The sequence below is a fragment of the Cherax quadricarinatus genome, chromosome 30 (assembly GCF_038502225.1).
Source record: "Cherax quadricarinatus isolate ZL_2023a chromosome 30, ASM3850222v1, whole genome shotgun sequence".
Classification (NCBI taxonomy): Eukaryota; Metazoa; Arthropoda; class Malacostraca; order Decapoda; family Parastacidae; genus Cherax; species Cherax quadricarinatus.
The window spans coordinates 28,429,818-28,573,996 of record NC_091321.1 but is presented as its reverse complement, the minus strand read 5'-3'; the positions used below and the strand labels follow the sequence as shown (position 1 = coordinate 28,573,996).

At 41.9% G+C, this 144,179-nt stretch overlaps 3 protein-coding genes and 2 long non-coding RNA genes across 9 annotated transcripts in view; 2 read left to right on the top strand and 3 right to left on the bottom strand.

Moving 5' to 3' along the window:
* Window positions 1-8,463: 8,463 nt before the first annotated feature.
* On the bottom strand, window positions 8,464-9,116 carry LOC138853453 (uncharacterized). Its single transcript, XR_011392633.1, has 2 exons — window positions 8,904-9,116; window positions 8,464-8,751 (listed from the first exon to the last, which is right to left on the bottom strand). It is a non-coding gene; the product is annotated as an uncharacterized lncRNA (long non-coding RNA).
* A 20,029-nt stretch (window positions 9,117-29,145) lies between these two features.
* LOC138853452 (uncharacterized) lies at window positions 29,146-48,639 on the top strand. The gene is made up of 3 exons (XM_070090135.1): window positions 29,146-29,255; window positions 32,050-32,161; window positions 48,155-48,639. Exons 2-3 carry the CDS (start codon window positions 32,112-32,114, stop codon window positions 48,558-48,560), a joined length of 456 nt encoding a protein of 151 aa, XP_069946236.1. The 5' UTR covers window positions 29,146-29,255; window positions 32,050-32,111; the 3' UTR covers window positions 48,561-48,639.
* A 22,688-nt stretch (window positions 48,640-71,327) lies between these two features.
* Window positions 71,328-123,473, top strand: Mtpalpha (monolysocardiolipin acyltransferase Mtpalpha). The gene is made up of 8 exons (XM_053781734.2): window positions 71,328-71,487; window positions 75,806-77,217; window positions 83,780-83,902; window positions 90,875-91,046; window positions 94,279-94,389; window positions 111,868-111,974; window positions 112,661-112,756; window positions 122,710-123,473. Exons 1-8 carry the CDS (start codon window positions 71,421-71,423, stop codon window positions 122,908-122,910), a joined length of 2,289 nt encoding a protein of 762 aa, XP_053637709.2. The 5' UTR covers window positions 71,328-71,420; the 3' UTR covers window positions 122,911-123,473.
* Window positions 81,189-91,934, bottom strand: LOC138853436 (uncharacterized). Its single transcript, XR_011392623.1, has 2 exons — window positions 91,597-91,934; window positions 81,189-83,977 (listed from the first exon to the last, which is right to left on the bottom strand). It is a non-coding gene; the product is annotated as an uncharacterized lncRNA (long non-coding RNA).
* An 11,602-nt stretch (window positions 123,474-135,075) lies between the features above and the next one.
* Window positions 135,076-144,179, bottom strand: part of LOC128688039 (cilia- and flagella-associated protein 298) — a 68,860-nt gene continuing 59,756 nt past the window's right edge. For all 5 annotated transcript variants that reach the window (XM_070090060.1, XM_070090056.1, XM_070090057.1 and 2 more), the window contains one exon: window positions 135,076-138,996. In XM_070090060.1, the coding sequence (XP_069946161.1) occupies window positions 138,886-138,996 (111 nt within the window). In that variant the 3' untranslated portion in view covers window positions 135,076-138,885. The remainder of the gene's footprint in view (window positions 138,997-144,179) is intronic.

The following is a 144,179-nucleotide window of genomic DNA, read 5'->3' as shown; positions in this document are numbered from 1 at the left end:
TTTATGTTCTTGTTATTGAAGTTGAATTTGGTGAATGCTCCCTCGTGACTAGTCTCATTTTGTCGGTCTGGGGCTCCGCGTATACATGTCTGAACCTCGATTATGTTATGATCTGAGTATATTGTTTTTGATATAGTGACATTTCGTATCAGATCATCATTGTTAGTGAAGATGAGGTCCAGTGTATTCTCCAGTCTAGTAGGCTCTATTATTTGCTGGTTTAGGTTGAATTTTGTGCAGAGATTTAAAAGCTCGTGTATGTGTGTGTGAGTTCTCGTCAGAGCTGCCTCCTGGTGTTATTACTGCAATAATATTTACTATATTCCTCCATTTTATTTATTTATTTATTTATGTCTTTGCAAATAGTACATTGAGATTTTGTATTTACAATAGTGGGTTGCAATGCAAAGAGAGCCTCTATTATGCTTAGGCATTATGGGCCAACTTAACATTATTGGCTTACAGACTACTTAACACTAAGAATTATTTTATAGCTGTATAGTAGAATATTAATTATATCATAGTTGTACAGTAGATTATTAATTATAAGTGAATCTAATTTATATAAGACAAAAGATATATTCATACATTCAAAAGTGCTTTTGTGAAAACAATGATTTAATTATATTCCTGTCAACAATGGATAAAAGGTTCAAAGTAATTGTTGAAATTATGATGTGGGTGTACATAGGTGAGTATGTGTGTACTGAGTATTTAGCATTTAGTCTTGGGTGATTAAGTGGCTTTTGAGAAGAGCCTTAAATTGATTTTCAGACCAGGTTACTTTAGTATCTTTTGGTAATGAATTCCAAATTTTGGGGCCCTTTATGTGCATAGAGTTTTTACACAGTGTGATATGGGCACAAGGTATATCAAAAAGAGATCTGTGTCTTGTGTTATGGTCATGTGTCCTGCTAAGGTTGGCGAGGAAAAGTTTGAGTGGAGGGTTTATATTTGCGTGTATTATTCTGTGTATGTAGTAGGCACATGAATAAGTATGGATGTTCTTAGTGGTGAGCAGATTCAGACTTTTGAAAATTGGTGGAGTATGCTGGCGGGAGTGGGAATTTGTTATTCTGACTGCTGCCTTTTGCTGGGTTATTAGAGGTCTTAGGTGATTCAGTGTTGTTGATCCCCATGCACAAATTCCATAGGTGAGGTAAGGGTATATGAGTGAATGGTACAGTGCCAGTAGAGCTGATTGTGGAACGTAGTACCTTATCTCTGACAGTATACCTACAGTCTTAGAGATTTTCTTGGTGATTTGTTGTATGTGTGTCTAGAATTTAAGGCTTCTGTCAAGGTGGATACCTAGGAATTTTCCCTCTGTAAGTCTTGTGTAGAAAATTAAGATATTATTAGTGTGTTTATTGTTGTGGTTGTTAGAGGTCACCAGGGTCTGCATCCTAGTAAACCTGTCTCCCGGCTCTCAGGGTGAGCCACTTCACAGTCACATATAATTAGTGATAAGATATCTGGAATCATGAGACTATACCCTCATTTTGCATTGATTAGATCAGTGGTTGTCAACTCGTTTCAGCCCATGGACCACCAACCCAATTATAAAAATATCGTGGACCATTTCATTTTTTGAGTAATGATATATAAAGGCAAAGCAAAGACAGACAATTTGATTTGGAATATATGCCTAATAAACAGAAATTCGAGAAGTTATATAAAATAATAGATATCTAGCATTTTGGTCTGAAGCATATTTCATACCGACATAATTTCCTGGAAATAAATGAATTCATTTGCTGTGAAATTTCTTTCTAACAAACATAATTTTGAATTTACGAAGTATACAGCCAACATTTTTCTTTGAAATATGTTTATATCACTTTTCCTTGCAACCAGACTTTTGGATTCTCTTCACACTGACAAGCTTTTCAGTGTTAAGAGTGGTACTTGATAATGCACAACGAATATCGCTTTCAATTTGTCCTGTTTCCTGACGAACCTTACCTAACCTAACCTAACTACAAGCTAATTCCTCTGTTCGGACTTAATGTGCAACAAACATGAAAATTCACTCTCACACGTGTAAGTTGATGCAAATGGCAAAAGGAATCTGACTATATGTGTTGACAGATTTGGGTAAGTAACAATCATACGGGTCCATAATTTTTCCGTGATGGACCGCTGGTACACATCTTTAGCTGCCAAATAATTTTTCAGGTCCAAGAACTCCTCCTGCATAGCCTCTGGAACACCAGGAACATGTTACGAATGGATACCTGATGAAAGAAAACCCATCCAGTGCAGGACGAAAGATAACTAATCAACTCAGCGGTTCAGTGTCTATTGCACTAAACAAAAGGACTGGCCCGCGCTCTCACACGCGCACAACCACACACAACGTTATGTACCAACTGCCTCAACACACAAGGTTCACATGATATCGCTTCTGCAGTTTGATTGTCGCTGCAGCTAACACGGGCGAATCCATTATCCGACCACCCCTGTTCATGATGGTCATTGTGCATATCGCTGATCCACTTTATTTTCAATCAATTTAAGGCTATATAGTGAATGCTCTGTGGACCATCCAAAACGTAACCATGGACCACCAGTGAGCCATGAACTACCAGTTGAGAACCACTGGATTAGATGAATGAATCATTCTTGGATAGGCTGCAACTCTATAATGACTAGTGTTTTAGTGGTAATAAAGTACTTGAATGTTTTTTGGGACTGTAACTCCATATTGTATTGTGTTTATTAATCATAACTATATGAAGAAATTTCAATATATGAAATGACTGTAATATACTACAACATACCTGTGAGGAAGCCAGAGGGCACTTCCAAATGATTGGGTGGGTGGGTACATGGGAGGTGTGGAAAATTGCATTTATCTGAATGTGACTAATTATGTACATAACAGTAAATGATAACAAAGATAATTATTATTTATCAATGTTACATAGACAAGTAGGAATTTGGGACACCTAGGTCGCAAAAAATGTCCCCCTTCGATACCTACCACTGTCATAACCACAAGTTGCTCTGGACCTATTAATTAAATGAATTATACATACACCAGGAATACCGGTAAATATATAAATTTGTGGACTGTATATTAAAAATAATAAATGGTTATATATATATACACAATTACATAACAGAAGGAAAATATATCTTAATATCACTCACCAATTTGACTGGAGATTAATGTGTATCATACTCAGAAAACCTCACTCTAACTAAATCTATGAAAATAATGCTGGCCAGAATTACACACAAATCTAGAGAGCTTATCTGAGGTTCCTGGAGCTGTCTTGTCCAGTCGTCTGATATCTCAAGTTATGCAGGAATGCACATCCACCAATTTCGCCTCCTATTTGAGAGGTGTCAACACAATTTTAACCTCTAGAGCACGAAAAATTCTTCCCATTACACCAACGTTTGTACAAAATTCAAAACCAAGATGGCGAGTGTCGTCTGCGCAGACGCAGGCTTTCCGTTTTCTATGACATAAATATTATTAAATACAGTATGGCCATCTATTTACATATAAATACTGAATTTCTGGAAAATATATACAGTATTTTCCACAGGAGGCATTACTGCCCGGGTGGCCGTCCTGAGAGGTGGAGTATTAGCTCTCAAGGAAATGAAAATTATTGGCCGAATCTTCTAATGAAATGAACTAAGGTGTAATAGAAACAGTGTCGTTAGAAATTGAGGAAGTTCACATCACATGTAATGGACGCCTCCCAATGTATTCATTTTCACTACAGGTATGTTAACTAACCATACCACGGGAAGGTATGGTTAGGTAACCATACCCGCCCGTGGTATGGTTAGTTAGAACCCGCGATCAGAGAGTCTCTGATCGCGGGTTCTATCCCCGCCCGTGGTATGGTTTGTTTGCAATCGTGTCATTACGATATCGTGAGTCAAGTATGTTAATTTTTATTGGCCAATATTAGTTGCCTAACGACAGGGAGGCTTTAGGATATAACACCCAAACCTTAATTTGGTGAGTAATATTGAAGTGTCCTTTATATTTTTTCTAATCATGTAACTGATATATGTATGTATAAATTTACTCAAGCAAATTACTCATGTCAGGTAACTGATATTGCAGAATATGTATACAGTCTACACATAATTTGTCAGTGTTACCTGGAGTTTACCTGGAGAGAGTTCCGGGGTTCAACGCCCCCGCGGCCCGGTCTGTGACCAGGCCTCCTTGTGGATCAGAGCCTGATCAACCAGGCTGTTACTGCTGGCTACACGCAAACCAGCGTACGAGCCACAGCCCGGCTGGTCAGGAACCGACTTTAGGTGCTTGTCCAGTGCCAGCTTGAAGACTGCCAGGGGTCTATTGGTAATCCCCCTTATGTATGCTGGGAGGCAGTTGAACAGTCTCGGGCCCCTGACACTTATTGTATGGTCTCTTAACGTGCTAGTGACACCCCTGCTTTTCATTGGGGGGATGTTGCATCGTCTACCGAGACTTTTGCTTTCGTTGTGAGTGATTTTCATGTGCAAGTTCGGTACTAATCCCTCTAGGATTTTCCAGGTGTATATAATCATGTATCTCCCTCCTGCGTTCCAGGGAACACAGGTTCAGGAACTTCAAGCGCATAATTTTTCCAAATAATTTTAAGAATAATCTCTCCTCAGAGGGTTGAGGAGGGTTGTTGAGGTGGTTCGGACATATAGAAAGGCTGGAACAATATAAAATGACTTCGAGAGTGTATAAATTTGTAGTGGGGGGAAGGCGGGGTAGAAGTCGACCTAGGAAAGGTTGGAGGGAAGGGGTAAAGGATGTTTTGTGTGAGTGGGGCTTGGATTTCCAGGATGCATGTGTGAGCGTATTAGGAGAGAATGGAAGCCAATGGTTTTTAGGACTTGACGTGCTGTTGGAGTGTAAGGTAACATGAAGGGATTCAGGAAAACCGGCAGGCCGGACTTGAGTCCTGGAGATGGGAAGCACTCTGAAGGAGGGGTGTTATTGTTGCAGTTTTATAACTGTAGTGTAAGCGCGCCTCTGGCAAGACAGTGAAAGAGTGAATGATGAAAGTTTTTCTTTTTTTCGGACCACCCTGCCTTGGTGGGAGACGGCCGATGTGTTAATAATAAATAAAAAATGTTCAAATAATTTAAGGTCCGGACATGTGAGGTATGGTGAGCTGAGAAGTGTTCTTAAAATCCCACTTGACTCTGAGGTACATCAGTATCAGTAATTGTAAACTGTTTGATGTACCAAAGTTCTTCCCAATTATGGGGGTGAAATATTAATTCAGAACAATAATTATACTTTTATGTGCCAGAACCTAAATAAACTTACTAACTAGAAACCAGCTCAGTCACAGGAGGATGGTAAGGGTCGTGGCAGCCCCTGCAGGACATGGAATAGGAGTCCAGTGTACCCTGGTCTAAGATGATAATATCTTCAAGTATATGTACAAGGTATACAGGCCTAGTTGACATCAATGATATACTACTGTACAGAAAGCCCCTTGTTATGCAGAACATTTCGGGCAAATTAGGTCAGTTTTATCTCCAGGATGCAACCCACATCAGTCGACTAACAATCAAGTACCTAGTTTACTGATAGGTGAACAAGGACAGCAGGTGCCTTAAGGATACACGTCCTAATGTTTCCACCCGAACCGGGACTCGATCCCCTGACCTCTGTGTGAACTAACATCCAGGTCCATACTACTGGTAAACAGGGACAGTAGGTGTAAGATAAGATATTACGTTTCAGCATGATACAGTGTTTGTACAGAGGTGAATGACATTTAGATGTGCATGCAGAAAGCCCCTTAATATGCAGAGCATTTCGGGCAAACTTAAGATTAATAAAGCAATGACAAATTGAGTTGTTTTACTTGGTCTCTTAGGTGGTTGTCCCCTCAAGGGAGGTTCCTTGACGCTGGTGAGGGGCTCTTGATCTAGGGAATTGGATCTGTGCTCGAGTTCCCTGAATTGAGCCTGAATACCTTCCATCGAACACACACAGACTCTGTATAATCCCCGTGGGTTTAGCGCTCCCGCATACCTGGAGAGGGTTTCGGGGGTCAACGCCCCCGCTGCCCGGTCTGAGACCAGGCCTCGTGGTAGATCATGGCCTGATCAACCAGGCTGTTACTGCTGGCCACACGCAATCCAACGTACGGATCACAGCCCGGCTGGTCAGGTACTGACTTTAGGTGCTTGTCCAGTGCATGCGTGAAGACAGCCATGGGGTCTATTGGTAATCCCCCTTATGTATGCTGGGAGGCAGTTGAACAGTCTTGGCCCCCTGACACTTACTGTGTTGTCTCTTAACGTGCTAGAGGCACCCCTGCTTTTCATTGGGGGGATGTTGCATCGTCTGCCGAGTCTTTTGCTTTCGTTGTGATTTTCGTGTGCAAGTTTGGTACTAGTCCCTCTAGAATTTTCCAGGTGTATATAATCATGTATCTCTCCCGCCTGCATTCCAGGGAGTACAGGTTCAGGAACTTCAAGCGCCCCCAGTAATTGAGGTGTTTTATCTCCGTTATGCGCGCCGTGAAGTTTCTCTGTACATTTTCTAGTTCAGCAATTTCACCTGCCTTGAAAGGTGCTGTTAGTGTGCAGCAATATTCCAGTCCAGTGCCTGCTTGACGATAGCCAGGAGTCTATTGGTAATCCCCTTATGTATCCTGGGAGGCAGTTGAACAGTCTTGTGCTCCTGACACTTACTGTGTTGTCTCTTATCGTGCTAGTGGCACCCCTGCTTTTCATTGGGGGGATGTTGCATCGTCTACCGAGTCTTTTGCTTTCGTAGGGAGTGATTTTCGTGTGCAAGTTCGGTACTAATCCCTTTAGGATTTTCCAAGTGTATGTGTATCATGTATCTTTCTCACCTGCATTCCAAGGAATGCAAATGAAGGGACTTCAACCGTTCCCAGTAATTTAGGTACTTTATCGTACTTATGTGTGCAATGAAAGTTCTTTGTACACTCTCCAGGTCAGCAGTTTTGCCTGCCTTGAAGGGGGCAGTTAGTGTACAGCAGTATTCCAGCATAGAGAGAACAAGCGGTTTGAAGAGAATTATCATGGGCTTGGTGTCCCTAGTTTTGAAGGTTCTCATCATCCATCCTATCATTTTCCTAGCAGATGCGGTAGGTGGTTGTAAATATAAATTTAGGAGTTACAATGAATACAAGAGAATTGAATATCTTCTTAGTACATGTTATGTGGCTTTTATTAAGTTTAATTGCTTTGAGAATTACTGGTTTGATTATGGTTATAGGTAATGAGGTGACTAACACCCAGGTATCTACTTACTACTAGGTGAACAGAAACAACAGGTGTAAGGAAACACCGCAGATGTTTCCTTCCATACCGGGGATAACTCACTATCAACCGAGCTACGAGTTTTCTTGTCCTGTTGTAGTCAAGAAGTAGAAGGCACAATTGAAGCTTTCCAACTCGTCCCAGTGTGTGATGTTGAGACTGTCTCCACGACCTCTTTGTGACACTAGTAGCTAGTAGTGCTAATTCCTTATGTCTTTGTTTTGGTTTGGGAATGTCAGCTCTCTGAGCAAGCCTATTGTAGTTTCCATAGGGAAACCTCAACCAGGGGAAGAATAAGCTTAACTTATAAGCTGGAGTGGTGAGGGGTCAGGTCGGCTTGGTGGATGTGATTACTTGGGCAAAAACCTTTTCTTTGGGTTGGAGAGGTGGAATTTTCCTTTGTTGAGCTATTAGTGGAGGCTGGACTGTTTCATTCGTGGCCGGATAGATAACCAATGAACACTTGACCGACAGATATTTGACAGAAGGACAGTTGACTAAGCGGACATTGCACCGACAACCATTTGACCGAACAGAAAATAGAGGTAAAATGTCCGTTCGGTCAAATGTCCTTCAGAGAAATGTTCATCCAGCTCCATGGAACTTAACTCTTCTCCAGGCTGAGGGACTGGCCACTCAAATATTTTTTCACCAAGGTTGATGGACTAATTGCATCACCTTTATATCCCTACTACACCTGCTTCCTCTGTATTTGACTGAAGAAGCCTACTGTGTAGGCGAAAAGTTTCATCAATAAAGATGCCCAATTGTTGCACATGTGTGTTAATCTTCAACTTGTCGGTATTTTATACCATTTTCAACATAAAGGCAAACTGTAGATGCTTGTGGAGTCTCCAATATGGCGCCTTGTATTTCCCAAATGGTGACTTAATTGCGAGAACTTCACCCTTAATGGCTATTCCTTTGATCGTAGTGATTGTCCACGATGAATTTCAAAGATTAAAGAAGGTAGACTGCACTGTAAGGACGTATAATCCCTGTTAAAGTTCTGAAATCAACATCTGACTTAAACAGTGTTATCTTTAACAGTTTACAACTCCGAGTGTACTGCTCGGCCTCACTCAGCTGCCACGACTGTCAGTGGAACGCCTTCCAACTGAACAAAAGAAACTAATGGAAAAATAAATAAATAAAGAAATGATTTAGGAAAAACAAGAAAAATGATTTTTGAGAATTTTACTTAAAATTTAAATATAAAAAAAAATGGCCTTCAGTTCTTGTAGTTGGGTAGGAGTAGGTATGGCCCTAGATAGTTCCTCTGATGTTATTTATGTAGGTTATCCTGGGCAGATGGTAATCCGATGTTCTGGAATCTCCTACCACTTGGATGGAGCACGAGTAGAATAGGTAAGGGCCGGTAGTTGTAGAATAATGTTAATAAGTATTATTAACACTCGTCTTGCCCCCTTTATCTGGCGTCTATCCTGGAAGACCACGCCAGGAACAGAGCTGACAAATAAGAGAAAATAAAACTGGTTACCCATAGTCATGATAATATAACATTTAAGAAAGAAAAAGAATGATAAATGCCAAAATCATTACTGGTAACCAGCAAACACTAGAAAAGAACAAACAGTAATACTCCTGGTAGATCACCCTACCTGATTAGGAGAAGAGTGGAGGCGAAGTGACTCTCCAAACTTCAATCCACACCAGGTAAGGTCAATATTACCAGGAGTAGAAACTTTAACAACTCGGACACCAGGAACTAGTTTTGCCCCAGCCCGCCAGAGAGGGGGGGGTATGTGCGCGCGCAACGTAGCTCGCTAATGGTTCCTGGTTGCCCGAACAACCTTAACCCCACTTACACCTACTTTTCCCTCACAACGACTCCCAAAATTATAGTTCTTGGTTTTAATTAATAAAATTTTCACTCACCAGTTCATTTAACTCTGTCTCCGTTAAGGAAACTAAAAATGATATCAAACGTGTTTACTATAAAACTTAAAGAGTATTGTGAACTTGAATTTAAACTAAATAACATCTTTAATTAACATATTGGGATAATAATTGTGTCATTTATCTTGTGTTGTAAACAATATGAAAAAGATTCCAGGTAAAACTTGCTAAAGTTCGTCAATTCTTGACATAAATATAGTAGTATACTTTATGCTATTAAGTATATTAATTATTCTACACAAAGAAGCAATAACTCTCTCTCTAATAGGATGCAATTTAATAATGTTTATTAACAAATTCCAAACTCATAAAACTCTTAAATATTTTTCACATTTCCAGTGAATAGGAGAGAAGTGAATAACTCGCGAGGAAAATCACATGAAGATTTACATAATTTACAAAGAGGGTTCTGAATATAATATATTCACTGAAACTGAAGAGGAACAGGAGGATATCATCGAACTAATGTTAGTCAAGGACAGACGTTGACAAGGACAGGTGTTGGGACTCCAGCGAGGTGAAATAGTCTCGGCGACCAGGAAGTTATCGAACTTAAGCCACCCGCAGTGTGACAATTTTGAGATATATTCCGGGAAATTTAAAAGCAATTGTAATTTCTTCTAAATTAAGGAGTAAATTAGTTTAGCTGAAGGAAGGTGTATGTAAAATGTGAAGTACACAGAGACGTTCATGGCTGAGCCAACCCTCAATTTATTATCATAATGATGAGTTTAGATAAGCTGTTTAAATGTAAATGGGAATAATTAAATAATAATGTTACCGTGTGAACCCACTTATTAAATAGATATTGTTTACATGTGATGGGTCATACATCTCTAAATGGAGACAAATTAGATTAGCAGAAATGCATATAATCTATTGGTTGATAAGGAGTGACGTCACCAAATATGTGATGCCCCAACCAGAAAATTAGTTAAAAATGAAATATTACTGTCTTCTAAGTTTATTATGAATATTATAAATTATATTCAGGAATAGCGGAAAATATTAGCCACTTACTCTGCCAAAAAATTTTCCAGTAGTCTTTTTCATGAGCTAGTCCAAAATCACCGACTGGATAGGTCCAAAATAAGTGATACACTAATCCGGGTTTGCCCGGATTCGTCATGGAAATAAACGAACAATTAACCTAGTCTGATCCGTAGGTATCACTATAGGATATACAGTACCTTCTGACAGGAATTTTGAATCCTTCCACTACATTAGTCATGTTCTCTGAGTCGAGGTTAAGTTCTAGGCTCCGCACTAAGTCCGGTTTCTTTGAGGATTCTCCCAGCTTCCAGAAATTCATAGCTGAGAAGACTAGTCTTTACACTTGCTTTACCCAGTATTTCATAGGTTCAGAAAAGTCATACTTCGCCTTCTTCATCTTAACGAACTTAAAGACAAGATATATCAATTTCAAGAGTTTTTCCAATGAATTTGACTACCGCCCACAGGAAGGGAATGGGGATGCACAATTAACATTCAACTATCAAAGAAGAGCATCTAGTCCCATCAAGGGCGTTTACTGTGTTCAAGCAGATTGTTCCGACGTGATTTTTTTTTTTTCCTGAGGCCAGTCACCTTCATTTGACAACCAGCTGGGCCCATGGAACCGTAACTCTTTACCTAGGAATTTCTTGAGGGGAACTCCACATTACATATCAGCTGGGTTCGCTATGGTAGGTACATGATAAAAGAGATAATCAGACTGCTTCTCCCTAACCTTAGCCACCCGATTTTGCATGTAAACTAGCTTATTGTGTTCATTCCTCTACAGTAGGAGGATTGCTTCATCATCACTCCAGATCACAGTTTAAGATAGGTTGAGTTGCTTCAATACTTTATGGAGATAAACCGTTAGTTTGGTGTTCACATAAAGTGTCGTCAGTTTGAGTTGTGGGACTTCAAGGGCACTACTCTGGCCCTGGACGTGACTAACAGACTCTCATCAGTGTCGTTGATATATGCGGCGGCGCTATACCCTTCTGTGGATGTACCACGGAACATATGCAATGTGTAGGTCTTACCCTCCTTGTCTACCTATCCGGGGAATTTAATCTGGTTGAATTCTACAACAATGTCACTCCAAGCCCGACATATTTCTATGGGCAAACTCATCCCACTCTTGTTTCGGTAGTGAAATTTATTCCACCGGCTATAAACCTTCCCCTTTCCTTCATTAGCTATATGACCCCAGGGTCACCGAGTAGGGGGAGAAAGGAAGGGGCTTCAACATCTCTTCTTCCCGTCACCTCCTTGCGAGGAGAGTAGAAGCCATAGAATGCCATATCTCACCTTTATGCTATAACTAAATCTTCAGTATCTCAGTATTAGAAATAAGATCTATGTCTCACCAGATCTCACAGCCTTGAATTTATGAATGTCGTAGTGAATGACATTCTCGCATTTAAAGAGCACTTAATTAGCTCCCTTCATTGCCATTTTAGGCAACAAATCCCCAAGGCAGATCAGGGCTGGATGAGGTTGAACTCCTAGTAGATAGTATCAAGTCCGATGCTGCCATGTAGGGAACCCTACATTTGTCTCCTGCGTGAGAGCACCCGGGAGCCGGGGTTAATAATCCTATTTATTTATTTATTTATTTATTTTATGCCTTTGCAAACAGTACATTGAGATTTTGTATTTACAATAGTGGGTTGCAATGCAAAGAGAGCCTCTATTATGCCTAGGCATTATGGGCCAACTTAACATTGTTGGCTTACAGACTACTTAACACTAAGGATTATATCATAGCTGTACAGTAGGATAGTAATTATTTCATAGTTGTACAGTAGAATATTATATTATATACATCCAGTTTGATGTTGCTCAAACATCCATTCAAGGACCAAAGTAAGAGAGTACCGAGACTCATTTAAGTGATTCAGTGGACTTTTGGACCTAAGCTGAAGTCCACACTCAGAAATGTGGAGTGATCAGGTGGGTAGTGCTGGGCATCGGAAACTGAGTGTCACCTGTAGTGATAAGATAAACCTTGTTCGATTTTTAACCCGGAGAGTGAGCCACCCAGGATAACCCGGAGAGTGAGCCACCCAGGATAACCCGGAGAGTGAGCCACCCAGGATAACCCGGAGAGTGAGCCACCCAGGATAACCCGGAGAGTGAGCCACCCAGGATAACCCGGAGAGTGAGCCACCCAGGATAACCCGGAGAGTGAGCCACCCAGGATAACCCAAGAAAGTGCTTCATCGCCGACTGTTTATTTCATTTCCATTGTTAGTCCTTTAATCTTGTCCCCAGGATACCTCCCACCCACTTGACTAACATCCAGGTATACCTGGAAGATGTTTAGGGGGTCAACGCCCCCGCGGCCTGGTGCATGACTAAGCATTGCGGTGGATCAGAGCCTGATCAACCAGGCTGTTACTACTGGCTGCATGCAAACTGACGTACGAACCACAGCCCTGCTGGTCAGGTCAGAGCGGGATTTATAAGGGGGCAACTGCCCCGGGCCCCCCTGCCAGAGGGTCCTCCAGACGAAGGACTTCCTTGATAACAAAATGTAATAATAAAAAATTAGTTTAATTAATAAAAAGAATTAAACAAATGAAGTGTGTGTGGGGATCAGAAAATAGAAAGAAAGGCTGCCCCCCACCCCTGCCCCCACCCCCTGCCCCCACCCCTGCCCCCACCCCCAGCCCCCACCCCTTGCCCCCCACCCCCTCTCTGAATAACTTTTCTTAACTGTTTCTGGTTAGCATCAGTTTAGAGGTAAATAACCAGACCATGTTGTCAGAGGTGACCAGGGTACACACGCGTGTGTGTGCGTGTTTTCGTCTATTTGTACTCGCCTATTTGTGGTTGCAGGGGTCGATTCATAACTCCTGGCCCCGCGTCTTAACTGATTGCTACTAGATCCTCTCCCTGCTCCATGAGCTTTATCAAACCTCGTCTTAAAACTATGTATGGTTCCCACCTCCACTACGTCACTTGCTAGACTATTCCACCCTGACAACTCTATAACTGAAGAAATACTTCCTAACTTCACTTTAACTCATAGGAGTCTTCAGCTTCCAATTGTGACCCCTTGTTTCTGCGTCCCATCTCTGAAACATCCTTTGTCCACCTTGTCTATTCTACACAGTATTTTATATGTCGTTATTATGTCTTCCCTGACTCTCCTGTCCTCCAGTGTCGTCAGGTCAATTTCCCTTAACCTTTCTTCGTAGGACAGTCCCCTTAGCTCTGGGACTGGTTTTGTTGCAAACCTTTCCACTCTCTCTAATTTCTTGATGTGCTTGACCAGGTGTGGATTCCAAACTGGTGCTGCATACTCCAGTATGAGCCTGACGTATATGGTGTACAGAGTCTTGAATGATTCCTTACTGAGGTATCAGAACGCTATCCTTAGGTTTGCCAGATGTCCGTATGCTGCAGCAGTTATCTGATTGATGTGCGTGTGTACTCACCTAGTTGAGGTTGCGGGGGTCGAGTCCGAGCTCCTGGCCCCGCCTCTTCACTAATCGCTACTAGGTCACTCTCCCTGAGCCGTGAGCTTTATCATACCTCTGCTTAAAGCTATGTATGGATCCTGCCTCCACTACATCGCTTCCCAAACTATTCCACTTACTGACTACTCTGTGGCTGAAGAAATACTTCCTAACATCCCTGTGATTCATCTGTGTCTTCAACTTCCAACTGTGTCCCCTTGTTACTGTGTCCAATCTCTGGAACATCCTGTCTTTGTCCACCTTGTCAATTCCTCTCAGTATTTTGTATGTCGTTATCATGTCCCCCCTATCTCTCCTGTCCTCCAGTGTCGTCAGGTTAATTTCCCTTAACCTCTCCTCGTAGGACATACCTCTTAGCTCTGGGACTAGTCTTATTGCAAACCTTTGCACTTTCTCTAGTTTCTTCACGTGCTTGGCTAGGTGTGGGTTCCAAACTGGTGCCGCATACTCCAATATGGGCCTAACGTACACGGTGTACAGGGTCCTGAACGATTCCTTATTAAGATGTCGGAATGCTGTTCTGAGGTTTGCTAGGCGCCCATATGCTGCAGCAGTTATTTGGTTGATGTGCGCTTCAGGAGATGTGCCTGGTGTTATACTCACCCCAAGATCTTTTTCCTTGAGTGAGGTTTGTAGTCTCTGGCCCCCTAGACTGTACTCCGTCTGCGGTCTTCTTTGCCCTTCCCCAATCTTCATGACTTTGCACTTGGTGGGATTGAACTCCAGGAGCCAATTGCTGGACCAGGTCTGCAGCCTGTCCAGATCCCTTTGTAGTTCTGCCTGGTCTTCGATCGAGTGAATTCTTCTCATCAACTTCACGTCATCTGCAAACAGGGACACTTCAGAGTCTATTCCTTCCGTCATGTCGTTCACAAATACCAGAAACAGCACTGGTCCTAGGACTGACCCCTGCGGGACCCCGCTGGTCACAGGTGCCCACTCTGACACCTCGCCACGTACCATGACTCGCTGCTGTCTTCCTGACAAGTATTCCCTGATCCATTGTAGTGCCTTCCCTGTTATCCCTGCTTGGTCCTCCAGTTTTTGCACCAATCTCTTGTGTGGAACTGTGTCAAACGCCTTCTTGCAGTCCAAGAAAATGCAATCCACCCACCCCTCTCTCTCTTGTCTTACTGCTGTCACCATGTCATAGAACTCCAGTAGGTTTGTGACACAGGATTTCCCGTCCCTGAAACCATGTTGGCTGCTGTTGATGAGATCATTCCTTTCTAGGTGTTCCACCACTCTTCTCCTGATAATCTTCTCCATGATTTTGCATACTATACATGTCAATGACACTGGTCTGTAGTTTAATGCTTCATGTCTGTCTCCTTTTTTAAAGATTGGGACTACATTTGCTGTCTTCCATGCCTCAGGCAATCTCCCTGTTTCGATAGATGTATTGAATATTGTTGTTAGGGGTACACATAGCGCCTCTGCTCCCTCTCTCAATACCCATGGGGAGATGTTATCTGGCCCCATTGCCTTTGAGGTATCTAGCTCACTCAGAAGCCTCTTCACTTCTTCCTCGGTTGTGTGCACTGTGTCCAGCACTTGGTGGTGTGCCCCACCTCTCCGTCTTTCTGGAGTCCCTTCTGTCTCCTCTGTGAACACTTCTTTGAATCTCTTGTTGAGTTCTTCACATACTTCACGGTCATTTCTTGTTGTCTCTCCTCCTTCCTTCCTTAGCCTGATTACCTGGTCCTTGACTGTTGTTTTCCTCCTGATGTGGCTGTACAACAGTTTCGGGTCAGATGTGGCTTTCGCTGCTATGTCATTTTCATATTGTCTTTGGGCCTCCCTTCTTATCTGTGCATATTCGTTTCTGGCTCTACGACTGTTCTCCTTATTCTCCTGGGTCCTTTGCCTTCTATATTTTTTCCATTCCCTAGCACACTTGGTTTTTGCCTCCCTGCACCTTTGGGTAAACCATGGGCTCACCCTGGCTTTTTCATTAATCCTGTTACCCTTGGGTACAAACCTCTCCTCAGCCTCCTTGCATTTTGTTGCTACATATTCCATCATCTCATTAACTGGCTTCCCTGCCAGTTCTCTGTCCCACTGAACCCCGTTCAGGTAGTTCCTCATTCCTGTGTAGTCCCCTTTCTTGTAGTTTGGCTTCATTCGTCCTGGCCTTCCTGCTTCTCCCTCCACTTGTAGCTCTACTGTGTATTCGAAGCTTAAAACCACATGGTCACTGGCCCCAAGGGGTCTTTCGTATGTGATGTCCTCGATATCTGCACTACTCAAGGTGAATACTAAGTCCAGCCTTGCTGGTTCATCCTCTCCTCTCTCTCTTGTAGTGTCCCTTACGTGTTGGCACATGAAGTTTTCCAGTACCACCTCCATCATCTTAGCCCTCCATGTATCTTGGCCCCCATGTGGGTCCAAGTTCTCCCAATCGATCTCCTTGTGGTTAAAGTCACCCATGATCAGGAGCTTTGCCCTGCATGCATGAGCTCTTCTGGCCACTCTAGCCAGTGTGTGTGTGTGTGTGTGTGTGTGTGTGTGTGTGTGTGTGTGTGTGTGTGTGTGTGTGTGTGTGTGTGTCTGTGTGTCTGTGTGTCTGTGTGTCATTAACTACATTGTCATTAAATGTCAAAAAATCTGAATATTTGTTTTTTTCAGAAGACCCAGTATGCCACAGAAAATTTAATTATCAGGAGCTCAGAAAAGAAAGATTTCCAAAGAATCAAGCGAAAGAAATGCTGCAGTCTTGGCAAAGACAAAACACCTTACAGAATTTTTCTCTGCTTCTGTAGTGGAAAACATAGAAGCTACTAATAAAGACCCAGTACCACTACCAGATGATGTTTCTTCTGAGGACACACCCGCATTCCCAAGTACATCTGCAGAAAATAAAAAGAACATACCAGATCAAGACAGTAAAGGTGATGAATCACCACAACCACATTCTACAGATACTTGTGTAACATGGACAGTGAAGCGCCACCATGTGATTCAGACCCAGCCATGTGGTTTCCTGTCAGAGAAAATCATGTGTCCTTTTGGTCAACTGCCACCATGTAGATAGATACCGAAAATGTGACACCAGTGATATAAATAAATACACTAGTGGTACAATAATCTCCTCTCGTGTAGATAATTAATGGGGCAGGAATCTTCCCTCATGTGGATTACTAATGGTACAATAATCTCCCCCTCATGTAGAGTACTAGTGGTACAATAATCTCCCCTCACGTAGAGTACTAGTGGTACAATAATCTCCCCTCACGTAGAGTACTAGTGGTACAGTAATCTCCCCTCATGTAGAGTACTAGTGTACAATAATCTCCCTCTGCGTGCGGCCAATAGTAACAGCCTAGTTGATCATGCCCTGATCCACCATGAGGCCTGGTCACAGATCGGGCCGCAGGGGCGTTGACACCCGAAACCCTCTCCATGTATACTCATTCATTCATTCATTCATTTATGATTTGCCGGTACTTCCGGCCCGGGTCTTCTCCAGATGGTGACCCGGCGGTGGCCCCTAGGCTGGGGATGTTGTTCGTCTTCTTCTTTCTTCTTTCTTGGGCTCTCCAGTTGGAGGGTAACTTCTTCTTCTATCTTGCGTTGACTCCCCGAGAGGGAAGTGTCTTCATGCTTGGCATCTTCAGTAGCACAGTCGGGCAGAGGCAGAAAACAGGGTTCATTGGAGCCACACCCCAGCTTTAGCAGTCAGCAAAGTGCTGGGGAAACTTGTCTTCATTGTGAGTGGTCATTGATTGTCTCTAGAGGAGGGTACCGTCTTTACGAGACTCATTCTGAAGATTCTTGAATTTCTTCTTTGAGGTGTGGTCAATTCCCACAAGGCGTAGGGAGGGCCTGAGGCGACTGACCACTTCTTCAGTGCTGAGTGCCTTAGCTGTGTCGAGGGTGTACTTGACTGTTCCCTCCTGGAGGTGATGAACAAGTTCTGAAGATTGCATTTCGTCCTTATTCTGGTTGGTTGTGTAGAAGTATACACCATTCATGACTTGGGAGTGTAGTTGTGGTGGAGCAGCAGCAGTAGCACGGGGAGATGTATCCCTAGGTTCTTGTGTTTTAGCTTTCTTGGCTGGCGGTTGAGCTGGTCGAGGAGAGGCTTCTGATTAGTCAGTTGCGGTGGAAGTGGAAGCTGGCGGTGGTGGACTCTCATTGGTGGGATTTGCCGACGTCTCAGTGGCCTCTGATTGGTCCTTCTCTGTGTCGAGTGGATGTTGTGGTAGCGGTGGAGCAGCAGTTATGTTGGTGATATTTGCAGTGGTTTTTATGATCTCAGTGGACGGTGGGGATGCAGGGAATGTAAACCCAGGCATATTATTGGGTTTTAAAAGTTCGTTGATGGTGGTATTGAAGGAGCCAAGTTCAGCTATGTTCTGGATATGAGCATACATGATGCAGTAAAGAATCTTGGTGGAGTCGCCAGCAGGAGGTGGCGGGGAAGTGGTGGAGGCAGCTTGAGTGGCCTGTAGGATCTTGGTAGTGTCTGCTTGAAGCTTGGTGATAGCCGCATATGTGGTTGCTTGTGGGTTGGGTTTCTTTTGTTGTTGAAGTTGTTTCTTGAGTATATCTCTTCTGATTGGGCACTTGGCAGCAAGAGTATGGTGGTCATTTTTGCAGTTCAAGTATTTTGGTGGTGAAGCAGTAGTGCACATCTTGAAGTCATGACCCTCAAGGCCACAGGTGGAGCAGAACTTCTTGTTTTTGGCAGGGCAGCCTTTGGTGGTATGCAGGTATGAGTAACAGTTATAGCACTATGGGATTTGTTGGAATTTTTCTGCTTCAATGAAGGCTGGATTGATATGAAAGTAGTGAATAGCCAGGCCCTCAACGAGAGCTTTGGCTGCCATGTTGACGTCACTGAAGGTGACCTTCAACATGGAGGAGGCGTTGGGTATCTTGGTAAGAAATTCCACCTTGGCCCAGGGATTCTGAGCTTCGATGGACCGCTTGATCTCTTCAGTAGCCTGTGCAGTGATGAGTCTGTTCCTCAAGAGACTTTCTTGAGGAACACAGTTCTCCTGCCCCTCAGAGCTGAGGAAGTCAGGACAAAGAATCCCTGATCTCGTAGAGTGGTTGTAGCAGTAGTGGTAAGTAGTTTCTCGGCCTCGGTGTCGTCAGTACAGACGACAACGAAGGCTTCTTTGAGCGATAGGATCACATTACACTTGACTTGCAGTCTGCCACTAACGACAGCTGCAAGTGCTAGTTTGGACGAGTCATTGACTGTCCCACTCGCTGGTTTGATCTTTATCCTGTTAGAGTAATGCATCGTGAAGTGATGCAGACTAAAGGTTTCCCTCCCCAACGGGGATCGAAGGGAGACTCTTCTGATCTTCTCTTTTTCCAGGTATATTCTCGTGTAGATCTAGTACTAGTGGTACAATAGTAGTGGAGTTGAGCACCTCTGGTGGTGAGAGCGGCAGCCTTGAGAGGTTCCTTGAAGGTGGTGGTGAAGGTCTCTTGATCCAAGGAATGTGATCTATGCCACCTGGAGTCACCTTATCCTCCCAGGTGGTCCATGACCCCCACGGGTTGAGCGCTCCACCGTGAGTAGTACGGATAGTGATGTTGTAGTAGTTAGTTTAATGTGTTTATTATGCACCCCATACCCATCCAGTGGGCGGTAGTCAAAAGATTACAGAGGTACATAATGGGTCCAGGGACTGGGCCTCAAAGTTTTGATAGCTGAGCAAGTTACAGAGGTAATGAATTCACAATTTACAAAGGTAATGAACTCACAATTTACAAAGGTAATGAACTCCAGGTAGGTCTAGTCACAATCATGACAAGTTACAAAGGTATTTACAGATTACAGAGGTACACAATGTGTTGTAGTAGTGCCATCTAGTAGTGGTAGTCAGAGTTAGTCAGGTTATCAGTGATGGTGTTATAGTGAAGGTCAGGACAGTGACCAACCTCAGGGTCACTAAAGATCAGTTAACCGTCAATAGTCGTAGAGAAGAGTCGTGCTGCTGCTCCTCCTGCCACCCCCCGCCAGCTTTATCGCTTCCTCATCTTTTTAATACACCTAAATAACGTAAGTATCGTCTGGTGACGTATTTGTCAGTACAACAGCAGAGTTCAACTGTAGCTCCTGGTCCCCACCACCAGTTTGGTTGCCAATTTATTAATATTTTAAGTCTTAATTTAATTTTCTTTGGGGTCTAATATTTAGAGGGGGCGGGGGTGATTGACCTTAGTGGAGGGGTTTTGATGCGAGGAACTGGAGCTACTCCCCTTCCTCTGATCATTATTATTATTATAATCAAGGGGGAAGCGCTAAACCCGGAGGATTATACAGCGCCTGGGGGGGGGATATGTGGAAGGCATTCAGGCTTAATTCGGGGAACTGGAGCACAGATCCAATTCCCTAAATCAAGAGCCCCTCACCAACATCAAGGAACCTTCCTTGAGGGGTTCCTCTGATCAAAGAATAACTCCCACACTAGGCGTTACGTAACTCATAATTGTGTATCCAGTTCTGCGCTATTATTTTCCATTATTGACAAATAACTTAGTGAAGGTCTCTTGATCCAAGGAACTTGCTCCTCGTGATACAGATATAGACTTCATGTAAATAAATTGTTAGTCATTAGGTTTGTGAAAGAAATATTTATTAAAGAAAAAGATTGCTTTATTATGTTAAACGTTAATGGGTATATTAGTCGGGCAGTAATGTTACTAGTTTATATTATATGGTAATGTTTCCCTATAAATGTGTAATGTTCATGGTTATAATGTGAATGTGTTTTGTTTCAGGTGTGGTAACTGAGGATTGCTGTACCTGGCTGTGTCTACTGCAACATTGATCAACACTGCAACCTTGATCAGTCTGAGGGGTGGAGACAACCATACTAGTAAATGGTCTGACCCATAACATTTAGTGTTATATGGAGATGCATTAGTTTAATATGTTTATTATGCACCCCATACCCATCCTGTGGGCGGTAGTCAAAAGATTACAGAGGTACATAATGGGTCCAGGGACTGGGCCTCAAAGTTTTGATAGCTGAGCAAGTTACAGAGGCAATGAATTCACAATTTACAAAGGTAATGAACTCACAATTTACAAAGGTAATGAACTCCAGGTAGGTCTAGTCACAATCATTACAAGTTACAAAGGTATTTACAGATTACAGAGGTACACAATGGGTCCAGGGACCGGGCTCCAAAGTTTTGATGGCTGAACTAGGTACAAGGTAATGAACTCACAAGTTACAAAGGTAATGAACTCACAAGTTACAAAGGTAATGAATACTGTAAGAATGGTTACTTACGTTTATACATGGCTGCAATCATGAACAAATTTTAGAGTAATGAGCAATTCACACTTCCACACCCGGTCACAACTGTAGTGAGTTATTGGTGCAAATGTTGATTGCTGAGTCTCTCTCTCTCTCACACACACACACACACACACACACACACACACACACATACAAATTCATACACACACACACACATAAACACACACACACACACACACACACAAACTCATACACACACGCACACACACTCATACACACACTCACACTCATACACACACACACTCATACTCACACACACACACACACACACACACACACACACACACACACACACACACACACACACATGCACACATGTGGTAATGCTTTATTTACAGCTAGCAAAGTCAGGGTATTTCTCCAGAATGGTCTGTAATATACCACTGTGGATAAAATACTTAGCCATTTCTTGAACACTTCTGAGTGAGTTGTTTCTAAATTCATTAATTTTATCGCACTCCAGTACATAATGACGCAGGGTGTGACAATAATCCATCTGGCAAAGTTTACATTTCGTTTGGTCTACATCTGGTGGTGGTGATTTAACCTGCCAAAGATACTTGTAACCCAGCCGGAGCCGGGCGGTAGTGACATCCAAGAGTCTGCTTATTTTGTTGGATGCACCATAGACATGTGGCTCCTCCTGCATGATAGAATGATGATAGATGGACTCACTGGTGTCAATCTCCCTGAGCCTTAAGTCCATAAAATTCAGCTGAAGTTCTTTTCGTATTATTGTTCTCAAACTACTACCTGACAAGCCAAGATTGTAATCTACTCCCTCTTTGAAAGCATACAGCTTAGCCAATTTATCAGTTCTATCATGCATCTGAAGACCAATGTGAGATGGAATCCACAGCATGTGCACTCTGACTCCACTGTCCACAATCCTACCATACCTGTGTCTGGCTTCTGACACAAGCATGCCACAATTTATGCTTAATGAGTTGAGAGCATTTATGGATGACAGAGAATCAGTTACAATTAAACTGTCAATCTTTGATACATAGATGCATTTCAGTGCAAGGAGTATGGCAAACAGTTCTGTCTGAAGGGTAGAGGCCCAATTATTGATGCGTGCTCCAATTTCTTTAAGAGAGCCATCACTCTGTACGACAACAGCAGCACTACCAGCTGCACCAGTGGATTGGTGAACAGAACCATCAACGTAAATAATTTGCGAGAGTGTGTGCTGTGTGACTAAGTTATCAATACAGCTTAAGGCCTCATGTTTGGCTTCAAGGCGAAGTTTTGGTTGTGATTTAAGAAGTAGTTTGGGGGGAAATGGAGGAATGGTAGTTTGGAATGGGGTAATATTCCATGGAGCGGAGAAGTGCCGCTGTTGCCTTACTTGACATAGATCATGTATCTGATTCATGCGGAGGTCGGTTCCAGTCTTTTCGATCCATCTGGAGGAGTGTTCACCAGTGCTGAGGAAAGTTTGGAGGGCTTCTGTGCAGGGGTTTGAATGAGCTTGCCTGAGCATATTAACCCCAATTAGGATATTTCTTTCAGTAACACGATCTCTGATGCTTGGAATATCAAGTTCTTTTTGCATATTTAAAATTTTGGCAGTACGAGGGCATCCTAGGATGATCCTCATTGCTTCGTTCTGCAGTTTTTCCAGCCCTCCAAGCTTCCAGTCAGACACAAGAGCAAGTAGTGGCGCAGCATAATCAACCAATGATCTAATATAAGCAAGATACATCATTTTCACAATTTTAACATTAGCACCATACCTGGGGTGAAGCCCTGCCACAACTCTAAGTGCTCTTAGTCGTTCTTTGTATTGGCGACAAAGTCTTGTTACAACAGGTCCAAGTAGTGGAACCTCAAAGCCTAGATACCTGTATCTGCTTACATATTCTAGAAGAGACCCATCATGCAATTGGATCTGACGAACTGTGCCTCTCTGTCGAGGAGGACGCCTATTGAGTATCTTTGTTTTATCAGTAGAGATTATCAACCCCAGGTCCTGACACGAGGCTAGTACATGATTAAGAATGTTTTGGGTGTTGGAGAATCCGGTGGTGTGAATCATTATATCATCAGCAAAACTAATCACATAATTATGGGGCTGACTAGGCATAGCATTAAGTAATGCATTAATTAGAATATTGAACAGTGTGGGACTGAGCACACCTCCCTGTGGGGTTCCTAATTCAAAGTCTTTAGTTACACTTCTATGTCCCTGGAACAACACAGACGATTTTCTGTTGGACAGGTAGCCTTTAATCCAGCGGAGAAGCCATCCTCCAACATCCATTCTGGCAAGTTCACTAATTATTACATGTCGGTTGGCTACATCGAAAGCGGATTTAAGGTCAAGGAAGGTAGTGTAGGAACTGTCAGTGTGCAGGGTGAGAAAGGTGGCTATGCAATGATGCACGCTCCTTCCATGCATGAAACCATGTAACCGGGGAGACAAAAATTGTTTGATTCTGTACATGAGACGATTAAGAATCATTCTCTCAAATGTTTTACACAAGCAGCTAGTAAGAGATATTGGGCGAAATGCATTTTGTTGATTGGGCTTAGGAATTGGAATGATGAGGCTGTTGGTCCAAGATTGAGGGAGCTCCCCAGTTACATAGCTCATGTTATATAATTCAAGTAATGGATTACCTGGTACTCGACACAGCAATCTGAGTATGTTGTAAGTAATACCATCCTCACCAGGCGACGTGGAGTTGCCCTTAGTTAGCGCTGCATCAAGTTCATAATTAGTGAAAGGAATGTTGCAATCATCTGCCTTACTGAGCATAAAGCAAACAAGTCTCTCCCTTGCATCATATTTATCATTTAATTTTGCCTGTGTGGTACTGGGAAGATTGTCATAGCTAGATGTAGCAGCCCAAGCACTGACTAACTCATTCGCCCTATGCAAGGGATGAGGGTGCGCGATCTGCCCAGTTCGTTTACCCTTAATTCTATTTATGTCCCTCCATGCCCGGCTAAGTGGGGTGTGAGCATTAAGACCGTTGACAAATTTTTCCCAGTCGGTTTGCCGCAGCTCTGTCATACGCTCTCTGGCAGCAGCAAGGGCAGTTTGGAAGAGCCTCAGCATTCCAGGGGTACGATGTTTTCTATAGGCTAGGCCTAGTCTGCGAGCAGTACGTTTCAGTGTACGAAGTTTAGAATCATTGTAATAAGTATGGTTTTTGAAGGAGGTATGATTATTACGGAAGTTTGTTGGGTTTAGAGTACCAAGAGGTTGCAGTGGCGGCTCTAAGTAGTTCTGAATACTGCTCACAAGATCATTGTTAAAGGTCTCTACAGAGGAACACTCATAGGAATTATACCAGTCAGTCACATGTGCAACAAAGTCATCATGCTGATCTGTGGGAACATTAAAACGTTTCCGTTTGAATATCCCACCAGGAAGGATAGTATTACCAATATCTAGAGAGGTTAGCCTAGGGAAATGATCAGACGCTATATCTGTTACAATGGAAGACTCACAACTGGCAGAAGTAATGTTGAAGCCCAGGCACAGATCAAGGACGCCTCCATAGATATGTGTGGGTTCAAGGTCACCTACAATTTGGACATTATCGTGACTGTTTAAGAGTGACAACAGTTGATTGCCATTACGATTACCAAACTGTGAGTTTCCAATGCTTTTGTGTCTCGCATTGTAATCGCCAATAATAAGAGTAGGCTGGAGATGCAGCAGTTTGAGACGGAGACGTTGAAGTGGGCAGGGCCCACTTGTAAGGTATTTCCAGGTTATAAGTCCACTAAAGTTTGGTTATTGAAGCAGATAGTAATTGTATTAGGTGGGAAGGTGGTGGGGAGAGTATAGGGAAGATTGTAAGCAATTGATATCAAAAGTAGCTTAGTGGGAAGTATTAGCTTATCTCACGACCGGAGATGTAATCTCTGGCCAGGAAATAATGAGGAATGTATTCTATAGGTTACCTTGAATGTGGTGGAAATAAAATTGGAGAAATAAGTTGTAAAGCCTAGAATTGAAAACAGATTAGATTTTAGGAAGTTTTAGTTAGTGCAATAACTATGTAGTCTTTACCCATCCTGCAACATTGTAGAAAACAAATATGAAATGTGTAAGTGATATATCATGGCTCAGTTGGTAGTGGCATAACTGAAGAGCCGAGATTCGATCCCGGGCACAAGTGGGCATGTTCCCTTGTATCCATTGGCACTGTTCACATAAAGGAGGAACACTGCAGCAGGCCTACTGGTAGAGGTCGCATCCTGGGGGAGTATAATTACCCTAATAAAAATGTCATAATGTCATCCTGACTTGATTGTGCAATTCTGTATTAATCTACCGGGTTAATAATTATACTGAGAGAGTTTAGTGTGGTGAGGGTAATGGCAGAGGTCTTGATGCCGGGTGTAAGGACAGTCTATTAAATCAGGCATATCCATTATGAAGCCATAAGAAAAGAACACTGAAGCAGGCCTATTGGCCCTTGTTAGGCAGGTTCAACTCTCAACCACTTATTTGTCTAACCTGTTTTTAAAACTACACAGCCAACGTTTTAGCTTCACATGACGGGATAAATTTTCCTTAGGCAGGATATATTACAGCCGGAAAAATCAATAAGTTACTCAGAAATGTGGAATTAAGCACATATTCCTATTTTTAGAAGTGTTGTAGAGGACCTGGCCAAGTAATTTTATGCTTTGAAGTCCCAAAAATATTTACAATAGTATAGCCATTGTGGGTTTAGCGCTTACGACTCCAGACTGTATTAGAGCGTCTTGGGGGGGGGGGAGGGAGCATTTGTTTTGAAGTTGGGTTATACAGTATATATTTACAAACTTTGTAGACCCCCTTGATCTTGCCTAGACCCCCTTGATCTTACCTATACCCCCCTTGATCTTACCTATACCCCCCTTGATCTTACCTAGGCACCTCTTGATCTTACCTAGGCCCCCTTGATCTTACCTAGGCCCCCTTGATCTTACCTAGGCCCCCTTGATCTTACCTAGACCCCCTTGATTTTACCTAGACCCACCTTGATCTTATCTAGACCCCCTTGATCTTCCCTAGACTCCCTTGATCTTACCTAGACCCTCCTTGATATCACCTAGAACCCCTTGATCTTACCTTTACCTCCCTTCATCCCCCCTTGTGCAGCCAATGCTCTACAAATTAGTAAGGCCTATACCTGGAGTATGCTGCATAGTTGTGGTGTGTATATATATAACACTTTGTAAGTCTACAATTATTTAGTGCCTATCAAAATAACTTATAGAATTAGGTGGTGCTAATTAGGATAGGTAAGGTATAGAACTGGAGAATCTGCTATATGCATTATGAATGCATATAGCAGGGGAGAGTAATCTCCCCTGAAGGCATAGATTACGTAGAACTGTGGGCCTTGGAACCCACCAACGACCTGCAGAGGCTGTGTGGGATCTGTTATTGCACGTGGTTTCTGTGGGGATGTTGGTGGGTTTCGGGCTTTGGGTAGTGGTTGTGGTGGGTGTTCTACGTATTTTATGTCTTTGGCAAGTCTAATGTTTCGTTGTTTACTAAGTTCACAAAACTGACGCTTGGGGAGGAAACTTTAGGCGTTTCGGTAAAACGTGGGTTTTGAGACTATTTTCGACTGCACTTGGCTTTGGTTTTGGTATCTTTTTTTCTGGACCAGATTTCTCCAACTTTTATTATGTTTTCACATTATAAATGGTGTACAACACCAGGTTGGTAAGAGACATTATTCATGAAATATTTCGCTTGGGGAGTAGACTTTATCTGTCGACTACAGAGATGACAGCAGTCTTGGAGACTAAATTGGAGAGTTAATTTTGAGCTCTACCCTTCAACCTTGATAAAAGATAGCCAGTCTCTTAGCCAGACTTTTTATTTACTTCTAATTTCTTGCCGAGCATTGGCCAACGGGAATATTGGAGTTTCTTTTCATGTCTATTGTAAGCTCCTGTTGAACTATATTATTGAAGGTTAACTTGTCGCAATTTCCCCACTGTTTTTGTAATGACACAATTTCATCTACGATATTGTTACTATTACTACTATCAGTGTTACTACTACCTCTACTACTACCAGCACTTCTGCTATTACTATTACTACCACCATTGGTATTGCCGCAAATCTTACCAGTGCTACCTATACGTCCTTTGTAATTTCACCCTTCCACCTTCCTCCATGGTTTTTGCGACCTGTCTTGTGATCTATTATACTTTTTGACCCTTGGTCTGACTTGATACTCATCCAAGAGAAACCAAAAGATCGTCTCAAAGTGCTTCTCCACTGTTGGTTTCCATAAGTGTATTATAAGTAGTATTATATGTTTAGATAGGTTAAGAATAGAACTGGAGAATCTGCTATATGCATTATGAATGCATATAGCAGGGGAGAGTAATCTCCCCTGAAGGCATAGATTACGTAGAACTGTGGGCCTTGGAACCCACCAACGACCTTCAGAGGCTGTGTGGGATCTGTTATTTCACGTGGTTTCTGTGGGGATGTTGGTGGGTTTCGGGCTTTGGGTAGTGGTTGTGGTGGGTGTTCTACGTATTTTATGCCTTTGGCCAAACTGTGCAAAGTTAAATATTGATTCATTGAGTTTACACAATTTCATTATTTTGGAAAATTTAAGAGGCATTCAGGTCCCTATGAATATAAAAGTATTAGTGTTCAGAATTGCAGTTGGTTTGATAGTTTGTAAGTAGTGAAGTCTAACGCTTCTGGCAGCAGACGTTATTGATGAAAATAATGAAATCCTCTGTGATCTGAAGTGTTAGTGAATCCTTACTGCTAACATCTGATGAATATAGTTAGAGGGGTGATTTAGATTTATATTAGTGGGTTTCTAACCCTGCTGGGTTAGAAACCCAGAAAAATAGGTAGAAAGTGGGAGAAGGGGGGGGGGAAGCTTGATGTAATGGTCCTCAGGTTGTACCTAAGATGCCAGCCATAAGTGGCAGGTAAGGTAGGTTATGAATTCAGGCTAGCATAGTAGTGTGTTAGGAAACTGGTATACGGCAGGCCTCCAACTGGTTAATTACCCATAGTGTTGGTTGTTAGTCTAGTGTGCTATGAGGGACGTGGAAGTTCAAATATTTAAACTGGAAAAAAAAATTTGTGAAGTCAACTTGCACTACTCTCCTCCGAATCAAACCTGAGGAGAGTAGTGCAAGTTGACTTCACAAATTTTTTTTCCAGTTAGACTCAAATGTTTAAGGGATATTAGGAGTAGGTTGGGCTGGGTTGTAATGTGTCACTAAGTTTACCCTCCAACTTGTTTAATTGCCACAGAATCCTCCTGACAAACAACACTGGAGACAGGCTATTATGATCACCTCTTGTGTTAGTCCTCGGTTGTGCACGCTGAAGTGTTTGGGCAGTGGACAGTCATGCACAACACTATTTTCACTGCAGTGTCGCAACACTTACCTGGAGAGAGTTCCGGGGGTCATCGCCCCCGCGGCCCGGTCTGTGACCAGGCCTCCTGGTGGATCAGAGCCTGATCAACCAGGCTTAGCATAGCTTCCTGACAAGGTAATGAAATTTAAAAATGTATCATACCTCAAACTACTACTAATGGCAGTATTGAGGCTATTCGCCTCATTACTACCACTGTTAGTAGGGTTGGGGTAGGTATATATTTTTTTTTTTTCCCCGAGCTTCAAGCTCCCGAATTGTGTGAATGTTGCCGTCCTGCTGACAAACACAGCAGTTGAGGCTTGTCTCGGCTATTTCCTTTTTCTATTTCTTTTGTGTTCATTGTGTGTTCCTTGAACATTGCTGTGATAAGGAAAGACTATTTATTTATTACAATTTAATTAACTAAAGTTTATCGAATATTGTAGGTTGAAGATATTCCCCATGTTGTGGGCAGCCGCTGTGTGGTGAAGTCCATGTTGTGGGCAGCCGCTGTGTGGTGAAGTCCATGTTGTGGGCAGCTGCTGTGTGGTGAAGTCCATGTTGTGGGCAGCCGCTGTGTGGTGAAGTCCATGTTGTGGGCAGCCGCTGTGTGGTGAAGTCCATGTTGTGGGCAGCCGCTGTGTGGTGAAGTCCATGTTGTGGGCAGCCGCTGTGTGGTGAAGTCCATGTTGTGGGCAGCCGCTGTGTGGTGAAGTCCATGTTGTGGGCAGCCGCTGTGTGGTGAAGTCCATGTTGTGGGCAGCTGCTGTGTGGTGAAGTCCATGTTGTGGGCAGCCGCTGTGTGGTGAAGTCCATGTTGTGGGCAGCCGCTGTGTGGTGAAGTCCATGTTGTGGGCAGCTGCAAGTCTTCAGAGACATCACCAGCAGCAACACCCCAAAACAATGTCTGCAAAGATAAAAGTATGGGCATTATTGCTTACTGCAGTTCATGAATAATCTAGTAATTTGAATTTTTACTATGTATTTAGAATGCTTCCTTCAATATTATGTAAAGAAAAATTGCTAACATATTTTCAAAACTGATCTATCAAAAATTACCATGAAATTGGAGTAATCAGTTTTTTTTTAAATTACCACAAATTGATGGAACTGGAAGAGGTGTTGGTGTGGTGGATGGCAGAGGAATGACTAGTGGCGCCATTATTCTTGACCTCCATGGCTAAATGGCGCCACTGGCCTGGGGGAGGGGGGGGATGACGTCAGTGGTTGTTGTGGGACGGGGAAAGGTTGTTAGGGAAAGGGGTCGGGGGTTTGCTGCTGGTGGAGGAGATTGGGAGTGAGTAGTTAGTTGTTACTGGTTGGAGGGTGATGGAAAGGGGGGTAGGGGGGATGGTTGTCATTTGGTAACTAAGGGACTAATACAGTCTTGTTACTGTGTGTTAACTTGGCTTCAACCTTGATATTTGAAATGCCCTGAACACTAGCCCAAAGACACTTATTTACCACATATTCGTAATTCTAATGAACATTGTCCATGGACTTGTGTTGATAACCGTCTCCTTGATGTTGGGCTTACGTATTTGACATCTCTTGTGGGTTTAGTGCTTAGTCTTGATCAGGGCCTGATATAGACCTTTGAGGGCCCGGGGCACTTTAGGCTTGGGGGGGGGCCTCAACATGGAAATTAAACTGAATTACAAATAAGAAATGAACTAAAATGAATGATAAACAGCCGTTTTCGAAAAAAAAAATATTCGGTTTCGAAGAAGACGTCTGATTTTATTTTTCTCAATTTTGACTAAGAATAACTGACTATAATTTTCAGTTTGTAATATATTCCATCTAATTTATATAATTACCGATGTGTATTTATATCTTAGGTGTCACATTTTCGGTATCTATATATATGGTGGCAGTTGACCAAAAGGATACAAGCTTTTCTCTGACAGGAAACCACCTGGCTGGGTCTGAATCACATGGTGGAGCTTCACTGTCCATGTTACACAAGTATCTGTAGAATGTGGTTGTGGTGATTCATCACCTTTACTGTCTTGATCTGGTATGTTCTTTTTATTTTCTGCAGATGTACTTGGGAATGCGGGTGTGTCCTCAGAAGAAACATCATCTGGTAGTGGTACTGGGTCTTTATTAGTAGCTTCTATGTTTTCCACTACAGAAGCAGAGAAAAATTCTGTAAGGTGTTTTGTCTTTGCCAAGACTGCAGCATTTCTTTCGCTTGATTCTTTGGAAATCTTTCTTTTCTGAGCTCCTGATAATTAAATTTTCTGTGGCATACTGGGTCTTCTGAAAAAAACATCTCTTCAAGAGGGGTTCCTTGTTGTGGTGAAGAGGCTATACGTCCGAGGAATTGGACCTTTTGATCTTCTTCCTCAGACCGAACGTAATTAGCCTCTGGGGTCCTCCCCTCTGGCATTACGGTTTCTAATTTAATAAAATGAATTAACAAATAGTGTGTGTGGACATCAGAAAATAGAAAGGGTGCCCCTCCACCCCCTCTCCCTTTGAATAACTTGACTTGCCTATTTCTGGTTAGAACATAAGAAAGGAGGAACACTGCAGCAGGTCTGTTGGCCCATACTAGGCAGGTCCTTCACAATCCATCCCACTAACAAAACATTTGCCCAACCCAATTTTCAATGCCACCCAACAAATAAGCTCTGATAACTGTCCACTCGTATGCAAGTCCCACTCAAATCCAACCTCTTACTCATGTATTTACCCAAGGTTTTAGCCTCAATAACCCAACTAGGTAGACTGTTCCACTCATACTGGGTAGCATCCTCTTTAAGGGGAGCTCCTTGTTGCAGTAAAGAGGCTATTGGTCTGAGGCATTGGACCTTTTGGTCTTCTTCCTGAGACTGAACCTAATTACCCACCAACCCTCCCTTCCCTGTTCCATCCTCCCCACCCCCCTTTCCCAACCCTCCCCTTTCCCTGCCCCATTTGTAGCCTTTAGGGTCCTTCCCTCTGGCATTACGGTTTCTAGGTAGGAGCAAGTGTGCTGAGGGTCATCCCACTCCATGGGGTCCCTCGGGGGTGGTGTGGTTTGCCATGGAATCTGAATTGTCTGAAGGTGCCCTGCTCCCTTCCCGAATTTCCGAGAAGTGGGCGGAGTGCCCCTCAGATAATGGGTGTATCTCCAGAAGCTGCCTGTTGGTTCTGGGAGGTGGCAGCCGAAGGAGATATGCTTTGTGGCAGTTTTCCAAACACCCTTTCTTTTGTCCACCGAGATGGCTCGGTAGATGTGAGGCTGCTATCCTGGAGCACTGGTTTACTGGCGTGAAGGGTAGGGTATAGCATGGATTCCACACTGCATATTCACTGCCTGTGAGCTCGAGGCCCCCTTGGATGAGGGGATGAGCTTCCAGCCCTGCCATGCCTCCTAGTAACTGTCCCTCCGCTGTCCCTCATTTTTTATTTCCTTTCATTTTTTTTCTTAAAATAACAAGAAAGGAGATATCACAGATGAAGCATCTTTATTGTGGAGTCTTCGCCTTCCTCCTCCCAGACCCCTTTCTGATCCCACACCCTCTTCTGACTCGGCTTCGTTATTGGTCCATTCTCTTGACTTCTCATACCCCTGTACCTTCTGCCGGTGATGCTTCGTCACCTGCTTCAGGTGCTGCGGCGTCACCAGTTTCTGTTCATGCTGCTACTTCTAGTACGCCTTTCACAAAGCGTCTGGCTTCTCCAAATACGGTGCAACGGTTTTCATATCGTCCACCTCCCTCAGGTCAGTCCGCCTGCGGTACTACTACTGAACGTCCAAGACAACCTACTGACGACAGTTCATCGATGATAGCTCAGAAACAACCTACGCAACACTCACTACCTTTGCATACCAGGTTAGCGAGTACACAATGGACAAAATTCTTTTCTTTACAAACATCTCAAACTGATTATCTGTCTGATCATGGAATTGGTAAAACTCTCTTAAAGCACGTTGGCCAAAATACATCCTTCCACGCTCTTTGAAGCGGTGCGCGTGTCATAACAATACAGAATTGAGAGCAAGCTCATGCTCTCTCCCGCATCACTTCCTGGAGTTTACCTGGAGAGAGTTTCGGGGGTCAACGCCCCCTGCGGCCCGGTCTGTGACCAGGCCTCCTGGTGGATCAGCGCCTGATCAACCAGGCTGTTGCTGCTGGCTGCACGCAAACCAACGTACGAGCCACAGCCCGGCTGATCAGGAACTGCCTTTAGGTGCTTGTCCAGTGCCAGCTTGAAGACTGCCAGGGGTCTGTTGGTAATCCCCCTTATGTGTGCTGGGAGGCAGTTGAACAGTCTCGGTCCCCTGACACTTATTGTATGGTCTCTTAACGTGCTAGTGACACCCCTGCTTTTCATTGGGGGGATGGTGCATCGTCTGCCAAGTCTTTTGCTTTCGTAGTGAGTGATTTTCGTGTGCAAGTTCGGTACTAGTCCCTCTAGGATTTTCCAGGTGTATATAATCATGTATCTCTCCCTCCTGCGTTCCAGGGAATACAGGTTTAGAAACCTCAAGCGCTCCCAGTAATTGAGGTGTTTTATCTCCGTTATGCGCGCCGTGAAAGTTCTCTGTACATTTTCTAGGTCGGCAATTTCACCTGCCTTGAAAGGTGCTGTTAGAGTGCAGCAATATTCCAGCCTAGATAGAACAAGTGACCTGAAGAGTGTCATCATGGGCTTGGCCTCCCTAGTTTTGAAGGTTCTCATTATCCATCCTGTCATTTTTCTAGCAGATGCGATTGATACAATGTTATGGTCCTTGAAGGTGAGATCCTCCGACATAATCACTCCCAGGTCTTTGACGTTGGTGTTTCGCTCTATTTTGTGGCCAGAATTTGTTTTGTACTCTGATGAAGATTTAATTTCCTCATGTTTACCATATCTGAGTAATTGAAATTTCTCATCGTTGAACTTCATATTGTTTTCTGCAGCCCACTGAAAGATTTGGTTGATGTCCGCCTGGAGCCTTGCAGTGTCTGCAATGGAAGACACTGTCATGCAGATTCGGGTGTCATCTGCAAAGGAAGACACGGTGCTGTGGCTGACATCCTTGTCTATGTCGGATATGAGGATGAGGAACAAGATGGGAGCTAGTACTGTGCCTTGTGGAACAGAGCTTTTCACCGTAGCTGCCTCGGACTTTACTCTGTTGACGACTACTCTCTGTGTTCTGTTAGTGAGGAAATTATAGATCCATCGACCAACTTTTCCTGTTATTCCTTTAGCGCGCATTTTGTGCGCTATTACGCCATGGTCACACTTGTCGAAGGCTTTTGCAAAGTCTGTATATATTACATCTGCATTCTTTTTGTCTTCTAGTGCATTTAGGACCTTGTCGTAGTGATCCAGTAGTTGAGACAGACAGGAGCGACCTGTTCTAAACCCATGTTGCCCTGGGTTGTGTAACTGATGGGTTTCTAGATGGGTGGTGATCTTGCTTCTTAGGACCCTTTCAAAGATTTTTATGATATGGGATGTTAGTGCTATTGGTCTGTAGTTCTTTGCTGTTGCTTTACTGCCCCCTTTGTGGAGTGGGGCTATGTCTGTTGTTTTTAGTAACTGAGGGACGACCCCCGTGTCCATGCTCCCTCTCCATAGGATGGAAAAGGCTCGTGATAGGGGCTTCTTGCAGTTCTTGATGAACACAGAGTTCCATGAGTCTGGCCCTGGGGCAGAGTGCATGGGCATGTCATTTATCGCCTGTTCGAAGTCATTTGGCGTCAGGATAACATCGGATAGGCTTGTGTTAATCAAATTTTGTGGCTCTCTCATAAAAAATTCATTTTGATCTTCGACTCTCAGTCTGGTTAGCGGCTTGCTAAAAACTGAGTCATATTGGGACTTGAGTAGCTCACTCATTTCCTTGCTGTCATCTGTGTAGGACCCATCTTGTTTAAGTAGGGGCCCAATACTGGACGTTGTTCTCGATTTTGATTTGGCATAGGAGAAGAAATACTTTGGGTTTCTTTCGATTTCATTTATGGCTTTTAGTTCTTCCCGCGATTCCTGACTCCTAAAGGATTCTTTTAGCTTAAGTTCGATGCTTGCTATTTCTCTGACCAGTGTCTCCCTGCGCATTTCTGATATATTGACCTCTTTTAGCCGCTCTGTTATTCTTTTCCGTCGCCTGTAAAGGGAGCGCCTGTCTCTTTCTATTTTACATCTACTCCTCCTTTTTCTTAGAGGAATAAGCCTTGTGCATACATCGAGTGCCACCGAGTTAATCTGTTCTAGGCATAAGTTTGGGTCTGTGTTGCTTAGTATATCTTCCCAGCTTATATCGGTTAGGACTTGGTTTACTTGGTCCCACTTTATGTTTTTGTTATTGAAGTTGTATTTGGTGAATGCTCCCTCGTGACTAGTCTCATTTTGTCGGTCTGAGGCTCCACGCATACATGTCTGAACCTCAATTATGTTGTGATCTGAGTATATTGTTTTTGATATGGTGACATTTCTTATCAGATCATCATTGTTAGTGAAGATGAGGTCTAGTGTATTCTCCAGTCTAGTAGGCTCTATTATTTGCTGGTTTAAATTGAATTTTGTGCAGAGATTTAAAAGCTCGTGTGAGTGTGAGTTTTCATCAGAGCTGCCTCCTGGTGTTATTACTGCAACAATATTATTTGCTATATTCCTCCATTTTAGGTGCCTTAAGTTGAAATCCCCCAGGAGCAAGATGTTGGGTGCAGGAGCTGGAAGATTTTCCAGACAGTGGTCAATTTTTAACAGCTGTTCCTGGAATTGCTGGGATGTTGCATCCGGAGGCTTGTAGACTACCACAATGACTAGGTTTTGGTTCTCGACCTTTACTGCTAAAACTTCCACTACGTCATTTGAGGCATTAAGCAGTTCTGTGCAAACAAGTGACTCTGCAATGTACAGGCCAACCCCCCCCTTTTGCCTGTTCACTCTGTCACATCTGTATAGGTTGTAACCTGGGATCCATATTTCGTTGTCCAAGTGATCCTTTATGTGGGTCTCAGTGAAAGCCGCGAACATTGCCTTTGCCTCTGCAAGCAGTCCACGGATGAAAGGTATTTTGTTGTTTATTGCTGGCTTTAGACCCTGTATATTTGCAAAGAAGAATGTTATCGGACTGGTGGTATTGTTGGTACTGGGGGGGGATTTTTTTTCCGGCATTAGTATCTGTATCTGTTGGTTTGGAGTGGAGGCCATCGACTGTGGTTCCACTCCAGGAATGACTGGATTTGGTGTACGATTTCTGCCATTTCCTGCCAGTTTTTTTTCCTTCCTGGCACTAAAAAACCTCTCCCTCTTGAGTGGCTGTGGCTACCCAGGTTTTCCCATGGCCTGGATGTTTTGTATCTTTTTGTCCCCTTTAGATGGTATGCCTGGCAATTTAAGTTATAGCACAGTCTTTCCTGTACTGAAGAGGTACACATTTCAGGGTGAAAAAGCTTACAGGAAGGGAGTTTGCATTTTCCTGTTGTCATATGGGCATGACATTTTCTAGGGTGGTCATAGTTGCATGTCCCATCTGTTTTTCCAGATTTCCCATGCCAGCAGATACCAAGTGCATAGTATGTGCACAGGCTTGGTTTCCGTTTGCCTTGGGTTTCTGTGACTGTATTCCCTGTTGGTGCATGTTTCCCTGTTTTATTCCTATCCTCCTTAGCACCAACAATGGAGCTCCCACCAGTTGTTTTTGGTAATTTATCCTCACTATTGCTATTGGAGTCCTCTTGTTTGCTATTTCCTGCGGTATTTCTGGTTTGCAATATTGGTTTTATCTTATCTTTGACTACACTTGTTTCCCTACTATGGCTCCTGTCCTCTATGAGGTCATTTATATGTATTCCTTCCTGCGTATAATTCCCGACTACCTGGACAAAATCTCTAGCTTCACCATTACTGTCTACCAGGACAGTATCTCCAGCTTCACCATTTCTGTCTCCCAGGACAGCACCTCCAGCTTCACCATTACTGTCTCCCAGGACAGTATCTCCAGCTTCACCATTACTGTCTCCCAGGACAGCACCTCCAGCTTCACCATTACTGTCTCCCAGGACAGCACTATCAGCCCTACATTTACTGACTACCAGGACATCACCTCCAGCCTTACAGTTTGTGACTACATGGCCAGTATCAAGGGCAGTACCATTCAGCCCGGACTTTTTATGTTCCCATCTGTTGTAGAAAGCTTCCAGGTTTTCTATGAAAGCAGCTTTGATGTTATCCTCTTTTAATACCCTTGTGATTTTAGTCCACAGATTTTCCTCATTTGGGCATACCCAAAACCACTTCTCTGTTTTAATACTGCTTGTAGCTAGTTCTGGGATATCTGCACAAGGAGCGTGACACCAATTTCCACAAAAATGACAATTTATCCATGTGGTAGCCCGTTTGTTTGACTGACCACAGCCTACACACAGCTTCATAATGATTTGAATGGTTGATTTACTGCAAGTCTACTAGCAACCTCTTGAATATTATATTAATAACCTTAAATGAAGCTCTAGCTATTTGTATTTCTGTTTCTAACTCTTTTTGTATATTGGACAGCTTACCGTCACGTTCCTGATTTTTAATGTTTGTGTTTATAAGGGCGCCTACAAACCCATCCGTTTACAGTCTGCTTTATTGTCCAACGAAACTGTTTGAAACCAGTCCCGGGTTCGGACCAGTCAAGGGTTCGGACCAGTCAAGGGTTCGGACCAGTCGATCTGCTCTGATCAGTGGGTCACTTATTTAAAACATACTGGTCGGTGATGTTAGGTAGTAGGTTGGTAGACAGCAACCACCCAGGGAAGTACTACCGTCCTGCCAGATGACTGTGAAACAAAAACCTGTAACTGTTTTGCATGATGGTAGGATTGCTGGTTTCTTTTTCTGTCTCATAAACACGCTAAGATAACAGGGATATCTTGCTACTCCTACTTACACTTTGGTCACACTTCATAGACACGCACATGCATATATATATATACATACATCTAGGTTTTTCTCCTTTTTCTAAATAGCTCTTGTTCTTTTTATTTCTTCTATTGTCCATGGGGAAGTGGAAAAGAATCTTTCCTCCGTAAGCCATGCGTGTCGTATGAGGCGACTAAAATGCCGGGAGCAATGGGCTAGTAACCCCTTCTCCTGTATACAATTACTAAAAAAGAGAAGAAGAAAAACTTTATAAAACTGGGTTGCTTAAATGTGCGTGGATGTAGTGCGGATGACAAGAAACAGATGATTGCTGATGTTATGAATGAGAAGAAGTTGGATGTCCTGGCCCTAAGCGAAACAAAGCTGAAGGGGGTAGGAGAGTTTCAGTGGGGGGAAATAAATGGGATTAAATCTGGAGTATCTGAGAGAGTTAGAGCAAAGGAAGGGGTAGCAGTAATGTTAAATGATCAGTTATGGAAGGAGAAAAGAGAATATGAATGTGTAAATTCAAGAATTATGTGGATTAAAGTAAAGGTTGGATGCGAGAAGTGGGTCATAATAAGCGTGTATGCACCTGGAGAAGAGAGGAATGCAGAGGAGAGAGAGAGATTTTGGGAGATGTTAAGTGAATGTATAGGAGCCTTTGAACCAAGTGAGAGAGTAATTGTGGTAGGGGACTTGAATGCTAAAGTAGGAGAAACTTTTAGAGAGGGTGTGGTAGGTAAGTTTGGGGTGCCAGGTGTAAATGATAATGGGAGCTCTTTGATTGAACTTTGTATAGAAAGGGGTTTAGTTATAGGTAATACATATTTTAAGAAAAAGAGGATAAATAAGTATACACGATATGATGTAGGGCGAAATGACAGTAGTTTGTTGGATTATGTATTGGTAGATAAAAGACTGTTGAGTAGACTTCAGGATGTACATGTTTATAGAGGGGCCACAGATATATCAGATCACTTTCTAGTTGTAGCTACACTGAGAGTAAAAGGTAGATGGGATACAAGGAGAATAGAAGCATCAGGGAAGAGAGAGGTAAAGGTTTATAAACTAAAAGAGGAGGCAGTTAGGGTAAGATATAAACAGCTATTGGAGGATAGATGGGCTAATGAGAGCATAGGCAATGGGGTCGAAGAGGTATGGGGTAGGTTTAAAAATGTAGTGTTAGAGTGTTCAGCAGAAGTTTGTGGTTACAGGAAAGTGGGTGCAGGAGGGAAGAGGAGCGATTGGTGGAATGATGATGTAAAGAGAGTAGTAAGGGAGAAAAAGTTAGCATATGAGAAGTTTTTACAAAGTAGAAGTGATGCAAGGAGGGAAGAGTATATGGAGAAAAAGAGAGAAGTTAAGAGAGTGGTGAAGCAATGTAAAAAGAGAGCAAATGAGAGAGTGGGTGAGATGTTATCAACAAATTTTGTTGAAAATAAGAAAAAGTTTTGGAGTGAGATTAACAAGTTAAGAAAGCCTAGAGAACAAATGGATTTGTCAGTTAAAAATAGGAGAGGAGAGTTATTAAATGGAGAGTTAGAGGTATTGGGAAGATGGAAGGAATATTTTGAGGAATTGTTAAATGTTGATGAAGATAGGGAAGCTGTGATTTCGTGTATAGGGCAAGGAGGAATAACATCTTGTAGGAGTGAGGAAGAGCCAGTTGTGAGTGTGGGGGAAGTTCGTGAGGCAGTAGGTAAAATGAAAGGGGGTAAGGCAGCCGGGATTGATGGGATAAAGATAGAAATGTTAAAAGCAGGTGGGGATATAGTTTTGGAGTGGTTGGTGCAATTATTTAATAAATGTATGGAAGAGGGTAAGGTACCTAGGGATTGGCAGAGAGCATGCATAGTTCCTTTGTATAAAGGCAAAGGGGATAAAAGAGAGTGCAAAAATTATAGGGGGATAAGTCTGTTGAGTGTACCTGGTAAAGTGTATGGTAGAGTTATAATTGAAAGAATTAAGAGTAAGACGGAGAATAGGATAGCAGATGAACAAGGAGGCTTTAGGAAAGGTAGGGGGTGTGTGGACCAGGTGTTTACAGTGAAACATATAAGTGAACAGTATTTAGATAAGGCTAAAGAGGTCTTTGTGGCATTTATGGATTTGGAAAAGGCGTATGACAGGGTGGATAGGGGGGCAATGTGGCAGATGTTGCAAGTGTATGGTGTAGGAGGTAGGTTACTGAAAGCAGTGAAGAGTTTTTACGAGGATAGTGAGGCTCAAGTTAGAGTATGTAGGAAAGAGGGAAATTTTTTCCCAGTAAAAGTAGGCCTTAGACAAGGATGTGTGATGTCACCGTGGTTGTTTAATATATTTATAGATGGGGTTGTAAGAGAAGTAAATGCGAGGGTCTTGGCAAGAGGCGTGGAGTTAAAAGATAAAGAATCACACACAAAGTGGGAGTTGTCACAGCTGCTCTTTGCTGATGACACTGTGCTCTTGGGAGATTCTGAAGAGAAGTTGCAGAGATTGGTGGATGAATTTGGTAGGGTGTGCAAAAGAAGAAAATTAAAGGTGAATACAGGAAAGAGTAAGGTTATGAGGATAACAAAAAGATTAGGTGATGAAAGATTGAATATCAGATTGGAGGGAGAGAGTATGGAGGAGGTGAACGTATTCAGATATTTGGGAGTGGACGTGTCAGCGGATGGGTCTATGAAAGATGAGGTGAATCATAGAATTGATGAGGGAAAAAGAGTGAGTGGTGCACTTAGGAGTCTGTGGAGACAAAGAACTTTGTCCTTGGAGGCAAAGAGGGGAATGTATGAGAGTATAGTTTTACCAACGCTCTTATATGGGTGTGAAGCGTGGGTGATGAATGTTGCAGCGAGGAGAAGGCTGGAGGCAGTGGAGATGTCATGTCTGAGGGCAATGTGTGGTGTGAATATAATGCAGAGAATTCGTAGTTTGGAAGTTAGGAGGAGGTGCGGGATTACCAAAACTGTTGTCCAGAGGGCTGAGGAAGGGTTGTTGAGGTGGTTCGGACATGTAGAGAGAATGGAGCGAAACAGAATGACTTCAAGAGTGTATCAGTCTGTAGTGGAAGGAAGGCGGGGTAGGGGTCGGCCTAGGAAGGGTTGGAGGGAGGGGGTAAAGGAGGTTTTGTGTGCGAGGGGCTTGGACTTCCAGCAGGCATGCGTGAGCGTGTTTGATAGGAGTGAATGGAGACAAATGGTTTTTAATACTTGACGTGCTGTTGGAGTGTGAGCAAAGTAACATTTATGAAGGGATTCAGGGAAACCGGCAGGCCGGACTTGAGTCCTGGAGATGGGAAGTACAGTGCCTGCACTCTGAAGGATGGGTGTTAATGTTGCAGTTTAAAAACTGTAGTGTAAAGCACCCTTCTGGCAAGACAGTGATGGAGTGAATGATGGTGAAAGTTTTTCTTTTTCGGGCCACCCTGCCTTGGTGGGAATCGGCCGGTGTGATAATAAAAAAAAAATAAAAATTGCTACTACAACACTGTATTCTGCTATTCACTGGTATCACTAGATTATATGCGAGTACACTAGCAGGCCAGGAAGATTATTAAAACTGGCACCTGCCTCTATAGGCTTATCACTTCATTTACAAATTCACCTGTTTTCAAATGACACTTTAGCCTTTATCATCAATATACTAGGGAGCCACTGTAGTATACACTATACACTATGTATACTCAATGCTTTCAGGGAGACTTTCTTTCCTCTGACACAACGTTCAATTATTATTATTTTTTTCACACGGGAAACAGGCCTATGATTCCCCTCTGGCAGTAAACTCTGCTAGGTAATGCACACTAATTCTCCTTTTTTGACTCAGTATATAATGTTTTCCGCCCAAGATTGGTTCCAGGCGCTAGAGGGATGTATCGTATAGGATTGATGACACAAATTAAAGTTCTAGCACGTAAGAGCGACCGTGAAAACACCAGAAAGCCGGGAGCACAACGAGGCACGCTGACGGTTGGTTGGATAATGAGAACCTTCAAAACTAGGGAGGCCAAGCCCATGATGACACTCTTCAGGTCACTTGTTCTATCTAGGCTGGAATATTGCTGCACACTAACAGCACCTTTCAAGGCAGGTGAAATTGCTGACCTAGAAAATGTACAGCGAACCTTCACGGCGCGCATAACGGAGATAAAACACCTCAATTACTGGGAGCGCTTGAGGTTCCTAAACCTGTATTCCCTGGAACGCAGGAGGGAGAGATACATGATTATATACACCTGGAAAATCCTAGAGGGACTAGTACCGAACTTGCACACGAAAATCACTCACTACGAAAGCAAAAGACTTGGCAGACGATGCAACATCCCCCCAATGAAAAGCAGGGGTGTCACTAGCACGTTGAGAGACCATACAATAAGTGTCAGGGGCCCGAGACTGTTCAACTGCCTCCCAGCATACATAAGGGGGATTACCAACAGACCCCTGGCAGTCTTCAAGCTGGCACTGGACAAGCACCTAAAGTCGGTTCCTGACCAGCTGGGCTGTGGCTCGTACGTTGGTTTGCGTGCAGCCAGCAGCAACAGCCTGGTTGATCAGGCTCTGATCCACCAGGAGGCCTGGTCACAGACCGGGCCGCGGGGGCGTTGACCCCCGGAACACACTCCAGGTAAACTCCAGGTATGCTCGAGTAGCCCGAAGACCTCCAACCTCGACGGTCCTCCCATCTCCCAATCCCTCTGCATCTGTGTCTTCCGAGGTCACCCCAGTTTCTAATTCTTTTACAGTTTTATCCTCTGATGCTCCTACCTCTGCACCACTTTCTACTTCTACTTCTTCATCTCGCTTGCTTGCTTCTCAGTCTACTAGACCTTGCAGACCTACACTTCGCATCAATCACCTGTACAGAATCTATCGACCACCTTGGAGACTAGTTCTCACCCCTTTTCCAGCTCTCACACGAAGGTGGTGGTTCACCCCCCATATTGTAGCTCTCTCTCCTTCCCCTGTTCCCCCCTATCTTCCATAGTTACCCTCCAACCTCCTTCCTCTCCTGTTCGACTGTAGGACTCTTCTACCCCAGTCAATGCATCTCTACAGGTTCATTCTCCCCGTCCCCCTCATACCCCTTTGGTTGCCTCCATAGTTACTCCGACCTTTACTTGCAATGCCTCTCCTGTCTCTGACATCATGGCATCGTCGGATTCCTTCCCAACTGAGACGTTAGACGCCATCTCCAGCTATATAGCTGAGACAACACCCCTGATGGACACCAATGCACCTCCTCCTACCCCTTTTATTTCACGACCCATGCAACAATCTATTCCTTTGCAATATTCTAATTCTTCCTTACATGCTTACCATTGCCCCCACACATTAACTTTACTGATCCTAAAAGCTCATAGGATTTATCATTTCTTATTGTTGCCATTTTTATTTCTATACATAGTCTCTTTTTTACAATGGAATATTCGTATCCTTAGGGACAATCGAGGAGAACTCCAAGTGTTGAGCTGCAAGAGCCCAAAATTCATTCTGCTCTCATTCGCCCTGTTTCGGGCTACATGCTGTTACATTCTTCCGATCCTTTACCTGATGAATTGTTTAATGAAAGTGCGCTTCTTGTGCGCATTGATATACCATATCAACAAGTTTTTATTCATTCTCCACTGCATTATACTGCAGCTCGTATTTATTTACACAGGTGGTTTACAGTTTGCTCTCTCTATCTTTCTCCCTCCCATGCATTCTGTTTCTCTGATATCGTGTTTTTAATTTAGTCTCTCCCGCCGCCCATATTGCTGTTGGGTGATTTTAATTCTCGCCATCACCTGTGGAGAGGGTACCACTGTGATTCTCGTGATCAGTTGAAGAGACTTCTCTGTTCTCATCCTCTTCATATTTTAAACACAGGTGATCCTATCCATTTTGACTCTGTCAGTGTCTCTCCTGCACTGATTTTTCTATCTGTTCCTCGCCCATTGCACTTGATTTTGTGTGGTCTGTTCTTCCAGAATTACACGATTGTGATCACTTTCCCATCCTTCTTACTTCTACTACATATACCCAACCGTTTCGTAGCCCTCGTTGGCAGTTTCCTCAAGCAGATTGGGACTTACACTCCCATCTTACCACCTGTTGTGGGGACCCCCTTTTGTTCTCTATTGATGAACTGGCACACTACTTTTCGACCTTAGTCCTAACTGTGGTAACACATTCTATCCCCCCAAACCTCAGGTAGGCATTCTCAGGCATGTGTACTTTGGTGGTCTCCTACATGCACCCATGCAGTGCATTTAAAACATGCTGCTTGGGGCCATTATCGATATAACTGTACCGCGGAGCATCTGTTGGATTTCAAGCTGGCAAGGATAGTTGCTAGCTGTGTCGTCCGCGATACTAAACGCACTTGTTGGCGAGACTGTGTCTACCATTACCTCGTCTTCCCCTATATGTGCGATTTGGAAAAGGTGCGGATATTGTGTGGTAAGTACACTCCGGACCCTGCTCCCATTTTGCGTGTTGCTGGAGTTGATGTTGCAGAACCCTTAGAAGTTGCCACAGAAATTGGTAGCTATCTTGGCTGTATCTCCTGATGGCTTCACCTTTGTCCCTCATTTCTTGTGTCTAAATTTACCAAAGAGCAGTTGCCCTTAGATTTCTTCTCTGATGGATTGGTGCTGTATAACGTATCTTTTACTCTTCTAGAATTGGAGTCCACACTTTCCATTTGCCGGCCGTCGGCAATGGGACCTGATGATATCCACATCAATGTGCTACAACATTTCCATTCTACGGCCCTTCCCGTTCTTTTATGTCTTTTCATTCTAATTTGGGAGCGAGGGGTTCTCCCTCAACACTGGAAATCGGCTCTTGTACTAGTTTCACAAACCAGGCACCTCGGGGCATGACACCTCTCACTATTGTCCTGTTGCCCTGAGCAGTGTAGTCTGCAAGGTGATGGAACAATTGGTGAATAGACATCTGATGTGGTTATTAGAGACACAATAGCCTTTACCCTCGCCAATATGGCTTTCGCAAAGGCCACTCTACTTTAGACCCCTTGCTCCACTTCGTGGTGGTTAACGCTCTCGCTTCACACGGCGAGGGCCTGGGTTCGATTCCCAGCCAGAGTAGAAACATTGGACGTGTTTCTTTCCACCTGTTGTCTATGTACCTGGGTGTTAGTCGACTGGTGTGGGTCGCATCCTGGGACACTGGCCTAATTTGCCCGAAATGCGGAGCATAACAAGGGACTTTCTATATAGTAGTATGTCATTGTTATCAGCTAGGACTGTATACCCTGTACATGTACTTGTAGTAAAATAAAGATATTATTATTATTATACATATATTCGAAATGCCTTTGCTAACAACCACTCTGTCCTAGCAGTCTTTTTTGATCTAGAGAAGGCATATGACACCACTTGGAGGTATAACATTCTAGCCCTAGCCCACTCCTTAGGCCTCTGCAGTAATCTAAGAACACAAAGAAGGAACACTTCAACAGGCCTACTGGTCTATGCTAGGCAGGTCCAGTTCTCCCACCGGTTTAAGCCAATGCCTTGACCTAGTGAGGTCAGACACGTCACTTAAGGGAGAAACACGGCATCCGACCTAGTAGCACAAGCTAGTCAGGTCTAACTCTCATCCACCCACACCCATCGCTGCTTTCTTGTCTGATAGACATTTTTGGGTTCATATTGGCGCCTCACTTTCCTCGGACTTTGTACAAGCTGAGGGAGTCCCACAAGATTGTGTCCTCAGCACTACTCTGTTTCTCTTAGCTATAAATAACCTACCTTCCGTTCTTCCTTCACATATTTGGTCGTCACTTTGTTGATGACTTCGCTATAGCTTACTCTGGTGCAGACTGTCGACTAGTAACAGCCTCCCTTCAGGTTGTGATGAACCGAGTCTCCCATTGGACCACTTCTCATGGCTTTAGATTTTCTAGTATGAAAACCCGATTCATTACTTTCACTAGACGGTTCACGTATTCCGTTATGTGATATGGTCAAGTGTCTGGGCCTGCTCTTTGATCGCCAGCTGACATGGAGACCTGACATTTCTTCTTTAAAGATAACTTGCCATGGTCGGCTAAATCTCCTTAAGGTTCTCGCACATCATTCATGGGGAGCAGATCGTCGCACTCTCCTCCATTTGCATTCCACCCTAGTCTTGCCCAAGCTAGATTATGGTGACCAAATCTATTCTGCGGCCTCTCCCACAACCAAGTTAGATCCCATTCATCACCAAGGTCTCCATCTGTGCCTTGGTGCCTTTCGTTCATCTCCTTTTGAGAGCCTCTATGCAGAAGTGAATATTCCATCCTTGTCCGATCGCCGTGATACTCATTACCTTCGCTGTTGTTTGATCTCATGACCTTCACAATCCTTCTGTATATTGGATAGTTACTGATGTTAGTAGACGTTCTTTATTTGTTTGTCTCCCCTGTTTACTCTGTCCCTTTTCTCTCTGCCTACATTTGCTCTTGTCTTCTCTTCCGTTACCACCTTTTTATGTTCATGTAGCATCTCTCTTTCCCTGCCCCCTTGGAAAGTTCCAGCTGTTCATGTCTTGTTCTTTCCCACTGCCATGCAGGAAAGCCCAATGACCTACGGTGGCTTCCCGCTCACTTTTTCTTGACCACTTCCGCTCTCATTCTCATGCCATTGCAGTGTACACCGATGGTTCTAAGTCTTCTGACGGTGTCAGATTCACAGCATTGTTTCTGGACAGTGTCATGCGAGGGCATTTATTACCCCCGGCTAGCGTTTTTATGGCTGAATTGTATGCCATTCTTGTAGCACTTATCCGTATTGCATCTATGCCTGTCTCACCATTTGTGATCGTTTCAGATTCCCTTAGTGCTTTACAGGCTATACGAAAATTTGATACCTCACCCCCTAGTTCTTCGTATCTAACTCTGGTTACGCCGTATCTTTAGCAAACACAGATATTGTTTTTTGTTGGGTCCCTGGTCATGTTGATGTATAGGACAATGAACAGGCAGACACTGCTGCGGTCAGCAGTACATGACCTCCCAGTTTCATGTAGAGGTGTTTCATTCATGGACTATTTTGTTGTAATTGCTACCCACCTTCACACCCGTTGGCGACAACGTTGGTCTGATCTGCTCCATAATAACTTACATTCTATTAAACCGGGTATAGGTTTCTGGCCATCTTTTTGCCATCACTGTTGAGGTTGGGAGGCTACTCTCTCCCGTCTTCACATCGGCCACACTCGTCTTACTCATGGGTATCTCATGGAGAGGCGCCCTATTCCTCTCTGTGAGAATTGTCAAGTTCCATTATATGTTAGCCACATTGTTGGACTGCCCACTCTATCAACGAGCACGCAGAATTTACCTCCAACATCGTTTCCACTCTGCTGCCCTTTCTTTACCTTCCCTTCTTGCTGATGGACCCTCCTTTAATCTAGACTCTCTCATTGACTTTTTGACAGCAACTAATTTACTACACAAACTCTGATGATGATGCCTCTAGCACTCTCCTGAATCCTTTCTACCTTATTCTCCTGCTACCCTCTACCCCTGCACTATCCACTGCCCTGCTGCACTCCGTAACCTAATAATCATCCCTCTCCCTCTTGCTACCCAATACCCCTGTATCCTTCCCTTCCCTGCCCTGCTGTGCTGTATAACCCTTGTAGTTTAGTGCTTCCTTTTGATTATAATAATTCTGTGTCCCCTCTCTGGAACATCCTGTCTACCTTATCTATTCCATGCAGTATTTTGTATGTCGTTATCATGTCTTCCCTAACCCTCCTGTCCTCCAGTGTCGTCAGGCCGATTTCCCTTAACCTTTCTTCGTGGGACATTCCCCTTAGCTCTGGAACTAACCTTGTCACAAACCTTCACAATTTCTCTAATTTCTTGACTTGCTTGACTAGGTGTGGGTTCCAAACTGGTGCTGCATACTCCAGTATGGGCCTGACATACAGTGTATTAAACGATTCCTTACTGAGGTATCGGAATGCTATTCTCAGGTTTGCCAGGCGCCCATATGCTGCAGCATTTATCTGGTTGATGTGTGCTTCCGGAGACGTGCTCGGTGTTGTACTCGGTGTTGAGCGAGGTTTGTAGTCTGCGGTCTTCTTTGCACTTCCCTGATCTTCATGATTTTACCTCTGGCGGGGTTAAATTCTGACCTGGCGGCTACCATACCTCCCAAACCTGACTTCCTACAAATAAAACTCACCTCTCACCCTACATTAAGACTACAAGTATTTAAGGTAAGTAATGGGTGTACTGTGTGTGTATTTTACTTTTCATTGTTTTTAATGCCTAGTTTTATTGCTAACTTAATATATGTTAGCGTAAACTTGTTATCTGGCTTTTATAAGTTGAAAAATATGACTTTCTGCTTTCGGGCGATGTTTGCTTTCTGGCAGTAGCCTGGAACCTAACCTGCCGTGTAAGTGGGGCCCTACTGTATGTGCGGTAACAGCCTGGTTGATCAGACTCTGATTCACCATGAGGCCTGGTCTCAGACCGGGCCGCGGGGGCGTTGCCCCCGAAACCCTCTCCCGGTAAACTCCAGGTAATATATGTCGTGCCGAATAGGCAGAACTTGCGATCTTGGCTTAAATAGCAACGCTCATCTTGCCATATAGGACAAGTGAAAATTTGTGTATGCAATAATTTCGCCAAAATCATTCTGAACCTAACGAAAAAAATATATTTCACTGGGTTTGTTTAGTATTAAATTATTGTAAACAAATCTAAAATATATTAAGTTGGGTTAGGCTAAAATAAATTGTTCTTGTTATAATAAGGTTAGGTAAGTTTTCTAAGATTCTTTTGTTGCAAAATTAAAAATTTTTACATTAACATTAATGAAAAAAATGTATCTTTAAACATATAAGAGAAAAATTCGGAAAGGACTTAATTTTAAACGAGTTCTTGCTAATTGACCAGTTTTACATATTCGGCACGACATATATATTGTGTGGGTGTCATTAACTACATTGTCACTAATGCCAAAAAATCTGAATATTTGTTTTTTTCAGAAGACCCAGTATGCCACAGAAAATTCAATTATCAGAAGCTCAGAAAAGAAAGATTTCCAAAGAATCAAGCGAAAGAAATGCTGCAGTCTTGGCAAAGACAAAACACCTTACAGAATTTTTCTCTGCTTCTGTAGTGGAAAACATAGAAGCTACTAATAAAGACCCAGTACCACTACCAGATGATGTTTCTTCTGAGGACACACCCGCATTCCCAAGTACATCTGCAGAAAATAAAAAGAACATACCAGATCAAGACAGTAAAGGTGATGAATCACCACAACCACATTCTACAGATACTTGTGTAACATGGACAGTGAAGCTCCACCATGTGACTCAGACCCAGCCAGGTGGTTTTCTGTCAGAGAAAAGCTTGTGTCCTTTTGGTCAACTGCCACCATGTAGATAGATATCGAAAGTGTGACACTAGTGATATAAATAAATACACATCGGCAATTATTATATACTGTAGATGGAACATATTACAAACTGAGAATTATAGTCAGTTATTCTTAGTCAATAAAATTGAGAAAAATAAAATCGGACGTCTTCTTCGAAACGTAACATATTTTTTTTTTCGAAAACGGCTGTTTATCGTTCATTGTAGTTAATTTCTTATTTGTAATTTAATTTAATTTCCATGTTGAGGGCCCCCCAAACCTAAAGTGCCCCAGGCCCCCCAAGGTCTAACTCCAGCCCTGGGTCAGTACTGACCCAGGGCTTCCCCTTGAGATAGTTGGAAGTCTGTTGGTAATTCCCCTTATATATACTGGGAGTGCTAGCATACAACACTAGGCCTAGCTGCCATATTGCAAAACAAAACCCAAAAGCGGTTACATCGCTCGGGCACAATACATACGGTTGTCCCAACCATGACAAATGATGAGATAAAAACACTCGTAGGAACAACAGAACACTGGCATGCAAGCAAAGTTGGTGCAAAATCCCACTCAAGTCCCTGGTATGAATAAGCTGCCTCCCAAATTTGTCAGTACTTATCGTGTCTTCAGACACCTTCACAGTAACAAGTTCGAGGTGAAGGAGATTGCCAGTAGTGTAATTAGGGAAGCCCGCATTGACCACATAAATGATAATTATATGTAACTGTATTTGTGTATACCTGAATAAACTTACTTACTTACTTACGCATTGACCACATAAAGTACGTTGGCAATGTGCAAGCTGAAGTTGAGCTAGAGAAAAGGGTGTTGCAACAGCATGATCAGACTGATACTAGCAACAACCCTTCTACTGCTACTGCTGATGTGACCAGTGACAGCCTCCTTGTCCAGAGACACATTTATGGCCATAACATAGCACAGCAGTATATTTCTATGCTTGACACAACCCCTGACTTGTCCATCGCCTTCGCAGTCTTCTCACTCAAATGGGTATCAATGCTCATACGCTTTACAGTTAAGACAAAGATTTTTATTTTGACATGATAATGGTTGTACAGAGGAACACAATAGTCGAGTGTACATGCCAAAAGCCCCTTGGTATGCAGAGCATTTCAGGCAAACTAAAAGATTAACTTAAGATTAGGAAGGCAATAGTAGTTCATATGGTCATTAGATGAGTTACAGTAAGTAAAAGGGAATTGAATATTCTATTAGGTAATGCTACATGGCTTTGATAAGTCTAGTAGAGAATTATTATGCTATTGAATTTATAAAGATTACAGTATTACAATGGAACAAGTTCAAACAGTTTACAATATGATGTATTACAGCTTAGTACTATTAAAAACTATGAAATTTGGTGTTACAATGGAACAATTTACATTATGATGTATTACAATTTACTACTATTTAAAACCATGAAATTTAGACATCCTAATTTTGAAGCAGTAAGTGGTTGAGGATTCATCAGCACAATGTGAGTAGGTTTTTAGTAACTGGTAGTTATTAGGTACGGTTTGTCTGGTTAATTTTGTGTGATGAGGTGATTTCTAAGTAGGGCCTTAAACTGATTTTCAGACAGAGGTCCTTTAGTGTGTTCTGGCAATGAATTCCAGATCTTCGGGCCTTCTATGTGCATAGCATTTTTGCATAGGGAGAGATGGACACAAGGGATATCGAAGAATGATGTCTTGTATTATGGTTGTGTGTTGTGTTATAGTTATCAGGGAGGAGTTGGACCAAGTACATGTATATTTCATGCATCTTTTTTTGCAAGTTGTCTAACGGTAAGTTTTACCTCAGGCAGCATGTGCTATACGGTATGTATCAGAGGCTAGGATAGTACCTCCCTTTCATATGTCAAACATTAGGATTTGCTGCTGCCAGTCATTGCTTTATGGATGCAGAGATGGATCGACATCCCTCAATGCGCAGGCAACTCCTGACACCTTGTGCAGCCTTGCGAGCCAATTGTACAGAGATTTATGCTCCAGTGCTGTCTTGATGTTCTGTGACTATCTTCGCCAGTAGTTAGCCCTTGTGGCTTAGCGCTTCTTTTTTATTATAATAATAAATTCGCCAGTAGTCCAGTCCATTTTTTTTCACTTCTGTAGCCAGCGTTGAAGATTTTTTTTTTAGGGCCCAGTTTTATAATTTCTGTAAAACGGTAAGCCAAATCCAAGTTCCACAGCAGCATTTTGGTTTCCACTTAGCACATGCCAGTGCTGTTTGATCGGAACAACCTGAGGTGCGTGGCTGAGTGATGTAACAAGCTTCCTATTCATAATTTCAAACTCCCTGCCTAGCCCTGTTTCTCATAGGCCTCACTAGGTGGCTGTGTACTGAGTGTGAGGCAGTCTCCACATGACTCTTTCTCACTTCCTCAACAGGTGCCCTTCGGTCAACACCTACCCCCTTGATTTTGGCACTGGCTGTCCTCGCCCTTGTTTACCTGGCGTATCCCACAGCCAATAAACCAGTCCATATGAGTTTAAACTATCCTACATTACTACTAACCAGCTACTGCACTATTATAATGCTGCAATCACGGACACGTTGAAATTATGGAAAATATATAGTATATTTTCCGAAAATAGTGTATTTGTATGTAAATTAATAAAATATATTGTATTTAATAAAATTATATTGTAAAAAATGGGAAGCTCGGCGCCTGCGCGGTCGAGCAGGGGGAGTCGCCATGTTTTTGAATGAGCCAAGAAAACGTTAGTGAAAATAAGAATTTTCGTCGCTCTAGAGGTTATATTGGGCTTACACCTCTCAAATAGGAGCCGAAATTGTTGGAATTGCAGTCCTGCATAACGAGAGAATCAGTTGACTGGACAGGACCCTGTTATTAGATGAAAACAGGATATTACCCCCAGCTAAGTCATGTCTCTATTTATGTTTATAGTTCTGGCCAGTATTATTATCATAAATGTAGACAGGGGGGTTTTTGAGTATGATACACAGTAATCTCCAGACAAATTGGCAAGTGTTATGATTATAAATTCTCCTTCTGTTATATAAATGTGTAAATGTAATCATTAATTTTAATATACAGTCCACAAAAATTATAATTTTACCAGAATTCCTGGTGTGTATGTACATTTTATTTGCAATTAATATAGGTTTAGAGCAACTTGTGGAGAGATAGATGGTAGGTATCGAAGGGGGACATTTTTGCGACCTAGGTGTCCTAAAAATTCCTACTTGTTTCTGTAACTTTGATAAATAATAATTATCTTTGTTACTATTTACTTGTATGTATGTAATGAGATTCATCCAGGTAAATGTAATTTTCCATAGAAGTGTTCTATACCAGCTACCTCTACACACCACCATTACAAATTAGACTGACTAGAGAGTTCTGAGAGTATACTGTTGCTAGGTTGTCTGGAGCGAGAGTTAGACGATACAACATCTGGTGGAATGAGCTATAGGTAGAACTATGCCCATGCCAGATGGTAGCATTGGGCCTAGTGGCTATGGCGCGAAACAAAACACGACCGATGTGATGCATGGTTTTGAAAACCGACAAGTTGAAGAATTGAGACACTTGTGCAACATATGTGAATCTTTATTGAAGAAACTTTTCGCCAACAGTGGCTTCATCAGTCTTATACAAAGAAGGAAGGTGTAAAGAGAGGAGGAGTTTGAGGTAATCAGTCCCTCAGCCTGGAGTCGATGTATTCACTCGATCAGTCTTGTAGAAAGTACAGCACAGGGCCGTAGCAGTGGTTTCGCCTCACCTGACTACAGTATATAAGCCACTGCTACGGCCCTGTAATGTACTTTCTACAAGATTGATGGACTGAACACATCGACTCCAGGCTGAGGGGCTGATTACCTCAAACTCCTCCTCTCCTTACACCTTCCTGCTTTGTATAAGACTGATGAAGCCACTGTGTGGCGAAACATTTCTTCTATAAAGATTCCCATACCTGGACCTGGAGTTTACCTGGAAAGAGTTCCGGGGGTCAGCGCTCCAGCAGCCCGGTCTGTGACCAGGCCTCCTGGTGGATCAGAGCCTGATCAACCAGGCTGTTACTGCTGGCTGCACACAATCCAACGTACGAGTCACAGCCTGGCTGGTCAGGTACCGACTTTAGGTGCTTATCCAGTGTCTGCTTGAAGACAGTCAGGGATCTATTGGTAATCCCCCTTATGTATGCTGGGAGGCAGTTGAACAGTCTCGGGCCCCTGACACTTATTGTATAGTCTCTTAACGTGCTAGTGACACCCCTGCTTTTCATTGGGGGGATGTTGCTTCGTCTGCCAAGTCTTTTGCTTTCGTAGTGAGTGATTTTCGTGTTCAAGTTCGGTACTAGTCCCTCTAGGATTTTCCAGGTGTACATAATCATGTATCTCTCCCACCTGCGTTCCAGGGAATACAGGTTTAGGAACCTCAAGCGCTCCCAGTAATTTTTTTTTTTTTTTTATATTTTATTTAAGACCCATACAGTTTAACATAAAAATAAAGAAACAGTATAGAACCTAATCAAATGAACTGACAAACGGATTGTACTTACATGCTCGCAAGATATTACAACAAAAACTTATCTCAAGAACATAACTAAAAATAAAATTACATGTCACATGGTCATGAATTGACATATATACAAAACCTTGCATATATATAAATTGTACATATAAATGACATCTGACAAAGGTTCAATACACTTGAACATACAATATACAAAGAAGTTATATCAGTTAAATCCCATCCTTCACATTAATCAAAAAACCAAAACCTAACATCATAATCTGACTAGATAATCTACATACTTATCCCTAACAATACAGCTGAACGTATCCCAACTTACAAATAAACAGAAAAGAATACAGCTTAGAACACAATAACAAGCTCTATACTGTTACAATACACCCATATAAAACTTTCAGACAAATGGACTACGTCACTAAACTGTCTAGATATGTCTGTATACCATACAGACTAAAACTTAACATCAAGAACTTGCATGAACACCAAACCGGTATCAGGGTACAGACCTTAATTATAAACTTTAAAAAGAATCAATCATGCGTATATAAAGTATGACATAACGTCTGACCCATGACAAAGGCTCAATACAATAGAAAGAGATATATATTTATATATATACACATACACACTCACACACCCACACCCACATCCACACACACACACACACGTACACAAAAATTTTCACAAAATCACATTAATCATATGCACTGTATGCACAATGCAAAACAGGATATAAGTATCTCTCATCGTGCAAAAACCCAGCACGTAACATAAATACAAACTAAAACACACTGCATGTCGCAAATAACTTATTTCTCAAGAATCATGTTATACAAGACTGATACACATCATAATTATACATAAAAAATCTACTATATTATACCTACATTCTGAAAAGTGTTATATCTACCATAACGAGACCTTGAGCTCTACATCCACACTTGGATGCCATAAAGTCCCAATGAAAACCAGGAAACCATTCCAAACCCACATTCACAACACTCTCACGACCCCCCCCCCCCCAGGGAGGCGAGCCCGCTGTTGCCCCCTGACTCCCTCCAACCTATGAAGACCCCTTCATTCACTCATATCCAATCACAGATTTACGAGAATCCCTAACGTTAGCATTCTATACCCCTCTGAGAAAGCCTGATCCCACCTCCTCCCATACAACTCTCTGTTACGACACATCGTACTATAGAACGTTACCGCAAGAACCTTTCTTCTCTCCTCACTATCCCCTCTCCCCCTCATCACCCACGACATATATATATAATCTACCATGATATAATCTAAAGCTCTTATGACACCCTCGTCTAACCCACCCATATCTAGACTTAGAGCACGCAAAACCGTCACCCCACGGCCCCCCACCCTCTGAACCAACCTACTTAACCAGCACCTAACCTCCTCTAGCCCTTCACAAAAGTAAACTACATGGAACGCTGTCTCATCCCCTCCACAGATACCACACCCCCCACCCTCTACAACCTGTCTGTTTCGTAATATCTCACCAGACGGAAGGATCCCATGCAGAAAACGAAACATCACCTCACGCGCCCGAGGTTTTAACTTCAATTTACTAAATCTAAACCAAATACTCTTCCACGCATACATGGGGAACAAACCCTCAACTGGGACAACACACCTACCTACAAGTAACCTACACAAAACCCTTATACGAACCTTTCTCAGTTCCCTAACCAACATAACAGCCCTCAAAACTATTTCACATTCCCTCAACTCCATTCCTCGATACCACGTACCCAGCCTGTCGTGTATCCTTCCCAAACGCCCCGCGTTCACACCCTCACGCAACACTTCCCATTTAATGAACACACATTTAGCCCTCCGTCTCAAATCCAACAACCCCAACCCACCCTGACTTACAGGTAACATTACAACCTCCCTCCGTAACCAATCACAACGTGAACCCCATAAAAATTTGTACACCCGTCTTAGTATCCCCGCAATCGCTGTCCCTGTAATTGGGAACACAGCTGCAACATACCAAACCTTACTATACAATAAAATGTTCACGACTATCACTCGCTGTATCAGAGTTAGGTGCTGGGGTCTCAGAACACCTAGACGCCCCACGATCCTTTCCAATAACCCATCCGAATTTTCCTCCCGCGCCGCAACCATGTCATCCCTATAAATAATACCACAAATCTTTAAAGACACCGCCCATTCTTGAACAACATTACATCTCCCCCCCACACCCCCCACCCAAGAACCCAACCCCATGCACCTTGACTTCGCACTATTTACCTGCATACCCGTGGCACTTCCAAATAATTGCACCACCTCGTCCAACACACTCATTGACATCCCTGCACGAAAGAGAACAGTGGTGTCGTCAACATATCCAATTAACCCCGGCCAGGCCCTCCCACCCCCCACACTTCCCGCACATGGCGCACATAAACTACGGTCAACCATTCTATAAAAGGGGTCCTGGAAACACGCAAACAATATTTGGGACATGGGGCATCCCTGTCTAAGGCCTCTTCCCATAGCAATTTCCCTCCCCATACACCCATTAATCTGTATCCTCATTTTCGCCCCCTTGTACAACGTATTTACCCATTCGACTATTTCCTCCCCAAAACCCTGTCTCCTAAGTATAACCTGCAAAGCTCCCCTTTCCACTCTATCATATGCTCCCTGCCAGTCTAGAGCCAACAAAGCCGCCCCTCCACCCCCACCCTTAGCTTCCACAAAACTTCTCAGTATCCCATGTCCTTCAATCATCGACCTTCCCGGCAACCCGAACTGAGATTTTGACACCACCCTCTCCACTACACATTTGAACCTATTACCTAAAATTTTTGCAAACACCTTATAGTCTGCACACATCAGTGATATGGCTCGGTACTCCCGAAGGGTGGGCTGCCCCTTGACCTTCGGGACCAGCACTACTACTGCTGTTTCCTGCTTCTCCCCCAACTTACCCTTCTCCTTCATACTATTAAATAACCTAACTATAAATTCCTTTATCAACGCCCAATGTTGTAAATAAAATTCTACCGGGAGACCATCAATACCGGGAGCTTTCCCCTTCCTCATTCCCCTTAACGCATTCTCTATTTCCTCTGCCGTAATCTTCCCACCTAAAGCCTTTCGATCACTATTTCCTAAATTACACGTCACATACGTACACACCTTGTCCAATGCCCCGTCACCCACCCCCCCACTGTTCCAGTATTTCTCGTACCAAGCCTCCGCATACGCACACATTCCCTTCGTGGTTCGTATCTCCTGCCCTACTCTATAATTCCCAACCATCTCCGTTACCTCTAAACATGGTATAGCCGTCAGCGCCTGCCTTTGCTTTTGATGCCGCAAAACACACGCTGACGGCTTGTCGCCCCAAAGCACTTCCTCCACCCCTGCCTGCATCCTTACAGCTTGAAACCTTTCATTTTGCAACACCCTCAACCTCCCCTTTATTTCAGCTATTTCATCCATAGGAAAATTATTCCCACCCACCCCCCTCCCATAGCAAGCTCTTAACCTATCCTCTAAATAGTTAGCCAGTCCATATTTTAAATTATTAATACGTTTTCCTTCTCTCACATAAAACTTTCGAATCCTTTCCTTTGCGACACTATCCCACCATGTCACAATGTCATCCACTCCCTGTTCTTCCACACTAAGCTCCCTCCATAGGACTGAAAACCCCTCCAACCCCTCCTCATCTCCTAACACACTTATGTTCAATTTCCAATAACTTCTATATATGTCCGCGAGCGTCCCCCACCCAACCTCCACCACCACTGCCCTATGATCTGACATTGTAGTCTCAACAGTACTGAAAGATTTCACGTTCACTCCCTGAGAAAGGTACACTCTATCTAGTCTCGCAGCATAACCACTCCTAACAAACGTATATTCAGTCTCCCACACCGCTCCCCCAAAGGCATCACGTAACCTAACATCCCTTAATAAATCCCTAAGAGCCACAGACATATATCCAGCTCCTCTTGGGTCCACATCAGCCACCCTGATTACACTATTCCAGTCCCCACCAACTATCGCCACCTCTGGCAGTGCACTTAAGAAAAACACAAGATCCTCACACACAAAATCATTCTTTACCTTTATGTTATTTTCTGCCGGCGCATACACACTCACAAAAGACACACGCTTACCCATCCACCACCCATCCACACGCAACACCCTCCCTCCCCCTCCTCCCTCGCTTCTCTGCAAAACAAACGGGCTCGTCTCCCTTATTAAAATTCCCACACCACCTTTTAGACGGGGAGATGGCAGGGTAACTACCCGAAATCCTGCCACCTCCAACACCCTACCCTCTTTGAAATTGTGCTCCTGCAGGAACACAACATCCACTCTAGATTTATTCAGAAAATTACGAAACCAATCTCTCTTCATACCGCTACATAACCCATTAACATTTACAGACATACACCTAAGGCCTATTATAGTTTCCACCCCTGCTTCCTCTCATCACTCTTTACAACTCCAGAGCTTGAATTTACGTTCAACACCTTCAGAGTGCTCTCTTTCCCTCCCCCCTTCTTCCGGTGCCTCCTATCATGGCTACCACCACCTACACCACTACCCTCACACTTGACCTCAGTCTTTTTCCCAGGCCTTTGTGCAGGCGTAAGGACGTCATCAGAATCTGATGTTGCCGCCCTCTTTCTCGTGACAGTCATGTTACACATATCTTGATCAGATGTTACCTCTCGATGAACCTCCACCTCCACCTGAGAATGGTGTAATGAGTCAATGGATGACTCCAAACCACCATCACGTCCCAAATTATCATGTCTCAGACTTTCTGGAAGCGACGATTCTCCAATGACATCACGCTCAGATGTAACATCCCTCTCTGGTGGTGACAACGTCTTCAACACCTCCACCAATTCCTCCTCAATCTCATGAACCTTCTCTTGTACTTGCTGCTCCTCCCTATCCACAGGAGACGACACCTGATCAGGCAGTTGGGGGCGGGACTCCAACTCACCACCAGTCCTGTGTGCCCGATCCACTATCTCACTCCACAAAACACCACGCCCTCCTTCCGATGTTTGTTCCTCACCTGCCACCTTTGAAGCAGGGGCTGCGACATCCACCACAGGTCCAGGCACATGTCTTCGCTTGTCACAGGTCGCCGCTATGTGATCATACTCACCACATAGGCGGCACGTACGTCGTTGTCCTGGGTACATTACCATTACCTGCGTCCTGAAATCTTGTAGGTACACATAGGATGGTATTTGGTGCCTCAAAGTCATTTTGAGGTTGAAAGAACCCTCTGGAAAACCAGCATAGGCTCCTGCCGCCCACGTACCATGTTGAGCATAATGCACCGTCCCATACTTCTCAAAAACTTTCCTTATATCTGCCTCGTCCGCCTCAAAGGGAACGTTGCGTAACTTGATCCACGTATAATACCGTGAAACATCTATCATTCTTACAGTGACAGCTGGTGTAACGTTAAGACTCACGTCCTGAAACCTGGTGATTAACGATTCATAAACCGTTGCAGTTAGCAGTTTGACGAAAATTCGTTGTCCTCCGTTCAATGCTACACCATACAAGTCACAATCTTGTACTCCATAAGTCTCCCGTATGATCTTTGGCAATAATACTTGCGCAGAACTGGTCGTTATCGTTCCTTTAAGTAGCTCGATGCCTACAGTATTTATCCTTCGTCTCAGACTAACCGCCATCTTGACGATCACAGTGCACCTAAGTTGTTAGCCGAGGTGTGACAGCACCACTTCACACCACTGCAGCCAGGTAACTGACAAGGGCGCTCGCCTACACACAGCAGAGGGGTGCAGAGCACTACCGCACACTACCATGGTCAGGCAGCGAATTCCGACAGTCTCGGGCCCCTGACACTTATTGTATAGTCTCTTAACGTGCTAGTGACACCCCTGCTTTTCATTGATGTTGCTTCGTCTGCCAAGTCTTTTGCTTTCGTAGTGAGTGATTTTCGTGTTCAAGTTCGGTACTAGTCCCTCTAGGATTTTCCAGGTGTACATAATCATGTATCTCTCCCACCTGCGTTCCAGGGAATACAGGTTTAGGAACCTCAAGCGCTCCCAGTAAGACCCATACAGTTTAACATAAAAATAAAGAAACAGTATAGAACCTAATCAAATGAACTGACAAACGGATTGTACTTACATGCTCGCAAGATATTACAACAAAAACTTATCTCAAGAACATAACTAAAAATAAAATTACATGTCACATGGTCATGAATTGACATATATACAAAACCTTGCATATATATAAATTGTACATATAAATGACATCTGACAAAGGTTCAATACACTTGAACATACAATATACAAAGAAGTTATATCAGTTAAATCCCATCCTTCACATTAATCAAAAAACCAAAACCTAACATCATAATCTGACTAGATAATCTACATACTTATCCCTAACAATACAGCTGAACGTATCCCAACTTACAAATAAACAGAAAAGAATACAGCTTAGAACACAATAACAAGCTCTATACTGTTACAATACACCCATATAAAACTTTCAGACAAATGGACTACGTCACTAAACTGTCTAGATATGTCTGTATACCATACAGACTAAAACTTAACATCAAGAACTTGCATGAACACCAAACCGGTATCAGGGTACAGACCTTAATTATAAACTTTAAAAAGAATCAATCATGCGTATATAAAGTATGACATAACGTCTGACCCATGACAAAGGCTCAATACAATAGAAAGAGATATATATTTATATATATACACATACACACTCACACACCCACACCCACATCCACACACACACCCACACGTACACAAAAATTTTCACAAAATCACATTAATCATATGCACTGTATGCACAATGCAAAACAGGATATAAGTATCTCTCATCGTGCAAAAACCCAGCACGTAACATAAATACAAACTAAAACACACTGCATGTCGCAAATAACTTATTTCTCAAGAATCATGTTATACAAGACTGATACACATCATAATTATACATAAAAAATCTACTATATTATACCTACATTCTGAAAAGTGTTATATCTACCATAACGAGACCTTGAGCTCTACATCCACACTTGGATGCCATAAAGTCCCAATGAAAACCAGGAAACCATTCCAAACCCACATTCACAACACTCTCACGACCCCCCCCCCCCCAGGGAGGCGAGCCCGCTGTTGCCCCCTGACTCCCTCCAACCTATGAAGACCCCTTCATTCACTCATATCCAATCACAGATTTACGAGAATCCCTAACGTTAGCATTCTATACCCCTCTGAGAAAGCCTGATCCCACCTCCTCCCATACAACTCTCTGTTACGACACATCGTACTATAGAACGTTACCGCAAGAACCTTTCTTCTCTCCTCACTATCCCCTCTCCCCCTCATCACCCACGACATATATATATAATCTACCATGATATAATCTAAAGCTCTTATGACACCCTCGTCTAACCCACCCATATCTAGACTTAGAGCACGCAAAACCGTCACCCCACGGCCCCCCACCCTCTGAACCAACCTACTTAACCAGCACCTAACCTCCTCTAGCCCTTCACAAAAGTAAACTACATGGAACGCTGTCTCATCCCCTCCACAGATACCACACCCCCCACCCTCTACAACCTGTCTGTTTCGTAATATCTCACCAGACGGAAGGATCCCATGCAGAAAACGAAACATCACCTCACGCGCCCGAGGTTTTAACTTCAATTTACTAAATCTAAACCAAATACTCTTCCACGCATACATGGGGAACAAACCCTCAACTGGGACAACACACCTACCTACAAGTAACCTACACAAAACCCTTATACGAACCTTTCTCAGTTCCCTAACCAACATAACAGCCCTCAAAACTATTTCACATTCCCTCAACTCCATTCCTCGATACCACGTACCCAGCCTGTCGTGTATCCTTCCCAAACGCCCCGCGTTCACACCCTCACGCAACACTTCCCATTTAATGAACACACATTTAGCCCTCCGTCTCAAATCCAACAACCCCAACCCACCCTGACTTACAGGTAACATTACAACCTCCCTCCGTAACCAATCACAACGTGAACCCCATAAAAATTTGTACACCCGTCTTAGTATCCCCGCAATCGCTGTCCCTGTAATTGGGAACACAGCTGCAACATACCAAACCTTACTATACAATAAAATGTTCACGACTATCACTCGCTGTATCAGAGTTAGGTGCTGGGGTCTCAGAACACCTAGACGCCCCACGATCCTTTCCAATAACCCATCCGAATTTTCCTCCCGCGCCGCAACCATGTCATCCCTATAAATAATACCACAAATCTTTAAAGACACCGCCCATTCTTGAACAACATTACATCTCCCCCCCACACCCCCCACCCAAGAACCCAACCCCATGCACCTTGACTTCGCACTATTTACCTGCATACCCGTGGCACTTCCAAATAATTGCACCACCTCGTCCAACACACTCATTGACATCCCTGCACGAAAGAGAACAGTGGTGTCGTCAACATATCCAATTAACCCCGGCCAGGCCCTCCCACCCCCCACACTTCCCGCACATGGCGCACATAAACTACGGTCAACCATTCTATAAAAGGGGTCCTGGAAACACGCAAACAATATTTGGGACATGGGGCATCCCTGTCTAAGGCCTCTTCCCATAGCAATTTCCCTCCCCATACACCCATTAATCTGTATCCTCATTTTCGCCCCCTTGTACAACGTATTTACCCATTCGACTATTTCCTCCCCAAAACCCTGTCTCCTAAGTATAACCTGCAAAGCTCCCCTTTCCACTCTATCATATGCTCCCTGCCAGTCTAGAGCCAACAAAGCCGCCCCTCCACCCCCACCCTTAGCTTCCACAAAACTTCTCAGTATCCCATGTCCTTCAATCATCGACCTTCCCGGCAACCCGAACTGAGATTTTGACACCACCCTCTCCACTACACATTTGAACCTATTACCTAAAATTTTTGCAAACACCTTATAGTCTGCACACATCAGTGATATGGCTCGGTACTCCCGAAGGGTGGGCTGCCCCTTGACCTTCGGGACCAGCACTACTACTGCTGTTTCCTGCTTCTCCCCCAACTTACCCTTCTCCTTCATACTATTAAATAACCTAACTATAAATTCCTTTATCAACGCCCAATGTTGTAAATAAAATTCTACCGGGAGACCATCAATACCGGGAGCTTTCCCCTTCCTCATTCCCCTTAACGCATTCTCTATTTCCTCTGCCGTAATCTTCCCACCTAAAGCCTTTCGATCACTATTTCCTAAATTACACGTCACATACGTACACACCTTGTCCAATGCCCCGTCACCCACCCCCCCACTGTTCCAGTATTTCTCGTACCAAGCCTCCGCATACGCACACATTCCCTTCGTGGTTCGTATCTCCTGCCCTACTCTATAATTCCCAACCATCTCCGTTACCTCTAAACATGGTATAGCCGTCAGCGCCTGCCTTTGCTTTTGATGCCGCAAAACACACGCTGACGGCTTGTCGCCCCAAAGCACTTCCTCCACCCCTGCCTGCATCCTTACAGCTTGAAACCTTTCATTTTGCAACACCCTCAACCTCCCCTTTATTTCAGCTATTTCATCCATAGGAAAATTATTCCCACCCACCCCCCTCCCATAGCAAGCTCTTAACCTATCCTCTAAATAGTTAGCCAGTCCATATTTTAAATTATTAATACGTTTTCCTTCTCTCACATAAAACTTTCGAATCCTTTCCTTTGCGACACTATCCCACCATGTCACAATGTCATCCACTCCCTGTTCTTCCACACTAAGCTCCCTCCATAGGACTGAAAACCCCTCCAACCCCTCCTCATCTCCTAACACACTTATGTTCAATTTCCAATAACTTCTATATATGTCCGCGAGCGTCCCCCACCCAACCTCCACCACCACTGCCCTATGATCTGACATTGTAGTCTCAACAGTACTGAAAGATTTCACGTTCACTCCCTGAGAAAGGTACACTCTATCTAGTCTCGCAGCATAACCACTCCTAACAAACGTATATTCAGTCTCCCACACCGCTCCCCCAAAGGCATCACGTAACCTAACATCCCTTAATAAATCCCTAAGAGCCACAGACATATATCCAGCTCCTCTTGGGTCCACATCAGCCACCCTGATTACACTATTCCAGTCCCCACCAACTATCGCCACCTCTGGCAGTGCACTTAAGAAAAACACAAGATCCTCACACACAAAATCATTCTTTACCTTTATGTTATTTTCTGCCGGCGCATACACACTCACAAAAGACACACGCTTACCCATCCACCACCCATCCACACGCAACACCCTCCCTCCCCCTCCTCCCTCGCTTCTCTGCAAAACAAACGGGCTCGTCTCCCTTATTAAAATTCCCACACCACCTTTTAGACGGGGAGATGGCAGGGTAACTACCCGAAATCCTGCCACCTCCAACACCCTACCCTCTTTGAAATTGTGCTCCTGCAGGAACACAACATCCACTCTAGATTTATTCAGAAAATTACGAAACCAATCTCTCTTCATACCGCTACATAACCCATTAACATTTACAGACATACACCTAAGGCCTATTATAGTTTCCACCCCTGCTTCCTCTCATCACTCTTTACAACTCCAGAGCTTGAATTTACGTTCAACACCTTCAGAGTGCTCTCTTTCCCTCCCCCCTTCTTCCGGTGCCTCCTATCATGGCTACCACCACCTACACCACTACCCTCACACTTGACCTCAGTCTTTTTCCCAGGCCTTTGTGCAGGCGTAAGGACGTCATCAGAATCTGATGTTGCCGCCCTCTTTCTCGTGACAGTCATGTTACACATATCTTGATCAGATGTTACCTCTCGATGAACCTCCACCTCCACCTGAGAATGGTGTAATGAGTCAATGGATGACTCCAAACCACCATCACGTCCCAAATTATCATGTCTCAGACTTTCTGGAAGCGACGATTCTCCAATGACATCACGCTCAGATGTAACATCCCTCTCTGGTGGTGACAACGTCTTCAACACCTCCACCAATTCCTCCTCAATCTCATGAACCTTCTCTTGTACTTGCTGCTCCTCCCTATCCACAGGAGACGACACCTGATCAGGCAGTTGGGGGCGGGACTCCAACTCACCACCAGTCCTGTGTGCCCGATCCACTATCTCACTCCACAAAACACCACGCCCTCCTTCCGATGTTTGTTCCTCACCTGCCACCTTTGAAGCAGGGGCTGCGACATCCACCACAGGTCCAGGCACATGTCTTCGCTTGTCACAGGTCGCCGCTATGTGATCATACTCACCACATAGGCGGCACGTACGTCGTTGTCCTGGGTACATTACCATTACCTGCGTCCTGAAATCTTGTAGGTACACATAGGATGGTATTTGGTGCCTCAAAGTCATTTTGAGGTTGAAAGAACCCTCTGGAAAACCAGCATAGGCTCCTGCCGCCCACGTACCATGTTGAGCATAATGCACCGTCCCATACTTCTCAAAAACTTTCCTTATATCTGCCTCGTCCGCCTCAAAGGGAACGTTGCGTAACTTGATCCACGTATAATACCGTGAAACATCTATCATTCTTACAGTGACAGCTGGTGTAACGTTAAGACTCACGTCCTGAAACCTGGTGATTAACGATTCATAAACCGTTGCAGTTAGCAGTTTGACGAAAATTCGTTGTCCTCCGTTCAATGCTACACCATACAAGTCACAATCTTGTACTCCATAAGTCTCCCGTATGATCTTTGGCAATAATACTTGCGCAGAACTGGTCGTTATCGTTCCTTTAAGTAGCTCGATGCCTACAGTATTTATCCTTCGTCTCAGACTAACCGCCATCTTGACGATCACAGTGCACCTAAGTTGTTAGCCGAGGTGTGACAGCACCACTTCACACCACTGCAGCCAGGTAACTGACAAGGGCGCTCGCCTACACACAGCAGAGGGGTGCAGAGCACTACCGCACACTACCATGGTCAGGCAGCGAATTCCGACAGTCTCGGGCCCCTGACACTTATTGTATAGTCTCTTAACGTGCTAGTGACACCCCTGCTTTTCATTGGGGGGATGTTGCTTCGTCTGCCAAGTCTTTTGCTTTCGTAGTGAGTGATTTTCGTGTTCAAGTTCGGTACTAGTCCCTCTAGGATTTTCCAGGTGTACATAATCATGTATCTCTCCCACCTGCGTTCCAGGGAATACAGGTTTAGGAACCTCAAGCGCTCCCAGTAATTGAGGTGTTTTATCTCCGTTATGCGCGCTGTGAAGGTTCTCTATACATTTTCTAGGTCGGCAATTTCACCTGCCTTGAAAGGTGCTGTTAGTGTGCAGCAATATGTTGCATAAGTGTGTCAATTCTTCAAAAAACAACCGGTTACAGTGGGACAGGAGCAGTAGAACAAGAGAATGGTATAACTGAAGTAGTAGGCTTAATGTGTCTTCCTCGGTATACCATACCAATCCAAGCATATTATTACTACCAGGGTTTAGCGCTTCATTTTATAATAATGCAGATCTATAACCCACTATGATAACATGAACGTAGATAAGTATGTTTATGGAGCAACTTGCAATGTGAACACTGATGTTGTAGTGGCCAGACTTAGGCTTGGTTACAAGTACTGACTGATGTTGTAGTGGCCAGGCTTAGGCTTGGTTACAAGTACTGACTGATGTTGTAGTGGTCAGGCTTAGGCTTGGTTACAAGTACTGACTGATGTTGTAGTGGCCAGGCTTAGGCTTGGTTACAAGTACTGACTGATGTTGTAGTGGCCAGGCTTAGGCTTGGTTACAAGTACTGACTGATGTTGTAGTGGCCAGGCTTAGGCTTGGTTACAAGTACTGACTGATGTTGTAGTGGCCAGGCTTAGGCTTGGTTACAAGTACTGACTGATGTTGTAGTGGCCAGGCTTAGGCTTTTTTACAAGTACTGACTGATGTTGTAGTGGTCAGGCTTAGGCTTGGTTACAAGTACTGACTGATGTTGTAGTGGTCAGGCTTAGGCTTGGTTACAAGTACTGACTGATGTTGTAGTGGCCAGGCTTAGGCTTGGTTACAAGTACTGACTGATGTTGTAGTGGTCAGGCTTAGGCTTGGTTACAAGTACTGACTGATGTTGTAGTGGCCAGGCTTAGGCTTTTTTACAAGTACTGACTGATGTTGTAGTGGTCAGGCTTAGGCTTGGTTACAAGTACTGACTGATGTTGTAGTGGTCAGGCTTAGGCTTGGTTACAAGTACTGACTGATGTTGTAGTGGCCAGGCTTAGGCTTGGTTACAAGTACTGACTGATGTTGTAGTGGCCAGGCTTAGGCTTGGTTACAAGTACTGACTGATGTTGTAGTGGCCAGGCTTAGGCTTGGTTACAAGTACTGACTGATGTTGTAGTGGTCAGGCTTAGGCTTGGTTACAAGTACTGACTGATGTTGTAGTGGCCAGGTTTAGGCTTGGTTACAAGTACTGACTGATGTTGTAGTGGCCAGGCTTAGGCTTGGTTACAAGTACTGACTGATGTTGTAGTTGCCAGGCTTAGGCTTGGTTACAAGTACTGACTGATGTTGTAGTGGCCAGGCTTAGGCTTGGTTACAAGTACTGACTGATGTTGTAGTGGTATGGCTTAGGCTTGGTTACAAGTACTGACTGATGGGTAATACAGAGACAGACAATATAATAACCTATGTGACATGTCAAGATATCTTATTAATGAAAATAAGATACCAGATATACTAAGCAAATTTCCTAAATTTGCTTGTAACAGATAAGTGAACTATAGATATGTAGATATAAATCCATATGTATTCCTGTTAACCCTTTGGGGCCTAGTTCCTAGGCCTTTTGTGTATCCATATGCTCTCGCGCTACCGTCCACAGGATGGATATGGGGTGCACAATAAACTAGCCACTTCGGTGGCAAAATCTAAAAAAAAAATCTAATCTGAATTCTCTTGTTGCCACCTCCCTAGTTAAGAACGACAATAAACTTGTTGAACTAGGCATAAGAATTAACTTGGCGTCTACATTGCAAACTGAACTGTTTGCAATCCTAATGGCGCTAAAGCTAACTTATGACACCGAGCTTGAGTCGATCATCATTACTGATTCTGTGTCATCACTGAATGCTCTTGACTCGTATAATGACTCCAACAACATGCTCATTGGAGAAGCCAAGTATAGATACTCAAAAATCAGGGACAAAGGAATTAATGTACAATTGCTATGTATCCCATGTATCGATGTATGCACAAGGCTTATTCCTCTAAGAAAAAGGAGTAGATGTAAAATAGAAAGAGACAGGCGCTCCATTTACAGGCGACGGAAAAGAATAACAGAGCGGCTAAAAGAGGTCAATATATCTGAAATGCGTAGGGAGACACTGGTCAGAGAAATAGCAAGCATCGAACTCAAGCTAAAGGAATCTTGTAGGAGTCAGGAATCGCGGGAAGAACTAAAAGCCATAAAGGAAATCGAAAGAAACCCAAAGTATTTCTTCTATGCCAAATCAAAGTCGAGAACAACGTCCAGTATTGGGCCCCTACTTAAACAAGATGGGTCCTACACAGATGACAGCAAGGAAATGAGTGAGCTACTCAAGTCCCAATATGACTCAGTTTTTAGCAAGCCGCTAACCAGACTGAGAGTCGAAGATCAAAATGAATTTTTTATGAGAGCCACAAAATTTGGTTAACAGAAGCCTATCCGATGTTATCCTGACGCCCCCTCAAGGAAGGTTCCTTGATGTTGGTGAGGGGCTCTTGATTTAGGGAATTGGATCTGTGCTCCAGTTCCCCGAATTAAGCCGAATGCCTTCCACATCCCCCCCCCAGGCGCTGTATAATCTTCCGGGTTTAGCGCTTCCCCCTTGATTATAATAATAATATCCTGACGCCAAATGACTTCGAACAGTCGATAAATGACATGCCCATGCACTCTGCCCCAGGGCCAGACTCATGGAACTCCGTGTTCATCAAGAACTGCAAGAAGCCCCTATCACGAGCCTTTTCCATCCTATGGAGAGGGAGCATGGACACGGGGGTCGTCCCACAGTTACTAAAAACGACAGACATAGCCCCACTCCACAAAGGGGGCAGTAAAGCAACAGCAAAGAACTACAGACCGATAGCACTAACATCCCATATCATAAAAATCTTTGAAAGGGTCCTAAGAAGCAAGATCACCACCCATCTAGAAACACATCAGTTACACAACCCAGGGCAACATGGGTTTAGAACAGGTCGCTCCTGTCTGTCTCAACTATTGGATCACTACAACAAGGTCCTAAATGCACTAGAAGATAAAAAGAATGCAGATGTAATATATACAGACTTTGCAAAAGCCTTCGACAAGTGTGACCATGGCGTAATAGCGCACAAAATGCGTGCTAAAGGAATAACAGGAAAAGTCGGTCGATGGATCTATAATTTCCTCACTAACAGAACACAGAGAGTAGTCGTCAACAGAGTGAAGTCCGTGGCAGCTACGGTGAAAAGCTCTGTTCCACAAGGCACAGTACTCGCTCCCATCTTGTTCCTCATCCTCATATCCGACATAGACAAGGATGTCAGCCACAGCACAGTGTCTTCCTTTGCAGATGACACCCGAATCTGCATGACAGTGTCTTCCATTGCAGACACTGCAAGGCTCCAGGTGGACATCAACCGAATCTTTCAGTGGGCTGCAGAAAACAATTCTTTTTGATTATAATAGCTGTATAGCCCTTGTGGCTTAGCGCTTCTTTTTGATTATAATAATAATAATTTGATTATAATAATAATAATGCAGAAAACAATATGAAGTTCAACGATGAGAAATTTCAATTACTCAGATATAGTAAACACGAGGAAATTAAATCTTCATCAGAGTACAAAACAAATTCTGGCCACAAAATAGAGCGAAACACCAACGTCAAAGACCTGGGAGTGATCATGTCGGAGGATCTCACCTTCAAGGACCATAACATTGTATCAATCGCATCTGTTAGAAAAATGACAGGATGGATAATGAGAACCTTCAAAACTAGGGAGGCCAAGCCCATGATGACACTCTTCAGGTCACTTGTTCTATCTAGGCTGGAATATTGCTGCACACTAACAGCACCTTTCAAGGCAGGTGAAATTGCTGACCTAGAAAATGTACAGAGAACCTTCTCGGCGCGCATAACGGAGATAAAACACCTCAATTACTGGGAGCGCTTGAGGTTCCTAAAACTGTATTCCCTGGAACGCAGGCAGGAGAGATACATGATTATATACACCTGGAAAATCCTAGAGGGACTAGTACCGAACTTGCACACGAAAATCACTCACTACGAAAGCAAAAGACTTGGCAGACGATGCAACATCCCCCCAATGAAAAGCAGGGGTGTCACTAGCACGTTAAGAGACCATACAATAAGTGTCAGGGGCCCGAGACTGTTCAACTGCCTCCCAGCATACATAAGGGGGATTACCAACAGACCCCTGGCAGTCTTCAAGCTGGCACTGGACAAGCGCCTAAAGTCGGTTCCTGACCAGCCGGGCTGTGGCTCGTACGTTGGTTTGCGTGCAGCCAGCAGCAACAGCCTGGTTGATCAGGCTCTGATCCACCAGGAGGCCTGGTCACAGACCGGGCCGCGGGGGCGTTGACCCCCGGAACTCTCTCCAGGTAAACTCCAGAAGGAGAATGTAGAATATAACTTTGGTATATCTGTGTCTAGCATTAGGAATAATATTAGGAGAGAAGTAAATAATGAAAATAATTGTTATATGAATGCAGTTAGATACCTGAGTAGATCTATAACCCACTGTGATAACATGAACATAGATAAGCATGTTTATGGAGCAACTTGCAATGTGAACAGACTGACTGATGTTGTAGTGGCCAGGCTTAGGCTTGGTTCATACACAAATAACCCGCACATAGAAGGCTTGGTTACAAGTACTTCTGGCAGTTTGGGAGACAGACATGATGATTAAACTAAATGTAAATCATGTGATCAGGCATATGGTCACTGTCTTGAACACTATATGCTTAATTGTCCACTTATTGAGGAATACAGAGACAGACAATATAATAACCTATGTGACATGTCAAGATATCTTATTAATGAAAATAAGATACCAGATATACTAAGCAAATTTCCTAAATTTGCTTGTAACAGATAATTGAACAATACATGTGTAGATATAAATCCATATGTATTCCTGTTAACCCTTTGGGGCCTGGTTCCTAGGCCTTTTGTGTATCCATATGTTCTCGCGCTACCGTCCACAGGATGGATATGGGGTGCACAATAAACTAGCTACTTCGGTGGCAAAATCTAATCTGAATTCGTTTTCCAGTCTCTGAGTGCCATGTATGTTATATGACTGCAACATATCACTACCACCCTCAGTAAATCCACTTCCCATGTACAATTTAAACAATTGTACACCAAGAAAATCATTTTAGCTCACTGGCCAGTATATTAGGATGTTCTTGGGGAAGGCGTTGGACACTGATAACATCAACAGTTAAAAAGATTAGAGCATTGATAATTTTATATTGAGTAGCTGTGGATTGAAATATTTAATTATCCTGAATTCCTGATACTGAATGATCTTACTTAGGTTCTCGTAATCTGCTGCGCGAAAATTGGGGAGCTGATTTTACTATCAGTATTAAGGCTGTATAGTCCTTGTGGCTTAGCGCTTCTTTTTGATTATAATAATAATAATAATAATAATAATATCAGTATTAAGGTAATGTTTTGAAATGTTGAAACCAAGTGATTTGTGATGCATTTTCTCAAACTCTTCTTTAACCTCCATCACTTAAGATGATTATCAGATTCATATTCTATCATATAGGATGGTTTTCCTGTCAAATAGTCAGTAGGATAGTTTCCCTGTCAATAATATAGTTTTTCTCTCAATAGGATAATTTTCCTGTCAAATATGATGGTTTTTCTGTTCAATAGGATGACTTTCCTGTCAGATAAGATGGTTTTCCTGTCGAATAGGATGGTTTTCCTTTTTGTATTTCACCACACAAGATGGAATAACATTTGATGAAACCACAGACGTCACAAGACCAACTAATATTGAGGAGTAAAGAATATAGTTGGAAGGGAGAGTGATGCCTCAGATTTATCATGGTCTATGATGCTAAATGTTTTCTCTCATCTAAACAACTCCACTTATGTAATAATATTCCTGGCATAATAAAATTTACAGCAACAAACAAATGCAATGATTTCTATACAATGTTGCTTTAACAGGGATTTTCTGGGGCATAGAAATGATAAAAGTTTATTGAGGTATGAGGGGTACGAGGGTGTGATAGCAACAGCATCCAGTCGGCAGGAGGCCGTCCACACTGACAGGTTTTAAGTGATCATCATGGCGAGTTTTCGTGTTGTCGGGGCTCTGTGCCGGCTCAGTGCCCGCAGACTAACTCAGTTTAGAAGTAAGTTATTCCAAGTGCCCTTAAGTGGAGAATATATATGTGTGTGTGTTTGTATTATTGGTGATATTGTGTGAGTAGCAGTGTTATGACGGGTGGGTCACCGGTGCTGCACCAGGAAGATCTCACAATCGGGTTATTGCTTTATTATACCAGCCCTTCTGATCACTAATCAATATTATAATTGAAGATCGTTATCTTAAGCTCAGCAATGAGTCGGCTATTTTCTTTTGGAAAGATTGAAAAAGTAAGTTGTGGATTGGTTAATGTATGGAGGACTGGACTTTATACTGTCTTCCATTATCATTATTATTACATTATCGAAGAAGATATTTTATTCGTATTATTAACCCGGAGGATTAGTAACCCAGAGTAACCCAATAAGGTCAATGTCATCAGACTGTCTAGCTGATTTTCATTGGGGTTCTTTGATCCTCTTCCAGGATGCGACCCATAACCGACAGTAAACACTGTCTCTTCATATAATATCTTTATGTACAAGGTATACAGGCCTAGCTGACATCAGTGCCATACTACTATATAGAGAGCTTGTTATGTAGAGCGTTTCAGGCAAATTAAGTCAATTTTGTCCCAGGATGCGACCCACACCAGTCAACACCCAGGTACCCGTTTTACTGATGGGTGAACATGGACTGCAGGTGTCTTATGGAAACATCCTAATGTTTTCCAGCCATACCAGGGGATCGATCCCTGGACCTCAATGTGTGAGCTGAGTGCACTAATGATCGATGTATGGGACTCCGTGTTGCTAGGTGAGGTTAGTTTAATATCTTTATTATGCACTCCATACCCCAAGAAGTATGAGGACACATGTTCATTGTTTCCACTCACCTGGGAGTTAAATCTCAGTCCCTCAGTTGTGAACCGAGGCCGCTACCAATTGATAATTGAAACCGCGGATACCAAATCAGTGGATACAGGGTTATTGCTGTATATCAAACACTGGAAAAATATACAAACTACAGTATATATATCTAACACAAAACTACCATCATGAAAAACTGTGTTGTCTGCAAATGCAGTAACAGGCGAGATCTTGCTTAGGTTGCATGCAACTTCTGTGAAAAATGATCTCGTGCTTCCTGTGTAAACCTTATGTAATTGTCCACAAAGGATATTAACAGGAAAATGTTTTTGGGTCTGCCTGAGTGATAGCCACCTGTGGGAAGAAATTATATCTGTACTAAAAGGCAGGAACATCAAAACATCCTTCTTAGAAAACTTGAGTCTTGTATAACAGTCGGGAAAATAAAAGGAGTGGGCCAGATGGAGGTATCACCCCAGGTGCTGGTGCTGCCTTAGAGGACAGTACCCTAAGAATACAGAAATGAAAGTCAGTGCACCGGGTGAAGACAGGGGTCCTGGTGCTGGGGAAACAGGTATAGACAAAGATATGCTAATTCCAGAGTTACAAAATAGCAATTCTATTGGAGATGGCTATAAAGGGGATGAGGCTTTGAGGAATAGTGTAGATACACTACCAGTAAAAACAGGTGAAGACACCGTTGTAAGTACAGGTCCTGTAGATAGTGGGGAGTCAGAAAAAATGCACCACTAGGGAATGCAGCCACAAAAAAGTCATGGCAGACAGAAATCAAATCTATGCAAATTCTATGCCTTGGGTTTCTGCAGGCATTGAGTATGTGGAAAAACAGGTGGGACGTACACTCTGACCATCCCAAAAAATGCCGTGCCCACATGACAACAGGAGAATGCAACTCCTCCTCTTGTAATTTATTTCACCCTGAAATGTGTCATTCTTCAGTCCAGGAAAGACAGTGCTACAACGCATACTGTCAGGCACACCATCTAAAGGGGACAAAAAGATATAGATCACTCAGACCATGGAAAACAAACCAGGGTAACCACAACCACTTCAGAAACAGGTTTTTTAGTGTCAGGAAGAAAATAAGCTGGCAAGAAATGACAGAAATCGTACACCAACTCAAAAAACATGGTAGAATTCAAGAAAGAACTCGTAGCAAAGTATGAAAGTGGAATGAGTTGCAAAGTTCTGTGGAGAAGTATCACTACCACCCTCTACAAAGGTAGAGGTTGGTAGAGGGTGGTAGAGATGGTGGTAGAGGGTGGTAGTGGTTGTGATGGTAGTAGAGATAACCTCTCCTCCCTCTTCCCTCCTTGCCATCTTCCATATGCCAAAGGTAAAAGTGATGTTAAATGTTCATTTATCCATTTCATTAGTGTTTTAAATTTGTCTCAGTGTTTTCTGTATGTAAAACTCTAGTTATTCTCTATAAAATGCATTTTTTGTTAATATTTTTGGGTGTCTGGATTGGATTAATTGGATTTACATTATTTCTTATGGAAAATATTGCTTCAGTTTTTGTTGAATTCGGTTTTCGGCAGACACTCTGGAACAAATTAAAGATGAAAACCGAGGTTCCACTGTAATTTTTACAATGTGTCCCCCCTTCCCTTTATATACAGGAACTATACATGCTCTCTGCCAGTCCCTAGGTACCTTCCCCTCTTTCATACATTTATTGAACAAAAATACCAACCACTCCTACACTATATCCCTTTCCCCCACCCTTGCTTTTAACATTTCTGTTATGATCCCATTAGTTCCAGCTGCTTTACCCTTTTTCATTCTACGTAATACCTCACGCACCTTCCCCACACTTGCATCCGGCTCTTCTTCACTCCTAAAAGATGTTATACCTAACTGGCCAGTTCATGAAATTACTGCCTTCCTCTCTCTATCAACATTCAAAAGTTTCTCAAAATATTCCTGCCATCTTCCCAATACCTCCAACTCCCCATCTGCTAACTCCCTTATTTGGTTTTAACTGACAAATCCATTCATTGCCTAGGCTTTCTTAACCTGTTTATCACGTTCCAAAATTTTTTCTTATTCTCAGCAGAATTTGTTGATAGTGCCTCACCCACTCTGTCATTTGCTCTCCTTTTGCACTCTCACCACTCTTCACCTTTCTTTTACTCTCCATATACTCCGCCTTTCCTTTATCACTGTAAAAACCTCTCATAAGCGACCTTTTTCTCTTTTATCGCATCCTTTACCTCATCACTCCTCCTTCCTTCTGCACCCACCCTCCTATAGCCACAAACTTCTGCCCCACATTCTAACACTGCATTTTTAAAACTGTCTCACCCCTCATCAACCCCCATACTACCTATACTTGCACTAGCCCACCTTTCTGCTAATACTACTTGCTTATATCTCACCCTAACTTCCTCCTCCCTTAGTTTATTAACTTTCACCTCTCTCTCACTTGCTGTTGCCATTTTCCATTTACCCCATCTACCCCTTACTCTAGCTGTAGCTACAACTAAATAGTAATTTGATATATCTGTTGCCCCTCTATAAACATGCACATCCTGAAGCCTACTCATCAACCTTCTATCCACCAATGCATGATCTGTGACACTTCTTTCATTATGTGCTATATCATATCTTGTATACTTATCCTCTTTTTCATAAAATGTGTATTACTTATTACCAAGCCTCTTTCTACACACAGTTCAATTAAAGGCCCCCCCATTTTCATATTTTCAATTTACCCTACATTATTATTATAATAAAAAAGAAGAGCTTAACTAATATACCCTACAGTACCATACTGTATTGCCTGTATATTTATTTTTTACATATATGTATATGCAGCACAGCCTCTCCTCACTATGGGATGAACTCGTTTACTGATGACTTGGACTTATGAAAGGCTCTCTGACCAGTATGCATGTCTAAATAATGTTTATTAGAGCTGATTTCCTCTATTCTGTTTATTACAATATACAGTACACTACTGGATATACATAAATACAGTGGACCCCCGCATAACGATATTATTTCAATCCAGAAGTCTGTTTGGGTGCCGTTATAGACCGAATTTGTTCCCATAGGAAATATTGTGAATTAGATTAGTCCTTTTCGGACCCCTAAAAATACACCTACAGGGGCACTTGCAGAAATAAACTTACATAATTGGTCGAGTTGGGAGCTGATCATTATCCGGGGGTCCACTGTATACCAGAAATGTTATAAATGGTGCAAAGGTGACATTAAAACAATAACAAAGATGGTTAACACAAACCCACTACCATTATAGTATGCTTAGCGATGAATTCGTTTACTGACGTGGTCTTGGGAAAGGAATTCCATCGTTAAGTGAGGAGAGGCTGTATTCTTATTACTGTATGTAACTGTAAAAGTTGCAGTTTAAATAATGTTTCATGATGGTGTTATTGGTAATGCATTTTTATGCTGAGTGAAAGTTTTTTTTAGCTTAATCATTTCATTGTTTGTTTTATTTTCCAGTGCCCATGCTGAGCAGTAGATTTTTGTCGACCACTGTGAGAGCCATGGGTGTCCACGCCAACCTAGCAGTCAAAGATGGTGTCGGTGTGGTAACTGTAAACTCTCCTGGAAAAGTTAATGTTCTTAATGAGATAGTAATGGATGAGATTGTGAAAATTTTTGATGAGATTGAGAGCAATGCAGATATTCAGGCTGCTGTACTGATTTCTGGTAAGCCTGATTGTTTCATTGCTGGAGCAGACATTGCAATGATAGAAAAATGCAAAACAGCCAAGGCAGTTCAGGATCTTTCCGAGTCATGCCATGAAATTTTTTTCCGCATTGAGAGGAGCAAGAAACCTGTGGTTGCAGCAATTATGGGTCCAGCCTTAGGTGGTGGACTTGAAGCTGCAATGTGTTGTCACTACCGTCTGGCTGTAAAGGATAAATCCGGACTTGGTTTGCCAGAAGTTATGTTGGGCCTTTTACCAGGCGGGGGTGGCACTCAGCGCCTTCACAAATTAGTAGGTGTTCCCACTGCATTGGACATGGCTCTTACTGGTAAAACTCTGACTGCAGATAAAGCCAAGAAGGTGGGCTTAATAGATGAGCTGGTAAATCCCCTTGGTCCGGGTGTAGGGTCGAAAGAAGATCTTACACTGGCATATTTACAGGAAATAGCCATCAAGACTGCTAAAAATCTGGCTAGCGGAGACCTGCAGCCAAAGCGTGGCCCTAAAAATATGATGGATAAAGTAATGAATATGGCTTTACAATATGATTTTGTAAAAGATCAAGTCTTCAAAAAGGCCAGGTCAACTGTAATGAAGCAGACAAATGGGTTATATCCTTCCCCTCTAAAAATCTTAGAGGTCATTCGTACTAGCTTGGACAAAGGGCCAAAAGATGGCTATGCTGCAGAGGCAAGAGCTTTTGGTGAATTGGCCATGACTAGTGAATCTAGAGGCTTAATTGGACTGTTTCATGGACAAACTGAATGCAAAAAGAACAGATTTGGGAAGCCACAGCGTCCAGCTAAGACACTTGCTGTTCTTGGAGCAGGATTAATGGGTGCTGGTGTTGCTCAGGTTTCTATAGACAAAGGCTTCCAGACTATTTTAAAGGATGTGAGCAATGCTGGGCTAGCCCGAGGCATTAACCAGGTACAGGAAGGATTAGACAAAGCCGTAAAACGCAAAAAGATCATAAAATTGGTGGCTGACCAGTACATGTCTAACTTAGAGCCAACAGTTTCTTATAAATGTTTCAATGATTGTGACATGGTGATTGAAGCAGTGTTTGAAGACTTGGCCATCAAGCACCGTGTGTTGAAGGAAGTGGAAGCCCATGTTCCTGCTCATTGTATCTTTGCTTCCAACACTTCATCTCTACCTATTACGGATATTGCAAAAGGAAGCATTCGCCCAGAAAAGGTTTGCTGTTTCTCATGTTAAATTTGGGTTAGGATCATTTAACTTTTTCTTAATTATTATTATTATAATCAAAACAAAGCACTAAACCTACTAGGGTCATACAGTTCTGAACTTTTTCTTAATCTGAGAACTGCACTTAAAGATTGTGCAGTTTTCAGATAAATTATAGTGATATTTACTATAGTTTTTAGGATTATATTAATATAGCACCATGGTAGGTCACCTTTCATTTAAAATCTACTACACTGCTGTGTATCTGGTCAGTGATTTTAGTGGGGACCATCATTACCCTTCATTATGCACCTTTTTTTTTTTTTTAAGGCTGTGCTAAGGGATACTTCATCTGATGACCAGTTTTGCTTGTGTAATTGTAGACTGTCACCTTACTGTTGTAAAGTGGTAGTGTCATTCATTTGAGCTTTTCTCTCATGTACACACTCCTAGTTGTACAGTACTATAAAATATTTTTCTGTAGATTAATAAATGTTACATTAGATAAAGAATCTCTGCAAGATTTCTTTATTGTACAAGCATTCCACAGTCTGCATCAAATGTATATGGTAAGCATAAGCACAGTAGGTGCCCACTTTACGGCATTTCACTAATATGGACATTTCAAATTATGACCAAAACTTGCTATATGGCTCCCCCCACCTGACTGTCTAATACAATCACTGTGTGCCACCCAGTTTGTTTACATTCTGTGTGAGCTCCACATCTCTCAATTAAGTCTGGAAACTTTTAAAAATTTCAAGCATTTTAAAGTTACTGCATATTTTATATGTACTCTGATAATTATACTTGTGTGTACCTGTACCTAAATAAACTTACACAGTGTGCTGGCATGCAGGTACACATTAAAATAACTAAAGTCTCTCTCTGGTCTTGGCACAACAATGATAATAATAATCACTCACATTAAATGTCTTATTTTACATTAATATAGAGATTTTCATTAATTCATCTACGATATTTTCTTCAAAATTATATAAGAAACATGTTACATGGCATAGACAACTCCCACTTTGTGTGTGATTCTTTATCTTCTAACTCCACGCCTCTTGCCAAGACCCTCGCATTTACTTCTCTTACAACCCCATCTATAAATATATTAAACAACCACGGTGACATCACACATCCTTGTCTAAGGCCTACTTTTACTGGGAAAAAATTTCCCTCTTTCCTACATACTCTAACTTGAGCCTCACTATCCTCGTAAAAACTCTTCACTGCTTTCAGTAACCTACCTCCTACACCATACACTTGCAACATCTGCCACATTGCCCCCCTATCCACCCTGTCATACGCCTTTTCCAAATCCATAAATGCCACAAAGACCTCTTTAGCCTTATCTAAATACTGTTCACTTATATGTTTCACTGTAAACACCTGGTCCACACACCCCCTACCTTTCCTAAAGCCTCCTTGTTCATCTGCTATCCTATTCTCCATCTTACTCTTAATTCTTTCAATTATAACTCTACCATACACTTTACCAGGTACTCTCAACAGACTTATCCCCCTATAATTTTTGCACTCTCTTTTATCCCCTTTGCCTTTATACAAAGGAACTATGCATGCTCTCTGCCAATCCCTAGGTACCTTACCCTCTTCCATACATTTATTAAATAATTGCACCAACCACTCCAAAACTATATCCCCACCTGCTTTTAACATTTCTATCTTTATCCCATCAATCCCGGCTGCCTTACCCCCTTTCATTTTACCTACTGCCTCACGAACTTCCCCCACACTCACAACTGGCTCTTCCTCACTCCTACAAGATGTTATTCCTCCTTGCCCTATACACGAAATCACAGCTTCCCTATCTTCATCAACATTTAACAATTCCTCAAAATATTCCTTCCATCTTCCCAATACCTCTAACTCTCCATTTAATAACTCTCCTCTCCTATTTTTAACTGACAAATCCATTTGTTCTCTAGGCTTTCTTAACTTGTTAATCTCACTCCAAAACTTTTTCTTATTTTCAACAAAATTTGTTGATAACATCTCACCCACTCTCTCATTTGCTCTCTTTTTACATTGCTTCACCACTCTCTTAACTTCTCTCTTTTTCTCCATATACTCTTCCCTCCTTGCATCACTTCTACTTTGTAAAAACTTCTCATATGCTAACTTTTTCTCCCTTACTACTCTCTTTACATCATCATTCCACCAATCGCTCCTCTTCCCTCCTGCACCCACTTTCCTGTAACCACAAACTTCTGCTGAACACTCTAACACTACATTTTTAAACCTACCCCATACCTCTTCGACCCCATTGCCTATGCTCTCATTAGCCCATCTATCCTCCAATAGCTGTTTATATCTTACCCTAACTGCCTCCTCTTTTAGTTTATAAACCTTCACCTCTCTCTTCCCTGATGCTTCTATTCTCCTTGTATCCCATCTACCTTTTACTCTCAGTGTAGCTACAACTAGAAAGTGATCTGATATATCTGTGGCCCCTCTATAAACATGTACATCCTGAAGTCTACTCAACAGTCTTTTATCTACCAATACATAATCCAACAAACTACTGTCATTTCGCCCTACATCATATCGTGTATACTTATTTATCCTCTTTTTCTTAAAATATGTATTACCTATAACTAAACCCCTTTCTATACAAAGTTCAATCAAAGGGCTCCCATTATCATTTACACCTGGCACCCCAAACTTACCTACCACACCCTCTCTAAAAGTTTCTCCTACTTTAGCATTCAAGTCCCCTACCACAATTACTCTCTCACTTGGTTCAAAGGCTCCTATACATTCACTTAACATCTCCCAAAATCTCTCTCTCTCCTCTGCATTCCTCTCTTCTCCAGGTGCATACACGCTTATTATAACCCACTTCTCGCATCCAACCTTTACTTTAATCCACATAATTCTTGAATTTACACATTCATATTCTCTTTTCTCCTTCCATAACTGATCATTTAACATTACTGCTACCCCTTCCTTTGCTCTAACTCTCTCAGATACTCCAGATTTAATCCCATTTATTTCCCCCCACTGAAACTCTCCTACCCCCTTCAGCTTTGTTTCGCTTAGGGCCAGGACATCCAACTTCTTTTCATTTATAACATCAGCAATCATCTGTTTCTTGTCATCCGCACTACATCCACGCGCATTTAAGCAACCCAGTTTTATAAAGTTTTTCTTCTTCTCTTTTTTAGTAATTGTATACAGGAGAAGGGGTTACTAGCCCATTGCTCCCGGCATTTTAGTCGCCTCATACGACACGCATGGCTTACGGAGGAAAGATTCTTTTCCACTTCCCCATGGACAATAGAAGAAATAAAAAAGAACAAGAGCTATTTAGAAAAAGGAGAAAAACCTAGATGTATGTATATATATATATGCATGTGCGTGTCTGTGAAGTGTGACCAAAGTGTAAGTAGGAGTAGCAAGATATCCCTGTTATCTTAGCGTGTTTATGAGACAGAAAAAGAAACCAGCAATCCTACCATCATGCAAAACAGTTACAGGTTTTTGTTTCACAGTCATCTGGCAGGACGGTAGTACTTCCCTGGGTGGTTGCTGTCTACCAACCTACACACAATACATACACCCACAGTAGGAAAAATTTCACATAAATATGAGATGTGGTAGCCGGGCAGAGGGAAAAAATCCATTTTCTCGAGTCCAGCACCAGAGAAAATGTGTATCAGTCCACGTTTGACCCAGTCACTCCCCTTACGCATTTGGATTTGTTTACAATTCTTGGCATGACTTGCTCTCATCACTTCTCCCTTCATTTATGAGGGTAGTTGTTAGAAATGGTTAAACTCGGTGAACAAGGTATGTCAATGGTAATAATAATACTGCTGTGTATGTAAGTATGGTGGCCAGGTGGGCTACCATACCTACCACACCTGACTAAACAATAGTAAATACTTTTCACCTCTCACCCTACTTTAAGACTACAAATATTTTAAGGTAAGTAATGTATGTGCTGTGTATGTATTTTACTTTTTATTGTTTTTTAATGCCTAGTTCTACTGTTAGCTTAATGTATGTTAGTGTAAACTTTAACCCTTTGAGGGTTTCGGCCGTACTAGTACGGCTTACGACCCAGGGTTTTAGACGTACTAGTACGCCTAAATTCTAGCGCCCTCAAATCTAGTGGGAGAAGGCTGGTAGGCCTACATATGAAAGAATGGGTCTATGTGGTCAGTGTGCACAGTATAAAAAAAATCCTGCAGCACACAGTGCATAATGAGAAAAAAAAACTTTGACCGTTTTTTTGGAATAAAACAGCGACTTTGAACTGTATTTTTGTATGGCATTTATTGTTGTATTCTAGTTTTCCTGGTCTCATTGTATAGAATGGAAGACATATTACAGAAATTGGGATGATTTTGACTGGTTTTACAATGAAAAGTACCTTGAAATTGAGCTCAAAGTAGCAGAAATGTTCGTTTTTTACCAAAGTTCAAAAGTAAACAAATCATGCCAAGTGTCCAATACACGTCAACTGGTGAGTCTAACATTCTTTCGCAAGTGTGCCAATATTATTTATACCATTTTTTACACTAATGCAGTAGTCTGCATAACAGTAAATCTTCTATTTTTTGTGAGAATAAAAATTCAAAGTGGAAAGCAAAAGAATGTAAGAGGGGCCTTGAGACGTGACTAATGAACAGAGGAAATGTTATTTTAGTGCCAGGAATGTCTTTCTTGTTTATTCTGGACCCTATTCGGAAATTGGCATCTTTTGAAATTTGTGTGAAATTGGCAAAATTGCTAAATTCTGACCACTGTACTGGATAGTTGAAATTGGTAAATGGGTGGTTTCTTGCACTCATTCGATAGGAAAAATGGAGTTCTAGCGAAATATTAATGTTTTTTGTTGACTAGTACAGTGGAATTGGCCGAAAATGGGACTCAGTGGGCAAAATCGCAGATTTGTAAACATCGCCGAGACCGCTAACTTTGTGAGAGCATAATTCCGTAAGTTTTCCATCAAATTTCATACTTTTGGTGTCATTATGATTGGGAAAAGATTCTCTATCTTTTCATAAGAAATTTTTTTTTTTTTTTTTGTTTTTTTTTTTTTTTTTTTTTTTTTTTTTTTTTTATTTGGCTGACCCTGAGAACGAGTCTCGGAGAGAGCCTGTCGACCCTCAAAGGGTTAATACCTGGCATTTGTAAGTGGAAAAAATGGCATTCTTCTTTCTAGTGAGGTCCACTTTCCAGCGGTAGTCTGGAACCTACCCCGCCTAATAAGTGGGCCCTACTGTATATGTGTGATGCAAGTCACATGTAAGTGTTCAGTCTAGCAGCTGCTGATCAGTGTAAGGTGTAATCACACGTAATGCAATCTGACGTGTGTTACCAGATGATTTTGGGTAATAATTGAAGGACATTTTAAGCAGACACAACACTCCTGGTGTTCATCCACAGTGGAGTTGTATCAGTAACCATAGAACTTGATATGCTTCACTGTGGGTAAAATATCATAAAGTAAAGTTTACTCAGCTTAATGTCTTTTAATTACCACTTGCAATGCTGTATGGCCCTTTTGGGTTTAGCACTTATTTTTTTTAATATACTAATGATGACTTATCACTTGTATGCTTACATTTTTGCCTTCAAATAATAATCAACCTTGGGACTTTATATAGTTCTATAATTATTGATATTTTTTCCACTCTTCAATTTTAGTGTATCTGTGAGGATTGTCAGGTTGTCTTGGCTGTTTAGGTTTATCATAGTGACTGTTAATCAGAGAACATGCCAACTTCATTTCAGCAGACTCCATTCCCCTGACATGCTTGCTTTGTTTGCCCTCCTCTCTGACAGTCCTAACTTCAGTGTGAACTATTCTTACGATTAGATAACATCATTGGGCTACATAAGATTTGGTATTCAAAGTTTATTCTGTGCTGTGAAAATCATGTCTGTAAAGCTTAGCTATGTCAAACCTATTCATTGTCAAATTTGAGGTGGAAGGAAGGGTAGGGGATATTCCTGGAAAGGCCTGGGAGGAATGGTGAAGGAGATTTTGGGCACGTGACTTGAGCATCCAGCAGGCATGTGTGTGTGTGTGTGTGTGTGCGCGCGCGCACGTGTGCGTGCACGCGTGCGTGCGCTTTTAAAATTATAAACAGAAATCCACTGGTCAAGTTGTACTTTTAGTTCCTTTATTTTGATAATGTGAGAAATGATGAAAGCACTTGGAAATTCACTATTTTTTTCAGTGGTTATTGTGCATATTGTGATATCTGTTTACTGTGATCTTATTGCATATGTGTACATAGTACTATATTACATATACACTATAGTACTTTAGTGCACTTTTTTACTGTTTTAAAAATCATTCCGATATAATGGACACCCCCTATTAATCTGTTATATTGGACTAATACTGTACCTCTTTATGCAGACTACTATTTCTTTAATCAGGTCTTTTGAAGAATCATAATACAGATCTTAAATGTTGGAACAGATTCTTGTTTGGAGTTATCTTAAATGGTAATTTCATGATTTGATGCTCTTGCCATAATTTGTCAAATTTTAATTTGTGATTGATGTTGTGTTGTTGATGCAGGTAATAGGTATGCATTACTTCTCTCCGGTGGACAAGATGCAGCTGTTGGAGATCATCACTACAGAGAAGACTTCACAAGATACCGTAGCTTCAGCAGTGGATGTAGGACTCAGACAAGGCAAAGTGAGTGCTGCTTTATTTGTGATTGTCTTCAATTTAAATTACAGTTGTCCATAGGTTAACACAGTAGTTGGGTTCCTGAAAGCAGCATTGAAATATAAAAATTGTGCAAAATTGACTGAAGAGCATATGGAAAAAATGGAGTTATTCTCCTTAAACCCCAGAAAACCAACAAATTTTATTTCAGGACTAAAAAAAAAAAAAAAAAAAGTAGTTATATTTTTATACAATACTTATGCTACAAAAGTTACATAATTAATAATTTCATTTTTTAAAGGGGAGGACTGGTAAGCCAACAGAAGGCCTGGGTCAATGACTAAAGCTCAAGTGGCATGTCATCACATAACTAAGACCCTGTCAGGAAACAATTGTCCTATTTCCAGACGAATCGCCTAACTTCTTTCTTTCTTTCAACACACCGGCCATATCCCACCAAGGCAGGGTGGCCCAAAAAGAAAAACGAAAGTTTCTCTTTTAAATTTAGTAATTTATATGGGAGAAGGGGTTACTAGCCCCTTGCTCCCGGCATTTTAGTCGCCTCTTACAACACACATGGCTTACGGAGGAAGGATTCTGTTCCACTTCCCCATGGAGATAAGAGGAAATAAACAAGAACAAGAACTAGAAAGAAAATAGAAGAATACCCAGAGGGGTGTGTATATATATATGCTTGAACATGTATGTGTAGTGTGACCTAAGTGCAGGTAGAAGTAGCAAGACATACCTGAAATCTTGCATGTTTATAAGACAGACAAAAGACACCAGCAATCCTACCATCATGTAAAACAATTACAGGTTTTCGTTGTACACTCACTTGGCAGGACGGTAGTACCTCCCTGGGCGGTTGCTGTTTACCAACCTACTACCTAGGGAATCACCTAACTTAACCTAAATAAATAATATTTCTTACCAGAAGTCCTGATTGCTGGTATATGTCAATGATTTTAGGAGGAGTGGAGAGGGATGGTGTAGCCCCGCTGGGCTGACATAGAAGGTTGTGACCTGTTGGCTGAGGTGGATGGCTGAGCTTGCACAGATGTCAAGGATTGTACTGGATTACGGAAAAATTCTGTAATGTGTCTCTTGTCTCCTTACCCTACAGTACTTTATACAGCTGACAGTAAGACATAGCTGCTCTAGACCCCATTTCAGAGCAGTGCTTGTAAATTTGTTAAGGTCCTCTATAGTATGGAATCGTTCACATAACTGTTGCATTATTAACCATTTTTCTTCAGGTTCTTCCTCATGTTTGTCTGTTATCTGCCTCCCATGTATCTAGGTACTGAGCTCTGCCAACATTTTCTTTGGACTTTTCTTCCTCATCATCTAAGATCTGATTCACATGTCATGACTAAAGTCTAAACCTCATTCTTCTTATTGTGCAACTTGATGCTTCATTCAGACTATAAAATGCATGTTTGTTGACTAGGGCACTTCATTCCATGCTACTTTTACAATGTGCATTACATCTGCTGTATTAAATTTATGCCAGAAGTCTAGCACTCCAGTGTCTGATGTCATCCGTTGCACTATTCTGCTTGTACAGTGGCACTTCATCTTGTGCACTCCTGAATACAGTGGTTACATCAGAGATGTATTTGGTGGTAAAAACAATCTTCACAGACTCCAAGAGTTGAGGATGATTACAGGTATTATCAAGAGAGAGGAGAACCTTGACCAAAAGGCTCCTTTGGGCAGACACATCATAAATAAAGGAATAAAATCAATCTTAAATTAGGTAGTGAACATGATCTCATCCATACTGAGTTGTTAGACCACCAGTCAGCAGACAAAGTGGGTTTGTCTTTACGTTTCAAAGCACGGGGATTCTCAGAGTGATAAATAAAAATTGGCTTGTAATTAAAGTCTACCAAAGCATTAGCACACAGAAGCAGACTGAAATGAACCTTCACTGCCATGAATACATGTGCACTTTTCTCTTGCTGATGAAAGTTCTTGACAGCATCTTCCAATGTAAGTGTTGTGTCAACATTAAATACTTACTCTGGTTTGTAGCTTCCTCCAGAAACAATTTCCTCCAACTATTCGGGGAAATTTCCAGTGACAACTTGGTAAGCAGACACGTGTTCAATTTGTGAACAGGTGGCGATCATTGTGGGGAAAGGGTCTTAGGATTTTATAGGTACTCAAAATTGTGCTATTTAAATGGTGGTTAATCATGAGTTCACTGTGCAGTGGAACATTGGCAGTATATTGACTACTAAAGCCTTGTGCAGAGGAACAAAAATGATTGCAACCTGTATGCCCCTTAACGGGACATTATGATTAAAGGAAATATGCTGCGATATCAATAAGACACTTTGCAACAATGAGTAGAATGTCCCCAGAGTCCCTAAATGTTGGGACTGTCATTGGAACACCTGTTACACTCATTGCAACCTGACTCACTGTAGAGAGGAACCAGGCATTCTGTAACTTTATCTTAGGACACTTGGCTATCTCTGATATTCATAAAATCCATAGGCTTTTGTTTTTGTTTTATTTTGTTTCCTCGTGTTCAAGTGTTTTGTTTTTATCATTATTTGTGAAATTTGAAACAGTCTGCAACCACATGACCTATTTTGTTGTTACTAAAATGCTGAGGGCAAGGGGCTAGTAACCCCTTCTCTTGTATATGTTACTAAAGTTAAAAAGAGGAACTTTTGTTTTTCTTTTTGGGCTACCCTGCTTTGGTGGGAAACGGCCGGTTTGTTGAAAGATGATTTGCATGTTAAAGGCTCCAGCACTATTCTTATGATCTTTGTTCATCACTTGGGGATGTTCCATGTATGAATGTGACCTTCGTTGTTTACCCCTAACATCTGAAACTAGAATAATTTCTCTAATCTTTGTCACTATCTAAGTTGGATTATAAGGAAATTTTTATTCATTCTCTCACCCTATTTTCTTCACTTCAAACATGTTAGCCAACTTAGCTGCTTCAAATACACTCAAGTTTATGATTCTCCAAAAATGTATGATCTGTTGTAGCCATATTCAGAAAGTAGTCTACTATTAACAGCTGCATCAGCTCAGTAAAATTTTTGACCCCTGCAGATTTATACTTGTTGAAACACTGACTATTCATGGGCTAACCCATGTTAATCTGCCCATACTGATATTCAACATTCAGTTTAAACTTTTGCCAGTACTTAGCCAGTATACACTCATCATCCCCTAATGTTATCAGTTTGACTACATTGTACAGTGGACCCCCGGTATTTGATATTAATTCGTTCCTGAGAGCTCATCGAATACCGAAAATATCGAAAAGCGAATCAATTTTCCCCATAAGAAATAATGGAAATCAAATTAATCCATGCAAAACACCCAAAAGTATGAAAAAAAATATTTTACCACATGAAATATTAAGTTTAATGCAATAGAATAATTACAATAACAACAATAGAATAATTGACACTTACCTTTAATGAAGATCTGGTGATGATTGATGGGATGGGAGGAGGGGAGAGTGTGGATGGTGTTAGTGTTTAGAAGGGGAATCCCCTTCCATTAGAACTTGAGGTAGCAAGTCCTTTTCTGGGGTTACTTCCCTTCTTCTTTTAATGCCACTAGGACCAGCTTGAGAGTTACTGGACTTCTGTCGCACAACATATCTGTCGATAGAGGCCTGTACCTCTCGTTCCTTTATGACTTTCCTAAAGTGGTTCACAACATTGTCATTGTACAGGTTGCCAACACAGCTTGCAGTAGCTGTGTCAGGGTGATTTTCATCAAAAAAGGTTTGCACTTCAAGCCACTCTGCACACATTTCCTTAATCTTTGAAGTAGGCAACTTCTTCAATTTCTCTATCCCCTCCTCTGAAGCAGTTTCCTCAGGTCTGGCCTCTTGCTGTTGAAGATGATCTAGCAGCTCATCAGTAGTTAGTTCATCATTGGCCTCCTCCACCAACTCTTCCACATCTTCCCCACTAACCTTCAACCCCAAGGACTTCCCCAATGCCACAATGGATTCCTCAACTGGCATAGGATTCTCAGGGTTAGCCTCAAATCCTTCAAAATCCCTTTTGTCTACACATTCTGGCCACAGTTTTTTCCAAGCAGAGTTCAAGGTCCTCTTAGTCACTCCCTTCCAAGCCGTACCTATAAGGTTTATACAATTGAGGATATTAAAGTGATCCTTCCAAAACTCTTTTAGAGTCAGTTGAGTTTCTGTGGTCACTACAAAGCACTTTTGAAACATAGCTTGTGTGTACGGTTTCTTGAAGTTGGAAATGACCTGCTGGTCCATGGGCTGCAGGAGAGGAATGGTATTAGGAGGCAAAAACTTGACCTTAATGAAGCTCATGTCCCCAGAAAGTCTCTCTCCCAAGTATGTAGGATGACCAGGGGCATTGTCTAATACCAGGAGGCACTTAAGGTCTAATTTCTTTTCAATTAGGTAATTTTTCACAGTGGTGGCAAATGCTTGGTGTAACCAGTCATAGAAAAAGTCCCTAGTGACCCATGCCTTACTGTTTGCCCTCCACAGCACACACAAATTAGCCTTGAGGACATTGTTTTTCCTGAACACACTGGGAGTTTCAGAGTGATACACCAATAAAGGCTCCACTTTGCAATCACCACTAGCATTGGCACACATCAACAGAGTAAGCCTGTCTTTCATAGGCTTGTCCTGGGAGTGCCTTTTCCTCCTGAGTAATGTAGGTCCTGCTTTGCATTTTCTTCCCAAACATGCATGTTTCATTGCAATTAAACACTTGTTCAGGTTTAAATTCTTCACTGTCTATGTACACTTTGAATTCCTTCATATATTTTTCAGCTGCTTTTTGGTCCAAACTGGCAGCCTCACCATGCCTAATCACACTATGTATGCCACTACGATTTTTAAATCTTTCAAACCAACCTTTGCTGGCCTTAAATTCACTCACATCAGCACTAGTTGCAGGCAATTTCTTTACCAAATCGTCATGCAGCTGCCTAGCCTTTTCACAAGTGATCACTTGAGAGATGCTATCTCCTGCTATCTGTTTTTCATTTATCCACACCAATAACAGTCTCTCAACATTTTCTAACACTTGCAGTCGCTGTTTCATAATCACAGTTGCACCTTTTGCAAGAACAGCTTCCTTGATTGCCGTTTTCCTGGTCACTATAGTAGAGATAGTTGATTGGGATTTACTATACAACCTGGCCAGCTTCGACACCCGCACTCCACTTTCGTACTTTGCAATTATCTCTTTCTTCATTTCAATAGTCATTAGCACCTTTTTTCTCGAAGGGTTGGCACTAGAAGCTTTCTTGGGGCCCATGGTGACTTATTTTGCAGAAACAAGCACCAAAAACAGCGATAATATGGAATGTACCAAATGTATCCTTAGATGCGCGCACACTGGCTGGCTTGTAAACACTGGCGCACATGGGGCAGTTCAGGTCACACGTGGACATATCTCGTACGAATCGCATTGAATACCGGGTTTTCGATCGGATACCGAGGCGAAATTTTTGCGTTAAAATGCATCGAATACCGATCCCATTGAATACCGGGGGTCCACTGTAATTCATGTAAGGGTCATCAGACAGACAAGCTGTATAGTGTGCTTTACCTTGCAATGCTGCATGAACAAATGCAGCTCAGTGTTCTTTTGGCCAAACTAAGGTTCAAACCTGATTTTTGAGCACATCAAAACCTTTCATGTGCTCTGCTTTAGTAAAGCAGGCTACCTATAATAAAGATTTTTGTATGGTGCCCGCAAAATAAATTGAGTCGAGAATTCAAAAGAAAAAAAATTTTGACATTTGTCTTTCTCCTTTGCACTAGACAGCCCCTGGGCAGTATTACTGAGGTTGATTGTAAGTCAGGCAGCTCACACTTAACAAAGCAGCGACTTCCACTCATCCCTTACTGTCAGTTACCTTGTGTAAGTTATTGTAGACTTGGCTTCATCTGCAACTCATCTGTTTGATTGATAAATAGCTTATGATTTAGTTACCAGTGATTGTAATGGGGCCCTGTAAGTTTAGTATGGAAAAGGTTTCTGTTTTGGCCTTTGCAAGAGGACATGATAGGTATTATATCCAGGCTAGTTGGACAGTAGGAAGTGGCAGTGCAGAGAGTGAAAATTGCAGCAGCTAGTCTTTCTCCTCATGAGGTTCACAAGATGAAATGGTTTTGAATTATGCTGGCTATTTTAACTTGATATATGAGTATTTGTATAGAGTGTTTCTTCGTTACTTTTATTATTTATTGCTTTTATCTTTTTTTGTGTTTGGAATATTTTTGATGTCTGTGAGCCATGGGTAACTTACATGCTCAAAGTGCTTTGTAAATGTCATAAATACTACCGCTGCTACTACCAAAGAGGAAACCAGGTGCTGGAAAACAAGAAGACTACTACTATAGTCTTTGTTTCATTTTTTTGTTATTAATATTTATGTAAAATGATGTCAGGTGGTAAAATGCCAGTGCTTTCTAGTGCATCATTGAATTTATGTTGATTTGCCATATTCATTCTCTCCTCTTTGCTAATTCAGATTCCAAAATCATTGCAGACAATTCTTTTCTTTCCCTGATCTGGTACAACCCCACCTAAATTTCCGACAGGAGTACTATCACGGGAGTGATCACAAGCACCTTGCACACTGTTAGCCATACTTGGAAGAGACTTGAGTTGTCATTGTTGCAGAATAGAAAAATAACTGGTTGCATAAGAGTTTTTGAAATTACTGAGCTTATAACCAATGCCAATAGCATTTGTGACATGCCAGTAATGCCAAAGTGATAAATTAATCAAGAGCATTCAGAGTAGATGACTCTGGTCCCCTTTGTTTAGAGCTGGCAAAGATAACTACAGGACTTGTTTGATCTTCTGTGTACCAAATATGTAATGTTCTCTGTGCCATGGTGTTAAAAAATGTACCAGTTTAATCATGTTCCACTTGGAGTGGATTAAAGTGCATTGAATATTTGATAAGTAAGTAAATAGGAAAGTTAATATAAATTTTTATTTTTAGGTTGTGATTGTAGTAAAAGATGGTCCAGGATTTTACACCACAAGAATATTTAGTACTATGCTAGACAGTGGGTTAGTGCTCTTCCAAGAAGGTGTAGAGCCTAAAAGGCTGGACATGGTTTCAAAAGCCTTTGGTTGGCCTGTGGGTTCTGCAACACTGCTAGATGAAGTTGGTAAGTAATTCAAAAGTTTGAAAATTAACTCAGAACATGCATATAAATCATCACTTATTTCCTAAAGAATTGTGTGTGGCTTTCTGTGACTGTAGGATTATCTGAATGTTAGTCTACCTGAAGACGATTTTGAGGGTCAAGGGTCCCATAGCCTGGTCCTAGACCAGGTCTTCTGGTTCATGACTGATCATCTAGGCTGTTTGTCCTGGCTGCATGAAGTCCAATGTATGCATCACAGCCGGGCTGATCAGAAACCTGGCTTGAGAAATTTAACAAGTTTCCTCATGAAGACAGCAAGGGGTCTGTTGGTAATTCCCTTTTACCTGCAGTGTATCTGTATTTTTGTTAACACTGGCCAGCTACAAGGCAGGGTGGAAAAACCCTTCCCCCCCAACGAAAAAAAATCATTCACCATCATTCATTCAATAGTTATCTTGCCAAAAGTGCATGGACATCACAATTCAAATGACACTCTGAACTGCAAAATACCCATCTTCCTTCACAGTGCAGGCCCTGTACCTCTCACCTCCAGGACTCAAGTCCAGCTTACCAGTTTTCTCTTAATCCCTTCATAAATGTTACTTGTTCCCATTTCAACAGCCATAAAACCTAACTATCTCCACTCAGGCTGCTCTAACATGCTCACACAAGCCTGATGTAACTTGCAGACACTGTATCTTCCCTTATCTGCTTCTCTCTTATCCACTATTAACAACAGCCTTTCTCTCTCTGATAATGTCTGCCTTTTTTCATTAGCTTAGATTAGTCAGCCACTTTAATATTCTTTATTATTTCTATATACATGATAATCACTGATTATGAAAAGTCATCCTCGTGCACCAATGCACTAATTTCTTGCTTCATCTTCAGGGAATTGGCCTGTTCACTGTGCACTTTAGGGGGTATGATGACTTGTTAGTTTAATATGTTTATTATGCACCCCATACCCATCCTGTGGGCAGTAGTCAAAAGATTACAGAGGTACATAATTGGTCCAGGGACTGGACTCCAAAGTTTTGATAGCTGAGCAAGTTACAGAGGTAATGAACTCACAATTTACAAAGGTAATGAACTCGCAATTTACAAAGGTAATGAACTCGCAATTTACAAAGGTTTGACTTGGTAATGCAAAAGATAGTGTAATTATAAGAGAACACTGTTATTGGCTGAGATGCTACCAGAGATGTTTACTCCTGTTGCTGATTGGCTGCTAAGCCAGCCCCCCCCCCCACACACACACTCTCACACTCTCACTCACTCACTCACACTCTCACTCACACTCTCACTCACACTCTCACTCACACTCTCACTCACACTCTCACTCACACTCACACTCACACTCTACTCCTGTTGGCTCAGACGCTCTCCAAGAGACAAGCTACTACATCATAGGTTGGCTAAGGCCCACCCACACAAAAGCTGGTGCTCCTGTTGACTCAGATGCTGCCCAAGAGGCAAGATACCTTATTGCTAGTTTGAGTTAATGCTTTAGGTTCGAACCTATGAACTCCAACGAGGGAGATGTGAGTGTATGCTAGGTAGTGGGAGGCGGCCGATGTGTTAAAAAAAAAAATTAAAACTCTGGCCATCTCCCATCGAGGCAGTTTGATCTGAAAAAAGAAACACTCACCACCAACCACACTATCACTTCTTCCCAGATATGAGTCTAGATGTCCCTCCAAACAGCAGATATCCCAAACCCCTCCTTTAGAGTGAGGCATTGTACTTTCCACCTCCAGGACTCAAGTCCAGCTAACCGGTTTTCCTAAATCCCTTCACAAAATAAAACCCAGCAGCTCATCAGGTCCCAAAAAACCATTTATCTCCACTCGCTCCTAAATAACGCAAGCACATGTGCCTGCGGTATGTCCAAGACCCTTCCACACAAAACTTCCCTTTACCCCCTCCCATCCTTTCCTAGGATGATCCCTACCCTGCCTTCCTTCACCACAGATTTATTATTAATCTTTATTTCTACAAGTACATACATGATTCAGCTATTAGACATAACTGACATCATTAACATACTACTTTATATATAAAGTTCCTGGTTATGCAGAGCATTTTGGGCAACTTAGTTTAATCTTGTTCACCAAGATGCAACTCACAACAAATGTATCATCATATGCATATCATATCTCCAGTTTTTAATCACAGCTCAAAAGAAAATTCCCTATGAGGGTAAATTGTAACTCTAAATTATTGTAATTCCAGGGACCACTGTATTGATCAAAATATTGGTGTGACTTTTCCGATGCCATCATTAATGCTAGTACCGAGGTTTCAGTGTCACTTAATGCTATCTGGAAAACATAATCATTCATAGATCTCACAAGTGAAAAGGTGTGATGTCAAGGGAGTGTGGGGGCCATTTGATTGGATCATCATACCCACTGCAGCTGCCAGGAACTTCATGTTATGATAATTATGCTATCATATGCATAGAACAGTAGTTTCATATCTTTTATTTTTTTTTTTAACATGTCGACCATTTCCCACCAAATCAGGGTGCCCTGACCCCTACGGGTTTATATGTACATCCTTTTATAATGGAGCATTATCACCTTTGAGGAAGCTCTAAACCCACGAAGGCCATTCAGCTCCTAATGGGATTAAATCAAAGATTCCAAAATGCTATATCTGCAACATTTTTTTTGTCCAATAAATTCGGAGTGCTAACATTGAAAATGTAGGTCAATACTTGGACAGTTTAAGGGTTAATCTTAAGTGTATCTTTACACATACTTAGTATACTGTTACATGTAATATACAGTAGGTGAGTTTTTATTGCAGATAATTTTTTTTTTCACTTTACACTGTCTACCACTGAGGTAGGGTGACCCAAAATAGAAGAAATGCTTTCATAAAGATTTTCTTTTTAAATTTAGTAATTATACAGGAGATGGAATTACTAACTCTCTGCTCCCGGCATTTTAGTCACCTTTTACGACACATGGTTTACAGAGGAAGGATTCTTCTCCACTTCCCCATGGAGTTTTCAGTTGTAATTACTATAATTATTATTACTTTTCACTTGACTATCACCAATTCCTTGCACTGAATTTTGTCCTTGTGTCTCTCACTGTACCACACACAGCTGTATTGTTCACTCAAAAGAAATCAGAGAAAAAAGGCTTGTAAAGCTTCTAGGAAATTTCTGTTGTGTAATGTCAGTAATTTTATCATTGGCTATAATTTTAATAATTAAATAGTTTTCATTCTCACTTTTCAGGCTGTGATATTGCCTTGCATGTAGGAGAGTACCTGGGTAAAGCACTGGGCTCCAGATTTGGTAATGGAGACATTAATGTCTTGAAGGAGATGGTGGCTGCTGGATTCCTTGGTCAGTAGTACAGTACATTCTTTTATCATAGTGTGTACTAACTAGCCCACGAGAAACATTGCTTTTATTTAGAACAAGGATGGTCGTGAGACATTGAACTACATATATGCTTCTGCAGAGGAAGTTAGAAACTATATAGGCTTCTTTACTTGGGCATTGGAGGGAGATTAGATTTTTTTATATAAAATTTTAAATACTGTACTTTATTAGAGAGAGACTAGAGTTTTTAAAATGTTTAATATTAGAGAGGGAATGTAGATATATGGGAGAAAATGTTCAGTAGTTATAAAATGAAAGCGGTAATGGCATTGTGAAGAGAAAATGAATTAAGGGGTAAAGCCATTGAATTTTGATAAGAAATGTTGAAAATTATTTAATTAAAAAAATAGTAAAAATACAGTTTTGGCAGCATTTATGTATATATGATATAAATCCCAGTATTATGTTCATTTGTTATTAATGTAAAATATATACACTTGCTATTTTCTGAGAGAGTGTCATGTATGTGATAATTTTCATTTTTTATATAATTACAATTAATTCGACTGATTTCAGATGTAATTAATTTGATATATTGCATTTATAACTAATATGACCCACTGCAATAGTAATTAGACTTATAATTAACACTTTCTAATCTGTGACATACTTTTAATAAAGGTAAGTTTTTTGCCACCTCGGGTACAAAAAAAATCCCCTCAGAACCATCCCAACAGGACCCAGCCTAAGAGGTAACAGGTATGAACTGAGACAAAAGTAATTACCTTTAACTCTTAAGCTGTGTAAGTAACCAGTCTATGAACAATATACTAGGTGCTACAAAAAAGTTCCCGGACTGCTGCGAAAAAAATGTATACGGTAGATCATTATATTAAACGGTAGTTATGTTCCTGAAAATGCCGTGTTAGGTAAAACCTAGCCAAGCACATAAGGAAACTAGAGAAAGTGTGAAGGTTTGCAACAAGACTAGTCTTGGAGCTAAGGGACATGTCCTACGAGGAGAGATTAAGGGAAATCGACCTGACGACAATGGAGGACAGGAGAGTGTAATATTACAGGGTTTAAGTTGTTCCATGTGGATAGATGTAATGGAAAGGAGGGAGGAGTTGCATTATATGTTTGAGAAAATATTAATTGTTGCATAAAAACAGGTATAAAAATAGATGGAATAGTAACAGAATCTGTTTGGGTAGAGTTTGTAGAAAGTCAAGAAAAACTAATTTTAGGTGTAATATACCGACCTCCAGGCTTGGATCATGATAGAGGGAGACTTCTTTGGGACGAAATTGTTAGGGCTTCTAAACACAATAACATAGTAATAGTAGGGGGTTTTAACTTGAGTCAAATTGACTGGAATTCTTTGACCGGTAATCTGGAGTCCAGTGACTTTATGGAAACAGTTGAGGATTGTATTCTGAAGCAGTGCGTAACAGAGCCTACCAGGGGTAATTATTTGCTCGACCTAGTCTTGTCAAATAAGGAAACACTTGTAAGTAATCTGGAGATCACTGAAGAGCTTGGCGCAAGTGATCACAAATCTATTACGAGTGACATGAGCAAATTTGCTGATGATACAAAGATAGGCTGTATGATTCATTCTGAGGAGGATAGCAATGAACTCCAGGGGGATTTGGACAAATTTATTTCTTGGTCTGAAAAATGGCAGATGAAGTTCAATGTGGATAAGTGTAAGGTACTAGTCCTTGGTAATGAAAATAACCCTTGAAGCTATAAACTAGGTGAAGTAGAGCTTGATCATACAGAATGTGAAAAAGACTATGGAGTCATGGTAAGCAGAAATCTAAAGCCAAGACAGCAGTGCCTAAGTGTGCACAACAAGACTAACAGATTACTTTGATTTATCTCAAGAAGTATAAGTAACAGAAGTCCAAAAGTTATTTTACAGCTCTATACATCACTAGTGAGGCCTCGTTTAGATTATGCCGCTCAGTTTTGGTCTCCTTACTACAGGACGGATATAGACTCATTGGAGAACATACAGAGAAGAATGACTCAAGTGATTTACTGTGTAAGGAATCTCCCGTATGAAGATAGACTTAAAACCTTAAATCTCCACTCTCTGGAGAGATGTAGAATAAGGGGAGATATCATTGAAGTGTATAAGTGGATGACTGGCATTAACAAAGGAGATATTAACTCTTTGGGGGTCGCCAGGCCCTCTCAGAGACTTATTAACTCTTTGGGGGTCGCCAGGCCCTCTCAGAGACTTGTTCTCAGGGTCGCCAAAATTTAAAAAAAAAAAAAAATTCTTATGAAAAGATAGAGAATCTTTTCCCGATCATAATGACACCAAAAGTATGAAATTTGATGGAACACTTACGGAATTATGCTCTCGTGAAATTAGTGGTCTCAACGATGTTTACGCATCGGCGATTTTGCCCACTTTGAGCCCTATTTTCGGCCAATTCCACTGTACTAGTCAACAAAAATCATAACTATTTCGCTAGAACTCCGTTTTTTTCTATCGAATGAGTACAAGAAACCACCCATTTACCTATTTCAACTATCCAATAAAGTGGTCAGAATTTAGCAATTTTGCCAATTTCACACAAATTTCAAAAGATGCCAATTTCCAAATAGGGTCCAGAATAAACAAGAAAGACATTCCTGGCACAAAAATAACATATCCTCTGTTCATTAGTCACGTCCCCAGGCCCCTCTTACATTTCTTTTGCTTTCCACTTCGAATTTTTATTCTCACAAAAATAATAACATTTACTGTTATGCAGACTACTGCATTAGTGTAGAAATGGTATAAATAATATCGGCGCACTTGTGAAAGAATATTAGACTCGCCAATTGATGTGTATTGGACGCTTAGCATGATTTGTTTACTTTTGAACTTTGGTAAAAATTGAACATTTCTGCTACTTTGAGCTCAATTTCAAGGTACTTTTCATTGTAAAACCAGTCAAAATCATCTAAATTTCTGTAATATGTGTTCCATTCTATAAAATGAGACCAGGAAAACTAGAATACAACAATAAATACCATACGAAAATACAGTGCAAAGTCGCTGTTTTAAACCAAAAACACGGTCAAAGTTTTTTTTTTTCTCATTATGCACTGTGTGCTGCAGGATTTTTTTTATACTGCGCACACTGACCACATAGACCCATTCTTTCATATGTAGGACTACCAGCTTTCTCTTGCTAGATTTGAGGGCGCTAGAATTTATGCGTATAGCACGTAAGCCGTACTAGTATGGCCGAAACCCCGAAAGGGTTAATAAAGTACTGAGGGTGTCGAACTAGGTAAGAACCAGGAATAATGGATTTAAGATGGATAAATTTAGATTTAGAAAGGACATAGGTAAGTACTGGTTTTCTAACAGAGTTGTGGATGCGTGGAACAATCTTCCCAGTAGGGTGATCCAGACTAGGACTTTGGGCAGCTTTAAAAAGAGATTGGACAAATATATGAGTGGGAAGGGCTGGGTTTGATTTGTGTCATTGGGTACGGGAGTAACTTCTTGGGTAGCTTTGGGTAGAGGTCATTTTGATAAGGCCCTGCCTCGTATGGGCCAGTAGTCCTTCTGCAGTGTTCCTCCATTCTTATGTTCTTATATGATAACGACAAAATACTGATAGGAATCAACAAGGTGGACAGAGACAGGATGTTCCAGAGATGGGACACAGCAACAATGGGTCACAGTTGGAAGTTGAAGACTCAGATGAATCATAGAGATGTTAGGAAGTACATATTTCTTCAGTCACAGAGTTGTCAGGAAGTGGAATAGTCTGGGAAATGATGCAGTGGAGGCAGGATCCATACATAGCTTTAAGAAGAGGTATGATAAAGCTCATGGAGCAGAAAGAATGATGTAGTAGCGACCAGTGAAGAGGCGGGGTCAAGAGCTGTGACTCGGCCCCTGCAACCACAGCTAGATGAGCGTGTGCATGCATGCACACACACGCTATCCCAACATAATCCACACTTACAGTCCCCAGCCTACACTATGCTATAAAATCCCGCAGCACACTACCAGGTCCCCCACCCTCACAGACCCCCTAGAACACGAGTGTTAGAGAGGAAACTGAAGGTATGGTACACCAGCACTGATGGAATAATGAATGAGTGGGAGGAGTGGCACGAAAGAGTCAGAGGCATCACTAGACATCATAGGTTTCACGGAAACCAAGCTCACAGGAATGATAACAGATGCCTTCTTTCCAGTGGGATATCGGATTCTGAGGAAAGACAGAGGGAACAGAGGGGTTGGAGGAGTGGCACTGCTCATCAAAACCCGATGGGATTTTGATGAGCTGGAGAGAGGAGAAGCAAGAGATTACATAATAGGAATGCTTCAGTCTTGAGGTCCCAAGGTGGTAATTGCAGTGATGTATGACCCACCACAGAACAACAGGAGGCCAAGGCAAGAGTATGATAAAAGTAATAGAGCGATGGTTGACACACGGGCTGAAGTGGCCAGAAGGGCTTATGCAAGCAGGGCAAAGCTGCTGATTATGGGTGATTTCAACCACAAGGAAATTGACTGGGAGAACCTAGTCACATGGGGGCCCAGAAACATGGGGAGCTAAGATGGTGGAGGTGGTACTGGAAAACCTCATGTACCAACACGTAAACACGTAAGGGACACTACAAAAAGAGAGAGGAGAGGATGAACCAGCAAGATTGGACCTAGACCTAGTATTCACCTCGAGTAGTGCTGATAATGAGGACTTCACACATGAAAGACCCCTTGGGGCCAGTGATCATGTGGTTCTGAGCTTTGAATGCATAGTAGAGTTATAAGTGGAGAGGGAAGCAGGAACAGCAGGGCGAATGAAGCCAAACTACAAGAAAGGGGACTACACAGGCATGAAGAAATTCCTGCACAGAGAACTGGCAGGGAAGTCAGTAAACGAGATGATGGAATATGTGGCAACAATATGCAAGGAAGCTGAGGAGAGGTTTGTGCCTAAGGGTAACAAATGACGAGAAAGCCAGGATGAGCCCTTGGTTCACCCAAAGGTGTAGAGAGGCCAAATCCAAGTGTGCTAGAGAATGGAAGAAGTATGAAAGGCAAAGGACCCAGGAGAATAAGGAGAGAAGTCGCAGAGCCAGAAATGAATACAGTGGACCCCCGGCATACGATATTAATCCGTTCCTGAGAGCTCATCGTATGCCGAAATTATCGTAAGGCGAATTAATTTTCCCCATAAGAAATAATGGAAGCAATAGAATACATGACACATACCTTTAATGAAGATCTGGTGATGATTGATGGGATGGGAGGAGGGAAGAGTGTCGAAGTTGTTATTGTTTAGAAGGGGAATCCCCTTCCATTAGGACTTGAGGTAGCAAGTCCTTTTCCGGGGTTACTTCCCTTCTTCTTTTAATGCCACTAGGACCAGCTTGAGAGTCAGTGGACTTCTGTCGCACAAATCTGTCCATAGAGGCCTGTACCTCTTGTTCCTTTATGACTTTCCTAAAGTGGCTCACAACATTGTCATTGTAATGGTCACCAGCACGGCTTGCAATAGCTGTGTGAGGGTGATTTTCATCCATAAAGGTTTTCACCTTTGTCCACATTGTACACATTTCTTTAATCTTTGAAGTAGGCAACTTCATCAATTCCTCTATCCCATCCTCTGAAGCAGTTTCCTCAGGTCTGGCCTCTTCCTGTTGAAGATGATCTAGCAGCTCATCAGTGGTTAGTTCTTCATTGTCCTCCTCCACCAACTCTTCCACATCCTCCCCACGAACCTCCAACCCCAAGGACTTCCCCAATGCCACAATGGATTCCTCAACTGGCATATGATTCCCAGGGTTAGCATCAAATCCTTCAAAATCCCTTTTGTCTACACATTCTGGCCACAGTTTCTTCCAAGCAGAGCTCAAGGTCCTCTTAGTTATTCCCTCCTAAGCCTTACCTATAAGGTTTATACAATTGAGGATATGAAAGTGATCCTTCCAAAACTTTTAGAGTCAATTCAGTGTCTGTGGTCACTTCAAAGCACTTTTGAAACAGCTTTTGTGTACAGTTTCTTGAAGTTGGAAATGACCTGCTGGTCCATGGGCTGCAGGAGAAGAGTGGTATTAGGAGGCAAAAACTTGACCTTAATGAAGCTCATGTCCCCAGAAAGTTGCTCTGCCAAGTCTGTAGGATGACCAGGGGCATTGTCTAATACCAGGAGGCACTTGAGGTCTAATTTCTTTTCAATTAGGTAATTTTTCACATTGGGGGCAAATGCATGGTGTAACCAGTCATAGAAAAAGTCCCTAGTGACCCATGCCTTACTGTTTGCCCTCCACAGCACACACAAATTAGCCTTGAGGACATTGTTTTGCCTGAACGCTCTGGGAGTTTGAGTGATACACCAATAAAGGCTTCACTTTGTAATCACCATTAGCATTGGCACACATCAGAAGAGTAAGTCTGTCTTTGATAGGCTTATGTCCTGGGAGTGCCTTTTCCTCCTGAGTAATGTAGGTCCAGCTTGGCAATTTCTTCCAAAACAGGCCTTAAATTAAACACTTGTTCAGGTTTAAATTCTTCACTGTCTATGTAATCCTTGAATTCCTTCACATATTTTTCAGCTGCTTTTTGGTCCGAACTGGCAGCCTCACCATGCCTAATCACACTATGTATGCCACTACGATTCTTAACCCTTTGATTGTCGCGGCTGTATATATACGTCTTACGCGGTACCGTGTTTGACGTATACCTGGAGAGAGTTCCGGGGGTCAACGCCCCCGCGGCCCGGTCTGTGGCCAGGCCTCCTAGTGGATCAGAGCCTGATCAACCAGGCTGTTGCTGCTGGCTGCACGCAAACCAACGTACAAGCCACAGCCCGGCTGATCCGGAACTGACTTTAGGTGCTTGTCCAGTGCCAGCTTGAAGACTGCCAGGGGTCTGTTGGTAATCCCCCTTATGTGTGCTGGGAGGCAGTTGAACAGTCTCGGGCCCCTGACACTTATTGTATGGTCTCTTAACGTGCTAGTGACACCCCTGCTTTTCATTGGGGGGATGGTGCATCGTCTGCCAAGTCTTTTGCTTTCGTAGTGAGTGATTTTCGTGTGCAAGTTCGGTACTAGTCCCTCTAGGATTTTCCAGGTGTATATAATCATGTATCTCTCCCTCCTGCGTTCCAGGGAATACAGGTATAGGAACCTCAAGCGCTCCCAATAATTGAGGTGTTTTATCTCCGTTATGCGCGCCGTGAAAGTTCTCTGTACATTTTCTAGGTCGGCAATTTCACCTGCCTTGAAAGGTGCTGTTAGTGTGCAGCAATATTCCAGCCTAGATAGAACAAGTGACCTGAAGAGTGTCATCATAGGCTTGGCCTCCCTAGTTTTGAAGGTTCTCATTATCCATCCTGTCATTTTTCTAGCAGATGCGATTGATACAATGTTATGGTCCTTGAAGGTGAGATCCTCCGACATGATCACTCCCAGGTCTTTGACGTTGGTGTTTCGCTCTATTTTGTATATATATACTCATAAATTCTAGCGGCTTCAAATCAAGCAGGAGAAAGCTGGTAGGCCCATATGTGAGAGAATGGGTCTGTGTGGTCAGTGTGCACCATATAAAAAAATCCTGGAGCACGCAGTGCATAATGGGAAAAAAAAAACTCCGACTATTTTTTTTTAATTAAAATGCCGACTTTGTGGTCTATTTTCGTATAGTATTTATGATTGTATTCTCGTTTTCTTGGTCTCATTTGATAGAATGGAAAGCATATTATAGAAATAGAGGAGATTTTGATTGATTTTACTATAACAAGAACCTGGAAATGGAGCTCAAAGTAAGGGAAATGTTTGATTTTTGCCAATGTTCAAAAGTAAACAAATGATGTCATTGTCCAATAAATGTCCAACTAGCCATTCTAATATGCAGTCATGCAGTCATGAATGGGTTGATGTTATTTATACAATTATTACAGTATTGCAGTAGTCTGCATAATAGTAAGTCTTCTATTTTTTGTTTGAATAAAAATTCAAAATAGAAAACAAGAGTAATATCAGAGGGGCCTGGAGACATGACTGATGAACAAAGAAAATGTTATTTTAGAGCCAGGAATGTCTGCATTGTTCATTCTGGACCTTATTTTGAAATTGTCATATTTTTTAATTTTCGTGAAATTGGCCAAATTGCAAATTTCTGACCACATTATTGGGTAGTTGAAATTGGTAAATGGGCAGTTTCTTGTACTCAATCGATAGAAAAAAATGGAGTTCTAAAGAAATAGCTATGAGTTTGGTCAACTGGAATAACGGAATTAGCCAAAAATAGGGCTCAAAGTGGCCGAAATTGCCGATTTGTAAATATCGCCAAGGTCACTAACTTCGCGAGACAGTAATTCCGTCAGTTTTCTATCAATTTTTTTTTTTTTGGTGTCACTACAATTGGGAAAAGATTCTCTATCATTTCATAAGAAAAAGTAATTTTTTTTTTTTTTTTTTTTTTTTTTTTTTTTTTTTTTTTTTTTTTTTTTTTTTTTTTTTTTTTTTAAATTTTGCAACACCCGGAGACACCTCAGGATTGGGGGTTGCGACAGTCAAGGGGTTAAATCTTTCAAACCAACCTTTGCTGGCCTTAAATTCACTGACATTACCACTAGTTGCAGGCATTTTTTCAATTAAATCTTCATGCAACTTCTTAGCCTTTTCACACATATGATCACTTGAGAGATGCTATCTCCTGCTATCTGTTTTTCATTTATCCACACCAATAAGTCTCTCAACATCTTCTAACACTTGCGATCTCTGTTTCAAAAACAGACATGCACCTTTTGCAAGAACAGCTTCCTTGATTGCCGTGTTCTTGGCCACTATAGTAGCGATGGTTGATTGGGGTTTGGTATACAACCTGGCCAGCTCCGACACACGCACTCCACTTTCGTACTTTGCAATTATCTCTTTCTTCATTTCCATAGTAATTAGCACCCTTTTTCCTGCAGGCTTGGCACTAGTAGCTTTCTTGGAGCCCATGGTGACTTATTTTGCAGAAACAAGCACCAAAAACGCTGTGATAATATGGAATGTACCAAATGTATGCTTAAGATGCGAGCACACTGGCACGCACGGGGCAGTTCAGGCCACACGGGGACGCGTCCCGGACGAATCGCGTGTGGCGGGTTTTTTAACATGTGGCGAGGCAAAATTTTTACGTTAAAATGTATCGTATACCGGATTTAACGCACGCCGATGCCATCGTATGCAGGGGGTCCACTGTATGCACAGGTAAGAAGGGAGGCAAGAGTAGTAGGTTCATAGACAGCAACCACCCAGGGAGGTACTACCGTCCTGCCAAGTGGGTGTGAAACGAAAGCCTGTAATTGTTTTACATGATAGTAGGATTGCTGGTGTCTTTTGTCTGTCTCATAAATATGCAAGATTACAGGTACGTCTTGCTACTTCTACTTACACTTAGGTCACACTACACATACATGTACACGTTTATTTATACACACTCATCTGAGTTTTCTTTCATTTTATCTTAATAGTTCTTGGTCTTATTACTTTTCCTTTTATATCCATGGGGAAGTGGAATAAGAATCTTTCCTCTCTAAGCCATGCGTGTTGTAAAAATCAACTAAAATGCCGGGAACAATGGGCTAGTAACCCCTTTTCCTGTAATAATTACTAAAAAGAATAAGAAGAAACTTGTCAATTGATGAGGAAGTGATGATTGTGGATGTTATGAATGAGAAGAAACTGGATGTCCTGGCTTTAAGTGAAACAAAACTGAAGGGGGTGGGAGAGTTTCAGTGGAGAGGAATAAATGGGATTAGGTCAGGGGTTTCAAATAGAGTTAGAGCTAAAGAAGGAGTAGCAATAATGTTGCAGGATAAGTTTTGGCAGGAAAAGAGGGACTATAAATGTATTATTTCAAGGATTATGTGGAGTAAAATAAAGGTTGGATGTGAAAAGTGGGTTATAGTAAGCGTATATTCACCTGGAGAAGAGAGAAGTGTAGAGGAGAGAGAGAGATTTTGAGAAATGTTGAGTGAATGCGTGGGGAGTTTTGAACCAAGTGTGAAAGCAATGTTGGATGGGGATTTCAATGCTAAAGTGGGCAAAAATGTTGTGGAGGGAGTAGTAGGTAAATTTGGGGTGCCAGGGATAAATGAAAATGGGGAGCCTTTAATTGAGCTATGTGTAGGAAGAGGTATGGTAATAAGTAATACATTTTATGAAGAAGAGGATAAATAAATATACAAGGTATGATATAGCACGTAATGAAAGTAGTTAGATTATGTATTGGTGGATAAAAGGTTGATGGGTAGGCTCCAGGATGTACACGGTTATAGAGGGGCAACTGATATATCGGATCATCATTATTTAGTTGTAGCTACAGTAAGAGGTAGATGGGAAAAGAGGAAAATGGCAACAACAAGTAAGAGGGAGGTGAAAGTGTATAAACTAAGGGAGGAGGAAGTTCAGGTTAGATATAAGCAACTGTTGGCAGAAAGGTGGGCTGGTGTATGAGTAGTGGGGGGTTGAGGAGAGTTGGAATAGATTTAAAAATGCAGTATTAGAATGTGGGGCAGAAGTTTGTGTTTATAGGAGGGTGGGTGCAGGAGGAAAGAGGAGTGATTGGTGGAATGATGAAGTAATGGGTGTGATAAAAGAGAAGAAGTTAGCTTATGAGAGGTTTTTACAAAGCAGAAGTGTTATAAGAAGAGTAGAGTATATGGAGAGTAAAAGAAAGGTGAAGAGAGTGATGAGAGAGTGCAAAAGGAGAGGCACTGTCAAGAAATTTTTATGAAAATAAGAAAAAATTCTGGAGTTAATCAAGTTAACTCTTAAATGGTCCAAACTTATACATACATTTTTTCAACATCTGAAAGTATGTAAAAAAATGTAGATCTTCTTTCTTGTTTTACATTTGAAAATGTGTAAAAAAAACTTTTATCTACATTTTTTTTTTGTTATATTTGAAAATACGTAAGTAAAAAAAAGGCAGATCTACTTTTGGAGCACTACGGATTTGAACGTCGATCTGTTTGGACCGTTTAAGGGTTAAGAAAGCCTAGGGAACGAATGGATTTGTCGGTTAAAAACAGAGTAGGGGAGTTAGTAGATGGGGAGATGGAGGTTTTGGGTAGATGGCGAGAATATTTTGAGGAACTTTTAAATGTCGAGAAAGCAAGGGAGGTGGTAATTTCATGCACTGGCCAGGGAGGTATACCATCATTTAGGAGTGAAGAAGAACAGGATGTGAGTGTGGGGGAGGTGCATGAGGCATTACGTAGAATGAAAGGGGGTAAAGCAGCCGGGGGGGATATAGTGTTGGAGTGGTTGGTATTTTTGTTTAATAAATGTATGAAAGAGGGGAAGGTACCTAGGGATTGGCAGAGAGCATGTATAGTCCCTTTATATAAAGGGAAGGGGGACAAAAGAGATTGTAAAAATTATAGAGGAATAAGTTTACTGAGTATACCAGGAAAAGTGTATGGTAGGGTTATAATTGAAAGAATTAGAGGTAAGACAGAATGTAGGATTGCAGATGAACAGGGAGGTTTTAGAGTGGGTAGGGGATGTGTAGATCAAGTGTTTACATTGAAGCATATATGTTAACAGTATTTAGATAAAGGTAGGGAAGTTTTTATTGCATTTGTGGATTTAAAAAAGGCATATGATAGAGTGGATAGGGGAGCAATGTGGCAGATGTTGCAAGTATATAGAATAGGTGGTAACTTACTAAATGCTGTAAAGAGTTTTTATGAGGATAGTGAGGCTCAGGTTAGGGTGTGTAGAAGAGAGGGAGACTACTTCCTGGTAAAAGTAGGTCTTAGACAGGGATGTGTAATGTCACCATGGTTGTTTAATATATTTATAGATGGGGTTGTAAAAGAGGTAAATGCTAGGGTGTTCGGGAGAGGGGTGGGATTAAATTATGGGGAATCAAATGCAAAATGGGAATTGACAGTTGCTTTTTGCTGATGATACTGTGCTTATGAGTGATTCTAAAGAAAAATTGTGAACGTTAGTGGACGAGTTTGGGAGTGTGTGTAAAGGTAGAAAGTTGAAAGTGAACATAGAAAAGAGTAAGGTGATGAGGGTATCAAATGATTTAGATAAAGAAAAATTGTTTATCAAATTGGGGAGGAGTAGTATGGAAGAAGTGAATGTTTTCAGATACTTGGGAGTTGACTTGTCGGCGGATGGATTTATGAAGGATGAGGTTAATCATAGAATTGATGAGGGAAAAAAGGCGAGTGGTGCGTTGAGGTATATGTGGAGACAAAAAATGTTATCTACGGAGGCAAAGAAGGGAATGTATGAAAGTATAGTAGTACCAACACTCTTATATGGGTGTGAAGCTTGGGTTGTAAATGCAGCGGCGAGGAGGCGGTTGGAGACAATAGAGATGTCCTGTCTAAGGGCAATGTGTGGTGTAAATATTATGCAGAAAATTCGGAGTGTTGAAATTAGGAGAAGGTGAGGAGTTAATAAAAGTATTAGTCAGAGGGCTGAAGAGAGGAGGTTGATGTGGTTTGGTCATTTAGAGAGAATGGATCAAAGTAGAATGACACGGAGAGTGTTTAAATCTGTAGGGGAAGGAAGGCGGGGTAGGGGTCGTCCTCAAAAAGGTTGGAAGGAAGGGGTAAGGGAGGTTTTGTGGGCGAGGGGCTTGGACTTCCAGCAGGTGTGAGTGAGCGTGTTCAATAGGAGTGAATGGAGACGAATGGTCTTTGGGACCTGACGATCTGTTGGAGTGTGAGCAGGGTAATATTTAGTGAAGGGATTCAGGGAAACCGGTTATTTTTATATAGCCGGACTTGAATCCTGGAAATGGGAAGTACAGTGTCTGCTCTCTAAAGGAGAGGTTTGGGATATTGGCAGTTTGGTGGGATGTGTTGTGTATCTTTATACGTATGTACTTCTAAACTGTTGTATTCTGAGCACCTCTGCAAAAACAGTGATTATGTGTGAGTAAGGTGAAAGTGTTGAAAGATGATGAAAGTATTTTCTTTTTGGGGATTTTCTTTCTTTTTGGGTCACCCTACCTCGGTAGGAGACGGCCGAATTGTTAAAAAAAAAAGGGGGGAGGCCCAATGACAGTACAAAAATGACATAGCAGCAAAAGCCAAATCTGACTCAAAGCTGTTGTACACCAACATTCAAGGACCAGGTAATCAGGTCGAGGAAGAAAGGAGGGGAGATCAAAAGAAACGACAGTGATTTATGTGAGGAGCTCAACATGAGATTCAAAGAAGTGTTCACAGAGGAGACTCCAGAAAGACCTAGAAGTGGGGTACACCATCAAGTGTTGGACACAATACATACAGCCGGGGAAGAAGTAAAGAGGCTGGTAAGCAAGCTAGATACCTCAAAGGCGATGGGGCCAGATAACATCTCTCCATGGGTCCTGAGAGAGGGAACAGAGGCAGTGTGTGTACCACTAATAACAATCTTCAACACGTCTATTGAAACAGGACGACTACCTGAGGTATGCAAGACAGTAAATGTAGTTCCAATTTTTAAAAAAGGAGACAGACACAAAGCATTGAACTACAGACCAGTGTCACTGACATGTATAATATGCAAAGTCATGGAGAAAAGTGGTGGAGCACCTAGAAAGGAATGAGCTTATCAATGACAGCCAGCATGGTTTCAGGGACAGGAAATCCCGTGTCACAAACCTACTGGAGTTCTATGATAGGGTGACAGCAGTAGATTGCATTTTATTGGACTGTAAGAAGGCATTTGACACAGTTCCACACAAGAGATTAGTGCAAAAGCTGGAAGACCAGGCAGGGATAACAGGGAAGGCACTGCATTGGCTCAGGGAATACCTGTAAGGAAGACAACAGTGACTCATGGTACATGGCAAGGTGTCAGAGTTGCCGCCTGTGGCAAGCGAGATTCCACAGGGATCAGTCCTAGGATGGGTGCTGTTTCTGGTATTTGTGAATGACATGACAGAAGGAATAGACTTTGAAGTGTCCCTGTTTGCAGATGATGTGAAGTTGATAAGAATTCAGTCGGATGAGGACTAGGCGTTCTGAACTACAAGGGATCTGGACAGGCTACAGGCCTGGTCCAGCAACTTGCTCCTGGAGTTCAACCCCACCAAGTGCAAAGTCATGAATATTGGGGAAAGGCAAAGAAGACCACAGATGGAGTACAGTCTAGGGGGGCCAGAGACTACAAACCACACTCATGGAAAAGGATCTTGGGGTGAGTATAACATCGGGCATCACTCCTGAGGCGCACATCAACGAAATAGCTGCTGCAGCATATGGGCGCCTAGGAAACCTAAGAACAGCATTCCGACATCTTAATGAGGAATCGTTCAGGAACCTGTACACTGTGTACATTAGGCCCATATTGGAGTATACAGCACCAGATTGGAATCCACGCCTAGCCAGGCACGTAAGGAAATTAGAGAAACTGCAAAGGTTTACAACAAGACTAGTCCTGCAGCTAAAGGGTATATCTTGCAAGGAGAGGTTAAGGGAAATTGACCTGACAACACTGGAGGACAGGAGAGAGAGGGGGATATGATAACAACATAAATTGTGAGGAATCAACAAGATGGACAGACAGGATGTTCAGAGATGGGACACAGCAACAGGGGGGTCACAGTTGGAAGTTGAAGACTTAGATGACTCACAGGGATGTTAGGAAGTATTTCTTCAGTCACAGAGTTGTCAGGAAGTGGAAGGGAAGCTATGTAGTGGAGGTAGGAGCCATACATAGCTTTAAGAAGAGGTATGATAAAGCTCATGGAGCAGGAAGAGTGACCCAGTGGTGGCCAGTGAACAGGCGGGGCCAGGAGCTGTGAATTGACCCCTGCAACCACAACTAGGTGAGTACACACACACACACACACACAGACACACACACAGACACACACACAGACACACACACAGACACACACACAGACACACACACAGACACACACACAGACACACACACACACACACACACACACACACAGACACACACACACACACACACACACAGACACACACACACACAGACACACACACAGACACACACACAGACACACACACACACACACACACACACACACACACACACACACACACACACACACACACAGACACACACACAGACACACACACAGACACACACACAGACACACACACAGACACACACACAGACACACACACAGACACACACACAGACACACACACAGACACACACACAGACACACACACAGACACACACACAGACACACACACAGACACACACACAGACACACACAGACACACACACACAGACACACACACACAGACACACACACACAGACACACACACACAGACACACACACAGACACACACACACAGACACACACACACAGACACACACACAGACACACACACAGACACACACACACACACACACACACACACACACACACACACACACACAGACACACACACACACACACACACACACACACACACACACACACACACACACACACAGACACACACACACACACACACACACACACACACACACACACACACACACACACACACACACACACACACACACACACACACACACACACACACACACACACACACACACACACACTCTCTCTCTCTCTCTCTCTCTTATACACTTATACTCTCACTCACTGTTCTTTCAAAGATTCCACTATGTTGCCCACAAAATTGCAACAAAGCAATATGACAAAAAAATGCCTGTCGGACCTCAGTGCTATGACTGACCACACTGAAACTCATCACGCTACTTCATAAAGGACTGTACCGCACAATGTGATTCGTGTTGCTGCTGTGCTTCACCCAGGAAGCATGTGGATATGCGAGTCAGGGAACTTTTTGTTAACATCTCATACTTTTATTTCTAAATATTGTGCTATCAAATTTGCCTTTTGCTAGTATGTTTCCTGCTGTCATTTTAAGTCTCATCTGTGTTGATTGAAGTAAAAAAGGGGATTAGAAAGGCTAAACTCAACTATGAAATTAAGATTGCTGATAAATCAAATAATAATAATAATAATATCTTTATTTACTACAAGTACATGTACAAGGTATACAGTCCTAGCTGACAACAATGACATACTACTATAGAAACTCCCTTGTTATGCTCTGCATTTCGGGCAAATTAGGTCAGTGTCCCGGGATGCGACCCACACCAGTCGACTAACACCCAGGTACCCATTTTACTGATGGGGAACATAGACAACAGGTGGAAAGAAACACGTCCAATGTTTCTACTCTGGCTGGGAATCGAACCCAGGCCCTCGCCGTGTGAAGCGAGAGCGTTAGCCACCAGGCCACCAGAGACTAACCCATTATGGGTTCTTTCAAGTGTATAGGACAAAGGTCTAACCGAGGATAACCCAATAAATTCAGTGTGACTTATTTCTGTTTCAGGGATTATCACACCTTGGAACCATTGTAATACAAAAAAGTACATAATGTAGTTTTAACCTAGGATACTACCTCAAGGGAGTTTCCTTGATGCTGACCCCTTCAAGGGAGTTTCCTTGAGCAGACTCCCTTAAGGGAGTCTTCTTGATGTTGACCCCCTCGGGAGTCTCCTTGAAGGCACTCTTGAGGAATTTTGTGCCTACCCTTCCTTGAGAGTCACCCTTCTTGCCTGCATTCCCTAGGTGTTGTATGACCTCTACAAATAACTTCTCAAATATTAATAATGCAAGGGGCCCTGCTTATACAGCACTATATTGGGATTATCACCCATGACACCCATATAAGAGCGTTGGTAAAACTATACTCTCATACATTTCTTTGCCTCCAAGGACAAAGTTCTTCTTGATGTTGATCCTCATAACCCCCTCGGGAGTCTCCTTGATGCTTTTGAGGCACTCTTGATCTAAGGAATTGAACTTGTGCCTACCCTTCCTTGCACCTACCTTTCCTTGAGTCTACCCTTCTTGCCTGCATTCCCTAGGTGTTGTATGACCTCTACAAATTTAGCACTTCTCAAATATTAATAATGCAAGGGGCCCTGCTTATACAGCACTATATTGGGATTATGATTGAATTTTTATTTTATTCTCAATTCTTATTTAACCAGATTAATTTAGGTTTTATATATATAACCATTTGATACATGTGTGGTAAGCTCATATTTTATTGGTAACCATAGTCAAGAAATGTAAAATTTGCAAAGCTCAGAAAAAATTCTTTTGTTATAATGAGTCAGGGGTGGTACCAAAGGGAAAAGGGGCTTTAGCCCCCCCAAATAAAAATAGTAATAGCACTGCTTCAGAATAGTCTCTTAGTCTCCCTCCCTCCTTCCAACCAAATAACCACCCTGAACCCCTCCCCAAGCATAAAAATTCTGGCACCACCCCTGTAATGGGTTCACCATGGACCAGAAATGCATCTATTGCATACAGAAGACCTGTAAATTAACTTAGTTAAAAGATATGCAGTTCCTGTGTAACACTGTCAAAGAAAACTTGCCAACCACAAATTCAGTCTAGTAGGTTCAAATAAAAGGTCATCGTTGACACGTTCTTCTCTTTGCAGGACGAAAATCAGGTAAAGGTATATATACGTACGAACCAGGAGTGAAGGAACGCAACGTAAACGAAGGAGCGAAAGAAATCTTGAAGAGGTACAGTGTGGCCCCTAAGGTAAATACCCTTAATTTCCCACTTCGACATTATAATGGTAGCCTTAAGTCATTTGGAAATTTCATTTGTAAAAATGGCTAGAGATCCTATAATATTGAGACAGTAAAATGCTTTGTAAGTGCCAGATGTAAAGGTATATATAGCTTAGCTTGTAATGTGTATCCATGTTCTTCATGAATTTCCTGACACTTTTGAGATATACTCCCTAGGGTCTAGTGCAGCCATTGGTTTTGTAATGTTTCTCATTGGGGTTAGAGTACTCATTTTCTGTTTATATTCTGACAGTTCATGAACCATTCATTTGAGATTTGCTGGAATGTCTTGTGGACATTTTTCTTGCCTTCCATATCCTATGAAGTCAAGGTGGCTTAAGAAAAAATATTCTCCATTATTCAATACAGTTGCCTTTTCAGTTAATGGTGTCCTGCAGAACCATAACATCACTAGTATAACACATGCACTTTAACTCCTACCTCCAGGTGGTGGTGTCCTACAGAACCAAATCCCCACTATTATACCACATCCTCTCCTCCACCCCCTTCATTCCCAGAAGTATATCTGAAGAATTGAAACTACTCTACCCTTTCTTGGATTAGATCTGATTACCTCCCATTTTCCATGTGCTGTATGACCTCTATGGGTTTAGCACTTACCCATGAATATCATAACAAAAATCATTTTTGTAGGTTCCCCTGACTGACGAGTCAATACAAATGCGTATGGCTAGCAGATTCATCAATGAAGCAGTTCTCTGCCTTCAGGAAGGTATCCTCAGCAGTCCAGTAAGTATACTTTCTTTTCAAAGTCTTCTGCATTTAGTTTCATGGTAAACTATAAGTTTTATTTATTTTTAAAGAAACTCATCATAGAACTTAATGTACATATGACAGCAAATTTATAATTGTGATATTACTGTTTTAGCAGTATTTGACATAAATTAATGATAATGCCATATACTCAAGTTTTGCTGGAGTGGTTATATTTTCAAATCAATAAATAATATTGAACTGTTTTGGGAAAGGTCATGTATCTTTATGGAATCATGTGCATGCAAAGGTTGAGTATATTGTAATATCAACATGGAAGACTTTAACCCTTTCACTGTCAAGACCCCTGCTCACAAACTTGCTCTCAGTGTGGAAAAATATTCCAGTAACTTTTGTGGCCTATGAGACCAATATAATGCATAATGTATATTTATCCACTCCTTGTATGCAACACAATAACCACACAAATATTGTAATTATATTGTTTACAAAACTTGTTTACACAAACCAACAATTAAAAAAGTTGCTCATTACTTTTGTTCTGTGATATACAGTGGACCCTCAACTAACGCCTTCAATCTGTTCCAGAGAGCTAGCCGTTAGTCAAATTAATTTTCCCCATAAGAAATAATGGAAATAGAATTAATCCGTTCCAGACACCCAAAAGTATTAAACAGAATAATTTTTTTGCATGAAATATACATTTCCCTACACAGAAACCAATGGTACATGCAAAATAAACAATAATTAAATGCACTTACCTTTGTTGTGGAGTTGTAGATGAGTGATGAGCCAGGAGCAGGGGAGATTCAGGTGTTCTATTGTTTGGAAGGAAAATCCCCTTCCATAAAGATTTCAGGTACCAAGTCCTTTGCTGGGGTTACCTACCTTCTTGGTTTTTTAATGCCACTGGGACCAGCTTGAGAGTCACTGGACCCCTGTTGGACAAAGTATCTGTCCAGAGAGCTTTGTTTCTCACATCCCCTTAGGATTTCCCTAAAATGGAACACAAGAGTCATTGTACATGTTGCCAATATAGCTTGCAACAGCTGTGACAGGATAAAATTCACCCATAAATGCTTGCACCTTTGTAAACATTGTACACATTTCCTTAATCCTTGACGAAGGCAACATCCTCCTTCTCTCTTCCTCATGTTCTGAAGCACATTCCTGAGCTGTGATCTGTTGCTGTTGCTCTTGCAGCTCTGCAGTGGTTAGTTCTTCATTGTCGTTCTGCACCAACTCTTCCACATCCTCGCCACAAACCTCCAACGCCATGGACTTCCCCAATAACACAATAGATTCCACAACTGGCATAGGCTTCTGAGGGTTATAGCCCCAAACCCTTCAAAATCCTTCTCTTGTACACATTGTGGCCACAATTTTTTCCAAGCAGAGTTCAAAGTCCTGCAAGTCACTTCCTCCCAAGCCTTACCTTTAAGGTTTATGCAACTGAGGATACTGAAGTGATCTTTCCAAAACTCTCTTAGGGTCACTTCAAAGCACTTTTGAAACACTGCTTTTGCATAGAGTTTTTTGAAGTTTGAAATGACCTGCTGGTCCATGGGCTGGAGGAGAGGAGTGGCATTAGGAGGCAAAAAATTCACTTTGATGAAGCTCAACTCCCCTGCAATTTGCTCTTGCAAGTCGTGAGGATGAGCAGGAGCATTGTCCATTACCAGGAGGCACTTGAGTGACACTTTATTTTCCAGGAGGTAATTTTTCACATTGGAGCCAAACACACCATAAAACCAGTCCAGGAAAATTTCCCTAGTGACCCATGACTTACTGTTTGAGTTCCACATCACACACAAATTAGCCTTGACGACACTGTTTTTCTTGAAAACACTGGGAGTTTCAGAGTGATACACGAGTAAAGGCTTCACTTTGCAATCTTCACTAGCATTACTACACAACATTAAAGTTAGCCTGTCTTTCATAGGCTTGTGTCCTGGGAATGCCTTTTCCTCCTGAGTAATGTAGGTCCTGTTTGGCATTTTCTTCCAAAACAGACCTGTTTTGTCACAATTAAACACTTGTTGGGGTTTTAATTTTTCAGTGTCTATGTACTCCTTAAAATCCTGCACATATTTTTCAGCCACTTTTTTGTCTGAACTGGCAGCCTCGCTATTCCTTATCACACTGTGTATGCCACTACGATTCTTAACTCTCTCAAACCAGTCTTTGCTGGCCTTAAATTCATCAACATCATCACTATTTGGGGGCATTTTCTTAATGAGATCATCATGCAACTGCCTTGCCTTTTCACATATTATTGACTGAGAAACACTATCTCCTGTTAATTGTTTTTTGTTTATCCACACCAACAACAGTCTCTCCACCTCTTCAATTATTTGTGATCTCCGTTTTGAAAACATACTTGCACCTTTCGCAACAACAGCTTCCTTGATTGCCTTTCTGTTTGCCAAGATAGTAGTGATGGTTGAATGGGGTTTGTTATATAGCCTTTCCAACTCAGAGATACGAACTGGTGAAGTTACCTATGTAACTGTATTTGTGTATACCTGAATAAACTTACTTATTCTTTGAAACATGGGAAAATATGAGTTTCCTCTTTTGCTGTGGTACAAGTGAACATAAATGAGATGGCCCAGCGCCAGAGGTGGAAGGTTGATGGTTGTCTGGATTTTCAGCACTATTCTGGTATTCTGGGCATAGCTTTTTAGTCATAAGCTCCTCAGAGCCATGAGATTAATCTTCACTGACACTTCAGTCTGTATTAGAACTATCACTTGGGAAGGGAAGATTCCCAATTCCCCGGGGAGTGAGGTATTCCTTACTGCTAGGCATGATGAAATGGGTGAATTGAATTAGCACTCCCACAATGCACTGCGACCTCCCCGATTTTCTTTTTATTCTTTGCGCACTGACCACGCAGACCCATTCTCTCACGTGTAGGTCTACCAGCTTTCTCCTGTTAGATTTGAAGCCCTTAGAATTTTGGCATATTAGTATGTTACCAACGTTGGCTTGTAAGCCATACCTATATATCACTGACAGTGAAAGGGTTATTAATATTGGTAGAAGTACCGACAATGTTAAGTAAAAGGACACAAATGCAACTAATGTGACATTTTATTGTGGCAATGTTTCACTTTCCAGGAGCTTTGCTCCTGGAGAGCGAAGCGTTGCCACAATAAAATGTTGATAAATAAGACTGCCCTCTCTTTTGTCCACCGAGGTAGCTCGGCAGATGTGAGGTTGCTATCCCGGATTGCTGGTTTACTGGCATGATGGGTAGGGTATGGCACGGGTTCCATGCTGCATCTGCACTACTTGTGGTGCTGAGGTCCTCTTGGGCGCAGAGGGAGATTTCTGGCCCTCTCATTCCTCCCAGGAGCTATCCCTCCCCAGTCCCCCCTTTTTTTTTATTCTTTTTTTTTTTTTCTTTTCTTCTTTCTTTTTTTCCTTAAAAACAAAAAGAAAGAAGTAACCTAACCATGGAAGCCCTAGTCCATAAACCTGCTACCCCCGGGCACCTTCTTGATACCGCACCCTGTTCTGACCCCGCCTCGTCTTTGGACCACTCTTCGAACACTCCTAATGCCTCTGTACCTCTTGCCAGTGCTGTTTCCTCACCCGCTTCAGGTACTGAGGTCTCGACTGACTCCTTCGATTTATCTGACCTCCGCTCTCCTTTGACTATGCTTCCGGCCTCTCCCTCTACGGTGCGGCAATTTTCGAATCGCCGGCTCGTTTCACGTCGGACCAACTCTGGTCCCACTCCTAAACGCCAACGACAATTACCTGCTGATGATACTTCTCCACCTTCTCGTTCTTCTCAGAAAAGATCGACACGTCCTGCACTCCCTTTCCACGCTCAGTTTCAGAATGCACAATGGACTAAATCTCAGTAGTAGTAACCAGTTACCAGTCTCAGTAGTAGTAACCAGTTACCAGTAACCGTCCGTTGACTCAACGACCAACCGTCTCTGCCTGAGTCACTATCTGAATTCATATTGTGCTGACCTCAGCAGTATTCAAAGGCCCCCTCACATAGGGTACTGTGGGCGGCTAGTCAGTATTACGGGTGTAACCAAGGAGATAGGTACGGCTGGCAAGGGCTCCCTCCACATAACAGCAATTATACGTAATAACAGCCTACGTGAGTATTTCTTACCTAATCCACGTATCGAACTCCCACATGATAAATGGTGTACAGCGGTGTGGAGCGTGGATTTACGTTTTTAAGGGTAATTCAAGGCGTTAGAAGACTGTTGTGAGTAGCCGGCAGGGTCAAAGGTGAATCTCCAGCCAGCCGCCCTCTTGCCTTAATTGTCATGAGGCTCACCCTTCGTACTCTCACCGTTGCCAAGTCTACTTAAATGAGCGGGAAATCCGTTCCTGAAAGAGGCAGAAGGTCTCCCTTATGCCATGGCAGTTTCTCATCTCCGTTTCTTATTCCCGTGTTTCAAAACGTCCTCCCCACTTCTGGGGTCCCATCTTCTGCAGCCTCCTCTGTGGTTACCTCTCCCATAGTCACTCCTATATCTAATTCTTTTGCTGTCCTGGGCTCAGACGTCCCTACTTCAATGCCTCAGTCTGTTCTTGCTTCTTCGTGTTCTCCTTCACAAGCCTCGGTATCGACGAGATCTCGTACAACACCTCCTCCCAATCGTCCCTCTACTTCTCAGAAATCAAAAAAGGTCCTTTAACCCCTCCTTCCCTTCTTCCACCTCCTCATTTTACCTTCCCTGTCTCTGTACCTGGTTCTTCCCCTCTCACTGGCTCTGTTACAAGTGTAGAGGTTCACCCTCCTCCTCGTACTGTACCTTCCTCCCAAGTTTCTTCCTCTTCTGCCACCTCCCAGGTTTCTGCTTCTTCTCCAGTTCCCTCCACCCTTTTGCCCCCCCCCCCCACTACCTTGGTACAGTCCATTACAATTCCAATCTTTACTCATCCTCCCCCTACCATCTCCAATATTGTCTCCCATATGACGTCTCTGAATTCCGAAACACTTGAAGCAATCTCTGAATATATTAGAGACCAAACCATCAATGGGCACTGATCCACCATCTGCGCAACTCCTTTCTTCGCAGCGCACCGTTCCTTCGCTGCTTGAACGTTTTCCGCTGCCTCCGCATGTGGACTTTTCTAACCCCTCTAGTCCGTAGGAACCCTTACCTGCGGATTTCAGATATCTTTATCGTTGCCAATCGTGGCCTATTTACAGTGGAATATACGCAGCCTTGGGTAATCGGGGTGAGCTTCAGATGTTACTCTCACTGTTTTCTCCTGTTGGTGTTTGCTTACAGGAACCAAAATTACACTCTGTTGTTATCTATCCAATCTCAGGCTATAATTTATTGTATTCTTCAGATCCTTTTCCTGATGGGACCTTTAATGAAAGTGCCCTTCTTCTGCGCACTGGTATTCCGTACCATCAGCTATTTGTTCGTACTTCGCTGCATTACACAGCAGCCCGTATCCACTTGCATAGGTGGTATACGCTCTGTTCTTTATATCTCTCTCCTTCTCGGGCATTATCTGTTCCGGATATTGCCTTTCTTGTTTCGTCATTACTGCCACTGCTTCTGTTACTTGGCGATTTTAATGCCCATCATTTCCTTTGGGGGGGGGGGGGTCTCACTGTGATTCCCATGGCATTCAGTTAGAGGGTTTTCTTGCTACCCACCCCCTCCATGTTTTAAATACAGGTACTCACACCCATTTTGATCTTCGGACTCTCACACACTCTTGCATCGATCTCTCAGTCTGCTCTTCCTCCACCGCATTAGACTTCACCTGGTTTGTTCTCCCAGATTTACAGACAGCAATCATTTCCCAATCATTCTTAATTCCCCTTCATATTCACCACCTCTTCGTATCCCACGCTGGCAATTTGATCAGGCAAATTGGAACCTTTAGTCACAACTGTTTTTAGTGAGGTTCCTTCTTCGTCCTCCATTGATGAGCTTTTACACCTCTTCTCGTCCTCCGTTTTAACCGCAGCTTCTCATTCTATACCCCAGACCTCGGGCAGGCATTCTCAGAAATGCGTGCCTTGGTCTCCTGCTTGTGCTCGTGCAGTACGTTTGAAACGCACTGCTTGGGGCAGGTACCGGTACAATAGAAATAAGGAGAGACTTCTTGATTTTAAGCAGAAGCGTGCAATCGCTCGCCGTGTCATCCGTGACGCTAAACGCACTTGCTGGCGAGATTGTCTCCACCATCACCTCTGCTTCCTCTATGAGTGCAGTCTGGAAAAAAGTACGAAAACTGAATGGTAAATATTCTCCTGACCCGGTTCCTGTTCTGCGGGTTGCCGGTGTTGATGTAGCAAACCCACTAGATGTTGCCAATGAAATTGGCAATCATCTGGTCCGTATTTCCCAGGGGCTCCATCTGTGCCCCTCGTTTCTTTCCTCAAAGTCTGCCAGAGAGTTAGCACCCTTGGACTTTTCTTCTCTCGGAGAATAACAGTATAATGTGCCTTTTACACTTCAAGAACTGGAGGCAACACACTCAGCTTGCCGATCATTGGCAGCTGGGCCCGACGACATTCATATTCATATGCTACAACATTTACATCAGTCAGCCCTTGCAGTCCTATTATGCCTTTTCAATCTTATTTGGTCACAAGGAGTTCTTCCACAGCCGTGGAAATCTGCCATTGTTCTCCCTTTCCGCAAACCGGGCACTACGGGACATGAAGCCTCCCACTATCATCCCATTGCTCTTACCAGTGCAGTTTGCGAAGTGATGGAACGCCTGGTAAATAGACGTTTAGTGTGGTATTTAGAGACATACAACAGTCTCTCCACTCGTTAATATGGCTTTCGTAAGGGACGTTCTACCATAGACCCCTTACTACGCTTGGATACGTATGTTCGTAATGCCTTTGCGAATAACCACTCGGTTATTGCCATATTTTTTGACCTTGAGAAGGCATATGACACAACTTGGAGGTATAATATTTTGGCCCAAGCCCACTCCTTAGGCCTCCGAGGCACTCTACCATCCTTCCTTAAGAACTTTTTAACTGACAGACATTTCCGTGTTTGGGTTAATAATGTGCTCTCCCCGGACTTTATCCAAGCTGAGGGTGTCCCCCAGGGATGTGTTCTGAGCCCAACACTTTCTCCTTGCTATAAATGATTTGGCCTCTAGTCTTCCATCAAATATTTGGTCATCACTCTGTGTTGATGACTTCGCTATTGCCTGTGCAGGCGCTGACCGTCACCTCATTACAGTTTCTCTCCAGCATGCAGTCGACAGTGTTTCCAGTTGAGCCACCACACATGGGTTTAAATTTTCTAGTACCAAAACTCACCAAATTAGTTTCACTAGATACTCTGTCATCCTTTGTACCTCTATGGCTCCCGCATCCCTGAACGTGATACAGTCAGGTTTCTGGGCCTCCTCTATGACTGTAGGTTATCCTGGAAACCTCACATTACCTCTCTGAAGGCAACTTGTTACAGCCAGCTGAACCTTCTTAAAACCCTTGCTCATCTTTCATGGGGAACTGATCGTCGAACTCTCCTTAGCCTACATTCCACCCTCATTTTATCGAAACTTGATTGTGGTGACCAGATCTATTCAGCGGCCTCTCCTGCTACTCTCTCTAGCCTTAACCCCATTCATCACCAAGGATTACGTTTATGCCTTGCTTTTCGCTCTTTCCCTGTTGAGAGCCTCTATGCAGAAGCGAATGTTCCATCCTTATCCGATTGCCATGATGCCCATTGCCTTCGCTACTATGTACGCTCTCATGATCTCCGCAATCCTTCCATTTATAGAATGGTCACTGATATTAGTAGACATTCTTTATTTGTTCGCCACCCCTGTTTACTCCCTTTCTCTCTTCGCCTACATTCACTCTTGTCTTCTCTTCAATTACCACCTTTCTATGTTCATGTAGCATCTCACTTTTCCCTACCCCCTGGGAAGTTCCAGCTGTTCGAGTCTGTTCTTTCTCTCTCCCTTGCTCGAAAGCCCAACTGTCTACGGTCGCTTCCCGCTCTCTTTTTCTTGACCACTTCCACTCTCATGCCATTGCAGTGTACACAGATGGCTCTAAGTCTTCTGACGGCATAGGATTCGCAGCAGTGTCATACGAGGGCATTTACAATCTTCAGCTACTATTTTTACTGCTGAATTGTATGCCATTCTTGCAGCACTTATCCGTATTGCATCCATGCCTGTGTCATCATTCGTGGTTGTCTCAGACTCCCTTAGTGCTTTACAGGCTATACAGAAATTTGATAAACCTCACCCCTTAGTCCTCCGTATCCAACTTTGGCTACGCCGCATCTTTACCAAGCATAAAGATATTGTTTTTTTGTTGGGTCCCTGGTCATGTTGACGTACAGGCAGACACTGCTGCGCGGTCAGCAGTACATGACCTACCAGTTTCATACAGAGGTATTCCATTTACGGACTACTTTGCTGCAATAGCTACGCACCTTCACACCCGTTGGCAACAAAGTTGGTCTACTATGCTCGGTAACAAACTTCAATCTATTAAACCGAGTATAGGTTACTGGCCGTCTTCTTGCCGAGGTTGGGAGACTACTCTCTCCCATCTTCGCATTGGCCTTACTCATGGAGAGGCGCCCTGCTCCTCTCTGTGAGAATTGTCAGGTTCCATTATCAGTCAGCCACATTCTGTTAGACTGCCCACTTTATTAACGAGCACGCAGAATCTACCTCCGTCGTCGTCTTCGCTGCTCTCTCTTTAACTTCCCTTCTCGCTGATGGACCCAACTTTCATCCGGACTCTCTCATTGACTTTTTGACAACAACTGACTTACTCCACAAACTCTGATGATACCTTCAGCTCTTGCTACCCTCTACCCCCCCCTACTATCCCCTGCCCCGCTGTTTTCTGTAACCTACTGATCATCCCTCTCCCCTTCTGCCACCCAATACCCTCGCTTGCTTCCCTACCCTGCAGCGCTGTATAGCCCTTGTGGCTTAGCACTTCTTTTTGATTATAATAATAATAATCTGATCCACCATGAGGCCTGGTCACAGACAGGGCCGCGGGGGCGTTGACCCCCGGAACTCTCTCCAGGTAAACTTCAGGTCGGGGCACATAGACCCACTCTTTCATGTGTAGCCCTACCAGGTTTCGCTAGAATTTGTGTGTACTAGTACGGCACCAACCCTGAAAGGGTTAAAGATATTTTCATTATAAAATGTGGTACTTAGTGTTAACCATTGCATAGAAAAAGATGCCCTGTATGACCCTTGTGGGGTTAGCACATAATTTTGATAATTAGAAAAATGAGAAGTAATAAAAACTAATTGGCACTTTAGTGCCAATGTTGCCAACAGCAGATCAGTTTTGGCCAAAAAAAAAAAAAAAAAAAATTTATCAGATTCCACTCGTCTTATTTAGTTTAGAAAAATGTACTCTGTGTGGTATGATTTTTTTTTTTCAAATTCATACCATGCAGAGAAATTTTATTTTTCCAGGTACGAGTCATTAAATTAAAGTTTTACTGCTGTATGGTCCTTGTGGCTTAGCGCTTCTTTTTGATTATAATAATAAAGTTTTAATGTACTTCTACTTGTTTAGGATTTTTGTATATATTCTCCATTCTTTTATGTCTCTTAGACTGATAAAACTTTTGGTGGGTGAAACATCTAAGATACCCAAGTGTCTTGTTTTTCATCAATTTTTTGGCATTATATTCCTTTGCTCTAATTAGTGTGCAACCTTGCCAAAGGTTACTGCCTATCAGAAATAGAAATTTGTAAATCATTTCCCCTCAAGGTTCCTTGATATTGGTGAGGGGCTCTTGATTTAGGGAATTGGATCTGTGCTCCAGTTGCCTGAATGCCTTCCACATTCCCCCCCCCCCCCCAGGCGCTGTATAATCCTCCGGGTTTAGTGCTTCCCCCTTGCTTATAATAATGTAAATAATTTTCCTTAAATTTATGCCTGTTACTTTTTATAAATGTGTTTTAATCATAATTTTGCATATTTCTTCTGTCAGCTTGAGGGAGACATTGGTGCTGTATTTGGCTTGGGCTTCCCACCATTCTCTGGTGGACCATTCCACTTTGTTGACAACTATGGAGCAGACAAATTAGTAGCCAAAATGCGAGAATATGAAGCAGGATATGGAATTTCCTTCACACCTTGCCAGCTGTTGCTTGACTATGCTGCAGACCCCACAAAGAAATTCTTCAAATAAATTTACCCTATGATCTAAAAAAAAAGTGCAAAATATAAATTTTTAAGTGTCTTGCCTAATTTCAAGTGTAAATGAGGAAGTCAAACCTCCAGCTTTCATTACACCTATTCATTCTTGTGCACAGTCATTGTAATTTCTTTAAGTTCCATATATAAAGTTGAGGTACTCTAAATAAAATCCTGCATGCAGAACAAGACCTCAACCATATGCCTATATTTTGTGACCTATTTGGAGATAAAGGAGCAGAACCTTTGTTTCTGTGCCTTGCATGAGACATGAACAATGTATATTTCTGTAAATATGTCACCGAGTCTTCAATTTTTGACTAGACAGTGTATTATGTGCAAGAGATATTAAGTGTATATTTCTGTAAATATGGAAAGAGGTTTTTACAAATGAAAATGAATCATGCATAGGCACAGAGTTAATCAATGCAATTTTATAGGTTAATTCTTTTTTTTTGTAAACTAAATAGAAGTTTAAATTGTGGAAAGAGAATGAAGTATTTTAATTACTCTTTCCCTAACTATGGTATAGGAGTTTCATAAAAATTTTATAATTCATTACATGTGTTAATCTCCTAAAGAGTTTGTGAATAACAAAAAAATTTCTATAAAGTTGATTATATACATTAGACTGAGATGAGATGGCAGTTATGGTATGTAAACCTAACCTGAACATGTGGAAATAAGTTATATTCCTTAGGCACCAAAAAATTGAAAGTCAAAGTTCCTGCAGACAGGTATTTTGATTGTCCTACTTGTTAGGTGAGCATGGGAGGTAAAGACCAAACAGTAGAGGGAGTCTAGAAGCAATGATGACTGTTAGTCTGTGAGGTAATGAGGATGATGTAGTGTGGGGCCATGTGGGCAAAATCTAGTGGTGGATGGGTGTCTAGGTATGTGGGCAATGTGTTGAAGTGAAAGGTCACTTAAGTTGTGGTATGCAGGTCTGTGAGGTTACAAAACGTGGAATATCTATTAAGCATAGATATCTCCAAAGAATACTAGAAAGGTCTAACATTGAACCTGTTTTTTTTTTAACAAATAGTCAGTATACTGGTCCAGTTTATCACAAGTATTTTAGGATACTAAATTAAAATTATATTTATTAACAAAGTTAAAGTTGTCTAGGTGGACAATCTATATTTTCTATAATATAGGATATAAGTTTCCACACTTCTCTTGTATTGCAAAAGATAGAGTATAGTAATGCTAAAGGTGCATTTCATATCTTTATGGCTCTTCACTGTATAGTCCTTGTGGCTTAGTGCTTCTTTTTGATTATAATAATAATATGGCTCTTCAGTACCGCCTGGTACATTGTCAGCAATTATGAATTTAATACTAATATATACAAGTGAATGTGTATACATGCTCCAAGTACGTAGTTCACTACGTCTCAAGACGTGACTGACTAAATGTCCTCAAATACTCTGACCAAATTAGCAATCAGAACAGTATGGCAACCATTCGCCAACAACAATAAAGTCACAAGATAGACCCTAACTGGGGACCTTCAGCAGATCCTCCATAAAACTCTCTTAATACTGAATCTAGGTTCAGCATAACCAAATCCTGGACTACGACAGTGCGCAGATACCAAGCAAATCAGGTCAGAAGATACAGCTCAAGACCTGGGTTAAATTATTGTCAGTAAAACACCAAAAATCATTATGCTCTGTGAACAGAGTTATGAGAAGTATATTTCATTTCACCACCAGTCTAAATAATGAACAAATAACAAGAGAGATGTTGGTTGAACAAGGACCAGCAAGGGATGCCAATCTCCTAGCTCAGATGCGATCATGTGACTTGCACGAAGGTGAGATGCAGGCAGCTACTCGAACAATGAGCACAGAATAAAGTGTAAATATTATATCCTACCTAATGACTTTTACAACACGCATGGCTTATGGAGGAATGATTCTTATTCCACTTCCCCATGGATATGAAATGAAAAGCACTACGAACAAGAACTATTAAGATAAAATCAAAGAAAACTCAGATGAGTATGTGTAGTGTGACCTAAGTAGAGGTAGCAAGATGTACCTGAAATCTTGCATGTTTATAAGACAGAAAAAAAAGACACCAGCAATCCTACCATCATGTAAAACAAATACAGGCTTCCTTTTTACACTCACTTGGTAGGATGGTAGTACCTCCCCGAATGGTGTTGAATGATGAAAATATTTTCTTTTTGGGTCGCCCTGCATCGGTGGGAGACGGCAGACTTGCAAAAAGAATTAGAATACATGTAAAACGGAAACTCAAATTTCGAACTTTTTTCGTTCCAGAAGGCTGTTACCGAACGAATTTATTCCCATCAGGAATAATGTAAATTAGATTAGTCCATTTCAGACTCTGAAAACTACACTTAAATAATTGGTCGAGTTGGAAGCAGTTCGAAATTTGAGGTTCCACTGTATATACGTTGGGCCCCATTCATGGGGCGTAACATGTGCAATGGGGGGAGATGCATGAGTGGAGGTAATATGTTGGAATGGTGTGGGTGGAGATTACTCACTGGAATGGTGTGGGGAGATTATAGGGACAGGTTGTATGAGTGAGGTTGCTGGATGTGCAGTGTGTGTGTTTCTATGGGAGGGAGGGGAAGGTTGAATGAACAGTTGTGGGCAGAGGTATGATGCTTATGAACATAGCACTACAAAGTGTGGTACTAGATGTGTATGAACAGTGTGCTGAGCCTCAATGTCACACTAACCTTCACCCACCACCTATTTTTCACACACGCCCTCAACTTCCTGCCCATATGTCAGAGGGCAGAATAGCTATGGACATGACACCTTCACCTAACAGCAGCCCTCCCCACCTATTTTCTAAACACATGCTCCAGTGCCACATGGGACGGCAGTGACAGCATGCACCTGCAGGCCGCTCAGACCTTCATCCGGTACCTCGTTGTCACTCCCACCCACTAGCCTATAAGACAATGGACTTGCCCTGAGGTTCACTGCAAGATGGAGGGAAAAGACCAAAGTATGTGCCACATTTTTTGCCTACATGCACTTCATGTAAATAAATTTTTACATTCTCACAAGAAACTGGCCTTATCCAACCAAGGCAGGGTGGCTCAAAAGTAAATATGAAAGTTTCTCCTTTTGAATTTAGTAATATATACAGTAGAAGGGGTTACTAGCCCCTTGCTCCTAACATTTTAGCCGCCTCTTACAACACGCATGGCTTACGGAGGATGAATTCTGTTCCACTTCCCCATGGAGATGAGAGGAAAACCTGGAGGGGTGTGTATATATATGCTTTTACATGCATGTGTAGTATGACCTAAGTGTAAGCAGAAGTAGCAAGACGTACCTGAAATCTTGCATGTTTATGAGACAAAAAAAACGCCAGCAATCCTACCGTCATATAAAACAATTACAGGCTTTTGTTTTACACTCCCTTGGCAGGACAGTAGTACCTCCCAGGGAGGTACTACCGTCCTGTCAAGTAAGTGTAAAATGAAAGCCTGTAATTGTTTTTCATGATGGTAGAATTGCTGGTGTCTTTTTTTCTGTCTCATACCAAGGCATTGGTAAACGAGTACATTGCTAATTGAGTTGAGGCTGTAATCAAACACATTACACATTGACCGGTGAATATGCCCACATGCCTCGGTCACATACTATATTATTTAGAAATACATACAAATTATTTATAGGTCCCAGTAATGTTTCTAGAAGTGCTGGAGTATTTGAAACACTTATGTCAGACAGTGGCACTCCACATTGCTGATGGTGTGCTGCACTGCCTCTAGTGAACCTTGATATATCTTTTCTATCTCTCACTGTTTCACACACATAAGCATGACTGTGGCAATGAACAGATACATTTCAGCTACAAAAAGTTTTATACCAAAGCAATTATGTTTGCTTAGTATATATTACTTGAATGACAGGAGTCCCTTGAACAGAATCAAGGATTCTGATGTAGTCTGTGGACCAGTACTGTGCTTGTAGATATGAGGCATAACTATGACTGTGGCATGGAATATACAGTGGACCCTTAGGTAACGCCTTTAATCCATTCCAGAGAGCTAGCCTTTAGCTGAATTAATTTTCCCCATAAGAAATAATGGAAATCCAAATAATCCGTTCCAGACATCCAAAAGTATTAAACAAAATAATAGGTAGTAGGTTGGCAGACAGCAACCACCCAGGGAGGTACTACCGTCCTGCCAAGTGAGTGTAAAATGAAAGCCTGTAATTGTTTTACATGATGGTAGGATTGCTGGTGTCTTTTGTCTGTCTCTTAAATATGCAAGATTACAGGTACGTCTTGCTACTTCTACTTACACTTAGGTCACACTACACATACATGTACACGTTTATTTATACACACTCATCTGAGTTTTCTTTGATTTTATCTTAATAGTTCTTGGTCTTATTACTTTTCCTTTTATATCCATGGGGAAGTGGAATAAGAATCTTTCCTCCGTAAGCCATGCGTGTTGTAAAAGTCAACTAAAATGCCTGGAACAATGGGCTAGTAACCCCTTTTCCTGTAAAGATTACTAAAAAGAATAAGAAGAAGAAAATTGTCAAAGTGGGAAGTCTGAATGTGCGTGGATGTTGTGCAAATGATAAGAAAGAGATGATTGTGGATGTTATGAATGAGAAGAAACTGGATGTCCTGGCTTTAAGTGAAACAAAGCTGAAGGGGGTGGGAGAGTTTCAATGGAGAGGAATAAATGGGATTAGGTCAGGGGTTTCAAATAGAGTTAGAGCTAAAGAAGGAGTAGCAATAATGCTGAAGGATAAGCTATGGCAGGAAAAGAGGGACTACAAATGCATAAGTTCAAGGATTATGTGGAGTAAAATAAAGATTGGATGTGAAAAGTGGGTTATAGTAAGCGTGTATGCACCTGGAGAAGAGAGAAGTGTAGAGGAGAGCGAGAGATTCTGGGAAATGTTGAGTGAATGCGTGGGGAGTTTTGAATCAAGTGTGAGAGTAATGGTGGTTGGGGATTTCAATGCTAAAGTGGGTAAAAATGTTATGGAGGGAGTAGTAGGTAAATTTGGGGTGCCAGGGGTAAATGTAAATGGGGAGCCTTTAATTGAGCTATGTGTAGAAAGAAATTTGGTAATAAGTAATACATATTTTATGAAAAAGAGGATAAATAAATATACAAGGTATGATGTAGCACGTAATGAAAGTAGTTTGTTAGATTATGTATTGGTGGATAAAAGGTTGATGGGTAGGCTCCAGGATGTACATGTTTATAGAGGGGCAACTGATATATCAGATCATTATTTAGTTGTAGCTACAGTTAGAGTAAGAGGTAGATGGGAAAAGAGGAAGGTGGCAACAACAAGTAAGAGGGAGGTGAAAGTGTATAAACTAAGGGAAGAGGAAGTTCGGGCGAGATATAAGCGACTATTGGCAGAAAGGTGGGCTAGTGCAAAGATGAGTAGTGGGGGGGTTGAAGAGGGTTGGAATAGTTTTAAAAATGCAGTATTAGAATGTGGGGCAGAAGTTTGTGGTTATAGGAGGGTGGGGGCAGGAGGAAAGAGGAGTGATTGGTGGAATGATGAAGTAAAGGGTGTGATAAAAGAGAAAAAGGTAGCTTACGAGAAGTTTTTACAAAGCAGAAGTGTTTTAAGAAGAGCAGAGTATATGGAGAGTAAAAGAAAGGTGAAGAGAGTGGTGAGAGAGTGCAAAAGGAGAGCAGATGAAAGAGCGGGAGAGGCACTGTCTAGAAATTTTAATGAAAATAAGAAAAAATTTTGGAGTGAGTTAAACAAGTTAAGAAAGCCTAGGGAAAGTATGGATTTGTCCGTTAAAAACAGAGTAGGGGAGTTAGTAGATGGGGAGAGGGAGGTATTAGGTAGATGGCGAGAATATTTTGAGGAACTTTTAAATGTTGAGGAAGAAAGGGAGGCGGTAATTTCATGCACTGGCCAGGGAGGTATACCATCTTTTAGGAGTGAAGAAGAGCAGAATGTAAGTGTGGTGGAGGTACGTGAGGCATTACATAGAATGAAAAGGGGTAAAGCAGCTGGAACTGATGGGATCATGACAGAAATGTTAAAAGCAGGGGGGGGGGGGGATATAGTGTTGGAGTGGTTGGTACTTTTGTTTAATAAATGTATGAAAGAGGGGAAGGTACCTAGGGATTGGCGGAGAGCATGTATAGTCCCTTTATATAAAGGGAAAGGGGACAAAGAGATTGTAAAAATTATAGAGGAATAAGTTTACTGAGTATACCAGGAAAAGTATACGGTAGGGTTATAATTGAAAGAGTTAGAGGTAAGACAGAATGTAGAATTGCAGATGAGCAAGGAGGCTTCAGAGTGGGTAGGGGATGTGTAGATGAAGTGTTTACATTGAAGCATATATGTGAACAGTATTTAGATAAAGGTAGGGAAGTTTTTATTGCATTTATGGATTTAGAAAAGGCATATGATAGAGTGGATAGAGGAGCAATGTGGCAGATGTTGCAAGTTTATGGAATAGGTGGTAAGTTACTAAATGCTGTAAAGAGCTTTTATGAGGATAGTGAGGCTCAGGTTAGGGTGTGTAGAAGAGAGGGAGAATACTTCCCGGTAAAAGTAGGTCTTAGACAGGGATGTGTAATGTCACCATGGTTGTTTAATATATTTATAGATGGGGTTGTAAAAGAAGTAAATGCTAGGGTGTTCGGGAGAGGGGTGGGATTAAATTATGGGGAATCAATTTCAAAATGGGAATTGACACAGTTACTTTTTGCTGATGATACTGTGCTTATGGGAGATTCTAAAGAAAAATTGCAAAGGTTAGTGGATGAGTTTGAGAATGTGTGTAAAGGTAGAAAGTTGAAAGTGAACATAGAAAAGAGTAAGGTGATGAGGGTATCAAATGATTTAGATAAAGAAAAATTGGATATCAAATTGGGGAGGAGGAGTATGGAAGAAGTGAATGTTTTCAGATACTTGGGAATTGACGTGTCGGCGGATGGATTTATGAAGGATGAAGTTAATCATAGAATTGATGAGGGAAAAAAGGTGAGTGGTGCGTTGAGGTATATGTGGAGTCAAAAAACGTTATCTATGGAGGCAAAGAAGGGAATGTATGAAAGTATAGTAGTACCAACACTCTTATATGGATGTGAAGCTTATATGGTACATGCAGCAGCGAGGAGACGGTTGGAGGCAGTGGAGATGTCCTGTCTAAGGGCAACGTGTGGTGTAAATATTATGCAGAAAATTCGGAGTGTGGAAATTAGGAGAAGGTGTGGAGTTAATAAGAGCATTAGTCAGAGGGCAGAAGAGGGGTTGTTGAGGTGGTTTGGTCATTTAGAGAGAATGGATCAAAGTAGAATGACATGGAAAGCATATAAATCTATAGGGGAAGGAAAGAGGGGTAGGGGTCGTCCTCGAAAGGGTTGGAAAGAGGGGGTAAAGGAGGTTTTGTGGGCGAGGGGCTTGGACTTCCAGCAAGCGTGCATGAGCGTGTTAGATAGGAGTGAATGGAGACAAATGATACTTGGGACCTGACGATCTGTTGGAGTGTGAGCAGGGTAATATTTAGTGAAGGGATTCAGGGAAACCGGTTATTTTCATATAGTCGGACTTGAGTCCTGGAAATGGGAAGTACAATGCCTGCACTTTAAAGGAGTGGTTTGGGATATTGGCAGTTTGGAGGGATATGTTGTGTATCTTTATATGTATATGCTTCTAAACTGTTGTATTCTGAGCACCTCTGCAAAAGCAGTGATAATGTGTGAGTGTGGTGAAAGTGTTGAATGATGATGAAAGTATTTTCTTTTTGCGGATTTTCTTTCTTTTTTGGGTTACCCTGCCTCGGTGGGAGACGACCGACTTGTTGAAAAAAAAATAAAAAAAAATTTTACGTGAAATATACATTTCCCTATATAGAAAACAATGATACATGCACAATAAACACTACTGAAATGACACCTTTATTGTGGACTTAATGAGTGATGAGACGGGAGAGGATGAAGGCGTTGTTTGGAAGGGGAATCCTATTCTATAAATACTTCATGTAACGAGTCCTTTTCTGGGGTTACCTCCCTTCTTGGTTTTTTTAATGCCACTGGGAACAACTTGAGAGTCACTGGACCCGTGTCGCACAAAATGTTTGTCCGTCTCTCTTCCTCCTCCTCTGAAGCACATTTCTGAGCTGTGATCTATTGTTGTTGCACCTGAAGCGGTTAGCTCTTTATCGTCGTCCTCCACCAACGCTTCCACATCCTCGCCACTAACCTCCAACCCCATGGACTTCCCCAATGCCAATAGATTCCACAACTGGCATAGTCTCCTGAGGGATAGCCCCAAACCCTTCAAAATCCCTGTCTTGCACACACTGTTGCCACAATTTTCTCCAAGCAGAGTTCCAAGTCGTACAAGTCACTCCCTCCCAAGCCTTACCTATAAGGTTTATGCAACTGAAGATACTGACGTGATCTTTCCCGAACTCTCTTAGGGTTAATTTAGTGTCTGAGGTCATTTCAAAGTACCTTTGAAACACTGCTTTGGTGTACAGATTTTTGAAGTTTGAAATGACCTGCTGGTCCATGGTCTGGAGGAGAGGAGTGGTATTAGGAGGCAAAAACTTCACTTTGATAAAGCTCCCCCGCAATTTGCTCTTGCATGTTGTGAGGATGAGCAGGTGCATTGTCCATTACCAGGAGGCACTAGAATGACAATTTATTTTCCAGGAGGATCTTTTTCACAGTGAGGTCAAACACGTCATAAAACCAGTCCGGGAAAATGTCCGTAGTGACCCATGCCTTACTGTTTGCTCTCCACATCACACACAATTTAGTCTTGACGACAATGTTTTTCTTGAACACACTGGGAGTTTCAGAGTGATACACGAGTAAAGGCTTCACTTTGCAATCCCTACTAGCATTACTACAAAACATTAGAGTTAGCCTGTCTTTCACAGGCTTGTGTCCTGGGAGTGCCTTTTCCAACTGAGTAATGTAGGTCCTGTTTGGCATTTTCTTCCAAAACAGGCCTGTTTTGTCACAACTGAACACTTGTTGGGGTTTTAATTTTTCAGTGTCTATGTACTCCTTAAAATCCTGCATGTATTTTTCAGCCGCTTTTTTGTCAGAACTGGCAGCCTTATCACACTGTATGCCACTATGATTCTTAAATCTCTCAAACTAGCCTTTGCTGGCCTTAAATTCATTAATAGCAGCATCATTTGGAGGCATTTTCTTAATGAGATCTGCATGCAACTGCCTTTGCCTTTTCACATAATACTGACTGAGAAACACTATCTCCTGATAATCGTTTCTCGTTTATCCACACCAACAACACTCTCTCCACATCTTCGAATATTTGCGATCTCTGTTTTGTAAGCATACTTGCAACAACAGCTTCCTCGATTGCCTTTTTGTTGGCCAAGATAGTAGTGATGGTTGAATGGGGTTTGTTATATAACCTTTCAAACTCCGAGATACGCACTCCACTCTCGTACTTTGCAATTATCTCTTTCTTTAATTCGATAGTACACTTCACCCTTTTTACTACAGGGTTGGCACCAGAAGCTTTCTTGGGGCCCATGGTGACTTATTTAGCAGTTACAAGCCCTAAAAACAGTGGAATAATACAAAATATATTGCATGTGCGTGTGGAATCGTCCTCACTGGCTTTGTAAACAATAGCTGTACAAGGAGTATGGAGTGGCTGACACGTTCGGGACGAAAGCCCTTAACAGAGTTATTTGGCATTAGCCGAGCCAATATTTTTACACCAAAGCGAGCCATTAGCCCATTTTGGTACTAACTGATGAAGCCTTTACCCAAGATACCCACAGTTGTATCTTTCCACCTGTGCATCTGTGACGATTCTGCAGCATGTGTAATACGTGTTTGCTTAGATGACGATCAGGTTCGTGAGTGGCTCTCTCTCTGAGAGACAGACAGAGGGACAGATAGAGCCAACACCAGTCAAACAGGTATGACACATAATGAAGATTTAGACACGTGCAACATTTCGGTATCTACGGTCTTCAAATTATGTCCTAGAATCTGTATTGATAAAACCACTGGATGGCAAAACGTCTACAATAAAGATACCGAGATGTTGCATATGTGTCTAAATCTTCATCTTGTCAGTATTGTATACCATTCTTGTATAACAGGTATTACACATGCTGCAGAATTCATTCTCATTCTGTCTACTAACTCTGGGGACTCATCAGTGATAGGACATTCTGGAAGGATGCCACTACCAGTGACATCAAAATTGAAAGAATGCCGCATAAACGTTGCACATGGGTTGTCATCAAGGTTTTCGATATTTCCTCGATCATTTGTGGCTACATCCATCTCAGCCACTAAACTTGGGGTCAACATCACTTTCCTTGAAAAAGGTGTGCATTAATACAACATGACATTAGTGAATCCTTGGGGTTTGCCATGCTGTTTGCTCTAGCTGGCACTCAAATTGAACTGGTGCTCCCATGAGGTACTATGTGGTCCCAGACTTTAATATGGTGCACACCAAGTGTGCAGACCCTTTCTATACTGCCTAGGTCTATCAGGCCTCTGGTGTCAAAATTGAATGCCAGAAAAATAATGTATTGATCAACATCTGGAGTGCTAGCGGTAATGCACAGATCAGTGCTCTGACAGTCAAGGGGTTAATACTGTACAGTATTTATTACTTATCTTCAAGTCGAGTAGAAGATGCTTAAAATTCTGAGGCAAGTGTAGTGCGTGTGGCTGTGACCCTGCTGGGCTGAGGTTGATGTAATGTTGAACGTTAGGGATCTTGTGATAATGCTAGAGCTTCATCAATTGATTTATTGACTGTTGTAGTGAAATCCTCAGGTATTCTGTCATATGCCTCTGCTCCAAAGCACACTTTACGGCAATGCTTTGAGACAAGGTAGTTCTTTTCAATAAACAAATTCTGCAACTTTACCAACAGTATGCAGTAACTCGTGTATCTCTTGCAGTGTCACCATTGTTCCTTATGCCTCAGGTTCTTCATTCTCACTGTCTTCTGTTCTCAAAATCTAGGAATTTAATTCCTGCAACATTTCCTCTGCAGTTGGTTCCTCATCATCTCCCAAGAATTCACTGATGTTATCTGGTTGCATATCCTCAACTGCCAGATCAACAATTTTCTTTTAACCTGACTTTCTACAAATGGAGAACCTGTAAAATAATTCACCACACTAAGCCACATTTTTCTCCATCTAGTATTAGTTGTTGATTTTAGTATGTGATCCCATGCTTTTTTTCATAGTGGAGCACACCTACAATGTTAAATTTGTGCCAAAACTCTGGCATTCCATTGTGTCTCGTCAACAGCTGGCACCAGATACGGTATCACACTGCGTGGAGTGGCACTTAAATATTTTGATAATGCTTTGATCCAGTGGTTGTATTTGGTGGTAAAAAGATTACAACAATTATTTTATCAAGGATGAGAAGAACCCAGAATGCAAAATTTTTCAGGTCAGGTACATCCTCGCCTCAGGAATAAAGTGATGCTTGAACTCCTCAGTGAAGGCCTCCATCACCCATACTATGGAGTTGAACTTCCAAATCATAGACAACATGCTTTTGCCTTTACCTTTTAAATCACAGGGATTCTTGGAATGGTAAACAGGCAGGTGCAGAAAGTATCTTTTGTGAACTTGAATCCAGGAGTAATTTCTCTATTTTGCTCATGTATGTTCTAGATGGTATCTTTTTTCCAGAACAAACCTGTCTCGTCAGCATTAAACACTTGCTCAGGTTTGTAGCCAGCCTCAATAGATAATATCAGCTAGCACAGCCAGGACCTTTTCTGTTGCAGCATGGTCAGCAGAGGCACTCTCCCCACTGAACTTAATATTAAGCAACTCACTGCACACACTAAACCTGTTAAACCATCCAGAACTAAATATACTCTCATGTTCAGACTGTCTTACTTCCTCATGCACAATTTTATAGTATGATAAGGCTTTTATCCTAATAATAAGGTCAGCAAGTGGAACACTTTCGTTTTTCAATCCACACATTTAATAAACTTAATTTTATTTAACTCTAATGACCTATTCGCTGTATGACCCTTGCGGGTTTAGCTCTTAGTTTTAATTATAATAATAATGACCTATTCCTCATTCTTTTCACTGTCACACTGAAGATTACTTATTGCACAAGCCTTTATCTCTTACTAAACGAATCATTTATACTCAACACCAAGTAAGTAGTTTATTTCTTTGTAAAGGTTACAATGTGTAATTATAATTCCTATTTGCTAGGTACAAAGATAGTCACTATCATGCCGAGGCATTTTGGGCAAACTAATCCTAATACATAGGAACTAATTAAAACCAGATAAGATAATAGTACATAGAACTACATGTATACTTAAAACTAGACAAGAAGTAGTGGTTAACTGTTTTACAATTACATGTATATTGAAACTTAAATACAAGTGAGAGGTAGTAGGGTGGAGTAGGGTTCGGTAAAATATTCTTGAAATTGCACACAAAATCTACCTTACAAGTAATGGTGCAGGTGGTAATATTTTATGGATTGGCAGAATTAAAAGCCAGTATTTCACATAATAAAACTAATTAGCAGATGTTTAGTTGATTTGGTTAATATTGTGAGATAAGATGATTTTATGGATTAGCAGAATTAAGAGCCTAGAGGTCACATAATGAAACTAGTTAGCAGATGTTTGGTTGATTTGGTTAATATTGTGAGATAACATGATTTTTTTAGCAAAGTCCTAAATTTATAAGCTGTCAGGGGATCCTTGACCTGTTGCTGTAGCAAGTTCCAGATTTTCGGGCCCTTTATGTGTGTAGCGTTCTTGCATAGTGAGAGACTGACTCGAGGGATGTTGAAAAGTGCCTTATGCCTTGTATTGTGGCTGTGCATTTTGTTGTAACTTTCAAGTAGTTTTAGGGGAGGGTTTACAGTGGAGTTTAATGTTCTGTATATGTAGTAGGCATGATAAAAAGAGTGTATGTCTTGTATATTTAGCAAGTTGAGTCTTTTGAAAAAGTGGTGGGGTGTGCTGTCTAGCACAGGAGCTGGTTAACACCTGCACAACAGCTTTTTGTTGCTGTCTACATGACACATGCACCAGTCTTCAGCACGTCAATTACCTCAGTTTTTTTCAAAATATGTACAGTTTCATGCTTAATTTTCTTCCTTGCTTCACCACTATCACATGTACATCATATGGATGCCATAGTAAGTATGCAAAGATGAGATGGGATGATGAAAAGGAGAAAAAGATGAGCAATGGGCACTGAGCAAAAATTATATGGTACGTACATGTCCAGATAATGATCTGTGTGGGAGGCTGTTTGTTTACATCCCCTCATCCCCTTATATTGAGAATGCTCACAGCTTGATTTCTACAACTGAAAATGTAACATGGTGGGAAGTGAAGAAGCTTGAAAGGCTGTTCAAGGTACAGTGGAACCTCGGTATATGACCAGCTCCCTACTCAAACAAAGCCCAGCACTCGACCAAACAAATACAACCTGCCAGAACTTTGCTGTAAATTATTTCGTGTTTCTTTGCATTTTTTGGTGTTTTTTTGTATTATTTGTATAAATAAGTCACCATGGAGCCTATGACAATTAGCAATAACAGCCAACCAGAGAAAATTGGTTGGGAAGAACGTGTTTGATACTCAAACGGAGCAGCACTCGAACAGCCTTCTGGAATGAATTAAGGTTGCATACCAAGGTTCCACTGTATTCACATTCCTCCTCAAGGTATTGTTGTGATGCAAGGAGAAATGTATCCAATCACTATTACATGTAAACTTTCTGTAAACAACGAACATGTGGAGGAACACATGAAGAAACAGTAAACGGATGTTGCTCTCCTCTTCTACCATGTTAAGGATGTTTTCTTGGTACAATGACCATACCTGGAGTATACATGTAGAGGGTTTTGGGGGGTCAATGCCCCTGTGGCCCAGTCTGAGACCAGGCCTCATAACTCATTCACTTGACAGAACCAGGAATGATGGGTAGGATACAAGTAGATTTTAAATGTTCTATAAATAAATCAGCACTGTATGACTCTTGTGAGTTTAGTGCTTAGTTTTGACTATAATAATAATAATACACAATTAAATTAGCTAGGACAGCACTAATAGGTGAACCCACACATGCTTGTGCTTCGAAGCTGAAGCACGTGTAAATGATGCATAGTTCTCTCTCTAAGCTATAGGATATCCAAAACACTGGCCAGAAATCATTACCACCCAACACTGATACCACCACCTTGCGCAGAGGAACACTGAAATAAACCTACTGGCCTACTCTGGGCAGAACCTTCACCAGTTCACATATTTGTCCTACCTAATTTTAAAGCTACTGTCTCCATCCTCATTTTTGTTATATTGCCCCACTTTTTCATTGTTCACCTGACTCTTTGCATTATACTATATACACATTCTAGATGACTCTGAATTAGAATTGAAGAAGCCACTTGCAGGGAAACACTTCCTTATTAAATATCTTAATCTTTGAATGTGTAAGCACGCCTCTTGATGAAAGTTTTTCTTTTTTGGGCAACCCTACCTTGGTGGAAGACAGCCAATGTGTTAACCCTTTGGGGGTTTCGGACGTACTAGTACGTCTTACGACCCCGGGTTTTTGACGTAATAGTACGCCTAAATTCTAGCGCCCTCAAATCTAGTGAGAGAAAGCTGGTAAGCCTACATATGTAAGAATGGGTCTATGTGGTCAGTGTGCACAGTATAAAAAAAATCCTGCAGCATACAGCGCGTAATGAGGAAAAAAAAAACTGACCGTGTTTTTGGATTAAAACAGCGACTTGGCACTGTATTTTCGTATGGTATTTATTGTTGTATTCTAGTTTTCTTGGTCTCATTTTATAGAATGGAAGACATATTACAGAAATTGAGATAATTTTGACTGGTTTTACAATGAAAAGTGCCTTGAAATTGAGCTCAAAGTACCAGAAATGTTTGATTTTTACCAAAATTCAAAAGTAAACAAATCATGCCAAGCGTCCAATACACATCAACTGGTGAGTCTAATATTCTTTCACAAGTGCGCTGATATTATTTATACCATTTCTACACTAATGCAGTAGTCTGCATAACAGTAAATCTTATTTTTTTTGTAAGAATAAAAATTCAAAGTGGAAAGCCAAAGAAATATAAGAGGGGCCCGGGGGTATGACTAACGAACAGAGAACTTGTTATTTTAGTGCCAGGAATGTCTTTCTTGTTTATTCTGGACCCTATTCGGAAATTGGCATCTTTTGAAATTTGTGTGAAATTGGCAAAATTGCTAAATACTGACCACTTTATTGGATAGTTGAAATCAGTAAATGGGTAGTTTCTTGTACTCATTCGATAGAAAAAATGGAGTTTTAGCAAAATAGTTATGATTTTTGTCGACTAGTACACTGGAATTGGCAGAAAAGTGGGCAAAATAGCCGATGCATAAACATCGTCGAGACTGCTAACTTCGCAAGAGCATAATTCCGTAAGTTTTCCATCAAATTTCGTACTTTTGGTGTCATTATGATCGGGAAAAGATTCTCTATCTTTTCATAAGAAAAAATATTTTTTTTTTTTAAATTTGGCCGACCCTGAGAACAAGTAAGTCTCTGAGAGGACCTGTCGACCCCCAAAGGGTTAATAATAATAATAATAATACAGTATCTTCCAGTCAGTCAAATGAGGCTGAAGTGAGATTTTTGAATCTGTAAAAAAAAAAAAAACACGGGTACTGATGGGCCCCTTAACGTACAATAGTGCCTCAGAATACAAATCTGTTTTGTTCCAGAAGGCTGTTCGAGTGCCGATACCGAATGAATTTGTTCCCATAAGGAATAATGTAAATTAGATTAATCCATTTCAGACCCCCAAAAATAATTTCGCCCCTTCATTGGGCATGGATGAGAGCAGAGACCGCGGCATCAGAAGAAAGTAACATCATTATTATACCGTTTTTGCATGCTGTATTTTTGTTAGTATGGTTCTTCACGAAGACCAATTTGTTAATGAGGTTTCCAGGAAATGTTGTCGAGTCCCTGGAAACGTCGGTGGAGCTGGTGGTTGTCGGCCCATGCAGAATTAAGGTAGGAATCATCATCATCATTGTCCAATCGCTGTAAAATGAAAGACAGGCAGTAAGCTAATAAAAAATAAATTGTAGACAAAGTATGTTGAAAAATATGTTACCCAGTGTGGGCTTTATCAAGTAATGTAAAGATCACAGCACTCCTGCTTTATAATTAAGGGTGAGCTAAAGTATCAGTGTCGCTGGTAATGGCTAATTTTGATGGTATGGGTATGGGCCTAGAATTGAGTACAGATACACCATGGATTTTCCAGCACCCTTAATTCCAAAGCCTTGCTGTTGTATTAATTTTGCCAGACCACCAGAGGCTACGTAATAAACAACAATACACCTCTCACCCACTAATTATACATCTCCTTTTACCCAATGCATTCACACCATATATCTTTTTTTCTTTCAACGAACCAGCTGTATCCCACCGAGGCAGGGTGGCCCAAAAAGAAAAATGAAAGTTTCTCTTTTTAAATTTAGTAATTTATACAGGAGAAGGGGTTACTAGCTCCTTGCTCCTGGCATTTTAGTCGCCTCTTACAACACGCATGGCTTATGGAGGAAGAATTCTGTTCCACTTCCCCATAAAGATTAGAGGAAATTAACAAGAACAAGAACTAGAAAGAAAACAGAAGAAAACCCAGAGGGGTATGTATATACAGTGGACCCCCGGTTAACGATTTTAATCCGTGCAAGAGGGCTCATCGTTATGCGAAATAATCGTTATGCGAATTAATTTTCCCCATAAGAAATAATGGAAATAAAATTAATCCGTGCAAGACGCCCAAAAGTATGAAAAAAAATTTTTTTTACCACATGAAATGTTAATTTTAATACACACAAACTGAAAAAGGCATGCACAATTACATGACACTTACTTTTATTGAAGATCTGGTGATGATTGATGGGATGGGAGGAGGGGAGAGCATTATCTTCTTACTGTTTAGAAGGGGAATCCCCTTCCATTAGGACTTGAGGTAGCAAGTCCTTTTCTGGGGTTACTTCCCTTCTTCTTTTAATGCCACTAGGACCAGCTTCAGAGTCACTGGACCTCTGTCGCACAACAAATCTGTCCATAGAGCTCTGTACCTCCCGTTTCTTCAAGACTTTCCTAAAATGGGCCATAACATTGTCATTGAAATAGTCACAAGCACGGCTTGCAACAGCTGTGTCAGGGTGATTTTCATCTATAAAGGTTTGCAGTTCAAACCACTCTGCACACATTTCCTTAATCTTTGAAGTAGGCACAATGGATTCCACAACTGGCATAGGCTTCTCAGGGTTAGCCCCAAACCCTTCAAAATCTTTCTTAATTTCCATACTAATTCTCACCCTTTTTACCACAGGGTTGGCACTAGAAGCTTTCTTGGGGCCCATGGTCACTTATTTTCCAGAAACACCACCGAAAACACTGTAATAATACGAAATATTCCGAGTGTATGCTTGGATGTTACCGCGGAGGCTGGCTGGTAAACAATGGGACGGCCGGCACATGTGAGGGCACATTGGACGCGTCTCGGACGAAAATCGGTATGCGGGTTTTTAATCGGTATGCGGGGCAAAAATTTTGCGATAAAAGTAATCGTTATGCGGAAAAATCGCTATGCGATGCCATCGTTATGCGGGGGTCCACTGTATATGCTTGTTCATGTATGTGTAGTGTGACCTAAGTGTAAGTAGAAGTAGCAAGATGTACCTGAAATCTTACATGTTTATGAGACAGAAAAAAGGACACCAGCAATTCTACCATCATGTAAAACAATTGCAGGCTTTTGTTTTACACTCACTTGGCAGGACAGTAGTATCTCCCTGGGAAGATGCTGTCTACCAACCTTCTACCAAGAAAATAAATAAATGTGAGGCATTACATAGAATGAAAGGGGGTAAAGCAGCTGGAACTGATGGGATCATGACAGAAATGTTAAAAGCAGAGGGGGATATAGTGTTAGAGTGGTTGGTATTTTTGTTTCATAAAATGGGAAGGTACCTAGGGATTGGCAGAGAGCATGTATAGTACCTTTATATAAAGGGAAGGGGGACGAAAGAGACTGTAAAAATTATAGAGGAATTAGTTTATTGAGTATGCCAGGAAAAGTGTATGGTAGGATTATTACCGAAAGAATTAGAGGTAAGACAGAATGTAGGATTGAGGATGAGCAAGGAGGTTTTAGAGTGGGTAGAGGATGTGTAGATCAAGTGTTTACATTGAAGAATATATGTGAACAGTATTTAGATAAAGGTAGGGAAGTTTTCATTGCATTTATGGATTTAGAAAAGGCATATGATAGAGTGGATAGGGGAGCAATGTGGCAGATGTTGCAAGTAGTATATGGAATAGGTAGTAAGTTACTAAATGCTGTAAAGAGTTTTTATGAGGAAAGTGAGGCTAAGGTTAGGGTGTGTAGAAGAGAGGGCAACTACTTCACAGTAAAAGTAGGTCTTAGACAGGGATGTGTAATGTCACCATGGGTGTTTAATATACAGTGGTCCCTCGATAATCGTAGGGCTCAAGAGTCGTAATTTTCGGAAATCGTAGCGATATTTTCGTCAAAACATGGGCTCGCTAATCATAGATTGACTCGCAAATAATAATTCGTCCGGGATGCGTACTCACGTTCTGAGCCGGGGCGGCCTCCCTTCCCAGCCAGTGTGGCATTGTTTACCAGTGAGTGACGGTCCCCTCACTTGCTCATACAAAATATTTTATAATATTCCATTCATTTTAGTACTTGCAAGTACTAAATAAGCTACCATGGCTCCAAAGAAAGCTCCTAGTGCCAAACCTTTGGTAAAGAAGGTGAGAAATACGATTGAATTTAAGAAAAGCATCATTGAACAATATGAAAGTGGCGTACATGTGGTCGAACTGGCCAGGATGTATAACAAACCCTATACAACCATATCTTCTATCGTGGCCAAGAAAAGGAAATTAAGGATGCTGTTGTTGCAAAGGGGATAAATATGCTGACAAAAATGAGATCACCAGTACTCGAAGAGGTTGAGAAGTTATTATTGGTGTGGATAAACAAGAAACAATTAGCAGGAGATAGTATTATGACGTCGATTATTTGTGAAAAGGCTAGGCAGTTGCACAACAATCTGGTAAAGAAATTGCCTGCAACTAGTGGTGATGTGAATGAATTTAAGGCCAGCAAAGGTTGGTTTGAGAGATTTAAGAACCGTAGTGGCATACACAGTGTGTAAGGCATGGTGAGGCTGCCAGTTTGGACCACAAAGCGGCTGAAAAATATGTGCATGAATTCAAGGAGTACATAGAGGCTGAAGGACTGAAACCTGAACAAGTGTTCAATTGTGACAAAACAGGCCTCTTTTGGAAGAAAATGCCAAAGAGGACCTACATTGCACAGGAGGAAAAGGCACTGCCAGGACACAAGCCTATGAAAGACAGGCTGACGCTCATGTTCTGTGCTAATGCTAGTGGGGATTTCAAAGTGAAGCCATTACTAGTGTACCATTCTGAAAATCCCAGAGTGTTCAGGAAAAACAATGTTATGAAGAGTAAATTGTGTGTGTTTTGGAAATCTAATAGTAAGGCATGGGTCACGAGGGAAATTTTTGTCGAGTGGTTCAATGAAGTGTTTGGCCCTAGTGTGAAGAATTACCTACTGGAAAAGAAATTGGATCTCAAGTGCCTCCTAGTAATGGACAATGCACCTGCTCATCCTCCAAACTTGGATGACCTAATTTTCGAGGAGTTTGGGCTCATCACAGTAAAGTTCTTGCCCCAAATACCACTCCTCTCCTCCAGCCCATGGACCAGCAGGTCATTGCAAACTTTAAAAAACTCTACACCAAAGCAATGTTTCAAAGGTGCTTGAATGTGACCTCAGACACTCACTTGACCGTAAGAGATTTTTGGAGAGAATACTTCAGAATCCTCCACTGCATAACCCTTATAGGTACGGCTTGGGAGGGAGTGACTACCAGGACTTTGAACTCTGCTTGGAGAAAATTGTGGGCAGATTGTGTCGACAAGAGGGATTTTGAAGGGTTTGGGGCTGACCCTGATGAGCCTAGGTCTGTTGTTAAATCTACTGTGGCACTGGGAAGTTCCATGGGGTTGGATGTGAGTTTGGAGGATGTGGAAGAGTTGGTGGAAGACCACAACAAGGAGCTCACCACTGAGGAGCTGCAAGAGCTTCAGCAGGAAGAGCAACAGATCGCAGCTCGGAATCTTGCTGCAGAGGAGGAGGAAGAGAGATGGAAGAAGTTGCCTTCTTCAGAAATTAAGGAGATTTTTGAAGTGTGGGGTAAGATGGAAAGATTTATGGAGAAACATCACCTTGACAAGGCTGTTGCAAGCCATGTTGGCAACATGTACAGTGAGAGTCTTGGCCCATTTTAGGGAACTGTTAAAGAGACGCCAGAAATAGAGCTCTCTGGACAGTTATTTTGCGAGACAGGACTCCAGTGACTCTCAAGCTGGTCCTAGTGGCATTAAGAAACAGAGAAGAGAAGTAACCCCAGAAAAGCAATTGGTACCTGAGGTGTTGATGGAAGGGGATTCCCCTTCCAAACTATAAATAATCCAATCTCTCTCCTTCTCCAGTCTTCCATACACTAAGAAGAATCGCCAATAAAGGTAAGTGTTATGTTGTTAATGTTTCATTCATCGTGTCCCATTGTATTGTTTAAGTACTACATCTATATTTCATGTAAACAATTTTTTTGTTTTAATACTTCTGGGTGTCAGGAACGGATTAATTGTATTTACATAATTTCTTATGGGGAAAATTGATTCGAAAATCATAGATTTCGATAATAGTAACACCTCCAGGAACGGATTAATTACGATAAACGAGGGACCACTGTATTTATAGATGGGGTTGTAAAAGAAGTAAATGCTAGGGTGTTCAGGAGAGGGGTGGGATTAAATTATGGGGAATCAAATACAAAATGGGAATTAATACAGTTACTTTTTGCTGATGATACTGTGCTTATGGGAGAATCTAAAGAAAAATTGCAAAGGTTAGTGGACGAGTTTGGAAGTGTGTGCAAAGGTTGAAAGTGAACATAGAAAAGAGTAAGGTAATGAGGGTATCAAATGATTTAGATAAAGAAAAATTGGATATCAAATTGGAGAGGAGGAGTATGGAAGAGGTGAATATTTTCAGATATTTGGGAGTTGACATGTCAGTGGATGGATTTATGAATGATGAGGTTAATCACAGAATTGATGAAGGAAAAAAGGTGAGTGGT

Coding starts and splice junctions, on each gene's coding strand:
- LOC138853452 (XM_070090135.1), top strand. CDS start 32,112: ATGATAGCTCAGAAACAACCTACGCAACACTCACTACCTTTGCATACC. Junction 32,162..48,154: donor TCACTACCTTTGCATACCAG/GTTAGCGAGTAC, acceptor TGTTTTTTTCAG/AAGACCCAGTATGCCACAGA.
- Mtpalpha (XM_053781734.2), top strand. CDS start 71,421: ATGGCGAGTTTTCGTGTTGTCGGGGCTCTGTGCCGGCTCAGTGCCCGC. Junction 71,488..75,805: donor CAGACTAACTCAGTTTAGAA/GTAAGTTATTCC, acceptor TTTATTTTCCAG/TGCCCATGCTGAGCAGTAGA. Junction 77,218..83,779: donor GAAGCATTCGCCCAGAAAAG/GTTTGCTGTTTC, acceptor TTGTTGATGCAG/GTAATAGGTATGCATTACTT.